The sequence below is a fragment of the Erpetoichthys calabaricus genome, chromosome 15 (assembly GCF_900747795.2).
Source record: "Erpetoichthys calabaricus chromosome 15, fErpCal1.3, whole genome shotgun sequence".
Classification (NCBI taxonomy): domain Eukaryota; kingdom Metazoa; phylum Chordata; class Cladistia; order Polypteriformes; family Polypteridae; genus Erpetoichthys; species Erpetoichthys calabaricus.
Genome location: NC_041408.2, coordinates 101,878,822 through 102,023,000, shown reverse-complemented (window position 1 = coordinate 102,023,000; position 144,179 = coordinate 101,878,822). Strand labels below are relative to the sequence as shown.

The window sequence follows — 144,179 nt, the reverse complement described above, 5'->3', positions numbered from 1 at the left end:
AAAAGAATAAGAAATCAGGAAGGGGGCAAATAGTTTTTCACACCACTGTGTATATATATATATATATATATATATATATATATATATATATATATATATATGTTGTCACACACATGCGATTTTGGAGCAGCCAACAGGCCCAATGAAGTGCGAAAGAATGACAGTTGCAGGTTTAAGACAGAGTATTAATGCCTCTCTGTTTTCTCCAGCAGAAAACAAGAAGAACACAAACTGACAACACCTTAAATTCCGTTCCGCTACTCACCATCTTGATGCTCATAGATGACCTTACTTCCGTTCCTGGTCCCTTTCCTAATTCTTCCATTCTTTCCTGCTGTTTCCCTCCGGTCTCTGTCCAATGTTACCACTTCCAGTAACTCCTGATGACGTCTACCCTGTCACTTATTGTCCACGTCATCCTTATCTCCTCAGCCTATTGAACTTAAGGTTACAGTTCTATATAAACTCAATCCACTTTCTCATGTCTGCTGTTTTGGTTATTGTTTTAAACCTCAGTATTAGACCTTTGATGATCTCCTTGGCTTTGGAGATTATACAGGGACGGTTCCCCAACCCTGAACGTGTTCTCTCTCTCACTTATTTCTCCACTGTATATATATTGTGTTATTTTTGGCTGTGGTCAATCTTGGTAGGTGTTTGAGAAAACAAAAATCCTTTATTTTAAGACCAAAGTCATGTTGGGTAATATTGAGTCTGGGGTTTGGGGCTCGGGTTCAGAGGTTAAGATCATTGTCAATGCTTTGATGGCACCCTTCAGAGCAGCACTTGTTACGCTTTTTTCTCGCTCCCCATCTTATACAAGCGCAATTCAGCACAGTCCTTTTCTCTCATCTTTGCTTTTCTTTCTACCACCTCCACTCCTCCCTCAAGCTTTTTTTCACTTCCTCCTGACTCTGGCTCCTGGAGTAGTGGTGGCTGGCTCCTTTTATAGGGTACCTAGAAGTGCTCCAGGTGTGGTAGAAGCCAAACGTAGTAGGGCTGTGCAGGCGCTGCAGCTCCCCCTGGTGGCACCCACGGAACCCAACAGGGCTGTCGCAAACTCCAACTCCCAGCACGCCCTGCGGGAATTTATGGTGCTGTAGCAATCCAGGGGGGCTGCCCTCTATCCTCCCTGGGAGAGAAAAAGCTCTGAAGGCACTCTCTCCCCCGGCCAATCCATTATATAGGCGTTCCAGCTGGGCAAGGTTAAAATAATCTGTAACCTGCTCTGCGTTTGGACCTGCCTTGTTCTTTTATTTCTGAGACCTGCAAGGTTTTCAATCCCAGTTGTTCTGGGATGATAATTGCTTCACTTGCCTAGGTCACCGTCTCACGGGAACGTGCTTCCAATGGATGTCAGTATAATGTGACTTGACCGTGTCATGGGAAGTGAAAGTGTCTCTGCCTCTCTGAAGTGTCTCTCTTCCAGATCATGTCTCGTCACAAGATTTTTTTTTTAAATAAAAGAGAGACAAAACTTTGGAGGAGGAGGAGAAGGTTGGGAGCATGCACTGATACAGCACATTGCCGCACCCGCCACAAGACGAACCACCTCAGGATCCCAAATTAGGATCCGAGCGCAGCCGTGCAACGGGTGACACATCAAATAAGGAAAAATAAAATATTTACAAGGAAAAAACACGAGTCAAGTCAAGTATCACAACACCTAAATGTTCTTTTTCGCTTTTGGTTATATGAAGCTCTACTGGCTTCTGACCCCTTTCACGCTGTTATTTTTACTACAATTTTACTTTCACGTCCTTGGTTTTGTTAATAAAGTTTTTTTGCTGACTTTCCGATTATGACTTTTGGCTCATACTATAGTGCTGTTCTTTTCTCAACAAACTTGGATGTCGACATGTCTGTTGACATCGTGGGGTGAATACACCCACACAGACACCGTGGCGGACATACATTTTTGAGGTCCTGAACCTTGAACTGTTTTGTAGGCCCTTTCACAACCATCAGCGGGGTCTGAGTAGCACTGTTATCTTCTTCAATGGGCTTGTTCCACCACACATCACCACAAATGTTTTAAAAACATAAGCACTACATCTCAGTCATCTACTGTTTGTATCTGCCAAAGTAGAAGTTTTAATTAACTTTTCATTTTTACAGTTATTTTAATTGCATATAGGTACAATTGTTATAATTTATCGTAACAGTAGTATATGTTTAGTATTTCTAAAGGCTTTATAAGATTATTTGTGCAAATAAAAAGTTACTGATGTCCTTTACAATGACTGCAAGTAATGAAATATGCTTTAATCTTTTTAATTACAGCTAACCTAAGATGAATCATTTTAATAAAAATTTGAATATCTATTTCAAATGTTAATAGTGTTTTTAGACCTATTTTATATGAACTACATTTGGAGTGAAACATAATTTGACTTGAAGTTTGAGTTGATTGTGTGGAATGTTATCTGTTTCTAATTAAAATTAAAATTTTAAAAAAGAAACATAATTTGAGCATTTTTCCATTTACAGCTTAGCCTACATTATGCTTTAATAACCTTTCTAATTTTTATTTTAGCTATTATTTTGTATTGAATTGCACTATATAATCTACTCTCTATTTATAAAATCTTAAGCATAAAAGTGCAACCATTTTGTGCAACGATTTTATGTCACGTTTTTTGTCACTCTTTAAATCGGGCTTATTTTAAAACCTACATATATATGTTTGGTTTCATTCTTTTCAGAATTTATCAAACTTTAATGTGATGTTGTTAGATTTTTAGATTCTTATTCCATTTTTAAATTATAAACTAAAAAATATCAAGAACTCACTTTCCACGAGACAAGACTTTGTGCCGAAAGATTTAACCATGCCCGGGGCCAGAAATAAAAGACAAAGAATAGGACAGCTGCTGTACAGGCTTTTAAATGTTCGAAGTGCTGTGCGAGATGCAGATCACGCGGCACAGCAGCAGCAAGGCAGCAGCTGATCGAGCAAAAACCTGCATTTGTTTCCCATTGTATCACCGTTTAAAAGGGGGTTTCGGAGGAGTGACCAGTCTACTTGGAGTGCGTTCAGCTCCCCTCTTCACAATGCGAGCAGCAGAGTCGCGAAGTGGCTGGTGCTTAGCAGGCTGCTGGGAGTTGGCGAGTGAAGCGAGCAGGGGGAACCCCCTAATTTATATATATATATATATATATGTAGGTAACCACCCATACAATCAGATTGTGACACAGACTACGAATGCAATGAATGTAATTACCCCGATCTACATGCTGTCAAATGAATGAACCACACGCCGTGGCGCAACGTTAGAGGCTTCGCCTCCGGCGCTGACATCTGAGGATCAATTCCCCGAGAGGGGGTTGCAGTGAGTGTGTACGCCTGATGAGCCCAGAATTAGGGTGAAACACGTGTCGCGTACTCTTTGCATTATTTGACAGTAAACTATTTCAACCATTCTATGATCTGCTTCTCGCAACTGAAATGAGGGCACCGTGGCGGATGTTAGCTGACTTGCTGACCAACCTCAAGCGTTACCTGGTAGGTAACCACCCATACAATCAGATTGTGACACAGACTACGAATGCAATGAATATATATATATATATATATATATATATATATATATATATATATATATATATATATATATAGGCCTACAGTATACTTATTTAATTATTTATTTATTTTAATTTCCATAGTAGTAGACCAGTGGTTCTCAAACTGTGGGGCGGCCCCCCTAGGGGGGGCGTGAAGATGTGAAAAAAAGAAAACAAGAATCGAAAATATGAAGAATGCATCTACTGAAACCAAAACAAATTAACTTAAACTACATTCTGATACTAGAACAATAAATATAGAGTTAGATAAATGTCATAACGTTAGGTATAATAAAATATGCATCTATGATATTAATTTAAAAAGAACAAATTGGTATTAGTGGGCTTCTTTTAAAAAAACCTTAGGGGGGTGCGATTAAAACTGTTATGAAAACTCGGGTCGCAAATACTTAAAGGTTGAGAAACGCTGCAGTTGACAAATTTTTTAAACTATAAATGTCAATTCAAGGGCCCTCCAGGATTAGGAGCCCTGAAGCATATAGCATCATTAGTTTCATAGTAGATCTGATCCTGCACACGCACACACGCACACACACACACACAGACGAGTCCAATAGCAATGCCGGTCACCTAATATGTATGTCTTTGTACTGTGCAAGGGCACCAGAGCACCTGGAGGAAGCCATGCCAATACGGGGATAACAAGCAAACTCCACATAAGGTCTGAACTCCGAGCTTCTTGTAGCAAGGCAGCAGCGCTTCAAACCGTCTAAACGATTTCGGTAAAGCTGAAGTGAACTGGTGAGACAAGCCCACTTTTGGATGGTGGTGGAGGAGGACTCGCGCAAATAAAAACTAACAGCATCGTCTTCCCCACGTTGTTAATTAATCAATCACGATTCGAAGTCAAGGTCAAATCGCAGCTGCATTCTGAGGCCCGATAGTAACACGAAATTGTGAGGGGGGAAATAAGTAAATAAATAAGCAATGATTTTATGCAAAATCTTAAGTTATATATCATTTGAATCCTATGATTTTAGAACAAATACCGAGGCATTACATTGCAGGTACAGTACGTGTCTCGTGGCGACTACTACTGTAGAATGCAGCCGCCGCACTTCGCGTACACACTTTCGTGAGCCACTGCGCTCATTTGTAAAACATAAGCGCTCCACACAGGTATTAGACGCTACATTCCTCCAAACCGGATACCTACATTTTGGAATTTAAGGGAGTCAGATCTCTTCGGTTTTTGTTTTTCGACCGCCGCCCTCTTGCGCCCTGCCATTACGCAATTGCAGGACAGCTCTGCTCGCGAAACGCCCGGGCTTACATCTGGAGGTTTGTCTCTCTCTCTCTGTCTGGGGTCTTTTAAACTGTCTTGTTTCCGCGTGCTTCTCTAATCTGCTGTAAGTAACACAAACTGAGTCGCCCTTTCTGATTTTCCACCCTTTTGCTCATTCGTAGTGTTTAAGATCGCAGACACTACAGCCCAACAACTTTGACTTTAATGGGTTTTGTTAAATCGATTAAGTGAGGCAGTAGCATGGGGCCGAGAGCGGCAAGCTGAAAAACGCACTGTTAGAGTACAAACGTATGGTATTATTAAGTGTCCATGATCAGCCAACATGTGATGTAATCCCCAGTTAAGACCACCAGCCAGAGCTGCCGAGACCATGTAGTGTTCGGTTACGCGCATTTGTCCCTGGCTACGTGATATTCCCGGCTCTGCACGATCTGCTAATGTTTACTTCATGCCGCATCTTAAGACAGATTGTCACGACATGCCCCCGAATGCCCGTCCTGTAACCGCAAATCATTTCTGGCACTTAATTGTTGGCCAAGTTTCAGCACAAACGCCAAGCTTCATACATATTCAGGAGAAAATCTTCTCGAGCCCAGCAGCTGCGTCCTGCGAGCAGTCAGTCACCAGGCAACGGGGCCCCAAGCCGCTGGGTAGACTGGGTGGGGATGTGCGCCAGCAGACAAAGCACCTTGAAAATGTGAAGACAAAGATAAGAGAGAGAAGAAGGAGGCAGTGTGGAGGACAAAGCAAGGCTGGCGGACGCCGACTTTTTAATCGATCCGTCATTTACGCATTCCGTTAAAGTAACAGTAGCAGCTGAAATCAGACACGTCCTATCAAAATAAAAATAATAATAATAATAATGTTCCATAGTTTTAGTAGATATGTACTCTCCTTACTTTATCTTGATTTAACACGTTCGCCCCATCTGAGTTGATATTATAGACCAGTGATTCTTAACCTTTTTTGAGTCACGGACCCCTTTAAAAATGTGATGAAAGCTATGGACCCCCTTACCCATAAACATTCACATAAACACAACTTTGCATGAAATGAATATAATGTACTTTATTTACCGAGATTTGATTGTCTCATACATGCACAAAGTATTATTAAACTTTAAAGTAAACAATCTAAAAAAACACGCCTTTAATGGCCACTCAGTATAATTATGAAATTAAATCCTTTTGTGCAAATTAAAACAGACCTACTACTACTATGTTTGCTGCTACCATTACTACTACTACTACATCTACTCTAATTTAACAGTACCGGGCTGTATAGTAAATATAAATGTTATTTTTTATCTGACCCTCACGGACCCCATGAAACCCTTCCATGTAATCCCTATGGGTCCACAGACCTCAGGTTAAGAGCCCCTGTAAAAAGAGCGTCTTGCCATGCGATCGTAAATTACATTACCATTGCGAAAATATTGTAACGACACGGGGGATGTGAGAGAGTGTGGAATGGACTTGGCACTCGCTACTGCCTTTGCGCTCGAACCTGTTTACTCCTTCTTTTAACTCCACGCACTCTGGAGCCGGCTCTGCCCCTCAGCGCTCACCTGGGGTTAGTGGCCAAACCTTCAGCAGGGGTGCACATATGAGGGATAGCCCCCAGGGCTTGAAACATTGACCCCACCTCGGATTTCTGAGAGAACCACGGGAAGGAAGCGCTGAGACTCGAATAGGCGCTACACAAGAATAGTATAGGGGCGTGGCTAGTCTCCCACGTGGGGTGGGTCTTGTTATTATTTTTATTTTTTTTTTCAAAAAACGTCTTTAAAACAGTTGATGCATTATAATCCAAACCTTCACATACAAAAAAAAACTGCGTAAGAAAGCACCATCCCTTATGTGAACTAAAAGTAACATTAGTTAAGAGTTACCTTGGTGCAGGTCCCACTAACCATAATAATGTAAAGACATAGTACAGTATACGTACATTTCAATAGAAGCCAGCAGAAAGAAACTCATTCATAAATGTAACACGAAAAATAATACAATAGCTTAATCAACGCATTAGTATCGGCTGTTTTTATATGGCAATTCTAGACCTTTTGCAGCATTGTATGAACCGATTGTTTCGAGAGGAAAACGAAGAAAAGCTTTGGCAGATCGAGCAAAGCTCCTTGCAAGCGGCAACAAGGATGGGATGGGGCTGCTCACTTCGACCCGCCCACGTCTAACAGTACAATTTAGGAAAACGTTACATGGGCGCGTCCGAAACCATAACCACGCCCATCAAGCTCCGACTCCGCCCTGTCCTGCGTCCAGCACTAAGGGCTAACTTGAAAAAAAATGGACTTTTTCAAATTAGCTTATCATTTTGTTCATTTTCGATGTATTTTACATGTTTTCCCGTCCTAAGGGTTTCTTGTGAAAAGCTTAAAATAAACAGATACAACAAAACAGACCTATTGTAACAGTGACATAATTATTCAGATCATAGCTTTGTCTCTAATTCCAGTTCTTAAAATTGTATCAAATTAGTGTTAATTTCAAAGTAAAATGTAGCCAATGTCTTTGTTTATAAATGCACTACACAAATAAATACATCTTGTAAAATAACATGTAAAACATTCAGTTTCAGCAATTTAACTTTTCATTTGAGTTTTGCAAGTGTTATTGAAAAATTACCTTATTATTATGGCTATTTACATTTCATAGTTGGCCTTTTCCAGATGGCACATGTCAAAATAGCTATTTATTTATTTGAAAAGGTCTCTCTAAAGCTGGTTTATTTGCTTATTAATCAATCGATCGATCGATCAGCTCAATCAATCTTTTATATACAATGCTGCAGTTTTTCAAAATATGACTCATTTATATATATGGACAAAGCTGGCAGCACTGTGAGGATTACATTTTTTAATATCCCCAGTGCCTTCAATACCATCCAGCCATCCCTGTTAAGGGGTAAACTCAGAGGAATGTAGGTGGATGGGCCTATGGTGTCCTGGATAATGGACTCTCTGTCTGGCAGACCACAGTTTGTGATACACAAGGACTGTGTCTCTGATACGGATGTGAATGACACTGGAGCACCACAAGGAACAGGCCCGTCTACGTTTCTCTTCATTCTACACACCTCAGACAATGCATATATACGGTGTCACTTGAAGACGTTCTTAGATGATTCTGCACTTATGGGGTGTATAGATAAGGGGATGAGACAGAGGACAGTACAATGAACTGTACAAAGAGAATTGTCTGCATCTTAACATCTGCAAAACCAAGGAACTGGTTATTGACTTTCACAACACCAAAGAGCCTCTTTGTCCAGTCCCTGTTCAGGGAGAGGATGTAGAAATTGTCCACTCCTACAAGTACTTGGGGTTCCACATCAACGACAGGTTGAACTGGTCTCAGAACACAGAGGAACTATAGAAGAAAGGGCTGAGGTTTTTTTTTTTTGTTTGTTTGTTTTTTTAGGAGACTGTTCCTTTAATGTGAGAAGAGACTTCTTTCACATCTGCTATGATGTTCAGTGCAATTTTCTACACTGTGGTGTGCTGGGCTGGTAATATCACGTCAGGAGAAGCCCACTGAATCAACAAGCTAATTAAAGGGGCAAGCTGAGTTATGGAATGCACTGTGGACCCCCTGGAGGTCAGAGTGAAGGAAAGAATGAAAACAAAACTGGGTGTCATTATGAACAATGCTGCACACCCTCTCTGACACACCAGCACTGAGGACTTTCAGCCAACAAATTATTCAGTAGAAGTGTGTCAGGAAACAGTACGGGGCCTCCTTTGTACCAACGGCAATACGTCTGCATAATGCCTTACTGACAGAAAGTTGGAAGTTTTTCGTTTTTAAATTGTCTTCATTTTTAGTCATTACTAGGGGGGCTCTGCCCCCTGCTCGCTTCGCTCGCCAACCCCTGATGTTGGGTAACCCGAAATAGATTTGAAAGAGATTATTGTCTGTCCTGGTAATTGTCACATATGTATCATGTTCACCGTTACGACATCTGTAGGTTAGTTGAGCTAATATTATACCTCTGGTGCCGTGTGTGTGTTTCATGTGGTAGTCATTGTAGGCGCATGCGCCCTCCGTACTATCTCGGGTTTGACTATGCTGTGTTTTGTGGACGTTTGGGGACGCCGCACTCTATCAGGTTTGATTGTGGGGTGGGACGCCGAAGCCTGTTGTGTTTGTTTTGTCTGTGAGTACTCATATTATTGTATTACTGTAATGTGATTCACATATGCTGTGGAGTCCGTATCTCTGGGGCTTCTGTACCATCTCGGGGGTCTGCCTGCGGTGTGTTAGACGCGCGTTGTAGGCGCCCGCACCTTCCGTACTATGTCGGGTTTGACTATGCTGTGTAGTGTGGATGGTCAGGGTTCCGTATTGTCTTTGCTCGTTGCTTTATTTCGTATTTCCGTTAGTTGAGTTCTTTTGGTTTTGGTGGTGTATCAGAATTCGCTTGTGGTGGTGAGCTATGGTTCAGAAACGCATTGTAGGCGCCTGCGCTTTCCGTACTATCTCGGGTTTGATTATGCTGTGTGTTGTGGACCTTTGTGGACTCCGTAGTATTTCCCGTTTCACTCTGGGGCAGTGGGCTGAATCCTCTTTATTGTGTGGCTGTGTGGTTACCTATGGGCGCGTTGCCTCATTTCTTATTTACGTTAGTTGAGCTCCTTCATTATTGAGCTGTGACTCCTTCGTTCTCGGTGGATCAGACTTCGCTCACTGTCAGCGCCTGCACACTATGTCTCCTGCGTCCATGGGCATGACATGTACCTGCGTCCATATCCAGTTTATTCTCGGTTAGTAATATGGATGGATAGTGTGTGTTCAGACCATAATGTGCACTGAAAAAAGTAAAACAAAGCTGTTGCTCATACAATGTGTTTTATGTCATTCCAGTTGCTGAAAATTATTAGTTTTTTCATTTCAATTACATTTTCTAATTTATGTTAACATTTTAAACCTATTTTTTACTTGGATACAGTATAAACTGGCTGCATTGGCATCAAACTGGAATTACTCATTCAATCTAGGCATTTTTGTCAGATTATGCGTGACTTGCGCACTCCCATCTGATGGCGGTAATGCGCCTTAACAGTGGTTGCCACCCGCGTTGAAAAGCAAATTTAAAAAGAAAAAAAAAATCAGGAGGCGACAATCTGGCGTTAACCACGAGATTTTATCCACCTCGGCGAGCTTGTAACAGAAGAGCGAGCAAAGTTAATTCTGGTAAGCAGAAAAAATAAACGTTGTATTCTGTTGACGTTTACATTAGTCCAAGTGTGCCTGCCCTTTGCTTTGATCATAATTTCAGCACTCATGCTTGATAGCATATGTCAGGTAGCGTGATTTGGTGGATCAGCAGCACAATATGCACCATTACCTCCTGTGCACTTGTTTTAGTTTATCTCATTTTTAGAGTGTCAGCAGCGTTTTGCCGTCATTAACAGACATACTAGTTTCTCTCCTTTGCCTTTCACCACGTGTATGTTTGTTTGAGCCGTGCTCACTCCGCACATGGAGCGGACACGGAGTGCAGCTGAGGTGAGGAGAAGTTTCTAAAGTTGTGTTCAGAGAAATGTTTTTTGTCACTAAACGTTACAGCCGTTGTTAAAATGCATTTGCTCTGCTGAATGTTTTAAATACTGTACTGTTTGTCTGTCTGTTTAAGGGTTCTATTCAATAAGGGCGCGCACAAAAAGGCGACCTTCAAAAGGCGATCTCAATTGGGCGCGGAGAATAAAAGCGCACATAAATAAAAGCGACCTTCAAAGGGGCGACCTCAATTGAGCGCCGAATAAAGGCGCGCGCAAATAAAGGAGCGCTTCAAAAGGACGACCTTCAGAGCGAATTAAATTAATTGTCCTTGATTATGCTAATAGACCGCCTCTCAAATATCTACGTGGCATTGCACATAATCTACAGCTTCAAGTGTAACTTGCTTTCACCTTTTTATACATTCAGTCATTGCCTTAATCTAATTTTCTGTAATTTTGAAAACAAGGAAATATAGAGAGCTTTAGAAATAGTTCGTTAGAAGTTCATGCATTAATTAATTGGATGTTTTAATATTCTTGCTTTCACCTTTTTATACGTTCAATCATTGCCTTTATCTAATAAATTTTCTGTAATTTTGTTGCGTTTGCCTTTATTCGCTGCGCCCAATTGACGTCACCCTTTTGAAGCTCGCCTTTATTTACGCGCGCTTTTATTCGCCACGCCCAATTGAGGTCGCCCTTTTGAAGGTCGCCTTTATGTGCGCGCCCTTATTGACGGATACCCTGTTGAAGTAGTAGTAAATGTCACTTTTGTGCTTCTTCGGATGTTCTAATTAAGGTCATTTGTGATCTTTTATGCACCCTCTTATGTGTTCAGCATTTGTCGGCTCTAATGTTAGAAGGCCTAGACAATTCAAATCTGGTAATATTAATTTACTGCATCATTTTAACAATTACATATGGAAGAAATGTACCAAAAATGTTAGCCTGCTGCCTCAAGTCAAAAAATAAAAAAACAGGACTAAATGTAATCAATTTTTGTTTAATGTTGGCTGTTCTTAATTGCATTAGTAATTGAGACACTTTGATGGCTAATTAAAAACTACAAATGTTTTCTTTCAGCTTTAGTGAAGCAGCTGCTGATCTATTGCTCTCGCTGCAAAACCTGTTTTGAAGCTGCTATCAAAGTCATTGTGGTAAGTTCTGTTTACAGTATCATGAGGGCATTTGTGATAATTGGGCAAACTTCCTAATTGGGCTTGGGAAAAAAATTTGAACTAATTGATTCTGGCAAGTTGTGCTTGGCAATTGTCTACCAGGTCTACAAAGTAAACTTAATGTAAATGTAGCTGTGTTTACCCAAAATTACCAAAGTTCAGTGGCTCTAGTTTGTAAATGGGATTCAGCAAAAGCTTAACGTGTTGAAATGATCCCACAGATCTTTGGTTTTTTAAAAGCTTTAGTACAAAATCAAAGTAAAACAATTCACACAAAAATGAGAAAATTGATATAGCAAAAAGAAGTTCTGTTTAAAGCTTATAAATCTTGTTTCATTTCTTTAAGTTTACAGTTGAACCATTTCTAAATTGTCAGAAAACTGTATGCCTGTCCCATTTCTATGCTGTAAATGGGTCTTTTAGTCCCTGTTAGCACTGCTCTAAACAACAACAACTGACTCCATTAACGTGTTGTATCTTAGTTATAGCAAGAAAGTTCTATCTCTTACTAACTTGCAGGAGGTAAAATGCTATACCATTGTCTATGACTACGAAAGAAAATTATATTCTATTCAAATTAAGCAAACACTGATATGAGCTTAACTCAAAGCTTTAACTCTCTAAGATTGGCTCTTACATTAAATTGAAAACTTAAGGTATGGTCTACTCAGTAAACTATTCTACAGGTATCTCGTATCTCATGTTTCCTCAGTTATCCAAGAACGTGGCAATGTAAAGAATGTAACAACTCGTATTCAAGAAGATCTGAAATTTTGAAACACTATAAACTAGATCATCGACATTATGGACGGGGCCGTGCTTACCCTTGTATAGGATGAGGCAGAAAGGACGGACATTTTTTACAAAATCACAAAATTGTTAATTTTTTCTTACAGAGAAATTTATTGAAAGATTTGAGTTCATATTGAAATAGCATTTGACAACATCAAGTGTGGAAAACAACATCTCCCATGTGGTGTCCGTTATCACTGATGCATTTCTGAAGGCGTTCATGGAAGTTGGCCTCCACTCTTTTCAACATCGCTCTGTCGATTTGGGCAACTTCCACGCGAATGGCTTCCTTCAGTTCCTCCAATTTACAGGGCTTATGCTCGTATACATGTGCCTTGAGGTGACCCCACAAGAAATAATCGCACATGGATAAGTCAGGGGACTGAGGAGACCAATGAATGTCACCAAACCTGGAAATGGGGTGACCAGGGAAGAGAGGGCGAATAACATCCATTGATGCTCTAGCTGTGTGGGCTGTCGCCCCATCCTGTTGAAACCACACACGCCGGATGGGAATACGTTTTTGTCGTAATTCAGGTAAAAAGAATTTGTTTATCATCTCGATACAGTATTCCGAACGATTACTGAGGCCAAGTTTAGAAGAATGCTTCAGAGCAGATCGACTTGGACTGCACAGCAGGGCTAGTCGTACACTTTCCACATTTTCAGGGGTACGTGCCGTTCGTGTAGCCATCGGCGGTCTTTTGTTCATTAGTGTACCTTGTGTACGAAGTGCTTTAACCCAACGTAGGATAGTGTTACGAGCGGGAACAGCTTTATTTCTGTGGATATTGAAATGGCAACGAAACTCACACTGAACTGCGGTAATAAATTGGTTGTTCTTGACAAAACAGTCGTACGCAAAAACGCAGTGTTCTATCGTCCACGGCTCCATGGCTTCAACTAAAAAGAAAATAAAAAAATGCTAAGACTTTGCGAACCTAACGCCACCTACCGCACATCTGTCACTTCACCTAGTGGTGAGTTCTAGCCATTTCAAAGACATCCATCCTTACAGGGTAAGGCAGAATTTATGAGAAGTGCCCATGCACATGCAAAACTTGGAAAGCTCTACTGACCCATCTAAGCAAATCCCACCCTGCTCAACAGTCCTTGCAGAAAGATAGCTTTTCATCATTCAAGTGCCACATTTGCAACGGTGTACTTCCTACTGAGACGGACTATTTTCATCACTTTGGAAAACATTTGAAAAATCATGAATCTGTCAGTTGTGTGTTTGCTGGTTGCTCATACAAAACAAATCTTTATGGGGCTTTCATTACTCACAAATGGAGAAAACATTCCCCCCATACAATTAATGATTTAAAGCCTGAAATTGTTGATGGACCTGTTGATAGTTCTCATGTTGTAGAATCACTTGAAAGACACACTGCTGAGCAGTTAGATGATGATTTACAGTCTGAAGAACTTGATGAGGAATACTCGGATTTGACAAAACATATTGAACTAAAATTAGCCTCAGTGTTACTTAAGTTAGAAAATGCTTTTCTGGTGCCAAGTGCAGCTGTGAATGAACTCCTTGAAGAGTTGCAATATGTAATTGGTACTGCCTTTGTGCCGGTCACCCAAAAGACTATAATCCACTTCTTACAAGATCACAATTGCCAAGTTGAAGAATCGGTTGTGAAAGACTTAGCCACTGTACTTTGTGCTTCAAATCCCATTCAAGCTGCAATAGGAAACCATGGTCCACTGTCAACTGCTTGGAAATGGAAAATGTACTATAGAAAAAATTTCAGTGTAGTGAATCCAGTAGAATATGTGTTAGACCAAAAAAACAGGCAGTCTTTTCACTTTGTGCCTTTACTGAAATCTCTACAGCAACTTCTGGATTGTGAAACTATACTAAATTTGGCTGTAAATTTGAAAGAAAAACATCCGCCAGTGGAGTGTGACAAACAGGTATACCGATCCTTTTGGGATGGTCTTGTCTTTAAAAAAAAAATGCTCTTCTCTCAAAAGAGTGTGCAATTTCTTTAATGTTGTATGTTGATGATTTCGAAATATGTAATTCCCTTGGTACAGCGCGTAAAAAAACACAAACTCTGTGCCTTGTATTGGATTTTAGGCAATCTGCCACCTGGTTGTCACTCAACGTTGTCCTCCATCCAGTTGGCTGCATTGATCAATAGCAATGATGTCAAGGAGTATGGTTATGATAAAGTATTACAGCCTTTGGTTAGTGATCTCATAACATTAGAACAGCATGGAGTTTTTGTGGATAGGTTGGGAAAAACTTTGAAGGGCACAGTGCAGTGTGTTGTTGCTGACAACCTTGGAGCACACACTATTGCTGGTTTTGTAGAGAGTTTTTCTGGCAGATGTTTTTGCAGATTTTGCACTGCAGATAGACTGCATCTTCAAGGAAAATGAAGTTGGAGCTGGCGGTTTCTCTCTGAGAACTGAGGAGCTTCACATAAGCCATCTTAAAACCATTGAGGGAAATTCTTTGTGCAACTGTTGTGGTGTTAAGAGTAAATGTGTTCTATCAGAAGAAACTTTCACATTTCAATGTTACCACTGGTTTTCCTCCAGACATTGTCCATGATTTATTTGAGGGAATAGTTCCTGTTCATATAGCCCTCTGTCTGACTATATTCATTTCCAAAAAATATTTTACTTTGGCCACTTTGAACAAGGCAATAGAAGATTTGTCCCTATAAATGGACTGATAGAACAAATCACCCCCACCCTGTTCCACTGACCTATGCATCCAGGAAAATAATTGTGAGGAATGCACATGAAAACTGGAGTTTACTGAGATTTTTTCCTCTACTCCTTGGACAGAAAGTGCCCAGTGATGAGCCAGCCTGGCAACTCCTTACTGACTTTAAGGACATTGTGGACCTTGTTGCTTCTCCAATTCAGACTAAAGAATCAATTGGATATTTAAACTTTAAGATCTCTGAGCACATATTTAGATTTAAAGAGGTTTTCCCAGAGTCAAACTTTCTACCTAAACACCATTTCCTGGAGCACTATCCTCAGTTAATCTGTGAGTTTGGGCCTTTAGTAGCACTATGGACCATGCGCTTTGAAGCAAAGCACAGCTTCTTCAAAAGAGTTGTGTGCCATACAACCTGCTTCAAAATTGTGCTGCTGTCCTTAGCAGAAAGACATCAGCTTCTCATGGCACATCAGCTTTATATGCGCAGCTGGCCTAAATCTCTCCTGCAGGTAGCAAATGTTTCAACTCTTCCCATTGATGTTCTGAAAGAGGACATTGCATTTACTATCGAGCAGAGGCACCCAGAATTGGATGGTGTGAGTCTGGCTATAAATGCAACTTACAATTCGCCCGAACTACAGGAATGGAATGATCCTGGCACATGGCTCATTGGCAGGAATGCCTGAATTTACTCAAATAATTCACATGATTATTGTCAAGGATAAGCTGTTTTTCATTGATAGAGAGCTGAGTGCGTGGTACAGGGAACATTACAGAGCCTATGAACTGAGAACGTGTCCTACAAAGGGTGTGGAACTTCTTGACTCAAATGAACTGACAGATCCCTACCCATTGGCAGACTACACAGTTTGGGCAATGCGACTGATTACTCTAAAAAGGTACACACATGTATAAGATGAACCACTCATTCAATGAATACTGACTTTTGTATCTAACAGTGTAAAGTGTAACACAATTTAAAGAAACCATACAGGTTATTCCTATACCCAAATTAATATAAACAACTTTTTCTCCAGACAATAAAGGTCTCCAGTTGATGTCATCAGCTAATAAGTGTAGAGCTTCTTCAGTTAAGATGAATTGAGAAAGATTAAACTTGACACTGGGAGCAGTGTAAGAACTGAACACTTTATACTGTAGTACACCGAGACCCTTTTCACAACAGCCATTTTGACTAGTCATACATATTCAAAGGTGGTACTATACGGGATGAACAATATTCTATATCTTGTGAGGGATGGCCGACAGTTTATCCCGGCCAATACCCCCAAGCCGCCAGATGGAGCCATCCCTGCAACATGGAGGGGCCCCAAATTCCAGCAGGGCATCATGGAACTCGGAGTCTTTCATCACAGCCCTGCTGGATACTGTGGGGGCCGCCAGGGGACGCTGCAGGGAAGCTCAAGGACTTGTATTTTCAGTATAACCCGGAAGTACTTCCCAGTCACGAGGACAGAAGAAATAAAGTTTTCATCTGATCTGGAAGTGCTGGGAAATCACGTGGACTGGGGGATCAGAAGCACTTCCGGGTCAGAGAATATAAAAGGACTCTGGGAGATCCCAGCAGTGAGCCAAGTTGGGAGGAAGGGAGACTGAGCTGCTGGGAGTGGAGGATTGATTATTGTTTATTGATTGTGAATGATTTATTGAGTATTGTGGAGTGGAGGGTGCTTTGTGCACATTTGTCATTATAATAAATAAGTATTTGTACTTTTATCTGGTGTCTGACGAGTGGTCTGAGGGTTCAAGGGGACAACAGCGCCCCCTATCTGTCACAATCTATAGTTGTCTCGTTCACTCATCTCCTTCTCACTCCCTCTTTCCATGTTTCTCTTGCTCTCTCTCACTCTGACTGAATTTTCTTTTTTCAATTCTGTGTCTTATTGACAAGAATATCAGATGAACAATATTGCCGAAGCATCTAAAATGCTACAATTCATCCATCCATCCATTTTCCAACCCGCTGAATCCGAACACAGGGTCACGAGGGTCTGCTGGAGCCAATCCCAGCCAACACAGGGCACAAGGCAGGAACCAATCCTGGGCAGGGTGCCAACCTACTGCAGGCTACAATTCAAAAACTGAAAAAATGTAAAAAATATATATTTTATATGGTTGCACCTCTGACCAGTCAAAATAGCTGCTGTGAACAGGTTTCAGACAATTCTGAGCCCACAAAGTCCATCATTCTGGAGCAGTTTCAGACATCATACACAATAATGTCACAAGTCTGAGTCTTATTTTTGTGGTCTGTGGCTGTGGCGTTGGGAGAGAGGAGCTCATGCTTACATCAATCAAAACATAATTAAACTGTAGAAACAAAACATTTGATTTCTTTAGATATGTGGTATTACTACTGAACTCAGAGTGATTGTAGAATGTCTGAATTTACTGTTTTTATAAAAAGGACAGTGAAATGTTTTATCATGTTGTATATCTGTGTACATCTTTTTTTCTCTGATAGGATGCTATTTTAAAAATTAATGTTAAAAAGCAACTGTTGAGTCAGAAGTATGAGTTAGTTGAAAAATAATCAGTACTGTTCCTCTGCTGTCCAGTATGATGAGCATTAGTCTACCTGAGCAGATATTGCCCTAACCTCTTGCTCATCCTGTCTCCCCTCTATCACTCCCTCTCTGTCTTTCTTTCCCTATCTCCTCTTCTCTAATTCTCTCATTCTCTCTGTCTCTCCCTGTCATTCTATTTCTACTCTATACCTTTGTCTCACTCACACTCTCTCTTTCATTCTCTCTCTCAGGGCACCATGGCAGATGTTGCACCTGTTCGATTGCTGGTCATCTTGAATGAAAACAACAGCGTAAGAATGGAGCTACACAATGGGATTCCCAACTCAGTGGAAGAGCTCATTGAGGAGGTCAAGAATGTATGTGGATTAGGAAAATACATTAGGCCGCAGTACAAGGACACTGATTTTGTGAACATATTTGTGAATCTGACCTCTACAAGTGTAATTAAAGATCTTACAGTTATCAAAGTTGTCCAGTTAGACCCTGATTCCACAACTGTCTTGTACCCAGTTGTTTCCCCAATGAGTAGCAGCCCTTCAATTGGACTGGACAATGAGGACTCCTCCTCTGGATCTGCACATATAGATGACACAATACTGCCTAGCAGCTCTTCCTCGGATTCATTAAGAGCACAGCAGTGGCAAAAAGTGTTTCCAATCCCCTTATTCTCCTGTGACACAGAATGTCAACTACAGAGGGGAAATGCAGAGCATGCGAGAAACCAATCTCGACTGACACCCAGCTCAAGAATGCTGTCAGACTTACTGGAGAAACTAGCTGAAAAAATGTACATGTACAAAGCATACCCTACAGATGCCAATTTCAGCAAAGTTGCTGAGGCACTGACAAGGAAGCACCCCTGCCTGAGAGAACTAGGGTCTTTCAATGAAAGCTATGGATGGAAACAAAGGCTCAAGGTAAAAATGGCCAACTACCAGACTCTACTTGAGGCACATGGCACATCTGCTGAGGTCACTGTGAATTGTTTGAAATCCAAGTCTCAAGAAGAGGCCCACCCAGCAAAGAATCTGAAGAGACCTAGACAAGCTGAGGTAAACCATTTTCCATCCTTGCCAAGTGGTGAGACTCCACAAAGCCTGGAACAAGACAGGATTTCCCTTATGGCAGAATTACAGAAAAGAAACAACCAACAAACCATAAAAGAAAAGATGGCAAAGACATTTGGATACCAGAGGCAAGAATATCTTTGCATCCTTTGAACAATTATGTTCCAAATTCAACCTCCCAGCTACACATTTCTTTCACTATCTTCAAATTAGAAACTTTGTTAAACAGAAACTGCCGATTTTCCTCATCTCGTACCTTCCACCATGCTGGAAAAAATACTGCTCAATTTCGAGGAATTAGATACCATTTCCGCATTATATAAAATCTTATTAGAGTCCCTGCCTTTCAAAGATCCAATAGGACACTGGGAAAAAGATCTCTTAGTCAATATATCAGAAAAGGAGTGGAAGGTAGCATTGCAGAGAATTCACTTGAGCTCCATATGCGCAAAGCATAGAATTATTCAACTAAAAATTATATATCGAGCTCATCTGTCTCGCTTAAAACTGTCCAAAATGTTTCCAGGGCTAGATCCAACCTGCGAATGCTGCAATCAAGCTCCTGCCTCACTGGGTCACATGTTTTGGGCCTGCACCAAGCTAATATCATTTTGGACCAAAATTTTTAAGTGCCTTTCAGACAGCCTTGGGGTCACAATCCCTCCTAACCCACTAACAGCTGTGTTTGGTGTTCTTCCAGACGGACTTGAAGTGGAGAAGGACAAGCAAACGGTGATTGCATTCACTACACTTTTGGCATGCAGACTTATTCTGTTAAATTGGAAGAATCCTAACTCTCCTCTGATAAGTCAGTGGGAAACCGATGTTTTATATTATTTGAAATTGGAAAAAATCTAATTCTCAGTAAAAGGATCTGTACAGAATTTTTTCAAAACCTGGCAGGATCTAATCAAAAATATTTTAGAATAAGAAGAAATAATTATTTCCACATTTCTTTCCCTTCTCCATTTTTTTATTTACCTATATATATTTTTTCCTTTCTTTTGTTTATTTTTGCCTTATTAAAAAGCCCTAAGCAATTCCCCTTTGGCCATGCTCTCCTTCTCAAAGGTGGGGTTTTATTTGTCTTCAATTCTTTTTTGTATAAATTGATCTATTTGTATGGAATGATTACAATAAAATTAATAGTGCATAAGAAGCCGAACATTGAAGGCATCTTGAAGAGATGGCCTGCACTTTTCCAGATGGAAGAGGTATGTTTTTAGATGCAGATTACCTCAGACACATTGGACCCATCACTCCATTCATTCACTCACATAATTGTTTGCCTGGAGTTGAATGTCAGAGGCATGGCACTTTGTGTATGACCAGTTCAGTCCATGTGAGCAAATGTCTTAGCTTATTGCCAGGAAACACTCAAACGTTTGGCCTAACTGTTGATACATTTAGGAGAATTTATGTTTTTGTAAGAAATAATTTGGTTAAACTGTGCTGGTAATTCAGTTTTGAGTTTCTAAGTTTAAGTATTGCAACATCTTGCAAAAAATGCTACATACAGCCTGCAATTATAAATTTGTTTTACTGTCACGAAAAATGTTTTACTTCTATGGCATTTTCTGCACTTATCTGAAGCTGGTCTTTAAAAAAAATGTGAGGAGGCAGTCTTATGTTGATATATTACATAAAAATAATTTGACATTCATAAGAGCTAAACTTGGAGCAGTTTGGTCAAACCTTTAGGTTTTTTTTTTTTGGAGGATAAGTCATTAATCATATATTCTCTATCCTTTTTCTGTATGCTCCTATGTTTTTATTTCCTAGATCAATGCTGAGTTCACAAGAATCACAACTGTCCCCTTGGAGACAAAGTTCTTGGCGCAGTTAGACAAGCACTCCACCATATTGCTGGAAGTCTTCAGGCACAAGGGAGGAGCTGTAAAAGAGAAGACCACCAGGATCTTGCAGGTTTTACATGAGGTATCTATGAATGAGTTGTGCATCGGTGAGAATCATGGCTGAATACTTTTGTGTGTGTTTGTGTGTAATTTTAATTAATATGAACTGTTTTTACACAGGCGGCACGGTGGCGCAGTGGTTACCGCTGCTGCCTTGCAGTTGGGAGACCTGGGGACCTGGGTTCGCTTCCTAGGTCCTCCCTGCATGGAGTTTGCATGTTCTCCCCGTGTCTGCGTGGGTTTCCTCCGGGTGCTCCGGTTTCCCCCCACAGTCCATAGACATGCAGGTTAGGTGGATTGGCGATTCTAAATTGACCTTGGTGTGTGGGTGGGTGTGTGGGTGTGTGTGTGAGTCCTGCGGTGGGTTGGCACCCTGCCCAGGATTGGTTCCTGCCTTGTTGGCTGGGATTGGCTCAAGCAGACCCCCGTGACCCTGTGTTCAGATTCAGCGGGTTGGAAAATGGATGGATGGATGTTTTTACACAGACTATGGACATCAACGTCAGAAGAGAATGCATCCTCAAATCTAAGATAATCTACTTGGGTGAACCTGTTCAGCACCTTATCAAAGAATACCAGGTAAGAGCATCTCTTTGTCACTCGCTCGCTCGCACACCACAACACCTAGAGACCCATCCTCCTGTACTGTTTCAGACTGTGTTCTTATTAGGTAATCATATCATTAAATAAAACCCTAAATGTAATGAGAGCAGTTACAGTTCACCATAGCCACAAAATAGACTCGGTGCTTGAGTTTTAAAGCTACGCTGTCATCATCTTTTCAAATTAGCTGGAAATCATATTTTCAAAACTCAAATTTGTTCAAAGTTTGATATGCTGGACAGATTTTTTTTGTGGGTCCTTAAGTCTAAAATCCAATCTGAATTTTCAGCTTTGATATGTCGTAAACACTATTTTGACAGGTCTTAAAAATTCATTGGACTGGACTTGCTTTTAAATGCCTTTTGGGGAAAAAATAATGCTGAATAATAAGGAATTAATACTAAAAAAACAAACAAACTACAAAACCAATATGGAAACAATAACCACTATAGCAAACTGTAGAGCCTGGTCAGTATTTATTGGAGCACACCTAGTGTGGTATGTTGGTTAAAATGGTGCTTCTCTAATCAAAAACTCTACTGTGCTTTCTTCTAGTTGTCCTCATGTATTACTTTTTCTTGTAGGATATGCAGGAAAACGAGGAAGAACTGGAGCAGGAAACCTTGGCAATCTTTGTCACTGGAAAAGAGGATCCTTTCCATCCACACAAAGAAATTTAGATAGTCATTGAAGGAAGAGAGGTCTTGAACGATTTGCCCTCGGTTCCAACAGTTTTTGCCATGTTCTTCGGGTTGATATACGCACTCAAGCTAAAATATCCAAAAAAACTGCAGTACACCTTTGAATTTGTGCAAAAAGTCTTGATGGAGCTTGATGGAAAAAAGATGACCTCAAAAATTCATAGACTGACCACCCAGCTATACAGCCCTGACTAGGTGGAATTTTGCATTGACATCCTCAATTTTTATTTTCCCACTGGTACTTAAATGTTAGTGGCTTTTACTATGCACGTTGGAAGAGGTTGTTTTTTTTTGGAGATTATATTCACATGACTTCTTTGAATAACTGTTGAATTTAAGAGGAAATGTCTTTGGTCAGAAAGATGTTCAAGTTTAGTGATCCTAATTTGTGATTTCATCAAGTGACACTTTAAGTCACCAACTTTGTGGGCTCAAACATTTTTTGGTTTCGTTACAACATTCAATACTGTTCATCTTCATCTGTTCTATCTTATTAAGAGATTTTTTTCAGCCAGAAAACTGCAAAATTGTGATAAATTTGTAGGCTCCGAGGATTTTTGTTTGAACTATTACATCAAAATGACTTACATTAAATTGCAGTGGTTACAGCTCTGAGTCAGAAACAGTGCTCCAGCGTCTAAGGAGTTGTTCCACTGTCTGTCTGTGGAGCAGCTTCAGGGTTTTTCTGTTGATGACATCAATATTTTTGTCTTTAGTGTTCAGCTGAAGGAGACTGTTCATCTATATAAATTTGAAAAGAATGTACAATATCGTTATCACGTTATCCCATTTTGGGGTAATAAGAGGAAATGTATTCTGTTAGAAATCCATTTCTAGTTCAGTGTAACAAGTATGAAGTCATCAAGTGATTGGAATTACTCACCAAATTTGTAGGCTCAATGAATTTAAGTCATTACATCCAAGTGAGTTGTGTTTAAAACTACTAAAATAAATACATGGTTTCTTTTACTGGCTAAGACACTGACATGTTTATCCTGCTGCACACAGTGCCCCCATCCCAATATGTGATGTCATGTACTCTTGAATTTATGGTGTAATAACTATGAATGTTTCAAAGGAATGTGTTCACAGAAGTCATTCATTAAAATATATTTAAAAAGAATTTGTGTATTTGATTTGCTATACATTTCAGATAATGTCAACTGTTATTTTTTCCATCCAGCCCGCTATATCCTAACTAGAGGGTCATGGGGGTCCGCTGGAGCCACAAACCCCAGGCAGGGCGCGCACACACACATCCACACACCAGGAACAATTTAGAATCGCCAATGCACCTAACCTGCATGTCTTTGGACTGTGGGAGGAAACCCACGCAGGGAGGGCCTGGGAAGCGAACCCGGGTGTCCTTACTGCGAGGCAGCAGTGCTACCACTGCAACACTCTGCCACCCTGTTATTTTTTATTTGACACAATTTAAAATAATCAGTTTACTCCAATCTTCAAAAAAGTTTCCATGGATTTAAAAATTTTAGGTTAAACGGAATGAATTATAGTCATTAACTCAATAAAGACAACTTTTTTTTTCTTGTTTAGGACAATTTAAAATAATTGGTAGGCTCAACATTCAGAACATAGTTTAAATGGAGTTGAAAAATAAAGGTTAAACTGAATAAATTTCTTACACTGCGTCAATGTCAAATATTTCGGGTGACTGTTTACTTCAGTTTTTTTTAAGCTGATCCAATGTTTTCTTTTTTTCAGTGTGTGTATATTTATTTATCTGTCATTTTTTGTATTCATTGATCTAAAGTATTTAAATATATTCTGCAAAACGTCAAATTCCCCAATCTATGGTAACAGATTTGTGAAATACCAATGACTCTCCCTTCATACACACTTTTTCTTAATCTGTTAGCACCCTGCTAGGTAGCCTGCAATTCATTAAAGATTTTTGGGTTTTTCTACATATTCGAAAGTTTTTTTCATAGCACAAAGAACTAACTTCATATGCAAAGAACCCATCCTAGAATGAAGTGGTCCGTGGTTAAGTCATATTTCTATAGGAACCACACAACCCATTAATGAACCAAACTTTGCCATTAAAGAAGCAGGATTTTTAAGAGTGTAGTATTCCAATGTTCTTTCACAACAGTTAGCGAGCTGATTTTACCCAGCAAAAAAATTAGCTGATGTTAGATAATGGCTTCCTTGGCTCTGCAACACAGTGGAGCTGGCTAATTATCTGACATTGTAACTACAGTAATGATGTACTGTATTGCAGAACATGAATAGTCCAGTTGAAAGCCCGACCTTTCGTTTCCAGAATAGCCAATAGACTGTCAGCAGACCTCCAGAGCTCCACTCCATTTTATATGATACGTCCGTGGTAACGCCTGGTTGCACTGTGGTTAAGATTAGGGTTGGTGGAGGGTTATCTGACTCAAGTCAAGTAAACCAGGTGACAAAAACCTGCAATCCAATTGGCTGTCCAGTGACGCCGTGGAGGCTTGCAGATGGACCCATCTCAGGACAGCTGTTCTATATTCTGGGGCAATCGTTTCCTTTTTTCTTGTACCTTTTGCCCCACTACTGGTTGCTCCAAAGACACTACCATGGGTAAAGAGGCTGATTCACGTGTATGCGTTGCGGTTTTAATTTGTGTATTTAATTTGTATTATTTTAATAGATCATAAAGGGTATTTTACAAACCGTATGTGCTAATTATTTTTTTCAGACCACTAGCAGAACAACCTACCTGAACCTTCCCTGGCTATGCCCCAGTAGTAACTGCTGCGACAGTATACAGTAGATGCAGAACTGGTTGAGAGGAATCATAACTGCCATACTTGTACATTGAAACCTGGAGACAGGACTGGGGATAGCAACGCTTTTAGGATCTCAAATTCATAATTTGAGAATGCCAAGTTATAGCAACGTCTGTTTACAAGATTGTCTCAGAAAAGTTCACTCTTGAGCGGTGCCGTTTCAGAAGTTAAGTAATTACCGGGCTGTATTAGTTGTCTTTATTTATTGCTTTTAATGTTTCTCTAGAGCAGTGCTCCGCAACCGGTGTGCCACGGCACACTGGTGTGCCTTGAGCCGATACAGGTGTGACGCGGTCAAATAAGACAATTTTCTAACTAAATAATATTTCAACGGTCCTCCTTAGAAACACAATAACGAGAATACGTGCAATGAAATATTCGCGTAAATAGCCTTTTAAAGGTTTAATAATTTTATGTGTCATTTCTCTGAAATAATAAATCCCATCGCCTGTCGCCTAAGACGTAGGCCCTACGTAGTCACCAGACAACTCCGTAGTATGCTTTGATAGGCAGAGCGCTCCGTGCCCTCACCTAGATTCAATTCCAGCCGACGTATTACTCGTGCTACATCGCATTCACTCGTCTTGCGACAGTAGTTATCATTCATTACTATTAGTTGTGTTGCTGAATTGTGTATGGTTAATGTTCTTCGTGTGATTCATATTTAGTTTTATACCCCTTTAAATATGGATAAATTTTTACGTGGAAAAGATTTGTCTTCACGTACAGATGATGAAGAACACAGCACAAGTGTTGCAAAAAAAACCCAAAGAAGATTGTGAAAAGGAAGTACAACGAAGACTACATTCGATATGGATTCTCGTGGTGTGGTGACGAAACGGCTCCAAAGCCACAATGCATCATTTGCGGCGATCAGCTATCAAACGAGGCAATGGCACCCAGTAAACTAAATCGCCATCTAAATTCAAACCATCCCAGTTACGCCAAAAAAGACAAACAACTCTTGTGTTAATTAAAAATGATAAGCGGTCATGCTTAAAAGATCTTGACCAAGAACTTCGGGTTGCGCTGTCAAATATTGAGCCGAACATAAAACTTTTGTGTTCATTAAAACAAGCGCAGGTATCACATTAATCAGTCATTATGTTATAATAATTATTAAGATTGCATAAAAGTAAATATAGTATAGTTTTTATGTATGTATACTTGTAATAAATGTATACTTATAATAAAAAATGAAAATTTATTGTAAAATTTGTGTACAGTATTAAATTAATATCTATATATCAGTGGTGTAGCTGGAGATCATGTTGTCCGGGGCGGTGAAAAATTTGACACCCTAAAGCTGAAAGAAATTTTTTTTTGCGCCGCCTCAAGGAACAAAAAAAAAAGGAAACTACCGTAGTTTGGACGCCCCTAAATAGCTGGCGCTCGGAGAGGAAAGCCCCCCCCCCCCCCCCCCCAGCTACGCCACTGCTATATATTTTAGCTTTTGACGTGCCGTGGAAATTCTAGGAAGAACTTTGGTGTGTCGTAGGTGAGAAAAGGTTGCGGAGCACTGCTCTAAAGAACACTAAGTAACACATATATTTTCAAAACTGAGATATGTTACATAGTTATTAATTCAAGCCACCAGCTAAACATGTATATTTTGATAAAGGTGACTTTTTACATATATTATTTATTTTTAAACAAGACATTACCGTAACATATGCATACTGTTTAAATTAATAAAATAAACTGAAAACTTAGCGTAATTACAACATTCTGTGAAACGCAGAATATAATGATTATTTTTAAATAATAATCTTTACCCACAATCCCTATTTACGTGTGCTCGTTTATGCAAATAATGCAATCTGCCTATCCAAAAAAAATGCACAACTGCTTTAGTGTACCAGCGCGACTGTCACAAATGGTGGTGAGCAACAGAGAACATTTACTAAACTTTAGTACAAATGTTAATGTATGGCCATTGGGGGAAGATCGTAGTTTGGGTGGAATCAGCTTTTAGCAATTCACTCAAGAGCTGCAGTCCTGTTGCCGTTTTGATCGTTTCATTTAATTTCGCCTTGTCTGTCTCTTCTGTGCTACAGTTTGAGGGTTATTATTATTGGCATCATCATTATCATCGTCGCTGTTGCTGTTGTTAGTGTTTTTGTTGGATTGTGTAGGTCGTCAGACGTTAAGACCGAACATCACTAGTATGCGAAAGTAATACAAAACAATATAATCGGACGTTCGTTTTGAGTCCTAGTGTTCGTACGTCTGTATTGTTTTAAAAAATGTCGCGTCATCAAAGGACCGTTTATAGACAACAGATTGAGCTGTGTAGACAGTGCAGACGCTTTTTCTTATCAAAGACAGGAATCTGTACGTGGGCCTGCAGTAATGCGTCCTGACCACTAGAGGGCGCGCTATGTGCTTGCCTAGACCGGCTATGCCCAGAAACGGCCCTGAGTGGATGAACGAATAGCAGCAGAAAACCACTGAAGCAGCATTCGAAATTATAACAGAGAAGGATACACAGAGTATGCAAAGTCAAAGCATTAAATTGTTCTCGATGACCATCTGAGCACAGTAAGTCATTTTAAGTTTTAAAATAAAGAGAGTCTGATTCTTAATCCATTTTGAGACAGAATGAAAAAGACAGAAGGAGAGAGGGAGAAAAATATTTAAAAACACTATTCTAGCACCTAACTATTTTCACAGTATCAGCATTTTTTTAACTGTTAAGATAAAACTAGCAAAAAATGTTAAAAATATATAAAAATAAATTTAAAAAATAGCTCAAAATATAAGGGCAAATCAAAAAGTAAAGGCAATTTGAAAATTGCGCCGTAAGCAGCGAACCAGAATACAAGCTGACACAATACAAGTCCACAATGGCTTATGGGTAGTTGAATATGCTATGCACAGAGTAGCGCTTTGATATTTGTTTAGTTCGGTACTTTTACTTTTTTTTTTCTTGTGCTCCAATTTTGCTTATTGTATGTCTTTGCATCCTGTAATCGCTGTGGAACTGAGGGAAGGGCCCACCACCACAAAGAGGAGGGGGTGAAGGTGTTCCATTGGAGATCATCCAGGGGGCTTGCTTTGCTCTTGCAAGTGGCAACCCATATGAAGGCTTTCCACAAACTGTTTGTGACCCTTTCTCAATAAGTATGCAATTGTAATTCACGACTCAGTGGAACCCAAGTTCAGACTTCATGTGTCTCAAAATGGGTTGCGACCCACAATTTAAGAAACCTTGATTTTGTTGAAGCCAAGGTCAAATGAACATGGACGCTCAGTTGTGGGACTGCACCATTGTTGAACATTGCACTTATAGGGAGATTTGTCCAGACAAAGGTGAGTGAAACCTGCTGAAATTCACCAAAGGATGTTATCTCAGCATAGAAGTGAACTCAACGACAAGTTTGTGAATGGACAGAAAGGCTGACATTGTCAGTCATCAACATCGCACACACAAGCCCACATCGACATGTTGAATGCCTTCATCAGAGTAGATGGACGGATTACATTGTTAACTGTTTCTGCACATTTGGATATTAGCACTGGATCTGCACATGCTGTAATAATAATAATTCTTTGCAATTATATAGCGCTTTTCTCACTACTCAAAGCGCTCAGCAATTGCAGGTTAAGGGCTTTGCTCAAGGGCCCAACAGAGCAGAGTCTTTTTTGGCATTTACGAGATTTGAACCGGCAACCTTCCAATTGCCAGTGCAGATCCCTAGCCTCAGAACCACCACTCCACCTTGGGTACCATATTGTTTGTGCAAGATGAGTACCCAAACAATATACCTATCACGAACCAACATCCTTCAGTGAATTTCTGAACATTTGTACAAATTGTCTTTATATTGACAAACAGCAATCCACGGTGACAGAAAATGTACAATGGACAAGGAATGCAAAGGAACGCAGACAAGAACAGTAATTAGATTTGAGTATAAAATAATAATGTTGATGCGGTGGGTTGGCACCCTGCCCGGGATTGGTTCATGCCTTGTGCGCTGTGTTGGCTGGGATTGGCTCCAGCAGACCCCCGTGACCCTGTGTTCGGATTCAGCGGGTTGGAAGATGGATGGATAATAATGTTGGGTGTTAAGACTCCAATGCCTTCTGTCAGACTTAAACGAGACAAAGAGATTGTGGGAGGGATGTGAAGAGCACCATTCAAAAAATAAGTTGTATTGTATTCCCCATAATTCTAGAGGCCTTATGGATGCAGCACTTTGAGAACATGTCCATGATGGAATAGCAGGTAGGTCCCAATGATGGTCTTGACAGAGACCACTATCCCTTGTACGGCCCTGTAATCAGACGTGTTACAGTTCTCAAACCAGGCAGTGGTGCAGCTGGTCAGAACTCATTTAAATGTGGTGAGGATACAGCATGGTCGGCTTGCCCTCTTCAGGCAGCGTAGAAAGTGTAGCCACTGCTTTGCTTTCTTAATCAAGAAGGAGGTACTGACAAACCATTTCAGGTCCTCTGCCAGGTGCACAGCAAGGAATTTGATACTTTACACACTTTCTACCTCCGAAATCTTGATGTAATTATTGAAAGACAGGTTATTGCACTTGCACCGGGGTACCAGCTGCTCCTTTTCCATTTTAGTCTATGTCTCATCGTTGTTTTAAATGCATATGGCATAGATGTTCACCTGCACTGAGCATGTGTGCATCGGTGAAAAAATCCTTAAAAGGATAGTAACGCTACTGGCCACGGTATTTATCACAAAATTGTACAGACTGGTAAATAATTTGGCATTTGCACATGTATGCAGCATTCAAAGCGTGCAAAACAACACCCAATCTAGACACATACAGGTAAGCAACACAACAAGTGCCATAGGAAACAACTCTTCCTCGTCTGATATGTCATGTTGGAATATCGCTCTCTTTCGTGAATCCAATTAGGGAAGGGCTATGTAACAGACACAGACCAATCAGCGTGCGCTTAGAGTCTACATTTTTGAAACTCTTTGTTTTTACTAATCCACACTGCAATGCTGACCAAACGTTTTATGAAGTATACGGCACTGCAGAGCATTTTTCAAATGTCTCAGTTTTTGGAGTTAAAAGATAGATAGATAGATAGATAGATAGATAGATAGATAGATAGATAGATAGATAGATAGATAGATAGATAGATAGATAGATAGATAGATAGATAGATAGATAGATAGATAGATAGATAGATAGATAGATAGATAGATACTTTATTAACCCCCAAGGGGAAATTCACATACTCCAGCAGCAGCATACCGATAAAAACAATATTAATTAAAGAGTGATAAAAACACAGTGCAAGTTAAATAGTGCAAGGTGGAGAGTGCGAGGCAGGTATAACAGTCAATAACTTTGTATAATGTTACCGTTTACCCCCCCCAGGTGGAATTGAAGAGTCGCATAGTGTGCTGTAGGAACGATCTCCTCAGTCTGTCAGTGGAGCAGGACGGTGACAGCAGTCTGTCGCTGAAGCTGCTCCTCTGTCTGGAGATGATACTGTTTAGTGGATGCAGTAGATTCTCCATGATTGACAGGAGCCTGCTCAGTGCCCGTCGCTCCGCCACAGATGTCAAACTGTCCTGCCTACAATAGACCCTGCCTTCCTCACCAGTTTGTCCAGGCGTGAGGTGTCCCTCTTCTTTACGCTGCCTCCCCAGTACACCACCGCATAGAAGAGGGCGCTTGCCACAACCGTCTGACAGAACATCTGCAGCATCTTATTGCAAATGTTGAAGGATGCCAGCCTTCTAAGGAAGTATAGTCAGCTCTGTCCTCTCTTGCACAGCGCATCAGTATTGGCAGTCCAGTCCAGTTTATCATCCAGCTGCACTCCCAGGTATTTATAGGTCTGCACCCTCTGCACACAGTCACCTCTGATGATCACGGGGTCCATGAGGGGCCTGGTCCTCCTAAAATCCACCACCAGCTCTTTGGTTTTGCTGGTGTTCAGGTGTAGGTGGTTTGAGTCGCACCATTTAACAAAGTCCTTGATTAGGTTTCTATACTCCTCCTCCTGTCCACTCCTGATGCAGTGCACGATAGCAGTGTCGTCAGCGAACTTTTGCACGTGGCAGGACTCCGAGTTGTATTGGAAGTCCGATGTATATAGGCTGAACGGGACCGGAGAAAGCATAGTCCCTTGTGGCGCTCCTGTGTTGCTGACCACAATGTCAGACAAAAAAAAAATCAGAGGCTGTGTGAACAAAAGGCAAAAACAGAGACTAATGTCAAAACTAGTGTGTGCTAAACTTTTGTGTGTGATCAATTATATGTGCATGAAGCCTCTGTGTAATTAGAATAATTATAAAGCCTTTGTCTAAGAAGTAAATGTTGGTATACCTGCGAGTGCTGTCTAGCATAGAAGGAGGTAAAGTTTTAAAAACATTTTTTGGGCACCTAATTATTTTTACAATACCAGGTGTTTTCAGTGGTTGTAGTAAAACTAAGAAACAACTTACATCAAAATAAAAATACATTTTAAAAATTTCATAAAAATAATAGCACATCAGTAGGCTTAAGTTTACGCCAGTCATGCCATCAATTATCTCCACTTGTATTTCAGTAGAGGTACATCAAGCTCGGTAATTGCATGATGTTTATATCATTTCATTGCCAAATGACCCTCCTAAACCATAAATGATTTGTCAACAACAGCATTCTGCTCAGGTACGTAGACCTAGTGAATCTTTCTATCAGTACGGCAAAGAACATTTTTATTTTCAAAAGTGGTTCCTCACTGCTGTACGAAGTAAAAGGTAACAAAATGCAAATACCGGACAAGTAAGCTGACATGTTTTAGATTTGCATGTCAAATGATGGTTTTGTTGACCAGTGGATCTCAACCTCATCCTTTTAAATACAGAGTACAAAGGAAACCAGCAGCTCATCTGAACTGCCATCAGTCCACATGCGCACCTCATATTTTGCTTTCAGTGTGTGCCATTTGATCAGTTGCTGTGCACGTCTGGGCTCAATTGCAATGACATTTAACATGGCGTCTGTTATGAACAGCCTGAAATTCTGCTAGGGACTGTCTGTATCTGAATATAATCTGGAGATTAGTGAGCAGCACTTTTGAAAGTCTCCCAAAGCTCTTTTTGTGCATCATTAGATGAACTGTCAGAGCTTACCATTTAAGCAAAGTCATCACCATCACTAAAACTGGAAACTGCTGTCTAGTGCAGTCACTGGCCCAGTGGTGAAGAAAGAAATTGCAAGGTGTGCAGGCCAGGAAACAACAGGGTGAGCAAGCAATAAGTCATTCCAGAGGTGGGGTTCCCCTTGAAGCTTTGTGAGGTCCGTTTCAACGATGATCAAAAATAAGGTTTGTGACATTATGTCACAGAGGAGCTTTGCTTCAGAATGGGGGGGCCTAGGACCCCACAGGCTCCCCCATAGCTTTGTCCCTGCACTGGGCATTTCTGAAGAACTGTCTGTAATGTGAGAAATTGCTTCTTTTTTTTTCTTCAAACAAGTAGATTAAATTCAAGGCCCCCTGTAGCCTGTGGGACCCTGGAATGCAGATTGGGTTAGTCCATGCAGAAGTCTGGCCGTGGACGTGAGAGTTTTTCCTCAACAGAATATTTCATCTAGATACTTCTTAAAGGTTGTCAAGGTTTCTGCTTCAACTCCATGTCTCGGTAGTTTGTTCCAGAGTTCCACAACTCTTTTCATAAAGTCGTACTTCCTGGTTTTAGTCCTGAATGTTCATCTCCTTAATTTCCACTGGTGTTCTCGAGTACGTGATTCATCACTAAGCTGAAAGAATTCTGCTGGATCTACTTTATCAATGTCTCTCAGGATTTTAAATACCTGCATTAAGGGCCCAGGCAGTTTCCACTGCTCGGAGTCTGTCACAGTAGGACATGTCCTTAAATCCTGGGATGCACTTGGTTGCTCCCCTTTGCACAGCTTAAAGTTCTGCTATGTCTTTCTTGTACTGTGGTGACAGAAACCAAATGCGATCTCACTAGTGCATTATGTAGTCTAATATACATATAGTCAACAGTTTTTATGATATAACCTGTCTGTAATGCAACAAATCACTTTCTACTTTTTTTTTTTCAAACAAGTTGATTAAATTCAGGCCCCCCTGTAGCCCGTGGGACCCTGGACTGAAGCTTGGGTTAGTCCATGCTTAAATCTGGTCGTGAACGTGAGAGTTTTTCCTAGACAGAAGAATCAAACTTATGTTAAAAGCGGCTAAGTATTTTTTACACACTGCAACATAGCAATTACTCTAAAACCTTTTAAGCCAATTTTTTGTTAAAAAATGAAATGCATTTTTAAATATGCAGATGAAACTGAAAATCGAGATATACCTTTATATATGGAGCAAAATTACAAAAACAGGAATCTGCTTCTCAGCTAGTAATGGGTCTCAATGTACCGAGCTGAGCGAATGCGCCCCAAGAGCTGCACTACCGCCCTCCTGTCGTCAGATGGCAGCAGTATCGCTCAAGTGCGGTATCGTTTTGCCCTCTGACCCAACAAAACAGGAAACGCGGTACGTTTGCTCAGCTGATTCGTTACTGACTGTTGGAAGCTAGACCTATGCAGCGGTGAAGTGACTGGGATTGCAGAATTTAACGAGAAACCATTCTTTTACCCAATCCTATTCCGCCTTTTTTATTTTTTAAATTCCCTGCAGACGTTCTTTCTGAAACAGCATGCTACTGCGTGCTTCAATCAGCTGACAGCTGCTCGCCCCTTGCATTTTTGCCGTAAGTCCGCTCCCCTGAACAGCCGGGATGGCAGCCGATCTGCAAGCCAAGTACCAGAAGCTGGCCCAGGAGTACTCCAAGGTGGGAATGCCGCTTTTTGCTCCTCACTTGTCTTCGTCGTTTCTGTGCAGTCAAATGTATCTTCATAGCTGCTTTATCGCCACGGCTGTTCTCCGTGTTTGTGTACTGTGTGGGCACTACCCGTCTAACACAGTCTGGACCCACGGCATGCACTCTTCTTTTCTAACCTCTCCTGTTTTACTTCTCTCTCTCTCTCCCTCCGTTCGCTTTTATGGCTTTCTACATTTATGGTATACACGTTTCAAATCTGCTTTAAATAATTGGTTGTTGCTATTAATGGTGTTTTTTTTAATTTACTTGGAACGTCAGTCATGATGCACCTACCGGAGGTTTCGTGTTTTTAGCTCTAGAATGATGGAGTTTATTGGAGGCTTTGATTGAATGCAAAACTTTCTGATTTGTAAACTTTCCCAAAGAATGCTGTTAATTCGTTGTATTTCTCCAAGGATTTTTTCTTTCATCCAGAATTGTGCCTATGAGAGTCTTTATTCAGGGGAAAAAACCACTAAAATGCGTTTAAATCACAGATTCTTAGTTAAATGAGATTTGATGTGGCAGTATACCTGATGCTATTAAAGTCGGTGTTTTGGATGCTCTTCTCATTTCTCATTCGTTGCTAGGTCTTGGGTATGAAGATTCGTTCTTTGCATCTTATCAATTCTGAGCATTTTTTTTTCAAGATCAGAATTATTGCAGTATGCAACATGTGCTTCGGAATTATCTGGTTGAGATGCGTATGTCGTTATTATAGCGCCTATCATAGTAATCCTGTCTGAGATGTGCTGGCAGCTTGAACAAATTTTTTTTTTTAAGGACATAAGAAGTCTGACGCACGAGAAGAGACCATTCAGTCCATCAAGCCCGTTTGTTTAGCTAATAGCTAAGCTGTCCCAATATGTCATCTTGATTCTTCTTAAAGGTTGTCAGGGTTTCTGCTTCAACTCCATGTCTCTGTAGTTTGTCCCAGAGTCACACAACTCTTTGCTTAACGACGTGCTTTTTGGTTTTTAGTCTTAAATGCTCTCCCCTTTAATTTCTACTGGTGTTCTCAAGTACGTTATTTAACACTAAGCTGAAAGAATTCTGCTGAATCCACTTTGTCAATGCCTTTGAGTATTGTAAATGTCTGGATTAGGACCCCAGGCAGTCTCCTCTGCTCGAGACTGAACAGGTTTAATTCTGAGAGTCTGTCACAGTAGGGCATGTCATTAAGTCCTAGGATGCACTTAGCTGCCCCCCTCTGCACAGCTTAAAGTTCTGCTATGTCTTTCTTGTACTATGGTGACAGAAATTACACACCATACTCCAAATGCGGTCTCACTAGTGCATAATGTCCCATGACTTATTGTCAACAGTTTTTATGATATAACCTACCATTTTATTTGCCTTTTTAATTGCTTCTGTACATTGAGTAAGCAATGTGTCAACTTACGCCCTGTGGTTGATTCCCTGTTTAATTGAGACGCAAGAGCAAACAAAAAGTATGCTTGATGGTGCTAAAACATGCAAAAAATCAGGGGCCTTTCTTGCCTAACAAAGCCTCTTAAAGTCACAGCAGGAAGGAGCTCCATCGTGTGGTGTATTCTCCTAATAAGTGACGCCTCCTTGTAGTGGTGGGACCACTAGGGATGGAGTCCATTGCCCACACAGGGCATCATCTTGGCACTGCAGAGGGAATAAAAGAGGATAAGGTTCGCAGCAGCACCTTAGAAGATCCCGGATGCGTGACAATCCCTAAATCCTTTTCAGAGGTTACTTCCTTTTGGACAGTGTCTCCCATCTTGTATTTTTAATTGAGGTTTCCTTTGCCCACATGAAGCACATTTCTACTTTAAACTGTGTTTTCCAGGGGTTTGTGCAGTTCTGAATCCCGTCCAGGTCTTTTTGAATTCTTTTTGCTGCCTCTTCAATGTCTGCCACTTTTAGTGTCATCTATGAATTTCACAAGTTTACTAACCATACCAGAATCAATGTCCTTAATGTAAATCAGAAAAAGTTGTGGTCTGAGGACAGACCTCTGTGGGACCCCACTTTTTAGGTGGTCATGGCACTGCTGTGTGCACAGATGTACAGTAGAGCAGTTTACAGCTCAGCAGCAAACAAGTGGTTATTAATGTAAGATTTCAGATTCAATTTTTTATGATGTCATTACCTCGATCTGTTTCTATATACAATCATATGAAAAAGTTAGTACACTCCATGGAAATTAAAATTTTTCAAAATATTTGAACAGGCAAACAGTAGACCTAAATGCAAGCAATGCCTCGGGTAAAGGTGATATATGTGAATAACAAAAAGGAAAATTTAATTTTTCTAATATTTATTCAACAGAAATACCAATAGTCAGGGGTGCACATAACTGGTACGCATGCGCGACAAAAATTGTAAAAGTGTAACGTCATCTGTGTCCCTATGGCGCCAGTGCATACCTGATGGTCAGAGAGGGCATCGACACCTCATATTGCTAATATACGTTGTTTTCTTCTTAGTTCTGGTTATTTTGTGTTGCCAATATGTCTAAAAAAACAACAGACTTTAAGCAGCTACTTTGGTGTTTCACCACCTGCAAAGAAACAACAAGCCGAGCCAAAACAGAAAAAAAGAGTTTTTTTCTGAAAAGTGGCTCCAAGATGTGCTGTGGCTTGAAGCTAATGATGAGCGCGCTGAAATGTGGTGTAAGTTATGCCGCTCGCATCCACATATTGCAGACAAAACAAGTGACTTTTACACAGGCTCAAAGAATTTCAGTCATCTGTTATTTGGCAAACATGAAAAGAGCAAGGAGCACATGAATGTAGTACAAGTAGGGATGCACCGATACCGAAACGGGTATCTGGTATCGGCCTCAGTACCACATTTTCTAAAGTACTCGTACTTGTTAAAAGTCCCCCGATACCGGGGACCGATACCACGGTCTGAGAAATGTCTATGTTTGAGCGGCGTGTAAGGGGTTAATCACAGGCGCCGAGTGCCCGCCCCCAGGCCCCGGCTGCAGCTCAGAGCGGGGAGAAGGCGAGGCGAGACATGTCAGCCGTGTGGAACTATTTCAAAGTGAATGAAGACGACAAAACAAAGGCGGACTGCAAATTGTGCTCTGCGAAATTGTCCAGAGGAGGCTCAAAAGGTAGCGCATTTAACACAAGTAATTTAATCAAGCACCTAAAATCCCAACACGACAACGAGTACAAAGAGTTTACCCACTCTTCTAAACCAACACAACCCACGCTGCAGCAAACTCTTGCAAGACGAGAGAAAATGTCCAGAGACAATCCACGTGCTGTGAAAATAAACACAGGCAATTATCGAGTACATTGCATTGAGTGACCAGCCACTCTCGGAGGTAGAAAATGTGGGATTCCTGCGTCTCCTCCATGTTCTGGAGCCCAGATATGATGTCCCAAGCCGCCGCTACATGACTGACACGGAGCTGCCTAAACTACACGACTCCGTGAAAAAACATATCCACAGCCTACTGCAAGCCTCCTCTGCATTTAGTTTCACCACGGATATTTGGACAAGCAGTGTTAGCCCCGTGTCGCTAATTAGCCTAACCTCCCAGTGGATAGACGACAGTTTCTTGTTTTTTTTGTTAAATTATATGACTAAAGCTGTTACCTGTAAATTTAAATCATGTTTTTATTAAGTACTCGGTATTGGCGAGTACTGAAATGCAAGTACTCATACTCGTACTCGTTTTCCAAAAAAGTGGTATCGGTGCATCCCTAAGTACAAGCTATTTCTAATAAACAAGCTAGTCAAGGAGAAATTTCCACTCGCCCTCTAACTCGATGGCGAACAAAGGTAAATGAAGAACAATGGCAAGCTCTATGTAATATTTTTCTCCTTGCCTTTCATAAAGCTAAACACGCTTGTCCCCTATCTTCCTATGCTGAAGATATTCCTTTACTGGAGCAGCTAGGAGTAAGTGCGCGCGATGATCTGATGCAGTTCTGACATTATCAGTGCGGAGTTGAAAGCAAAGTTGGGAGTCTGCTGAATTTTGGGGACTGATTTTTGATGGATCAGAAGACATCATTAAAACCGAGCATGAGATCATTTTCATTGTGTCTGTGTCCAACATCGGGCAGTTTACTACGGAGTTCCTTGGCCTAATCAAACTTGGTGCTGACCGATCTGCTCAGGCTGTAACAGACGGACTTGTTAAACTTTTCCAGGAAGCAGGCTTGGACAACTGGAAGAGAAAGTTGGTCGCTGTGTGCACAGTCTGTTAACGTCGGTATATACAACGGCATTGTTCCAAAACTACGGCAACTAGCTGCAGTAGGAGACTCCCTTGTGCACCGTACACACAATAGAAAACTGGAAAATCAGCTGTTCGCAACGTTCCGTACTGTGAGACCTTTAATCGCTCCGTGCTCAAGCTGCTGCAGTTTTATTTACAAAAAGGTGGATCAAAAAATACTGCTGTGCTTAAGAAGTTGTGTGAAGAGAACGGGATCTCCATTGTGAAATTGGGTAAATTTCATAATATCAGATGGTCTCCATGGAAACATGACACACTGCTATAAATATCAAGGTTATTGCCAGCCATTAAAATGCAACTGGCCACGAGTGATAATTGACTTGCAGCATATCTGCACAGACCAATTATAGTGTTTTCTGAGCAACGTGCTTGACATTGACAAGATTTTGAAGACCACATCCATTGTGTTTCAGAAGGAAAAGCTGAGCATTGGAGAATGTAAGGATGATCTCATGGTGGCCATAGGACAGTTTACACTTTTGCTTGATGCTGAAGGCCACTACAGAGCATATACTGTTTCTAATGCTGACAGGGGTACAGTGACCAGACATCCTGGTTTACCTGGGACAGTCCCTATTTTTGGGTCACCTGTCCCGGCGTCCCCGAAAGATCAGGAAATGTTCCGTCCTGTGGCGTTTTCCGACAAAATGCGTACTTTTCCCTAGAGGCCTAGACCCCATTCAGCCTTTCTGACTCCAAATCATACTTTCTACCCATCATGACGTCAGACAGTTAGTCGACCTTCTTCTGAGTCTGACACCTGCTGGTGGCCATTGTTTGCAGTATGGAAACGCACAGAAGGTGAGAAGGCGGAAGTGGACGCATCGTCTGATGGTATCGGGCTGGCCGTGCCTTGTGATATAACACGTTTTGGCTATGCTACGCTCTGAGCTAGGAATTATCTTATTATTCCTGCTCTGAGCCAGATATAAGAGCTGATGCCTGATTCAGTCATTCACTCGTCAATACGGCGTTCGAGGTGAGCCTTTTTCACTGAAGTTAAAGCTTAAACGTAAAAGAGTTAAACTTGCCAATTTATTTTGTACTACAAAATTGAAAGTGCTGACAAAGTTTTTTTTTTTTTTTAACTTTAATTTTAGCTCTTTATTCTTTAAGTAAGTACTGCTGTACACACTTTACTATATAGTCTCAAGTCTGCAGACTGTACTCTGTAAATTTCGTCATAGTTGTGAATCTGATAATATTAATTTATATATTAATAATGAATGAATAGATGTTCAAAAGTACATTGGTTTTGTGAATGACATATTTCCTGACAAGATAAATGACAATGAACTGTTTGAGATATCCAATATCCAAAGATACTGTATGTCACTGCAGAAAAAAGTTAATGAATGGGGTAGAGCAGAATTACCAATAGAGAAATGATAGATGGAAATCTTTCAGCACTTTGTCAACCATTATGTTCCATGTAATAATATGAAACTCATAACAGAATTTGCATTATGTCTTCCAGGGACAAATGCTCCCACTGAAAGAGTCTTTTCTCTGATTAACAACATGTGGACGCCAGAAAAATCGCAACTTAAAGTCGACACATTGAAACATATGCTGGTTGTGAAATGCAATTTCAGTGATTCATGTAACAAGTTTTATGACCTGTTATTACGAAATCCTGATGTCCTGAGAGCTATCCACTCATCTCAGAAATATTAGTGTTTCATGATTAGGAAAGTTACTCATTAAAAAGCTTTATAAACATTGAAAAAGTGTCATGTTCAATTTCAGAAAGTATTAATAAATTACTCACAAAACATTTCTGGCACTTCTCTACTTTCACTGCGATTCCTGATTAACAACGTAAGGTTTCGGTTCGTCCATAACATACAGTATACTATATAATGTACACTAATGAGTTTGTTATTTGCTCTTCAGGAAAGTGTGTCTTTCAGTCAATTTTCACGAACTGTTTTTGGCAAGATCTAGCCTGTAATTTCACGAAAAATAGCATACAATGGTATAGAACCCTGCTTTGAAAATGGGTATATGTTTGTGGTTTAATAATATGATTGTTTCAAATGGAAGAAACTCGTACAGAATAAGATGCAGGAAACACGAAAATAGGCATTTCCATTATTAAAGTCTATCTGGCTTCTGGTGGGATCCACCCTCCAGACCCCCCGCCTGGTGTCCCAGGTTGCCCCCAGAAAAATCTGGTCACTGTAAGGGGCAAGATAAACTTAATCAGGGGGTTAATTGAGGAGTTTGGAATCAGATATGAATCACTAAGGTCATGTGATCATTTCCTAGTACAGACAGTCCCGGGTTACATACGAGATAGGGACTGTAGGTTTGTACTTTAAGTTGAATTTGTATGTAAGTCGGAACAGGTACATTATTTTAATAAATGCTATTGTTTACCGACTGTAACCAAGTGCTCTGCCAATGAATAATGGAGTTTCACCTCTCTCTGATCTTTTTATTATTTCTACTTTATATTCCTTGGTGATGGTTTTTCTCTTCTTTTCTGTATCACCAGCGCTTGCATCAGATTTGTGTTTCAGAGACATTTTTGAAGGGTGAAGACAAAAGGTTAAAATGAGTTCTTCTGCACAACACTGTACATGCTATCACAGCAGGAAGGCATCCCTCGTCAGCACGTCTGGTGTACTGACAAGAGACAACTTCCTGCTATGTATGTAACAGTACAAGCAGGCTTGCTATTGAGAATGAATGGGAGTAGCGAGGGGTGGTTCACCACCCACCCACCACTACAGTATGCAGCCTGCAGCGTGCGGCCGCCCACCGAGAACGAACACGGTGCAGCCAAAGGCGTGTAGTGAATCGCCCACCACTGCCCCCATTCAACAGGCAGCCACCTGAAGCACACTACAATGATACCCCCTGCCGCCCCGTTCACCCTCAGTGGCCTCCGTTCAGCCACAACCGGGTCACCGCTTGCAGCATTACCAGCCACCCACAGAAAACAATTCAGGGGGAGCTGTGTGTAGTGGGCGGGTAGTGAAACGCCCTACATCGCTCCATCCAGCCTGCGTCCAGTCAGGAGCAGTAGCTGCGGCGGCATATTGGGCGGACAGTGAACCGCCCCATTAAGCCTCCGTCTTGCACACAAGCGATAGCTGTGGCCCCAGTGACTATGGACCACTGGTCACCGCTCGCTTGCTGCCGGGTGCCGCCCGAGGGACACTACACTACACTACGCGAGCAGCAAAATCGCACCCCTCCAGCCACTACTTGCAGCATCCTCCGGCCAAAGATGATGGAGTGGCAGTTAATGAGGCACATGCGTCACAGCTGTGGCCTTGTTCGTAGGTCGGGTGTCCATAACCTGGGGACTACCTGTATTCCTTCAACATGGCCTCAGGAAATACTAGATTTACATCGTTTTGGCAACACAACAGTTTGTACCATTCTTCAGAATTATGAAGCCACACTGAGTCTTGACAAAGACACAACTGTCACAGAATGAATGCACTTAAAGCAAACAGGGAAACACTTGGCAGCATCCTCTGTGTATGACTTGGTCCAGATAATAAATACAAGCAATCCAGATCTTTACTCCAACATTGTCAAATTGGTTAAACTGTCTCTTACGCTGCCTTTGAGCAGTGCAGCCTGTGAGAGGGGATTCTCAAATCTTAACACAATAAAAAACAAGCACAAATCTCGTCTGTCACATGCTTGCCTCATGGCCCTAATGCACATCCACCGGTCAAAGAAGACCACAGAGACATTTGACCCAAAACCAGCAGTTGACTTGTGGATGGAGACAGCTAAGCAGAGGCTTAACCAAGGAGAGGGAGATGCATCTGCAGCATCATCATCTACCATGCAGGAAGCTGAGGTTGAGGACTGTGAGGTTGACAGTGAGGACAGTGAGGAAGGTTGCACTTATTAAAACCTTACTCTGTATAGAGTGATCAGGTGTTTCTGATTCTTACCTCTTTTTAAGCTGCTGCTATATTTTTATTTTATTATTATTGCTGTTGTATCTGTATTTATTTTTCACCCTAATTCTTTACCTTACTGTTAATTCTGTTATAGAAACTGTTTTATTTCAATTTTTTCAATGTCTTTGACAAAACTGTTTATGGTCATGCCAATAAATTGAATTGAATTGTGTACCAAACTCCATCTGATGGTACTCACTTGAGTAACTCACTGAAAGTTATATGCACACCTGCCAATAGTTATGCTGGTCCAGTGGAGAAAAAGTAAGTACACCGTTCTCCTAGTAGGTGGTATTGCCCACCTTAGCAGAAATGAGTACTTTTAGGCATTTTGCATAACTGCCCACAAGTCTTTGACAATATGAAATTTTTGACCACTCCTTAAGCTAAAATTCCTCTATTTACAAGATGTTTTTGGGTTTTCTTGCATGTACTGCCCATTTAAAACCCGACCCCCATAACATTTCAATGGGATTCAAATCGGAGCTTTAAAAAGGCCGGTCCATAACCCTCCATTTCGTCTATCTGCTGTCCAGCGTGACTGGTTTGGCGGTGGGTCAGTAATGGTCTGGAGGGGCATAACCTTGGTGAGTCTCAGAGACCTCCATGTGCTAGGCAACAGTACCCAGACTACTGTTATGTACCAGAATGAAATAGTAAGAGCCATAGTCAGACCTTGTGCTGCCTGGTACAGTGGACTGTGGGGTCCTCCTGATACACGACGATGCCCAACTTCATGTGGCTAGAGTATGTAAGGCAGTTCCTGGATGATGAAGGCATTAGCGCCACTGAATGGCCCACACGTTCCCCAGATCTGAATCCAAATGAGAACCTCTGGGATGTTATGTATTGGTGCATCTGATGCCACCAAGTAGCGTCACAGGAGATCCCCTAGGACATCATTCGCCATTTCATCAGGAGCATGCCCAGACGTTATCGGGAGTGCATACAGGTCCATACACACTACTTAGTCAAATTATGAGTTGCCATGATGAAATTCACACAAGTTGAATCAGCCTGTGATTTCAGCTTTTGACTTTTGATTTTTCAGTGTGATGTTGCATCCAGCCCTTCATTGGGTTAGTGATTTAGGTCATCATTGACTTCTGTTACATCATTTTGTTCTCAACAAATTACAAAGTTTTACTCGGTGAAGATTTTCTTCTTGAATATTGGCTCCAGCAGACCCCCGTGACCCTGTGTTCGGATTCAGCGGGTTAGAAAATTTATGGATGGATGGAGATCTAATGTGTGATTTCAATTTTCCCTTAATTTTTTTGGGCGGTGTGTATATACTTGTATATTAAAAAAAGCAGCAGTACAAGCACTGACACGTGTGGAACACCACTCTTAACATCAGCCAGTTCTGATAGGTTGTTCCCTTACACCATCACTCTCCTTCTTATGTTTTACCTAATTTTTCAACCATCTACACGCTACACCCTGAACTCTTGTTTCTTTTAGTCTGATGCCCAACCTCTCATGTTCCATCCTATTAAATAATTTCAACAAGTGTCATTAGTTTAATGACATGGCAGACCTCATATGTCTTAATTGAAAGTGCTGCATGTGAAATTAAACTGTAGTCTCAGTAATAACTTGAGGCAGAATTAAAGTAACATTCTCAATCTCACTTAAACCAGTTCAGATTCACAGGAAGCTAGTGCTGACTCCTGCAGCGTTTTGAAGAAAATATTAAGCAGCCCTAGATATGGAGCACCTGGACAATTCCAGAAATGATTAAGTCATGAAAAAACTTTCCTACTTAAAAAAAAAAAAAAAAATGTGCTTTTAAGATTACAAAAAATACTTTATAAAATAAGATTTTGATACTTGGATGTTACATTCAACTGGTTGCTTTTGAAACAAAGTGCCTTTTTGAAGTATCCAGTTAAAGGTTAAATGATGCTGGATGCATATGATATTAACATGTCTTGTTGCAGTCTATTCTTGTGTTCTCAAGAGGAATGATTTTAAAAGGCGTTATATGTCAACAGAATTGTTAAAGTCAAAAACTAAAATATGCTGTTTGCATGAATAATTACTATTCTGCTGTCTCTTATTATGGATGGATTAGCATCCCTGCCAATTGACAATTCTAATGTACAGTCAGAAATGATGAAAGGTCCTCACAACAAAGATGCATAATGTTCCATTTTCCAGACATGAGGCCATTAGGGATGTGAATCCCCACTGGAATGGTTGATGTTCCCTCTCCCAGTTGGGAGGCCAAGATAGGGGAAGGGCTGTGAGAGTTTTCCATTTGGGACCGAGCATTTTACCATTTTGTTTGGAAGTAGTTTTCCTTTGAACAAGGTCTCATTTGGACACACACAAGGTAGCGTGGCAATTGTAATTCTCATGAACAGTCCTGCTGCCGTCTGTGGGATCAGCAGAAGGGAGCTCCTGAGGTAGCAGTTCCCTGTCCTAGTGAGGTTCCCCCTTTCCAGGAAGTACCTCAAGGAAGGCCATATTGTTGCCCCTGAAGTACTCCTGGTTTCAGGTTGAAAAAGAAATGCTCTACTTCAAGCAGAGTTGAGTTGGAGTTTGGAGGTGAGGATGATTTTTGCTTGCCGAGCCTTTTGAACTGGGGATGGTTATTTCTGTAGTTGTGTCTAAGGTTTAGGGGGTCTGAGATGCTGCAGTGGTCACACTGTCCATCAGTTATTGGTTATAAATATAAATATAAATATAAATAAATGTATTATTATAAAGAGAATCTAAAGGAAAGGTTTACAGACACCAGAAATAAAGTAACATAGATATGGAACCTGGGTAAAAATCATTAAAATATATTGAAGTATTTGTGTCTCCTTCTGAGCACTGTTGATTCAACGATCATGAACTGTCAGCAGCAGCACATCGCAGTGCATGAACAGAGATGTGTGTCAAAATGTGGCACCCAAAAGAGGAGGAGTTTTGTGACTGGGGACTGTGAGGAGCCAACAATCGCCATAAAAGCCAGCAGAGTTTATGGTTGAGAGTGGAGCTAAAGATACATCCGTCAGTAATTTTTGGTAGGGTTCAGTCAGTATTTTCAGATAGGGGTGCATTCACACTCAAACTCTGATAACTAGAATGTTGTTTTACTATACCAGCGCCATGATCTCCATATTTATAACTTCCTGTTTTTTTTTTTTTTGTAATGTACCATAATCCAGATTACAATATGTGAATGTCAGGTTGTACAGTATAATAGCTCAGCTGAACTTCACACTAGTAGTAACACAACTATGCACTGGGCTTTATTCTTACATCAGAGAAGTACTTAATTATGACTATTGTTTTTGAAGTGGGACATTTGACCATGCTGTGTTTTTTTTTTTTCATTAAAATTTAAATTTATTAGGAGTCGGAGTACGTACATTTTTGCCGACCCTAACTCCAGGTACCCAAAATTGTTTCCGACTCAGACACCTCAACTCTGACTCCACAGCCTTGATATTAAACAGTATTAAATTTGATTAAAATTTATTTTTAATCCATTTAAGCAAAACTAGTGTTGCATGCATACTACTGTTTTGTTGTTGCTGGCAGTCGTGACAACATGACTGATATTTTGCATAGTAGGTGTGTGGCATTTGGTGGACAGCCTTACTTCTGTGTCACACAATCTCCATTTGTTATATCAGCAATAATCTTAACATTGTGACTTACTTTGTTTTTCTTTTTTTATGGTTTATACCAACATGCTAGTCAATTTATTATGAATCCCAGATATCACGAATTCTGCATGGCGGGTCTTCAAGAAAAAAAAACGTTACTCAGAACACATTATCTTGAGATCCGTCTGCCGTTTTCCAGGAAACATGAGTGAGGCAGTTGTATGGGGAAAATGTTACGTGCTTGGCTGAAAGTAAGATCGAGTTGTTTGGGCAAAACACTAAGTGCGATGACACAGGCCTGATGACGCCCATCACCTAAGAAGCACTACCTGAAACTGAATGAGCAGGAAGAAATGTGTGATTATGAATGGGCAAAATCACTCCTGACCAAGTGACACTTTTCAAAATGTGGTGCTATTGTGTTAAATGATGACTTAGCCAAACATTTAATATCTGGGGGGGTTAATATTAAATCATGCAACATATTTCAGTTTTTCAATTGTTCAGGATATCATTTTATATTTAAAATGCACTTCTTCGGCATTTGGGTTTAACAATAAACTTACACACTACAGAAGAGGTTTATTCAAATTATTTAATTCAGTAGCATTAAAAACCTTGCTTGCACAAAGCAATATACTCAGTGGGTGACGTTTTGCATATATTTTATTATTTTCAATTTAACTTTGACTTGTTGCTCATGGTGCTGAACAAGCTTTATTGACTTGTGATGTCTAATCCCTGCTTGTGTGTGTGAGTAGCAAAGGGAAAACAACTACAAAAATGGCTTCCACATCTGACCAGAGAGTGAAGCGATTGCACAAAGCAATATACTCAGTGGGTGACATTTTGCATATATTTTAATATTTTCAATCGAACTTTGACTTGTTGCTCATGGTGCTGAACACGTTCATGTTGCTGATGCACTTATGGCAGCATTCGCCTTGAAGACTCATTTACAATGACGAGGTACAAACCAGATTGTGTCGCACTGTAACCTCTGCCATCCCTATGCAGCCGCTGTGGCCAGTGATGGTGAACATGCAACAACAGTGGCCAAAGTACCCAGCAACAGAGTTTTTATGTTGATTTATGTATGAAACTTTTGCTTTGTGTGCTTTTTAGAAAACAATCTGGCAGTTGCTCACAACACTCTGTCACCATTGGTGCCAATACCAATACCACAGCATAACGCAACAGACATGTTGATTTCTGGAAGAAACTATTGCTTTAAAATTATGTCTCATGTATAATGTGCGCCTCAATTTTTAAGCAAACTAAATTTATGAAAATTGCATGCATCTTTTTCAGAGAGATTCTGCTAAACTTGTTAATACATACTGTAACATTTTGTCAGCTCTCAATCCCAGCCTGGTCTTTCTGTATGTGAAGTTTCCACCTCTAGCCATGTTTTTTAGGAGTTGTCTGTTGCAGGAGATGTGAGTGTGAGGTTAATTTTCAGTACAACACATTGAAGTTTTTATTAAAGGTTGTTTATGTATAATGCACTATAACCTGCCAGTACATCCATCCATTATCCAAACAGATGAACAGAGTGGTGTAGTGCAATTTCTGAGGAAATGGATTTCAAATTGCCAGGTTGCCAGTTCATTTCCTTCCTCTTTCTCACTTGAGGAAACTGATTTAATATATCTGTGCTTCAACTGTGAAAAATATGCCATTAAACAGTTGTGATGTATCCTAATCTTGTAGGTTACCTTGGATAAAAGTTTCAGTGCTGCAGCCGCTTGGATCTGTTTTTTTTTTTTTTTTAGTGTATAGTCTGCACATTTTCTCCTTATCTGCTTTGGTTTTCCTTCTGTATCCTCAAAGGCATGCAGGTTAGGTTGACTAGAGATTTGAAATTGGTCCTCGACTGGTGTTCTGTCCTTGACTTTGGCTAATCTCAACCCTGAATAGGTTTGAATGGATTTGACTGTGATATTTTATATTCTATATAAATCAACCCTTCAGCTCTCCTTGACTGAAGTGTCGGAACATTTATAGCAGTTTGCAAGGTTCAAGTGAGCCATGTCTGACTTAATTGGACCACAACACACAGTTCTAATTTATCAGTGATATTTTATGTGAAGTTTAAACAGTTGCAGGTTATTCCAGTAATAGGAAATACACTGGAAATGCTTAATATCACAATTTCCATTGTCTTGTCCTTTTATGATGTTTAAGTCCACTGGATTTGTTACAAGAGTAAAATGCATAATAAATAAAATCTTCCATGTTTTATTTAAATTGAATTTAAGTGATTCTTTCAAGCATGTTTTTTAAATATCATTTTTGTGACAATTTCAGATCATTAGGTTTTGAGGGATTTTTTAATGCTTCCGTTAGAAAATTGTCTGGGTGTAAGAAAATAAGGTTTAGTTATAAATGTACTATCCATCACAGTATCTTTAAAAGGGTCTAAAGAATATTGTGCAATCTGATTTTACAGAGAAAACGTTGAGTGCACTAAGTGGCTTTTGACTGGTTGCTTATCACAGTTTCTAGACCCAGGTCCTGCTGTGCAAGTCTCAAGAATATATTACAGATTTAGAACAAGGTGTCAAGTGTAGCAGACAAAATGGTAACTACATTATGGTGTACCTGTGGCTTTGTTTGTACTGCTTTGGATTCTTTCATGTTTAATTGCCTGTTATTTTTTCATAAATTCTTAACTATATTCAGTAAATCAAAAATGTCTTTCATTAGCATAAGATTTTATTTCATTGCAAAGCTGTTTACTTGGACAGTACATTAGGCAGTAGACTATTGCCACCTCACTTGGTTCTTGGTCAGCTTCATAGCATTTTCCACGAGATTCCAATTTGTGTATTTTATTTCACACCTCTTGTAATGGCTTTCTGTAAACTGAGGAGTCTGTGTACAAGAATAAGGTGACTGGACTGGTCAAATAGCATGTCCTGTACTGGTGGAATCTTAAGTGAAGCAGAAGAATCCTTGGATGAACTGGTTAAAATTTCAGTTCCTTGACCAAAACTATTATCCACACTTTAATATGAGAAATAAACATCCATATATGGTTAGGAAGGCTAAAAGGCCAAAACCTGTTAGAAGTATCTCATGAAGCAGTGGCACTTTTTTCCTTTAACTGAAACCATTTGACCTTCTCTATCACTGCAGATATAACCAAGATCTCTGGTGAAATCAGGAAACGGCTAGAAATAGTGTGCACCAATTGTAAAATGAGAAGATGCCAGACTAATTTGAAAAGTCTTAAGGATAAATTTGGTATATTTGAAATTCAGGTGAGGGCAGCACAATGGCTCAGGCTGTTGTTGTTCTCTCCTGCAATGGACTGAAGCCCTGTCCAGGGTTTGTTCCTGCCTTGCACCCAATGATTGCTTGCACAGACCCCAGCTTCCCAGTTAGTCTGCTTTAGAATCGGTGGGTTTTGGAAAATAAATGGATGCATAAAGTTAAGATTACATTTGCACAATTATTGCTGTTTGTTGTCATTTGCCTTAGGCCCGTTCTAAGTAAAGCCATGTTTAGGTTGAAAAAGAAAAGGGTCACATACAGTTGCAGCTTGTAGAGTGAAAGTCTAAATGTAAAAATTTGTGGCAATGGAAAAATTACTGTAGTCAAGAAGGAGGGAAGATGGTGGGCCCAAAGTTGCTCTCTGTACTCTTCTGCATTAATGTCTTCCACTGTATTTTTGCTACTGCTGTGTTCTTCCATTTGTGGATCATTCAAACTTGATGAGTTCATGTTGATAAATCAAATATTCATGTAAATGTGCTTGTTTACTGAAGTAGTATATATTAAAGACAAAGTGATTTCAACAGAAATGATTAACAAAAAGGGCTAAAAATGTTGTAATTTGAAGAAACTACATTTGAATATTTAACTGTCCATAGTCTCTAAAGTTTGGCATATGCTTAATTTTTAATAAAAGAAACAAGTTTATTTTATCACTATTGTCAGTAGTCAGTGTAAATATTTAACAGAACTTGTGTGGTTTTCAGTATTGTTACATAGTGTGGCTGCATTGTAACTCCAGACTTTGACTTTAGCCTAAGAAGGTGTAGTGGAGTTTGGTCTTTCTGTCTTCATTTGCACCCTCCCCCTTGAGCAAATGCTTGATTGTGGTTCTGCTGTTTACTCTGTAATGCTGTCTTGATAAGCTTCCACTTTTGTTTTTATGATATTTCTATATTATTACTGAAATATTGTTAGATATTTCCTGGTCACTTATTCTCCTCAAGCTTTTGAAATTGTCCCTGTAAATTGATGTATTTATACTTGAACCATCTATTAGCACTTTCTGCTTATGCTTACTAATGGCTTTGTAACAGGAGTGTTGAATTTTACTTCCTTTAGTGAATATTTGACTGGTAAACTGCAAGAGTTTAAGTGTTTATAAACATTTCTTACTTATGTACACCCTCAGTTTTTATATAGTTACACAGCAAAACTACCAATGCTAAATTAATGCTTATGGTGTTAAAGTTTCCCGTTTTTATACGGTATATAGACAGTGATGTACCACTGGTGATTTTTGGATGTATGCAATTTAATAAAGTCAGTGCTTAACTTTTAATATAGTCTTATGAATCCTAAACCCTCAAATATGCTACAAAAAGATACCTATTTCAGAATGTACTACTGATTAACTTGAACTCACTATTACATAAAGTGTATTGCTTTATGTACGTGACTTAGTAAACAGTGTAGAATTTACATAATGCATTTTCCCCTAAAAAGACCTGGTAATCATTTTAAGGTGGATTTCTATCACATTCAGAGGTAGACATAAGCTGTTTCATTATCCTGTGCTGTTTGAATTTTGACCTAAGGTTTAATAGAACATAGAAAAATGGCTTTTGATAACGGGATAGAAATATTTGACCAAAATGTAAAACCTAGATATAACAGTGAATTTATATCGCAGATGCAATGAATCTAAGGTTTAGAATAATAATCCCAAAAGGTTGATTCGTTTTCTGCCACAGACATGCGATGTGTCCCAGAGCAATTCACTAAATTGTTCAATACCTCAAATGAAACTGGAAATTATACCTAGATATGTTATGGGTTTTTGCTTGTAATATATGAGCGTATCTGTTATTTCAGAATGTTGCTGTGATCCTTGTTTGCAAACCAACATGTGAAGGTGTATGCACACAATTTAAAGTGAAATGATGGGGACACAAAGGACCCATTCAGTTATGTATGCTAGTATAGCACAGGAACCTTTATTAATCCTCAGTTTAACTAGATCACATTCAGCATCAGTAGCAGACTGGAGGTTGTGTATTTCATTTTCACTGACATTATTTTCATGGTATCTCACAAAACGCTAAAATGATTGCTCACTTATTATTAGGTTTCCTACAAGTTTACAGTATATAGAGGTCTATACTGACATTGCATTCTCCGTGCTAAGTCAAGTTTCAGTTATACCATTTTCTGCAAAGAATGCTTTTATTTAATATAAGCAAGATCCTTAGGGCACATCCTAGTTTTTGCCCCCTAGGCATGATTTTGTTTACTCTTGCCTCCTAATGTTGACATTATTATTAATGAATACAGACAAATGATACACAGAACAAATAATTAATAACAGCACTATCTTTGGGCTGTATTTTATATTGTGCATTTTTGTGTTTTCTTTTTTAATCTGTTTTTGTAGTGTTTATGTCATAAAATACTGCATATAAATGAAGGGGAAGAAGATCTTGAAAAGTTTGTAGCAGGGCAAATAATAAAATCACTACCAGTTACAAACATACTTTTTTTCTATTGAATGTTAAAGTTTCTACTTTGTTTTTTTATCATATTTTCTGTATATTTAGTGTTTAAAAATGTAAGCAGTAAATGACTGAAGTAATCTGCTAAATAATCCGTTTGCCTTAACGACGCTCAGAACTCTTCAAGACCATGCTGCTTATTCTAGTTATGAGCTCTTCACTCCAAGCCTAAACACCCTGGTGCATAAGCTGTCTGCAAGAATCCTTCACTTGTCCTTGAGATAGGAATAGAAACAGGTTTAGTATGTGGCATTCCATAATGGAAATTATAGTTTATGTCCTCAACATGATTTTGCACGTATACCTTTTATATCCACTTGAAATAATAGAAATAGTAGATATATGCCCCATATTTTATAGTTACTCTTAATGAAGTTTTTAAAATGTGAATGGAATTATGCATGATTTTTTTTTTTTTTACCTTTCAGTTACGTGCTCAGAACCAGGTCCTTAAGAAGGCAGTGGTGGATGAACAAGCAAGCTCAACCACAATAAAGGTAATGTAGATAGATAGATAGAACTTTATTTGTCCCTGTATGTTTTTGTAGTAAATCCTAAGTCACCCTGTAGTGAACATGAAGGTCATAAAACATTTTTGATGATACACCTCAGTGTTTTCCTCTAAAGGATACTCTTGAAGTCTGATTTTTCTCAACGTGTCTTGAACTATGGATCAGTTCATATCTTGTCACTTTTTTCAGAATGCTCTTTAGTATAAATAAAAATTAAAATAAATAATAAAAATCTTATAAGATGAGAATATGATTATAAGATAAATAAGGATTAATGTTTGCACAATAAATTGCTATTGACAGTGTAATGTATATTTTTGTCTTCAGAAGGATTTGATGAAAGGAGTGTGTATGTGTGTGTGTGTGTATATATATACGTGTATATATATATATATATATAGTGAAAGATACCCGTACACGTACAGACACGGAGACAGCCAGATGTCCAAAAGCACACACATTTATTTACACAGCACAAACACAGTACACAAATTAGCCTAAACACAGCTCAGTCTTTTTCTTCTCAGTCTATCGCCGCCTCCACTCCTTGCAAGCTCTGTCCTCTTCCACCCGATTCCGGCTCCTCAAATAGAGTGAAGCAGCCCCTTTTATGCCCCACCAGGATGTGCTCCCTGATGCTCTTCCGGTAGCACTTTCTGGTGTGGCGGAAGTGTTGCCCTTGCACCCGGAAGCACTCCGGGCATATCTGGTTCCTGTTCCGGCAGCACTTCCTGGTGTGGCGGAAGTGCTGCAATCCATGGCTGAGGAACCATCCAGGCACCCCCTGGTGGTGGCCCTGATGGAATCCAGGGAGGCACTGCCCTCTTGCATCCAGGGGAATATATTGCCCCTCACCCGGTCCTTCCGGGTTCCAGGCGTCCCGGTGGGGCAAGATCCCTGGTTGTCTGCCACACTATACTAAATTGTCCCTGGTGTATGTGGGTGTGTGCGCCCTGCGGTGGGCTGGCACCTTGCCCGGGGTTTGTTTCCTGCCTTGTGCCCTGTGTTGGCAGGGATTGGCTCCTGTATTTAGGATATAGCGGGTTGGATAATGGATGGATGGACATTTGTATGCATAGCCCCATTTGCCGTTTTCGTTTTTTTCTTTCTTCAGTAATATTTCAGCAAACCCGGAGCTTGTCAGTTCAAATCCTGGTACTGACACCACTGTGTGACCCTGAGGAAGTCACTTCACCTGCCTGTGCAGCAAAAAACAAAAGTAATGTAACAAATTGTACCTCAGATGTTGTAAGTTGCTGGAATAAAGGCATAAGTAAAATAGATAAATATGTATTATACACATAGGAACTATTCATTTATTTTCAGTTAAGTCATCTGAAGCAAACCTTTATAAATGAGGGTTTCTCCTGTTTCTTCTTCATTGAGGTTTTCTCTTGGAGAGCTTTTTTCATTTCATTGAAAATTAAAGCAGCAGCTGCCAAAATATGTAGCTTTCTTATTAATTTTTCAACATTGTGTAAAATAACTTTATAAAGTAACATAAAAGGTTTATATACTGGTTATCCTTTTACACTAAAATATTACTAAAGAGATACAAAAAAAGTAAAATGCATATGTTGTTTTTCTTTAAGGAGATTAAATATTACTGAAGAAAGAAAAAAAAAAAAACTAAAACAGCCAAATGGGGCTATGCATACGAACTTAAAAGGGTTAAATAAAACAGAAATATATACCTTTATTTTTACTTCCTTAACTTGTGGAGGGTGTATCCTGTAGCAAAGCCCTAACTTTTTTCGTGAAAGCCCGTTTCAGTCAATAAGTCTTAAAAACAGGTGTAAAGATATTGACAATAAGCTACGCAAACCCACCAAGACATGGAATCGTTTAAATCAAAGCGTGAGTCGAAAAACACCATCCCATACTATTAGTTAACGATTAACACATTTCTATATGTATTGTAAGCATACAATACAACTGATAATATGTTGTGCTTATTTATCTGGTGTACCGACATTTTTGCGCGTTTAACGGCTGAAATCCAACGTGGTTTGTGCCCTTCAGAATGAAAACAGTTTGCATTTACCTTTTTAATAAAAAGCGAGCTTTTAAGCCTGAGAAATTACCCCGTAAATGCACACGTTTAATTGCACATGTGTTAATATGTATGCTAACACACTGTTTCTTCTTTATTGAGGTTTTCTCTAGCATGTAGATCGGGGTAATTACATTCACGGCATTCCTAGTCTGAATCACAATCTGATTGTATGGGTGGTTAACATCAGCCACGGTGCCTTCAGTTGTGAGAAGCAGATCATAGAATGGTTGAAAATAGTTTACTGTCAAATAATGCAAAGAGTACGCGACACGTGTTTCGCCCTAATTCTTGGCTCATCAGGCGTACACACTCACTGCACTCGCTTACGGGAATCGAACCTTGGACGTCAGCGCTAGAGGGGCTTCGCAGCGGTGAAGTATTGCTTTTAAATTTTAATTAAGAAGAAAAGAAAACCTTTTTAAATTGAGGGAAAATATACTAATAACAATTTGTTAAGGATCTGTTTTTTTGTGAAGCTGCCTTTACACAGCCTGTCCGCTATTTTATAAACGAACGCCATATAAGGCCGTCCTTTCTCCTTCACAGTCTGTTCACGTGATTACGCGTGAACCGTGATGACGTGATACGCAAACCCCGCCTCCCACGGCCAGCGAGCTGCAGTCCATTACTGTATATGGACAAAAAAGAGGTTCCAGTTATGACCGTTATGCTTTGAATTTCGAAATGAAACCTGCCTAACTTTTGTAAGTAAGCTGTAAGGAATGAGCCTGCCAAATTTCAGCCTTCCACCTACACGGGAAGTTGGAGAATGAGTGAGTGAGTGAGTGTGTCAGTGAGGGCTTTGCCTTTTATTAGTATAGATATATGTATATATATATATATATATATATATATATATATATATATATATATATATATATATATATATATATATATATATATATATATATATATATATATATATATATATATATATATATGTATGTAGGTATGTGTATATATCTCCGAGAAATTGTTTGTAAGTAGGGCGTGACGTGCAGGAAGTCTTGTGGGACTTCACAAAGTGTCTCTCCGAGATGATCACGTCTCAACCCAAGATTTTTTTATATAATAGATAGATAGATACATACATACATACACACACACACACACTAGGGGGCTTTGCCCCCTTCTCGCTTTGCTCGCCATACCCCCACCCCACTGGCCTGCGCTATGCGCCAGCCACTTCACATCTCTGCCACTTGCGTTGTGAAGAGGGGGGCGGAATACACCCCAAGGAAACGCAGTCACTCCTCCGAAACTCCCTTTTAAACGGTGATACAATAGGAAACAAATAGTTTATTTTTTTAACCACCTTTTTGCTGGATCAGCTGCTGGCTTGCTGCTGCTGCCATGCCTCGTGATCTGCATCTCGTGTTGCGTTTCGAACATTTAAAAAACTGTACAGCACCTGTCATTTTGTCTCACTGCCTTGTCTCTCTCCTCCCCTAGACATCCTCTGCTCCTGTTGGGGGTTCCGCTCCCGAGGCGTGCCCCTATGAAGAGGAAGTTTTTCTATTCTTTTAATTGAGAGATGGAACTGTCCCCTCCTGGCAACACAAAATAGGCGATCTACAAGTCTCCAACTTAAAGTTTAAATCCGAACAGTATATTCGATCTCTTTTCGCTGTTCCATTATTTCACCGAGTAATAGTTTCCATTTGCTTGTGCTAATGCGATCTTTACTATAATTTTTTTTTAAGACTTTCAAATTTTCCTACCCTTCATTATCTCTAATCTTCTCTGCTTGTGTATCACGCCAATGTTTTTGAATGCTTTACAATGTTCTACTTTGTCATCTACTCTTTGTGTTTTGTTTCCGGCCCCAGGCGTGGTTAAATCTCTTGGCACAAAGTCTTGTCTCGCAGGACGTGAAAGTGTCTTTCTGAGAAAGTCACGTCTCATCTCTCTGAACAGGTCTTGTCTCGTCCCAAGATTTTTTTATATAATAGATTTATGTATACACTGTATATGCTGGTTTTTCAACACTAGATGTGTACTTATTAGTATTCAAGTTTGACTTGTTAAAATAAAAAGTGATATTATATTTAAGGCTTCACTTTTGTACAACATAAAGGTAAGGTACTTTAATTAGGGGAGTACTTATGTATATGGTGATTTTGTTTTTTGATCAGAAGTAAAACTTTTTTTTTGAGAATGCTCTTTTACAAGGGATTTGTGGATGTTGAAGATCCTACACAAACCACTCTTTACCATAAGTAAATGAATTGTTTTCAGGAAGGCACATAATTGGTACTCGTGCACTATATAAGAGTATTTCAAATTTTGGAGTGAAATGCTTCAAATGTCACATTGCAAAAAAAATCACAATCCACAGCTGTCATTCATCTCCTTTTTGTTTTTTAGGATAAAAATGAATATGGAAAAGGACTTACATAACTTACATGGACAGTAGCTCTGTATAAACTAAGCAGAATCTAAAAATGTGCACTGTATATTTAACATGTAAGGAAAGATTCACCTCAAATCCGTTTTGATTGCATTCAGCATTCATTAATGTTCTCATCGTTCACTTTACTACAGCCACAGGAAAGCATTGCATTTTTTTTTTTTTTTATTCATAACTTATGTGCTCTGAAAAATATTTTCAAGGTATACTCATGAATAAGGATTGGATTTTTCTGCATGGTAGAAAAATGCAATTTGAGGATATACAAATTAGAGAAAAATTATCCTAATATACTGTCTTCAATGAAGGTGTCAAGATGAGATATTGAAAGAGAAATAGCTTATGGAAGGAGAATGCAGGAATACACAACATGGAAAGTATAAACGTGCTTTTATTTTTATTTTTTCTTTATTAGGACCAGTTAAAGATGAAGGACCAGTCATTGAGAAAAGTGGAACAGGAGATGGATAGCCTAACTTTCAGAAACCAGCAACTAGCCAAGAGAGTAGAGCTCCTTCAGGAAGAACTGTCAGTCTGTGACACCAAAGGAAAGAAAAACAAGGTAGTGATGTATACAGTTTTGTCAATGGAACCATTCTTGACCATAGGTGAAAAATGCCTTGTTAAATTTCTTGATTATGGATGAAGATCCCATAACACAGTTAAGATTGTACTATATTACTTGTGTTTCCATAAAAGATTGGCTATTGGTAAGTGTGTTTTGATATAAAATAGGTGTAGTCTGTACATATTTTAAGTTAATAAATTACATACAATTTTATTGTATTTTTTAGAATTCCAATTCAAATCCCCTTTACCAAGAAATGAAGTGAAAAAGGCAAAAGAACAGAAAAAAATGTAAATGAGTACAAAATAAAAATCAGAGAAATAAAAACAAAAAAGAGACTGTATGCAGCTAAGATGGCAAGAAGATTTACAGGCGCTCAAGAAATCTTTTTTTTTTCTAGCTAGGGTCTCTGTCTGTTCCATATAATTTTATTTGGTTTTGATTTGTTATTATTTCCGCTCAGGGATTAATAAAAATTTGTCGGCTGCACATCCATGATGTGAATCTCCCGTTCCACCACATCCCAAAGGTGCCCTATTGGATTGCGATCTTGTGACTGTGGAAGCCATTCGAGTACAGTACAGTGAACCTATTGTCGTGTTCAAGAAACCAGTTTGAGATTATTTGAGCTTTGTGACATGGTGTGTTATCCTGCTGGAAGTAGCCATCAGAAGATGCGTACACTGCAGTCATAAAGGGATGGACATGGTCAGCAACAATACTCGGGTAGGCTGGGGCATTTAAACAATGCTCAGTTGTTACTAAGGGGCCCAAAGTGTACCAAGACAATATCCCCCACACTATTACACCACCACCACAAGCCTGAGCCATTGATACAAAGCAGGATGGATCCACACTTTCATGTTGTTGATACCAAATTCTGACCCTACCATCCAAATGTCGCTGAAGAAATCGAGACTCGTCAGACCAGGCAATGTTTTTCCAATCTTGTATTTTTCCAATTTTGGTGAGCCTGTGCAAATTGTAGCCTCAGTTGTCTGTTCTTAGCTGACAGAAGTGGCACCTGGTGTGGACTTCTGCTTCTGTAGCCAATCTCCTTCAAGCTTTGACGTGTTGTGTGTTCAGAAATGCTTTTCTGCATACCTTAGTTGTAACGAGTTTATATTTGAGTTACTGTTACCGTTCAATAATCTCAAACCAGTCTGGCTATTCTCCTCTAACACCAATAAGGCATTTTCACCTAGAAAAGTGCCACTCACTGGATATTTTCCCCTTTTCGGACCATTGTCTATAAACCCTGGAGATTGTTGTGCGTGAAAATCCCAGTAGATTCGCAGTTTCTGAAATACTTAGACTAGCCTGTCTGGCACCAACAACCATGCCACGTTCAAAGTTACTTACATCACCTTTCTTCCCCATTCTGATGATTAGTTTGAGCCTCAGCAGGTTGTTTTGACAATATCTACATGCCTAAATGCATTAAGTTGCTGCCATGTGATTGGCTGATTAGGTATTTGTGTTAACAAGCAATTGAACAGGTATATCTAATAAAGTGGCCGGTGAGTGTATATGTAGTTTTGTGTATCCTGAACAGCATTATTATTAGTTATATGGTTTTATTGTTATTTTGGTTCCAGTGTTATCATTCGATAAACCTACAGGGTTTTTTTTTCTGTGGGGTTTGTAACCTTTCTTATTATTTCTGTAACACATAGGAATATTTTTGTGCCTATTGCTAATTGTAAGGTGTGAGATATACACAGCCTTAAAGTCAAATGTAATTTTATAAGAATACTGTGCAATACTATCTAGAGGACTAGAATGTAATTCTGAAAACTCTCAGAGATAGTATTATAGCTTGTTGCAGCAAGAATGTAAATTTGTCCAAAATATTCCAGCTGATACCTGACACTCAGTAAAACACACAGGAGTTATAAAATCAGTAGCCTGTCCTAATATAATTGTGATTCTGATTTAAATCATAAAAGTGTCATTTTTATTTCCTTACAGTGCATCCGGAAAGTATTCACAGCACATCACTTTTTCCACATTTTGTTATGTTACAGCCTTATTCCAAAATGGATTAAATTCATTTTTTTGCTCAGAATTCTACACACAACACCCCAAAATGACAACATGAAAAAAGTTTACTTGAGGTTTTTGCAAATTTATTAAAAATAAAAAAATTGAGAAAGCACATGTACATAAGTATTCCTAGCCTTTGCCGTGAAGCTCGAAATTGAGCTCAGGTGCATCCTGTTTCCCCTGATCATCCTTGAGATGTTTCTGCAGCTTAATTGGAGTCCACCTGTGGTAAATTCAGTTGACTGGACATGATTTGGAAAGGCACACACCTGTCTATATAAGGTCCCACAGTTGACAGTTCATGTCAGAGCACAAACCAAGCATGAAGTCAAAGGAATTGTCTGTAGACCACTGAGACAGGATTGTCTCGAGGCACATATTTGGGGAAGGTTACAGAAAAATTTCTGCTGCTTTGAAGGTCCCAATGAGCACAGTGGCCTCCATCATGCGTAAGTGGAAGAAGTTTGAAACCACCAGGACTCTTCCTAGAGCTGGCCGTCCATCTAAACTGAGCGATCGGGGGAGAAGGGCCTTAGTCATGGAGGTGACCAAGAACCCGATGGTCACTCTGACAGAGCTCCAGAGGTCCTCTGTGGAGATAGGAGAACCTTCCAGAAGGACAACCATCTCTGCAGCAATCCACCAATCACGCCTGTATGGTAGAGTGGCCAGACGGAAGCCACTCCTTAGTAAAAGGCACATGGCAGCCCGCCTGGAGTTTGCCAAAAGGTACCTGAAGGACTCTCAGACCATGAGAAAGAAAATTCTATGGTCTGATGAGACAAAGATTGAACTCTTTGGTGTGAATGCCAGGCGTCACGTTTGGAGGAAACCAGGCACCATCCCTACAGTGAAGCATGGTGGTGGCAGCATCATGCTGTGGGGATGTTTTTCAGAGGCAGGAACTGGGAGACTAGTCAGGATAAAGGGAAAGATGACTGCAGCAATGTACAGAGACATCTTGGATGAAAACCTGCTCCAGAGCGCTCTTGACCTCAGACTGGGGCGACGGTTCATCTTTCAGCAGGACAACGACCCTAAGCACACAGCCAAGATATCAAAGGAGTGGCTTCAGGACAACTCTGAATGTCCTTGAGTACCCCAGCCAGAGTCCAGACTTGAATCCAATTGAACATCTCTGGAGAGATCTTAAAATGGCTGTGCACCGACGCTTCCCATCCAACCTGATGGAGCTTGAGAGGTGCTGCAAACAGGAATGGGCGAAACTGGCCAAGGATAGTTGTGCCAAGCTTGTGGCATCATATTCAACAAGACTTGAGGCTGTAATTACTGCCAAAGGTGCATCGACAAAGTATTGAGCAAAGGCTGTGAATACTTATGTGCATGTGATTTCTCAGTTTTTTTATTTTTAATAAATTTGCAAAAACCTCAAGTAAACTTTTTTCATGTTGTCATTATGGGGTGTTGTGTGTAGAATTCTGAGGAAAAAAATGAATTTAATCCATTTTGGAATAAGGCTGTAACATAACAAAATGTGGAAAAAGTGTTGTGCTGTGAATACTTTCTGGATGCACTGTATTTAGTTACATGGTCCCTAAATGAGGATGTTTAAAGTTTTTGAAAGGATTCATAAACACTATTCTCCATAGCAAAATGCTCAGAATTGAAGTGTTTATTTTTGAATCGTATTTCTATATTTTTCACTACTTTTTAATTTCTTGCAGCATAAGATTGGTGACTCCCCATCACAGCATAATCATCAACACCAGAGTGTAATTAATGAAGACTTGCAGAAGAAGATTGAGGAGAACGAACGACTTCACATACAGGTGACCCATATTTTACCTAAACATCCTTTAGAATCTAGCATCATTTTTTGGTGTTTTATGCACGGTGGCGCAGTGGGTAGCGCTGCTGCCTCGCAGTTGGGAGACCTGGGGACCTGGGTTCGCTTCCCGGGTCCTCCCTGCGTGGAGTTTGCATGTTCTCCCCGTGTCTGCATGGGTTTCCTCCGGGCGCTCCGGTTTCCTCCCACAGTCCAAAGACATGCTGGTTAGGTGGATTGGCGATTCTAAATTGGCCCTAGTGTGTGCTTGGTGTTTGTGTATGTCCTGCGGTGGGTTGGCACCCTGCCCGGGATTGGTTCCTGCCTTGTGCCCTGTGTTGGCTGGGATTGGCTCCAGCAGACCCCCGTGACCCTGTGTTCGGATTCAGCGGGTTGGAAAATGGATGGATGGAAATGGTGATAATTTACATGAAAACTTGTACTTCGCATATTTATACAAAGGTGCACAAAGCATGTTGCAGACACAAGCACACTTCAAAAAAAATAAAAATAAAGAGGTCCACTGAAACATTAAAATCCCCAGCAACATTCATTCTGCTTTACCCAAAGAATCACCATGTTTCTAATAAGTATCAGAAAATATACTATTTATTACATGTGCTATAAAAGAAATAAAGGTATCCTTCAGGGTAACTAAAATTATAGGTTTAAATAAGTATTAATATGCAGTATATTGTTGAAGATAGTCGGGTGGTATTTTTGTATAGTGCATTTAACTCGGTTTAAAGTATAAACAGAATAAAATGATGCAATCATTTCTATTTGTTTTTTAATGGGCAATTAAAGAATCTATAATAATAAAAGGCAAAGCCCTCACTGACTGACTGACTGACTCACTGACTCACTCATCACTAATTCTCCAACTTCCCGTGTAGGTGGAAGGCTGAAATTTGGCAGGCTCATTCCTTACAGCTTACTTACAAAAGTTAGGCAGGTTTCATTTCAAAATTCAAAGCGTAATGGTCATAACTGGAACATATTTTTTGTCCATACACTGTAATGGAGGAGGCGGAGTCACGTATCGCGTCATCACGCCTCCTACGTAATCACGTGAACTAAAAACAAGGAAGACATTTACAGCACGAGTCACACGCGGGAACGAAGGTAAATGACGTTAATTTTTGACTGTCTTTTAATACTGTGTAAGCATACATATTAACACGTGCAATTAAACGTGTGCATTTACGGGGTGATTTCTCAGGCTTAAAAGCTCACCTTTTATCAAACGCGGGAAGAAAGGTAACTGACGTTGTTCACTGTCTTTTAATACTGTGTAACCATACATATTAACACATGTCCAATTAAACGTGTGCATTTACGGGGTGATTTCTCAGGCTTAAAAGCTCGCCTTTTACTAAAAAGGTAAATGCAAAACTATTTTCAATCAGTTTATTGAACGGGAAGTAGGGGGAAATGGAGGAAGAGCCGCAAACAGCGAAGAGCAAAAAATTAATTAAACAATTGAGAACGGAGCGAGTTAAGCATACAAGCATGTTCATAAGGGAAACAAAGCACGGTGTAAAACGTAACTTTCAATTAAGTTTATAGAAACGCTCCCGCTGCGGATTGCAATAACATATTCGCGAGATAAAAGTTTAATGAGAAGACACGAGGTATAAACGAACCACACGCCGTGGCGCAACGTTAGGGGCAACAGTTTCAACCATTCTATGATCTGCTTCTCGCAACTGAAAGACGGCACATGGCAGATGTTAGCCGACTTGCTGACCGCAACGTTAGGGGCTTCAACTATGGTGCTGACGCCACATCTCAGTGCCAACACTTTGCAGACTGTACTTAAAAGACACGCCCTCCTCACTGGACAGTTAAAAACACCAATCAAACTAACGATGACATCAAGTATTACCCAATCAAAACTAGGAAAGGAGGCATCTTCATAAAATGCGTGTGGGATGATTTGCATGAGACGCTGCTTTAAAAAAAAAATGATAAAAAAAATACGGGATAGGAGTTGATTCTAAAATAAAATAAACATAAAAAGAGTAATACATTCATCACCCATAAAGCGGATAGCAGACGTGACGTATTATATGTGTACCAGATTTCAAGTCAATACGTGAAACGGTTTGCAAGCTACATGTCATTTAAAATCCTGGACAGACCAACGAAAAGCCACGGTAGCAAATTATAGAAGAAGATTTTACTGTTTAATAATTTATATTTATATGAAATGTGCTTCTTATATATTACTTCATATTCTCATATGACTAGGGGGCTCTGCCCCCTGCTCGCTTCGCTCGCCAACCCCTGGCGTTGGGACATGAGAAAGAGTCAGATGTATGAATTAGATATAGAATAGTGTGCAGCTTTGGATGATGCCCATAGAAATAACAAATAGAGTGTTTGTCATATATTAATGTTTTATTGGAATATTTCTTTGTATACAACATTAGTAGTAAAGATGGTGTCTTGTCCTTGAATGAGTCTTCCTTGGCATGGATTATTTATAATTTTAACTTTAACGTCAGATGAACGGCGAACACGTGAGAAGGCAACATAAAGTTGTCCATGTCCAAAAACGGGTTCAGAGAGGTAGATGCCAACCTTGTCCATGGTTTGTCCTTGTGATTTGTTGATGGTCATGGCAAATGCAGGTTTAATGGGGAACTGTCGGCGTTTCAATGTAAAAGGTAATTCTAGCTCAGAACTTGTAAGGTCAATTCTAGGAATGAGAACAGTATTGTTAGCATGTGATCCTGTAAGAACTGTCGCTTGAATAACATTGCGTGTCATGGTGTTGACGACTAACCGTGTGCCATTGCATAAACCCTGTTTTGTGTTAAGGTTTCTTAATAGCATGATTATTGTTCCGTTTTTAAGGGCAAGGTCGTGTTGTGGTAATCCGGCAGGGTTAATAGTGTTCAAATATTCTAAGGGGAAATTTATATGTTCATTGTCGTCATCAGAGTCAACTTTGTCTGAGCTTAGAAAGATCTGTGTCTCTCCAGGAAGTAATGAAATGACTTGGTTATTAATGTGATTAACATTAATATTTTTTGGACATAATATAGTGCGTTGTGTTAACAGGGGTATTTGGTCTAATGTGATTGCTGTTCCAAATATCTCTTTTACTAAGTCGTCTGAGATAAAGGATTGTGGAATGGAAATAATATCTGGGTGAAGTCCATCTGTATTTGTGAGTGTACCATTTCCCAGTTGTATTAGCCAACTGTTATATTCTGGATCTGGACATCGCATGTTTTGTACCAACTGTATTGTTTTAAAGCAATGCCAATTGTCTGCGTATTTTAAGGTGGACTGAACAATAGCTGAGCGCATGGCATGTGGAACAATAGCTAAGCATTGTCTAAAATCTCCTCCTAATAAAAGAACTTTTCCTCCAAAGGGAATATTATTATTCATCAACGTTTGTAGAAGTTTATCAATGGTGTTGAGTAAGTGACTGGATGCCATTGTACATTCATCAATAATTATCAGTTTTGCAAGACGGATGTCTCGGGCATTGCTACTGTGAATGTTCATAGTGGATACTGATGTCTCTGTGATTGGGACCGGTATTTTGAATTTTGAGTGACATGTACGACCATTTATTAACAGATTTGCTGCCACTCCGGAGGATCGCAGTCACTGTTAATATGTTTCCTTTTCTGCAGTTGAACGGTTAATAGTGCTTTATTGTAAGGAGATCCACCTATGCTGACACCTATGCTGTCTAGTGTGAAGGTGTTGACGTTCACTTTAGAATATGTGGCTTTGGGTGTCACTTCTTATGGATGTGTGTGTGTGTGGGGGGGGGGGGGGGTGAGGATTGTTGTTGCGCGAGCGTCTTCTTTCTTTTTGTGTTCCTGTGTCTTGTTTGAATCCCCCTCTTTGTGTGTGTCCCGTCCGTTGCTTGTAGGGTCTGTGGGGTGGGCTTCGCTCGCCAACCCCTGGTGTTGGGAATGACAAAGAGCGTGATGTATGAATGAGATATAGAATAGTGTGACGGTGTAGATGATGCAAATAGAAATCAAACAATAAAGTGTGTGGCACAGTGTAAAGGTTTATTTGAAAATTTCTTTGTACACGCCGTTTAAGAGTAAAAGGTAATTCCAGCTCAGAACTTGTAAGGTCATTTAAGATGGTTATTGTTGTGATCAGAGTCAAGTTTGTCAGAGCTTAGAAAGAGTTGTGTCTCTCCAGGAAGTAATGGAATGACTTGGGTATTTATGTTTTCCACATTAATATTTTTTGGACATAATATAGTGCGTTGTGTTAAAAGGGGCATTTGGTCTAATGAGATTGCTGTTCCAAATGTCTCTGTAACTAAGTCGTCGCAGATAAAGGCTTGAGGAATTGTAATAATATGTGGCTGAAGTCCATCTGTATTGGTGAGTGTACCATCTCTCAGTTGTAATAAGCAATTGTTATGATCTGGTTCTGGACATCGTATCTTTTTTACTAACTGTATCTTTTGAAAGTAATGCCAATTGTCTGCGTATTTTAAGGTGCACTGAACAATAGCTGAGTGCATGGCATCTGGAAGAATAGCTAATCACTGTCTAAAATCTCCTCCTCATAAAAGTACCTTTCCTCCAAATCGAATATTATTATTTATAAACGTTTGTAGAAGTTTATGAATGGTGTTGAGTAAGTGACTTCATGTCATTGAACATTCATCAATAAACAACATTTTTTCAAGACGGATGTCACGTGCAGTGCCACCGTTAATGTTCATAGTGGATACCGATTTGTAGGATCTAATGCAGTTGATAAAGATTTAACTTTCAGGTACATCGTCAGTTATAAGCTTCTGTAGATATTCAGTATATGAATGTAAAGAAGGCAGTCTAATTTGACCCTTTTGACAACAACGTGTAAATGTATAACTTGTATTGCCAGTTGTTTCTTCAGGGAAGTGAACTGAATGACAATGATTGCAAATGACATTCATTAATCCGAATGAATTTTCCTGGTGTATGTTTTCCTTGTGCCGTTTGAGAGGCGCGTTGTTGCATGTGTAGTATTTGGGACGTGTTGTTATGGAGCTGTAATCGATTTGCCTGTGCTGTGTGAGAAGCCCGTTGTAGCCTTCGCTGCCATTAACGTATGTCTGAGACGGGAGGTGTTTCGTTTTGAATCCGTGCCTGTTGCGATGCAACACTTTGATTGATAGATTGCGTAATGTGGATCTAGGATGTAGATTTGTGCATATTTGCGTTGTTGATTTGTTTCAGGGTGCACTGTTCCAATGCGATGCAGTATTTGTGCACATATGCGAAAGCAGTATGGTCCATTGCCTTTTGGTGGCCTGATATTTACTCCGGTATATGCAAAAGCAAATGAACTATTGTAGGATCTAATGCAGTTCATAAAGTTTTTACTTTTAGGTACATCGTTAGTTAGAAGCTTTAGTTGAGCTTTGCGTTTTTGGAGTCGAGACATTTTTTCTTATGGATGTGTGGGGGGGATCGTTGTTGCGCGAGCGTTTTGTTTCTTTTTGTGTTCCTGTGTCTTGTTTGAATCCCCCTCTTTGTGTGTGTCCCGTCCCTTGCTTGTAGGGTCTGTGGGGTGGTTTTGTGTTCTTTTTTTTGGTCTTCCATGGGCTTGTTGAATCCCCCTCTTGGTGTGTGTCCCGTCCCGTCCCGTGCCTGTAGGGTGGGGGGGGGGGGGTATGGTCGTGCCTTGCTATTGTGCGCTCGTCTGTTCTTTTTTTTTTGGTGTGTTTAGTTTCGTGTGCAATGTGTTTCGTGCTTTCCCCTCGTTTGAGTACTCTTTAATGTTTTTTTTCCTTATTTTGGTGCTTGTTGGGCCTCATTTTTGTGACTCCTTTCTGTATGTGCTCACTCCTGTTTTCTGTGCTCTTGTCGGACTCTTTTTGCGCCTGCGTCTCTCGCGGACCCTCATCCGCCTCTCTCGCCCTCTTTTGTCCGCCTTTCTCGGGTCCTCAGCCGACTCTCGCGGACTGTTTGTTGCGCCGGCTCAGTACGTCTTTTTGCAGCTACGGCCCATGGCCGGATGTGCCTGCGTCCATCATCCGGTTTAGCGTTCTCGGTTAGTAATATGGATAATGATGTTAATGTTGTTTATATTGTTTATATTGTAAGTGCATCTATGTGTGTATATGTATGTATGTATGTATGTGTGTATATATATATATATATATATATATATATATATATATATATATAAAAAATATATGTGTATATGTATATATAATATATCTGTATATGTGTGTATATGTGTGTGTATATGTATATATATATATGACAGCAACACTCATAACAATGACAACACAATTACATTGACAATCATGTTACGTTATTTTTTAAATGTTTCCTTTACTTTTTCATAACCTCTTTAACACACTACTTCTCCGCTGCGAAGCGCGGGTATTTTGCTAGTTATAAATATATGTGTTTCTTGATTTTTAATGGTCTAGTTTCTACTTTGCTCAACTGTATGGAGTGTTTGGCTACCTGAGGGTCCATGACTTTTAATTTAGTTTCTAGTTTTCATTTATTTGTTGCTGTCATGTCAGCTCTTGTTTTCTATCCGCCCCCATGTACTATCATTTTTTATTTACATTTGTTGACACTTCAGAATGTGTTTTCTGCTATGAATTCTATTGTCTTGTACTATATGGAACTATCTGCAGCTAATCATTGGCAAGAACAGAGGAGATGATGGTGCCCCTCATTGGGCCCTTCTACCTTCTGTTACTTTTTGATGGAGAGCTTGTAGAGATGGTGTTGTCTTAAATGTACCTGGGAGTGCAAATGGACAACAGGCTAGAGTAGATTAGCAACACTGAGACCATAACTGAAGGTTAAGAGTTATAATGGGTGCAGTCTTCTGTGCAGTGATCTGTTGGCTCCAGAAAACTGGAAAAGGTAAGACTCTTATGTCAGTGGCCATTATACTCTGTACTGGGTTTCCCTACCACAAAGGGATGATGATCTGTTCATCTCTGAAGAGTATTAAGTTGTTGCTTCTGGCTGAAGTCTTTTTTTCCCTTCACTTGCAGTGTTCTGTATTGTTATTTCCAGTTTTGTTTTTTTTTATCAGTATATTTTATTTGACATCTTAATTTATTTATTAACTGTTAAAAGGCTTTGTGATGATGTTCTCAGTGAAGAATGTCATATAAATAAAGATTGATTGGATATTTTGATTTTATTAAGTTATCCTATACTTCAAAATTGCTTTTTAAAAATCTTGTCTTTTATTTTTTCATTGGTCACTGAGCATCCACTTTAGATATGTCCTGTTGAATGCTATACCCTTAATTTTCTTGTAAAGACATGTAAGAGTCAGCAATTTATGGTTTCATTGATCAATAAATATTGTGTAAATTCTTAATTCTTATTTTAGAAGATTTCCTTCCTGTTATTTCATGTATTTTTTTTTAGTCAGGCTCTCTTATTGATGTTGTTTACTATATTTACATTAGCTTGCTCTAAATTCCAGTCACATGCTTTAAACTTGAAAACAAAATTGGTTGCTGGTCAGAAATTTTTGTAGCGCACTGTGAAGGTTATTCTTTTTAACATGTCAAAAATACAATTAGCTTTAACTAACTAAATATTCTCAAACCTCCTCAGTCAAATTCAGCATTGTGTATGTTTGCTATAGCCTTTCACAACAACACTCGGCACAAGGCAGGGACAAGCCCTGAACAATGTGCCAGTCTATCACAGGGGCTTACTGAACCTGAGGCTAATGTAGAGTTGATGGTTAATCTAACCAACACACCTACATAGACATGGGAAAAATGTGCAAACTTTACTTAAAATTAATCTTGAACTGTAGAAATCAATCTTGGTCAAGTCACATTTGTTTTGTACGTTTAATTGTATTAGTTATTGGTAGGTTTTGTTTACGTTTTAATGAAAAACCAATAAAATGTTTACATTTTCATTCTCTTTTTATATATAAAAAGACTTCAAAGGGGATAACACTACTATGAAAATCCCCTAACTCCACAGTTTTTTTTTTTTTTTTGGTAAGGTGTTTTAATTTTTTATTGTTTTTATGTTCTATCTTGTAGTATGCTGAGGCTGATGAAAGCCACAGGCTGCTGGAGAATCAACTGAGAGAAAGGCTAGATGTACTAGAGAAGGAAGCTGCCCAGCATCAAGCCATTGTGGAAGGACTGACCCAGAAGTACATGGAAACTATAGAAAGGCTCCAAAACGATAAAGCTAGACTTGAGGTAACAAAGTTTCAAGTATAAAATTTTAACTTGGCAGTTTTTTAAGCATATCTTTCTATTTTGCACCATTGTAGTTTCAAATTAATCAGTCTTTTCCAATTCTAGTTGTAACTCCTATCTGGATAATGAGACTTGTTGATAATTTTTGGTTACCTACATTATATTCTTAGTAAGTGACCTTAGTGCTGTGTATTAAATAGAGCTAAAGTGATGTACAGGTTTCTTATAACTAGCACATTTTTCAAGATGAAATCTCATCAGACAGTTAGGGGTGTGCGATATTGGCAAAAAATTATATCTTGATATTTTCTGTGACTTTGCTAATGATAATTAGATGATATTTTGCATCCTTTAAAACATGTATCCAAAAGTCTTATTGGTCTAGCTTGATCTAGTTAATAGGATATTAATTATAGCTTACTAACAAGATTAATAGAAACAACAGATAAGGAAAACAGGTTTTATTTTTTTACTTAAAACTGAAGCAAAATAACACAAAAACATTAAAATTACCAGTCAGTGTATTACTGAGATCAAACAGTGCAAGTATGAGTAAACCATTTCAAAGTGATTGTCCATTTCATGTCCATTTTAAAGGATTTACATAAACAGTTGTGCTCAGACCAACAAAACTATTACATTGAGAGCGTTTTACTTACCCTTCATGTAAATAAGATGTGAATCCAATGGGAATAAAATGCTCATTATAATTGAAACACAGGGCATGAAGATTACATTGTGAATAAACATAAACTGCTCTGCTGTAAGTTGAATTATTCAGCAAAAACAAAAATCTAACCTACTGTACTATTGTGCGAAAATCCAAAGTTCTGTCAAGCACTGTACTCGAAAAAAACTATAGCATTTGTGAACAGGTGCTGTCATATACTGCACAATGATACCAAAAAAAAAAAACAAACCTATAACATTTTAAAATAAATTACTAACCTCAAATTTTGTCAAATATTGCACAAAGGTATCAGATCCAATAAAACAATTGTAGAATTCTACTGAGGAAACTTCAAGTTGTGTGACAGAAGCACCAGTAGGTCCACAGCATCTGGCTTCAGAGCAGTAAGGTTACATGTTACAACATTTCCTTCGGTGCTGAAAGCCCTCTCATGAGAGCTGCTTGAGGCTGGGATGCACAGGTATTTTTTTTTTTTTTGCAAGTTTCCCCAATTTGAAGAAACATACTTCATGTGTTTTTTTTCACCACTCAAGTGGATTTACATCACTTTCCACCTCATGTATTATCAAGGTGCTCTTGATCTCGTCTTCAATGGCAGTATGCAGACAGTCACCTTTTCTGAACTCCTGTGTTTTTTTTTTGTTTTTGTTTTTTTAATAGCTGCTAAGATGTTTTTTTTTCTTGATTGCTCCCTCCCTTTTGTATCACAGTGGACGAGGAGGCAGGTATCTGTACAAGTGTTTTAAATAATGAAATAAAAAAATGTGCTTTGGAATCCAGGACACTGCAACCAAGACGGCTTGCAAAATAAATCTGATAGGCAAATACTTCTTACAGAAATAAAAATAGTCTGTTTGAAAGAATTATGTAATTTGTTCAAACAGATTTTTTTTTTTTTAGGCCTGACACCACAGGGCTCTGTACTAAATCTGTTTCACTTTGTAGATGGTGAAACAAGTTAGATGTCAAGTTGTCTTTAATGTTAAATGATTTCTGACATAGTTTGCAGATTACCATCTTTTAAGCAGCATCATTGTTTTCAAAACCAAACAACCTCCACGCGAAGTGAGGATCATCCACGTCTTGCCATTAGATCTTAACGATGTAGACTGCGAGACTGTTTATCCTCTGACACTATTTGCTCACTCAGTTTTAGGCAGCTATGCTGGCTTCACTTGTGATGTGCTGACCATGTACACACGAGCAGTGGTCTATCTTGTAAGGTTACATGAGACAGTGAGTACATAGACTATGAAGGTGTGTGTTTTTTTTTTTTTGTTTGTTTTTTGCAAAGTGAGTGACATACTCGATAATTTCTGCTCGCACATCATTAAAACAACAATTAAGATATTATCATAGTTGATGCATATCGCACACTCCTATCAGACAGTTACAAGGTTATGCTCTCGCAGGTATCCTATTAATAAATAATCATTCATGAAGATGGCACAAATGAGTTGTTAAAAAAATAATCCTTAACTATTTGCCTATTCAAATCAGAAAGCAAGAATTTTGATTATTATGTCTGGGTTAGCCACAACTCGTGTCTTAAATGCCTGAGCATTTATTAAATGAAAGACTTGAAGCATTTTTAAATTGCATTTGTAGGTTTTTGTGTTTTGTTTGACTAATTAGTTTCAGACAGTTTCTAATGAACAATATAGCTACAGGGCTTTAAAGGGCATTTTTACACATCTCTTTTACAGAGCTGATATCATAACACAGATCTGTGTACTGGTTGTGGGATACTTTTGCATAACTTTCAGTTACAGATTGATTTACAGTATCAACTGAAAATATCCCCGTCAGGGTCAATTTCTTTATGAAAGAAACCTAAGATAGGGATAAGGGAAGATAAACGTGAGGGTTTTAATTATTACAAGCATTGGTTGTAAGGCACCTTTTTCGTGATCTTGTGTCACTTGCTTCAGTTTCAGACTGTTTCAGTTCATTGTTAGAAGCAGTATTATGACAATGCAGTTTAAAAGCTGCCAGCTTATTAAAATATAACTTCCTATCATTTGAAGTCTTCCTGTTTTGTAACTTGGCTTCCAAAAATATTTTTTGCTGTTACACATTGGACAAAGCTGCAAATGAGAGTTATCTGTTTTGAATGTTAAGTGTGATATTCCAAAAATGTTATTAAATGGTATGGTTTAACACAGCAAAATACAATCAGTTTATTTTCTTTGTGTTCCACAAAATGGACCAAGAACATTTTAACCACTTAGCAGTCATGTCTTATATTTTTAGGTAAAATGCCAGGCATTGGAAAGAGAGGCTAAGGACTGCAGGTTCAGAACGGAAGAATGGTAATAAATTATTTTGATACTGATTATTTAAGTCAGAAACCAAAAACAGAAAAAGGCAATCAATATCATATGAACAGACATCAAACAACAGGTTAAATATATATTAGATATAAAGTACATGTTAATAGGATCAAAATTGACACTGAAAAAATAAGTGTCTCTGAGCCAAAGCTTTAATATTGTGGGTGGATAACATACTTTATAAGATATTTTAGCATGGGAAATGCCACCATTAATTGGTGATTAATAAAGCAGTCAGGATGGCCAAACCAAGTTCTAAAGTTAAATCAGTCAGTACATAATCAGTTTATTTCTTTTCTTTCTTTTTTCATCGGTACTTTGTTAAGAATTTGTGGCTTAAATAACTGCTACCTGATTGCTGATCATTTTTAAGTAGAGAAAAGCAGTTAAACATCTTTAATAATTTTTTTGATGCAGGCTCTTCTAAAATTAAGAGTATGTGTGGACACCATGCAGCCTGTATCATTGAAGAAATCTCTGCTCCCCAGTCTTACTAGTTGCTGCCACAAAAAACTATAAGTGAAATAGTAAAATGTATCACTGTCAACATTTGCAATGCTTTCTATGTTCTATGATGAATAAAATATGGGTTTATGAGATTTGTAAAAAAAACAGAATGCAATGATTTACATTTTACACAGTGTCCCTGGAATTGGGGGAGTAGAATAAAAATACAAAAAATAAAAAATACCCCAAGAAAACCCTGAGCAAATAAAATAATTTGTTATCCAAAAAGAAATCATCTTAATCACCTGGCCATTTATAATTGTTTGCCTTATTGTACCAATGACCATATAATTTCAATGAGGGATTTTGGTGGTCACCAGCTTTAAGGAATAGCTAAGACTCGTCATGAAAGATAACCCATCAATCCATTGCACTCCAGGCTGCTGTTAGACATGGCAACATGTTTAAGTGCAGGCATTATAATTTATGCTGTAAATTTAGATACACCTGTACAAGTTGTAGGCATTGTGTCCATGGTGCCATCCAGTAATCCAGTTAGTAGACACATTTATTGGTCATAGAAAACATTAATGCTCTCTGAAATTGGAAAAAATCTAATTCTCTCTTAGAAGTTCTGTACAAAACTTCTTCAAAATTTGGCAGGATCTAATCAATAACATTTTAGAATAAGCATTTAAATTGAGGAAGTGGATTCTCTTCCTTTTTTTATTCTATTTTTTTTTTTATTTATTTATTTTATTTTTTACTTACTTTTCCAACTATTAAAGTTTTATTCTGTTGGCCTAGCTCAGGAGTGGGGGTTGATTTGTTTCAAACCTAGTATTGTAAAACTTGACTTGGTTGTATGCAATGTTGTTTTCTTTTTTTTTCTTTTTTTTTTTGTAATTTATTAAAATCAAACATTAATGCAGGCTTTGGAGTGGCATTTTATGCAGTCATCTCGTGATGCTGTTCCTCAGGGTTGTCTAGATCCTTGCTGACTCTTTCTATAATTGTCATCTTGTTACTGTTGCCTAAGTGCAGTTATCGCATGCCCTGATACATACAAACCGTCTAGTTTCAGAAAGACCCTGAAAGGCAAACACAATAATGTAAATGCAAAACAAAAAACCACCAGACCTGCTTAGGTCATTGTATGTCTGGTAAAGAAAATCTTCAGGAATTCTTGCTATTCTATAATCCCATTCAAGCGTTGTAAGATCACCATGGCCCAACCCTGTTAATTTATTGCTTTTTTTGGATGGCTGTCTGATTTGCAGTCATAAGGGTAACATACATTTGTATACTGCATGTAGCCATGGGCTCACCACCTATGGGAGGGGTCAAGGAGGTCGGGTGCAGTGTGAGTTGGGTGGTGGCCGAAGCTGGGGACCTTGGCGGTCCGATCCTCGGCTACAGAAGCTGGCTCTTGGGACGAGGAATGTCACCTCTCTGAAGGGGAAGGAGCCTGAGCTAGTGCGCGAGGTCGAGAGTTTCCGGCTAAATATAGTCGGACACACCTCGACGCACAGCTTGGACTCTGGAACCAATCAACCAATCTCCTTGAGGGGGGCTGGACTCTCTACCACTCTGGAGTTGCCCCTGGTGAGAGACGCCGAGCGGGTGTGGGCATACTTATTGCCCCCCGACTTGGAGCCTGTACGTTGGGGTTTACCCCGATGGACGAGAGGGTAGCCTCCCTCCGCCTTCAGGTGGGGGGACAGGTCCTAACTTGTTTGTGTGTATGCGCCGAACAGCAGTTTGGAGTACCCACCCTTTTTGGAGTCCCTGGAGGGGGTGCTAGTGGGCATACCTTCTGGGCACTCCCTCGTTCTGCTGGGAGACTTCAATGCTCAAGTGGGCAATTACAGTGAGACCTGGAAGGGCGTGATTGGGAGGAATGCCCCCCCCCTCCCCCAATCTGAACCCGAGCGGTGTTTTGTTATTGGACTTCTGTGCTCGTCACAGATTGTCCATAACGAACACCATGTTCAAGCATAGGGGTGTTCATATGTGCACTTGGCACAGGACACCCTAGGCCTCAGTTCGATGATCAACTTTGTGGTCGTGTCGTCGGACCTGCGGCCACATGTCTTGGACACTCAGGTGAAGAGAGGGGCGGAGCTGTCAATTGATCACCACCTGGTGGTGAGTTGGCTTCGATGGTGGGGGAGGATGCCAGTCAGGCCTGGTAGGCCCAAACGTGTTGTGAGGGTCTGCTGGGAACGTCTGGCAGAGTCCCCTGTCAGAAGTAGCTTCAACTCCCACCTCCGGCAGAACTTCAGCCACATCCCGAGGGAGGTGGGGGACATTGAGTCCGAATGGGCCATGTTCCGTGCCTCTATTGTTGAGGCGGCTGACCGGAGCTGTGGCCGTAAGTTGGTCGGTGCCTGTCGTGGCGGCAATCCCTGAACCCGTTGGTGGACACCGGCGGTGAGGGATGCCGTCAAGCTGAAGGAGTCCTACAGGACCCTTTTGTCCTGTGGGACGCTGGAGGCAGCTGATCGGTACTGGCAGGCCAAGCGGAATGCGGCTTCGGTGGTTGCTGAGGCAAAAACTTGGGCATGGAAGGAGTTTGGGGAGGCCATGGACAACGACTTTCGAGCGGCTTTGAGGAGATTGTGGTCCACCATCCGGCGTCTCAGGTGGGGGAAGCAGTGCAGTGTCGACACTGTATATGGTGGGGGATGGTGCGCTGCTGACCTCGACTCGGGACGTTGTGGGTCGGTGGGGGGAGTACTTCGAAAACCTCCTCAATCCCACTAACATGGCTTTCAATGAGGAAGCAGAGCCCTCGGAGGTGGGCTCCCCCATCTCTGGGACTGAGGTCACCGAGGTAGTCAAAAAACTCCTTGGTGGCAGGGCCCCGGGGGTGGATGAGATACGCCCGGAGTTCCTCAAGGCTCTGGATGTTGTAGGACTGTCTTGGTTGATATGCTTGTGCAACATCTCATTGACATCAGGGACAGTGCCTCTGGATTGGCAGACCGGGGTGGTGGTCCCCCTCTTTAAGAAGGGGGACCAGAGGGTGTGTTCCAACTACAGAGGGATCACACTCCTCAGCCTCCCTCGGGGGTCCTGGAGAGGAGGCTTCGTCAGATAGTCGATCCTCGGATTCAGGAGGAACAGTGTGGTTTTCATCCTGGTCGCGGAACAGTGGACCAGCTCTACACCCGTAGCAGGGTCCTGGAGGGTGCATGGGAGTTTGCCCAACCAGTCTACATGTGTTTTGTGGACTTGGAAAAGACATTCGACCGTGTCCCTCATGGAATCCTGTGGGGGGTACTCCGAGAGTATGGGGTACCGGACCCCCTGATAAGGGCTGTTCGGTTCCTGTACAACCGGTGTCAAGAGCTTGGTCTGCATTGCTGGCAGTAAGTCAAACCCGTTTCCAGTGAGAGTTGGACTTCGCCAGGGCTGCCCTTTGTCACTGATTCTGTTCATAACTTTTATGGACAGAATTTCTAGGCGCAGCCAGGGCATTGAGGGGGTCTGGTTTGGTGGACTCAGGATTGGGTCACTGCTTTTTGCAAGTGATGTTGTCCTGTTTGCTTCGTCAGGCCGTGATCTTCAGCTCTCTCTGGATCGGTTCGCAGCTGAGTGTGAAGCTGCTGGGATGGGAATCAGCACCTCCAAATCCAAGACCATGGTCCTCAGCCGGAAAAGGATGGAGTGCCCTCTCAGGGTAGGGAGCGAGATCCTGCCCCAAGTGGAGGAGTTCAAGTATCTTGGGATCTTGTTCATGAGTGAGGGAAGAATGGAGCGTGAGATCGACAGGCGGATCGGTGCGGCATCCGCACTGATGCGGGCTCTGCATCGGTCTGTCGTGGTGAAAAAGGAGCTGAGCCAAAAGGCAAAGCTCTCAATTTACCAGTCGATCTATGTTCCTATCCTCACCTATGGTCATGAGCTATGGGTAGTGACCGAAAGAACGAGATCGCGAATACAAGCGGCTGAAACGAGTTTCCTCCGCAGGGTGTCTGGGCTTTCCCTTAAAGATAGGGTGAGAAGCTCAGTAATCTGGGAGGGGCTCAGAGTAGAACCGCTGCTCCTCCGCATCGAGAGGAGTCAGATGAGGTGGCTCGGGCAACTGATCAGGATGCCTCCTGGACGCCTCCCTGGTGAGGTGTTCTGGGCACATCTAACCGGGAGGAGGCCCCAGGGAAGACCCAGGACATGCTGGAGGGACTATGTCTCTCAGCTGGCCTGGGAATGCCTTGGGATTCTCCCGGAAGAGCTAGAAGAAGTGGCCGGGGAGAGGGAAGTCTGGGTATCTCTGCTCAAGCTGCTGCCCCTGCGACCTGATCTCGAATAAGCGGAAGAGGATGGATGGATGGATGTAGCCATGCTAACCTACCATTCCAGTGAAATTTGGGCTACCCCATCTCCAAAAAGTTTCTCTTTTTTCACAACATGTATTTCTTCTTCCACTGGAACTAATTTCTTTATTTTTTTAAGTTATATTATACAAGGTGTTACATAACAAGAAATTGTCATTGCTGAAACTATGTCAGGCCTATTCAAATGACGGCCCATGGATCACATGCGGCCCAGAAGCAACTTCTGAATGGCCAGCCCGTGGTCCCGCCAGGGCTCCAGACTTCAACTAAAATGATCACAAATGCGACCAAAAATAGGTATGAATAAAATCATTTCTACTTAGTTTGCCAGTGGCAAGTTAAGTCATTGAAACTTTAAAGTAGTATATTGTAACAGATGCAAAAGGCTTTTATATATATATATATATATATATATATATATATAATTTAGCGTATGTGCCGTTAACATATGTGTCAGTATGGGCTCCCCTTGCATATCCCTGAGCTGCATGAAGGTTGGTTTATATCCCGCACTGGGTGTGAGGGAGTCACAGTGTAAATGACATCAGAGTTGGAGACGCGTGTGGGCAAATATTTGTAAGTACACAGCGCTGCTGAGGGGACGGCCGAATTTCAACTAGACGCTGGATATAATGCATCCAGTCATCTAAACAAAAGGTAAGCATGTAAAACATTTGAAATTCCTCTGCTCATCATATATGTCCTCTGTTACCAAGATCTCTTTGCCCCGTGGAATTCAGTTGTCCCTTCTGACTTCGTGCAGACACACTAAGGTGTGATTGTCACCGATCTCGTTGTGTTTGCGCATCTTTGCATGCCGTTTGTCTTTTGATTTAACACGTACTCCATGCAAAATACTGGCCTGTCCGTCAGTAAACATGTGCGAGCAGTTGCCTGCCCACTGTTTCATCATACACAGCGATGTGATGAAGTCTGCGTTTTAAGGTTGAAAGTGTATTATTGTCATTTTACCAGGGTGATTCTGTGATTGACAGCAGACAGTAAACGTTAAAATGGTATCAAAAAATTGCACTTCATTAGTTTTTCTAATTCTTCATGGGAACTCATCAAAAAGAACCATGGAAAATTATATAGTAAAAATAATAATTATAATTATTGGTTCATTATTTGACATCCAACAATTCTGTAAAGTAAATGTACTAATCTACGTTCACTCCATACGTGCAGCCTTGCTCTTAAACGTTTACTCAGGTAGTTTTTTTCTGTTGGGGAAAAAAAATTCAACAGGAAAGGCGTTGTGGAACTCAAATTTAAACTCTGTCATATCAGTGATTAGAAACGTGTGAATGAAATAGTTAAGTTCCATGAAAAAAAAAAAAATCCCATGCCTGTCATGACCACCCCTTTAAATTGTGGGAGGGTCTCATATTTCAAAAGGGAAACAAATGTAATTGCTAATACTGTGCACTTTTTTATTTTTATGCAATTTGAGATGTGCCTGGGTCAGGTGTGAGCAAAATGTTTGTTTTTTTTTTTTTCTTTTTTCAAAAGTAGGGAAAAAAGTATTGCTACTACTTCAGATTCTGTTCAGTTATAGCTTTTGTTGTTGTTTTTTTAATACATTTTTGATGTGCCTGTGTCAGATGTTTAAAAGGGAAGCAATGAATAAACATTGCTTGTTTTTTAAATACATTCATTTGTGTTAAAATTTAAAATTTGTCATTACCTGCTGGCTTACCGCCTGATGAAAATTTCTGGCCCAGCTAAATTTCTTGGTGTGAAAATCTGGCACAACTGAAATTGTGATTGAATAGCCCTACTATAGGCTGTTGTTATTACCTAATTTGTTCAATATTTACTCTTTTCTAACTAACTAATTAAATGAAAGTCTCCATTATCCCAAATTATCTTCTCTTAATTTGCATTGTTATCTATCCTGGTATCTAAATTTATAATAGTGAGCCAATTCTTTATGTTTTAGAAATCACAGCAGAATAAATGGCGTTGCTGTTTGTAATAGATGCATTTTACAACCAAAACAGAGTACAGTCATGACTTGTTTACAACATCCTTACTAATGACGTCACCCTGAAACAACAGGGTTTCCATCGAAATACAATAAATGATATCAAATAGAATAAAAAAGCCATTGTAAGTGGTCTTATTACACAGTATTCATATGGTTAATAATGTATTATTACTGTATTTCACTAATTATTAATTTATATGATGTATGTATTATGCTAATGTGAGGTTAAGTTAATTAGCTTAGGGTAGGTTATGTCAGGTCCGGTGTATACTTGACTTGTGGCGAAAATGACACACAGGTGACGTCTCGGTGTACTGCTGAGAATGGAAAGCAGCGATGCAGGTGCGGCAACTTGTATCTAAAGTCAACATGGCAAAAATGACATTGGCCCAGAGGTATACCCCTGTGTGTTGCTTGGCGATTGGCTAGGTTTTTTCAGTGCGCTGCACACAGAATGCAGAATTGGCTGGCACCTGTTTTCAATTTAAGCATGTCGAAAATAACATCGGAAACAGGCACATGCCTGCCACCTGGATATATGTCAATGCACTTAATAACAAAATTCAACTAACGACACACTGGCTGTCATTAAGCGAGAGATGACAGTAATTTTTCTGCAGTACTTTTGCTCCTATTATTATCCCTATTATTTTTTATCCTGTGGTTCATCTCATTTTCAAAATGCTTAATGCAGAAAATGGTTTTAAAAGCTGGTAGAGGTATCTTTTAAATTTTAACACTGGGTTTCAGAAATGATGTATCTTGAATATCAACATTTATAGCAAATTATTTATTGATGAGCTCTCCACAAGTATTGAAGTTTAAACATTTTATGGTGATGTATGCTGTATCGGAATGGAAAGCACTGTTAAATCTGTTATAGTCAAGTGGTTTTGAAAATGATATATTATACATATATGATACTTCTGGAATGTTGATTGGGTGAAGTGAAGAAAGTATATGCAATATTTATTACCAGAAAATTGTATTTCTTTGACATTTCCAACGTTCTTATGAAATCTCATCTACAGCCAGCAACAGTTGAAAAAATTCCACATTGACCTGAGTAGCCGATTAGAGCAGGCGACAAGCATCATTCAAGAGAAAGTTCCCTTTAATGACACAGGCAAGTAAAGTGATTTGAATGTGCACGTCAAGTATATCAGCAAAGAAAGGCCATGAAATTGAAACTTAACATTTAAGGGAATTTTTGCTTATTCTCTCTGATTATAAATGAGTTAAGATTGCATGGTGAACCATCTATGCTATCTCACAGTAGATGTAGGTCATGTGGATCTAGGTCTGTGCATTATACTTTTACTACATCTTCATGTGTTTTATATATTTGTTTTGCAATTGGACTGTCTGGTCAGTTTAACAGAAATAGTTTGTAAAAAAAAAAAAAAAAAAAAAAATATACAACTTCTACAGTACTGTGCAAAAGCCTTGGGCACTATAAATAGTTCACAAAAATATTTGTCTTAGGCAGTTATTTTATGTCTTCTGGATTAGTGTTTCAGTGGAAAAAGAGTGTGTGTTAGATATTTGAATGACTTTAAAGAATGAAACTAACATATTAATAGACCACTTTTCAGTTCAATAAACATGAGATATTTGTAGACCTACAGTCCAGTGCTAGATTAAGCAGATATAACAAACAGGTGCTAATGACCATTAAGATAATGTGTACATTGAACCAAAGCGATAACCGAAACAAGCAGCTAGTCTAGAGGTAATCAAACTGGGCATGGGACAACCATGTTAAACAAGGCGAGGTTGCACCAGGTGTGGAGGTTTAAACTGCAAATCTTACACCATAACAAAAGTGATCATAGTTGAAAGACACAAGGTGGTCATCCTGCATAATCAAGATCTCTCTCAAGCAAAAGCACAAATAAATGGGCAAGATGGAGGACTGGGATGTGAGCGATTAACCGTGGAAACTAAGTGCAGCAAATGAAAAAATATCTATCCTACTTCTTTTTGAAATTGGTAGATGTCCAGCACAATTATCAATCATAGTACTGGCAGAAACCACTGTAATAACAGTGTAGCCACCTAGAGTCCAGAGAAGTCTTATTATTTGTGGCCTTCATGGAACAGCTGTGACCAAGAATCTGTTCTTCCGAGGTGGAAATAAAGCCAAAACAAAAAGAATTTAAAAGTCTTGGCTCTCACAGAGGGATGTTTGTCTACTGAAAGGCTGGAGAACAGTACATAGATGAATGTCTGTAGACAACAGTGAAGCACAGCTGAGGTTTTTTGCAGGTATGATGGTGCATTTCCACAAATGGAGTTAGTATTTTACAGAAAATTGAATAAAAATTATCCATCACGCAGTACCACCAAGGTAGGCGCCTAATCTGTCCCAATTTTATTCTGCAGCATGACAATCACCCCAAATACATGGATAGAATCAGAAATAGAGCTATCTGCAGCAAAAATAGGAACAGGTAATCCTGAAATAAACGGATACCTCCCCTGATCTTAATATCATTGAGCCAGTCTGGGAATACTTGCACTGATGTAAGCAAATAAGACAGCCAACGTCTGCAGTGGAGCTTTGGCAAGTTCTCTGAAGGGGCTCTGAACAAAGTATCACACATGTACATTCAGAAACTGCATACAAGTGTACCTACGAGGTTTGCTGCTGTTTTTAAGGCAAAGTGTTGTTCGCACCGAATATTGGTTTAATTTTTTTCTATTTATTGCACTTTCTAGGAAGTTAAAAAGCTAATTGGTTTTAATTGAACTTTTGCTAATAACTAAATCTTCTGACAAGCTTCTGACAATGTAAAAATAGACTACATTACAAAGTTATTATGTGGAAAGTTGCTTCATTATTTTTGTTTACAAAAGCAGTGAAGAGCTTTGTTAACTTTTCTTGACTTCCATTTCATTTTTGTTTTTATATGATAGAAAATGAAGATTATAATACACTGAATGTACCTCCTCATAATCGAAGACATCAGGTTGGTACAGTAGTTTTCATTTATGTAAATATAAATGTCAGACAGGTGTGTTGAGACCTTAGTTACTCAAACCTATTTTATTTTTATCTTGAAGTTCTCTAAGTGACTACCTCTTTATTAGCTTCACTGTCACATAAAATGCTGCCATGCTTGGAGCAGCTAGTCATTTATTAACATTGCTCTTGAGAACCTGTGCTGTCATAACCTTCACCTGGAAATTCTGACGTGGACATTGAGAGTTGCACACTCTTTTAGTATACTTGAATTGGCAGCCATAGAAAGCTTAGTTTAGCACACATATTTAGCTAAAACTGAAACTCCTGGTTGCCTCGAGTGCTTGCAAAATGACGGGACAATGATTCAGTTCTTTATTGCTTTTTAGAAATGTTCTGTTAAATATCTAGGTAAAGTGAAGTTGGCTGCAAGAGTCACTAACACCCATTCATTCATAAGTATGTGTGGTATTCTCTTATTAATGATGAAATACATTTATATTTTAAATTGATAAAGCACTTTAACACGGCAGTTGTTTTTAGAGAAAAAGCCTGGATATTCTACGAAGACACAGTACCAATATTTCCCTATGCAAAGTTTGAAAACACTTGTTCCGAATGGTTCTAGGTAATTACTGCTGACAAAGTGCCTTGCGCCAAGTATTATAACTGAGTGAAGACTTATGCAAGTTCCTAAAATTGATCTTTCTCAATGAAAGTATGCCTGTCTTTGAAGTTACTTTAATGCATTTTAGGGAGCAGAATGTGAACAATACTTAGGAGTGTGAAATAAAAACACATTTATTATTTTTTTCAAATGGTAGGTATATTATTTTGAAATATAACTATTGATATTTATTTTGCTTTTATAAATTAAAGTATGCAAAAATAGCTTAATCTCAAAAAGTATTTAATGGTGTCACAGGTTAATATTTCTTAAAAGCGGTCTCCTGTAGGTTAGTACAGCATTAATGTGTACTTAAAATTATTAAAGATTATGGCCTATAATGTTTTCTTGATTTTATAATTTATTGCTTTATTTATTTATTTGCTGTATATACAGTTGAAAGCTCGGGATGTTGCTGGCCAGGCACTGGTCTTCATTCAAGATCTAGTTGCAGCACTTTTAAATTTCCATTCCTATACAGAACAGCGTGTCCAGATCTTTCCCATTGATTCAGCCATTGATGCAATATCACCTTTAAACCAGAAGGCAAGTCTAATGGGTTTGTTTTTGTATGTATTCTGAAACATTACCTACTAGTCTTACTTAATGTTATTCAAATGTAATGTGCCATTCTATTCTTCAGTTCTCTCAGTACCTTCATGAAAATGCAGCATATGTACGACCTTTGGAGGAAGGCATGCTGCAACTCTTTGAAACAATCACTGACGAGACTGTTACAACATTGGTAAGTATCTGCTTTGCCATTCTTCTGAGCTGAAATTCCATCCTAGTTCATATAACTGTTTTTCATTATTCCCGGCTTTCAGGAAACAACTTCGAAACTTAAGGGACTTTCTGACCATTTCACTTCTTACACTTGCTTTCTTCAAAAGATTCTGCCTTATCATTTAAAAAGGTAAATTGTCTTTCCAAAATTTAATTTATAGGTCCTTAATGTCATTTTATATTTGTATTCTGCTGCTTGATTTATAGTAGCAAAGTTTTGGCAGTTGTGTGTACTTCTGGAATGCAAAAATCACAGTGCTGATGGTTCTAGTACAACTTATGATATTCTTTAACGTTTAATAAATGTCTTTCATTTCAAAGAAGCTATTTTTACTTTTCATCCAATTATGCACACATTTATTTTTTTTTATTGATATTAAATTCTAATATTTGTTTTTATTTTAGTTTGCAAGGGTTTTTGGTGGGACAGGAGGAGACTCCCACTCAAAATTGCTATTTTCAACACAATGACTCATTTTACAGGAGAGAATTATTTTATTAGCACATATGTCTTAGTGTTATGAATTCAGCTAAGAGCGATGGAAAAAGTTTCAGTCTCTTGTTTTGTTAACAGAATTTAATTCACTCACCAGTGACATCTCCAACAAACCATCTGATATGATGTTAATACTCTTTTAATAACCAAAACTACTTGGTTTTGAGAAAGGAATACGAACAGTCCTTCTCCTGTTCTTTCATTTATTTTGTTATTTATAAAAAAGGTAAATGACACATTACTTTTAATCAGTTGATTTTTACCTTATTTAGCATATTTTACAGCAAACACCACCTCCACATAATTCTTCACGAAGTACACAAGATTATATTTAAATCAAAAATTAGCTAAGAAAAATATATAGTAATTCAGGTTCTACCAAAACATACATTTTTCACGAAAACCTTACATCCATCTTTTGTAAATTGTAATTGGTGGGGTTACAAGAAGAGTATGCATTTCTTTCATAATAAGTTTAACTGGACTTAAAAATGTACTTTTATTATTATTCTGTACAAACTACATCTCATTGTTTTTATGATTTACATTTTCTGTCTTAACAGCACTTATACAGCATAGTGTTTTTCTTGATTTTTTTTTTTGGGTTTGAAATATTTGTTAATTAACGTATTGTAGTAAAAATGTAACATAAATAGGCATTTCCTAAACAATTCTTTGAATGAACAGAATATAAATAGTTTTATTTTGACTTTATCACAAACATTTATCTATGTACAGTCTTGATAAAACGTACTTATGTTTTTCATGCTGCAAAATGCAGTGCTTTCGTACTGGATGTTGTGTTCAGTGAGGAAGCAAATATGGTCTGATTAGTAGTTAAAGTGTACAAGTAGCTCATTTAAGTTGTGGTGATTTTACAATTTCATGCAAATACTATTATTTTTAAGTTTATGTGTAAAACAGTTGCTGCTTGGACACAGTTAAAGGTGGGTGAGGATAACTGAGAATATTTTCATATAGAATGTAATGTAAGGACCATGGATTTCACTGCAGTTTATTGCTTATCACTACTTTTACTTAATCACTGCAATACAAATAAAAACTAGCATAACAGAAAAGAATCCTTGTTCATATCTTTTGCACAAAATATGCTGAGAATAATATGTAACTGATCATCATTTCATATGGGGAAATAAAATCTCTGATAGTCTCATTTCTTCCATTTAAATGGCATGGTGGCATACTATTTACTAATTAGAGGCATTCTAATTAATGCTACTTCAGAATTGCTAGTTCACATCCTGGCCTGTGTGCTGCTTGTTTAGAATTTGCATGTTTTTCCCATATCTGTAGTTTTCTTCAGGATCCTCATTTTCTTCCCACATCCCTAGATTGACTCCATCTTTGCACCTACTGCTGCCTGGAGAGGGTTTAGTGCTCTGTAATCCTGAAGTGGATGAATAGGTTAAAAAATGGGTAGATGTGTAGTTGGAGTTCTGTACCTTATTTAGAAACCTGTTTCAAAAAGTTTAACTTTGAAGGCTTTCTGTGAAAGTGAAATTAACCCATTACTAATGATTGAATTACTGATTTAGTGTATATCTGCAAATGCTTTTGCTGTTGTCATATTTTCTGAAATCTACTCTTCCAGAAGGTTTAATTCAGGTGTATTATTGTTACTGACACGTGTTTTTCTGTCTTCAGCTGAAAACAGTAAAAACATAAGTTTCTCTTTTCCTGTCTTGTAATAAATACTCTACATTTGCTAGTGGGAAAATTATGCTCATTTGTAAAACTGCTTTCCTTCTTTTTTTCCTGTTTAAAAATCCCCAAACATGCTCAAATGTTAAACTTTCACCATTTGCAACTCAATCATCTTTTCATGCTGTGTCCTACATAAGCTGTGGTCAAACATTTATCCCTATTATATGTACACTTATGTTAGGTGATCTGTGTATTAGACAGATATCATCACCAATATTATGTAGACAGTCATCTCATTACATGTTTTTTTATTTTGGTTTGAGAGGTTCGAAACTCTTTAATAGCCTTTTTTTTTTTATAGCTGGAAATAAACTGTCCTTTGGTTATGGACACATTCTTTCCATGTAGAGCAAATTTCCTTCTCCCATGTGATCAGTTATAAATTAAATAGATGTATCAGATTAGTACAGAATTGTACAAACCATCGACAGAAATCCTGTGTATTATATTTCTGTTGCACTTGCCATTTTGGACTTAATAAATGATAATGTTTCGTTTTGTTGCTGTGTTGTGTGTAGTTTGGAAGAAGAATGCGACTCCTCACTTTGTACAAAAGCACTGAAGGCAAAAAATATGGAAATATATGGTGATGTAAAGAAGATCTCGTTGGTATTTGAAAAATTACAGAATTATATCAACCTTCTTGCATTACCCAGTGAGTAGCCTCTATACTTTTTATATGTAAAATAGTAGCTTTTAATAAGTATATTATAAAGAATAAATGTGTGTTTAGCCTTGCTTAATGATGAACCCTCTGCCTCCAGACACATTTCACATTTCTCTATCTGACCTCTCAATTTGAATCACAGATAAGTAATGGAATTCAGCCATTCAGAACATACATTATTATCCAGTCTGTGCAAAGTATGGTATTTTTCTTCTTAAAACTGTCCACTTTACCAATCTACCTTGACTAAAATTGGCAAAAATCTATTTTTAATTTGCATGTTCTGTTTCCTGAAGAGATTTAAATGTTGATTGTAAGTCATAATGTCTTGTTAGTAGCGTTATTTATTTAAATGAGTACAGTTGTTTTTGTATGTTCAATTTATTAAAAAAATGTAACAAATAAGTGCAAATTGAGTATTTAAATGACCTGACATTGATTAAAATTCTTGATTTATATTTACAACTACCACATTATAATGATCACATAAATTTGTTTAATTTAATTTGTTTATGGCTGTGCTCATAATACTCATCACTAAAATGCCATTTATTTACAGAAAAACTAGTAAGAGACATGACTGAAACACATTCAATTATTCTACAGAACTGAATCAGAGCACAGGAATTAAACACAAAGCAAAGAATTCAGTACAGCATTTGGGGAATATTTTACAAACTTCTGATCCTTGTCCAAAGAAAGCTGTGGAATATTTAGGCTGATCAGCCTTTCACTATGCAATGTAATACTAGTATGAGTAGTAGTATTATTGTCACACTTACAGAACCAGCACACTGGACAGACATGTGAATAAACTATGCCTGTTTCAAGAAGCAGCCAATATTTAAAATAAGAAATCTTTAAATGTTTGTTTGCAGTTTTACATCTAGTGATTTGAAAAAACTAGAGTATAGGAATAATTTATGGCTCTTTGAAGTGAAATATGTTAATTGTCTCTGCTCCTGCCTAAACAATTAGGGGCCAGAAGTGTAAGAGCCAATCTTAGAAAGTTAAAGCTTTAAGTTAAACTCATATTAGTGTGCAAGTCCTTACTTGACATGATAAACTTCATTTTATGAAACAAAAAACAAAAATCAGCTTACGTGATTTTCAGTTTTTCTTACAGTCATGAAACCTAGAAAACTCTTTGAGAAAAACTTCTGGATATCATTGAGTGAAAATATGAGGAATGAAAGGTCATCAAAGTAGTTTGGGAATTTTAGGTTAACACATTTGAAAGAATTAGTAATATCCAGGCTCAAAATATCAGGTAGTTTTCCAAATGGGATTTGGCAACATATGAATTATATCATCTGGAAGCTGATCAGAAATTATCATCAGCCTGATGACTCCCTTTTTTCCATTCTTCTTTCTTTCCATTCTTCTCTGAGGCCATGTGTCATTCCATATAGTTTTATTTCTACGCCTGAAAGACTCCTCATTTTACATATCCACACAGAGGAGGAGGAGGGGAACACACAGAACTCACAAATAAAATGTAAATGCCCTTTAAAACTATATCATTTTTTTCTCAGGAAAACAGTATCAACCTTTTTATAAATTTAATAGAACTGTTCAAGGCTTTAAAGAGAAGATATTTATATCTGTGTGGTCTCCTGCTGTTCACAGCAAGACACCCTGTCCTATTTTATTTTACTAAAATCTAAAATGGTTTTCTTTCTCCTGTAAATTTCCTTTAAAATGTAAGTAAATTGAAGTAAGGGGTGTCATCCAGACCTAAATAAACAGGTGATTTTTTGCTTTTAGGTACGAAACCTCAAGCTCTTCCTCCTGCAAACTATAATGCAGTGTTCACTCAGTTGGCAGCATGTCTTCATGGGCTCCAAGATGTTACCAAAGGTAAAGATTAAACGTTTACTAAGACAAGATGTTAAAGTTCCTAAATATGCCATGACAACAATTGTAAGTGTAAATGCACTTAATAATTTGATATTTTTAGTTATATTAATTTTTTTTTATTTTTTTTTTGCCATCCTGTTTTTGCTCTTTATAAATATTCTGTAAAGTGAACTTTGTTTTTGCTCTTTTCTAATTGATTTATCAACTTTAACCTAAGGGGCTACTCTTTTGTGAAAAATGATTGAAAAGATTTCAAAATATACAAAAAGGTTGTGATTATTTAAACAGTAATGCACAAGATAGAGTCCAGAGTACTAACAAACAAAAAGAAACGCAACCCTGTTGTCTCTAGTTCTTTCTTTTCTTATTCTTGAACCCTAACAATCAGGTACAGCAACTTACCCACTTTCCCACCTCTCCTGTGTTCTAATGAATTTTCCTGTTTCTGCATGGAGGACACCGCATCGTAAGCTTGTGATTAGTAATGTTGCACATTTGATTATGAATTATTCAAAGGAGTTTTTTTGAAATATTTTGAGGTATTTTAATATATATGGGTTAAAACCACAGACTAGGGGTGAAGACTTACCTTTTTAGATCATTTGTCAAAAGAATGTACTGTACATATTCACAGAACAGGTGGTTAGAACTTTGTTAGCATCACAATGTGAATGTAGAGTTACCTTCATCACATACTAGATCTGCAAAAATGGGTACTGACTGAAAATGTTTCAGGCAGCTAATATCTATGTACCAGCCACCAGCCTATAATAGGCTCAAATATATATATTGTGACAGATAGTGGCTTTGTCCACCTCTTGAACCCTCAGGTACCACTCTGAACACGGGGTAAAAGTATAATAATTATTTATTTTTGATATTATACTGTGCACCAAGCACTCTACACACCAGTCTCATATAAACAATAAACCAATCCTCCTCGCCCAGACACTTTGCCACCCTACCTCCCAGCTCAGCTCAGTGTAGTGGGCTTCTCAGAGTCCTTTTATACACCCTGACCCGGAGGTGTTCCCGTTCAACAGTCCACAGTTCCTTTTCCCTTCCGGGTCAGGGTAAACAGTCCTTTTCTTCAACCCGGGAGCACGTCGTTTCTTCCTGTCACGTGACCATGACGTACTCCCGGGTTATAGGGCACATGCGAGCCTACGAGCCCCCCTACAGCGATGCCTGGTGGCTCCCAAGGTATCCAGCAGGGCTGTGTATAAAAACTACATAGTCCATGAGGCCCTGCTGGAACTCTGGGCATGTCCATGCTGCTGGGAGAGCTCCTCCTGGCGGCCTGGGGGTGAGGGCCGGAGAAATAAGCCGGCAATCCACCACTATATATATATATATATATATATATATATATATATATATATATATATATATATATATATATATGTATGTATATGTACTGAATATATAGGCGTATTTGCTATCCATCCATGCATTAATTATTGAATTCCAAATCCATGCATTGATCCCAGTAATCTACCTCTGGGTTACAGAAAGCAAAGACTATAGCTTCGACATTGAGTGCAAGTTACGAATCAAATCTGGAAACAAACGATGATAGTTAAAAAACATCAATGTAGAATATTGAAACTTTAGTACCATTGAAGCCTGATTATCATTATGTACAGTTGTACGTAAAATGGAGTCTCTCTCCTTTCACCCAAGAACCTGCTCCCACCTTTCCCTTTATAAAACTGCATATATCCAAGATTCTTGACTTTGTCCTCCTCCACATTCCACTTTGATTGCAGTAGATAGCTGGCCAAGCACTAGTGGTCTGTTCTGGCAGACAAAAAGCTGAGCCCTTTTTCATGATGATATTTAGATAAAATAATATGTATGCTGATTTTTTTTTTTTTGCTTGGTTGTCTTTGCATGATATTGCTATGGAGCTGCATTTGTTAACCTAATTGTATAAAAATGTAACATTATAAATGTCAGTGTCATGTGTGTGCAGTATATATTTAATGCAGATGATGTCCGAGTATACTTTATAGCTTCAGAAACATGGCGGCTGTTAATTAAATAAAATGTAATGACATCACTTATGTTAACCATTTCTTAAAGCATCTTCATATGCCTGTGTAGCACAAGCACATTTGAAGTAATCAGGCCTCTTACCTTGCCACATCCTGCCTCTGAGGTCATGGGATTTCTGGTTGAAGAGACTCTAAACCTTCTCCTAGTGTCACTTTTAGCTAGACATGACTTTTCTTCCACGGCCTGCTGGAAGTATATTTGGCCTCTGGGTCAGCTATGGTAGCAATTGAAACCAGTGCATTCCTAGGGAGCCGATAGGTTGCCTTAGGTAAAGCCAAATGATCTCATTTGGAGTAGAGTACAAAATCCATTATCAGTCTGTCAGCAAATGACTTAATAAAGCAGCATCTTAAAAACTTGAACAAGGATATTCTTGATAACCTTTAATCAACATATTGAAAAATAGTTGTGAATAAATTGTTAATGGTCTCTTGTCCACTTGTTTCTTTTCATTGTTTAATTAAAAAAAACATAGTTGACTATGATTACAATGGAAACCAGTGTGTCTTGGATTTTAAACCAACATGCCAAAAAGTAACAGCTTCAGCACTGGTTAATGTACTGCAAAAAGCTTTAGAGCTATCCTTTTAAATTATATTAAAACCTACAAAACAGCTTACCTTTGGACCCTGGTAGTTAAGATCTTAGTTTCACAGTCAAATGGTAAATGGAGAGCCACTTTTAGAAAAATAAAAAAATAAATAAATAAATAAACAAACATATATATATTTCTGCTAGACATGGTCAAATACAAATTTAAATAGTCATCTCTTCAAGGTCAGAGTCACTAAAATGTTCATAAAATTAGATCCCACCTGCAAGTAATACCATTACATATTTTTGCTTTACCCTTAACTCAGACATGTCACATCAAAGCTTTAGGCACTGTAATAGGTGGTAATCCTCTGATTGTGCTTATTCTAGTATAATAGACTTTGTCTAATTCCTAGCTAACAGACGGAAGAAATAAAGCTTATTCAACTTAACTCATTTTGTTCATTTATTCCTGTATAATTTATTAATAGTAATCATAAATCCATGGAAAGGCACTGCATTTTAAAAGACAAAACATGAAACCAATTTTGAGATTCTGTTTTTAGAATCCAAAGCATTCCCCATCAATTTATCTATAATTAAAACATATTTCAAGTGCAAAACCTATGTGGGGATTAAAAACAGTCATTTTCGAGCCAACAAAGTTATACAGAACACATGTTAGTTTCCAGGTAAGTAACCATACTTTTCATCTTTAGATCTTTTAGTGTTAAGAAGTTATTCTTTATCATTTTACACAGTATCTATTAATATTAATGATGAATTACTATTACTCATTCAGATAGTGTAGAATCGTATTTCATTTTTTTGACTTGCCTCCCCATTTGCTATTTTTTCCCTCTTAGAGATTTTTCCATATACATCAGACATTGAGGATTTCATTAATTTTAAAATTAATTTACTTTAAATCTAATTTATTCCAGACCTGTCTAAGCACTATACACAGAAGGCCGCACTAGAACAAGAGCTGCCAACACTCACACAGAAGTTGAAGACTACCAATGAGTGCATCCTGTCCTCCTTAGTGTCCTTGACCAATGTAACTGGAAAGGTAATAAGCTACTCATGCTACTTTTAGATAGTATTAACTGTTTTTTTTTATTTTTGTTTTTTTAATCAAGGATGATTTGAACAAACAATATTCAGTTCTACAGTATATTTCACAGTGCTCAGTTCAGCATTGTTGCATTTGGAATTAGATCTTAGAAATCCATAACTTTTAGCCTTCTGTCATCTCGTTTATTTTTTAAAAACAGAAAACATTTTCAACTGAAAGTTCAGTACCTGACAACATTTCTTCATTTTAATAAAGAACAATTTTGGAACTATTTGCTTTGTTTTTAAAGCTGTGTTTTCAAAATAATGTGTGGGCAAGGTGAATGCAACCTGCATCTTTCTTAGACACCAACTTATTCACTAATTATTATATCAGCTAATTATTATATCAGCCAATCATGTAGCAGCAGCACAATGAATAAAATCATGCAGGTACAGGTCAGAAGCTTCAGGTAATGTTCACATCAAACACCAGAATGTAGAAAAATGTGATCTCAATGATTTCGAAAGTGGAACATGATAGTTGGTGCCATTGTGCCTGGTTTGAGTATTTCTGTAACTGCTGACCAAATGGTGCTAAACACAAAAAACATCCAGTGAGCAACAGTTCTGCGGATGAAAACGCCTTGTTGATGAGAGAGGTCTGTGGAGAATGGCCATACTGGTTTGAGCTGACAAAGTCTGTTGTATCTCAGATAAGCATTCTGTACAAATGTAGTGAGCTGAAAAGCATCTCAGAACGCACAACATGTCAAACCTTGAGGAGGATAGTTTACCACAGGAGAAGACCATGTCAGATTCCTCTCCTATCAGCCTAGAATAGAAAGTTGAGGCTGTATTGAGCATAAGCTCACCAAATCTGGACAGTTGAAAACTGGAAATATTTAGCCTGATCTGATGCTGAGGCACACTATGGTAGAGTCAGAATGTGGCATTAACAACATGAATCCATGCACTCACCCTGACTTATGTCAATAGCCCAGGCTGGTAGTGATAGTGGTGTAATGGTGTATTGAATGTTTTGTTTGGGTCCATAAATTCCAGTCAATCATCACTTGTATGCCACAGCTTATTTCAATATTGTTGCTGATCATGTGCACCCATTCATGGCCACAATTTACCTACAGTATCTTCTAAAGGCTACTTACAGCATGATAATGCAGCATGTCACAAAGCAAAAGTCATTTCAAACTGATTTCATGGACATGGCAATGAGTTCAGTGTTCTTTAGTGGCATTCCCAGTCACAAGATCTGAATCTGGTGTAATACCTTTGTGATGTGGCAGAATGAGAAATTTGTAGCATGAATGTGCAGCTGAAAATTTGTGAAGAAATTAAAAGATGTAATCATGTCAACATGGACCAGAATCTTAATAGACTGTTTCCAATATCTTGTGGAATCCATGCCATGAAGAGCTAAGACTGTTTTGAGTACAAAGGGTGGTCCTTACCAGTATTAGTAGAGAGTAGTCTTAATACTTCCTAAAGTGAATATATCCTCTTTAATAAAATCCCTGTGCACGTCCAGGTGTCCGTGTGTGTGTGTTTCTTCTGGCGAAGTGCGCATGCGCGGGGCACGGTGCGATGCTTCAAAGGCCGCCTGATGCGTCACACAAGACAGAGAGGGCGGGATATATACAATATCGTGTGACCGATCCAATCGGATTTCGGTAAATGAGGTAAGACCTAAAACATAACGGATGAAAACTCCAATGGGGTACTGAGACGCAAAGAGTTGGGGTTAGTGTATGTTGTTGTGCACGTGTTCACTCTGAGGATGTCAGATTTGCAATTAACAAACTTGGCCCGGTAAAGTGTTTTCCTAAATATACAAATTTTCATGATATTACAATAGGATGACTTTTAAAAGTAGATTTATTTTTGCACACATAAAATCCGTTGCTGGGGAGACGCCATACATACAATAATCAGCTGCACGCCAGCACAGATTAAAATACTTGCTGGAGAAACGTATTACTGTGAGAGAAAATTAAAGACGCACAATACAGTGACACATATTACAGCCACATACAAGCCAGTAATACTGTAACAGAAAATAGACAGTCCTTTGCCATTTAATATAGACTGTTCCTACTAATGTTTATGCACTACTATTCTAGCGCCCGTTATTGTAACGGGCTTAATGTCTAGTATTTGAATAAGAACAAAGCTGTGGTGTAGGATAAGATAAGGAGTTAATTGTATTTGCACGTACAAAATTGTTTCTTTTGAATTAAACTGTACAGTTAATGGCCTTTAACTCTTAATTGTGCATATTCAGTAGCTCATCAGACAACACTGAGAACTGGTCGATTTTGACAAGATTAGAATTTTAGTTCACTGTGATCAAAACAAAACAAGACATATGATAATAGATGGATTAACATAATGCTGTAAGTGAATGCAGTTTTTCCAAGGGCATAATGATTAATGTATGTGTTTTGTAAAATATTTTGACTTTGTTGATGCGAGTTTGCTAGTGTGTTTATGGTTCATTCCCAGATATTTTCTTCACTAAGTTGCCATCAGGTTCACAATCTTATCTTAAAAAATAAGTTATTCCAATAATACAGTTATGCATGGGTGAAGGCCTGTTTACATTCTTGGTGCAAATCACAAACATGTTGTTTTCTATGCATAGAAGTGGAGGAATTCAATGTTTATTTAATTTACAGCATTTTAAAAAGTGCTGTGAATGATTCCTCAAAGAGGCCTCTTTTTGCTGATTTGATTACAGTCTTAAGCTTATGTTAATAAAAAAAAAAAGTAATGCCCCAGTTTTAAGGAAGAGGAAACACAAATTTGGCAATCTTTTTGTAATGATACTAGCCGCGGTACCTGTCAAAGACAGGTAATAAAATATCTTAAAAATATTTGCTCTCTTTCGCTCTACATGTATTTTGAGCACCAGCCCTCAGTATCTGCATGTGTTTAGACCTCTCTTGAATGATGTCCCCTATCTCAAGCATGTTCCAAAAAGCCAGTTTCTCAGACTGTCATTATTTTTCGAGGTGCCTTGCGCTCCTCACCTAAAGGTTTTATAATTTATGGTTTTGAAGGCAACTCAGTATGTTTCACAGTTGCATTTCTTCTTTAGGCGCATCACCCAAGCCAAACTGACCAATCAGATTTCTCTGAAAGACTAGACACAAACATCTTAGTGTTTTTTTAATATGTAGTAGATTTTTTAGGTCTTTTCCCTAGATATTTCCTATGAATCACTAATGATTTGAAAAATAAATGCCTACAAGAGAAAAACATCTTTTTAGGACATGTTTTTGTATGGTTATTACAAACACTTGTGTAGAAAACAACAGTAGCTTTATGGTTTACGTTGAAGAGTTCTTGGGAACACTACAAATGCGATGTTATATTTGTACATGCATTATCAGTGTAATTAAGCTGTATCAAAAGAGCACTAGTTTTATTCGCTTTTCAAGCTTCAGTATAATAGTGATATACTTGCTCTTTTGGCCAATTTAAAAAAACACTGCACAGTTTGAGAATGTATGTGTCAAAGAGTTGTCAACAAATAATCAAAATTTTAATATTTTTCTATGTTGAAAGTCATCCTTTTTAAAATATAAAAAAATCACCTTTTCTCTTGAAGTGAGTAGAAAATCTTCAAAATAAAATCCTCCAGCCAATGATTAATGTTTGTTCAGGCAGTTAATAAGTAAGTTGCAGCAGCTATATGGAAATGACACAAAAATGACAGACCTAGTCAAAACAACCCAAACTGTGGCCCTGTACTTATCTCTTAGATGTGTAGATGTTCCTCTGAATTCTGATAGTAACAGGATTCTGGCACAAAAGGAGTTGGGAGTAAGAATTCTTTATGTCTACAGAAGGGATGCTACAGCATACCACACCAAGCCCTCTTTGAGTGATGTGGTTTACACAATAGTTTTTATTTGCTAGACTATAGTACTACATGATTGGCTAAATAATAGTTATTGGGACTGTTCCTAAGAAGTTTTATGAAAATTCTGAACTTCTGCTGATATTTCATAAAAGCAGCTTTCATCTTAACACTTTCTATTCTCCTGCCATTCAGGTACTTTCTCTCAGTCCTTATTTCTGTCTTGTTTTATGAATTCAGTGAAGCTTGATAATAAATTAATATTGGAACAAATGCTTGTCAGTGCTAATGTTTTTATTAATTTGATATTCTCATTAGAGATTTTGCGTGTTGCAAAGACACACCACCTAGAAAGCCAAGCTGAAAAGAAGATTTTATCTTGTTGTGTTCTTGTATAAGTTTTCGCTCTCTCTTGACACCAACACAGAGTAAATTAAATCAATTCCCATTTATATAGGCTATGGTTATGTACTTTTATTTAGCATATACTTCAGAAAGCAAAGAATGGTTATGTATGCTTGCTGATGAAGCAGAATGTGTTATATTTAATGCAAGTCACATACTGTAACACTGTCTTTAATACACTCTATTTACTGGAGTTAATTGGACACATTTTATTTAATAAAATCCATGGCATCTGCATATATGTCAATTGCAAGATGACTGCTCAGTCCACATGTGCAGAAAAACACTCAATGTAACTTTTTGCAACCGTCAAGCCAGAAATCAAGTACATTGGAAATATGGCATTATTTGTAAGACAAAATTTAATGTAATTTCTGACTAAATAGATAGCCTCATTTTGTAACACATCTGGTCATCATAGCTCTCTGATGGTCTGAAATAAATTATTCAGATGGCAGTATGCCCCATCTTGCTGTCTTTCACCCACTTTTCTGAGAATTAAAATGAACATTATCATTTAATAGTGAAAACTAATCTTTCATGTGGGAGCTTTGGGGAAAAAAAATCTTGATGTGAAATGATGCTGCCCTTTCCCTATCAATCACCAGAAAAGAGCGACACAGTGACATCACTGGTCTAGTAATGTGCTGGAGAATGAACTCAAATCCAAAGTATTAAAATAATATCTTCACACTTTTATTTTTTTATCTGGCAGAATTGTTAGGAGTATTTCATTCACTATATAAAGTTAATTGTTAGGGAAACAAAATACTGAAGTTGTGTTGTATATTTATGGTTTTACTTTATTAATAAAATAAATTGAATGAACCATGTTAAGAAAGGCCTTGCTTAATCTTATCATAAAACACAATGCCTTCCTTTAACTACTTCTTCTTTCAGATAGCTACATTTTTCAGCAACAATCTAGATTTCTTCACAGCATTAACGGGATATAGACCAAGAGGAGGAGCTGGGACCATGAACCCTCTTCATGCAGAGTGTATGCTTCAGTATAAGAAGAGTGCAGCTAGCTATGTCCAGTTATTGAGAAAGGTCAGTGCTTTTACATTTCCTTATTTCACATCCCAAAGCAGTGCTTTTCTGCATTATTCCTACATAGTTAAAAAAGAAGTAAGCCAAAACCGGGTAAACAAATGAAAATTAATTTTAATGCAGGCAAAATAAATGCTAATTGTCAATATCAGATACAGAACAGTGTCTTGCAGAAAGCAACCTTTGAAAAAGATTTAAGGGATTAAAATGATGCAATATTCTTATCTGGGTAGAAGAAATTCAAATGTTAGGTTATACAAATCAAGAGACACTATGTTTAGACTGTGTAGTGTGCTAGTGAACCCCACATGGAATCTTGTGAGCAGTTCTAGTCACTACACCACAAAATAACAATCAGAACCTCTAGAAGCTGTGAGGAGAAAGGCAATGGATTATATCATGGGACTAATAGGGCATGGCTTACTCTGACAGTTTAAGGCAATTCATTATTAAAATAGTGAGTGTAACATATTTTATAATATATAATAAATAAATGAATAATAGCTTCTTCTTTTTTTTTTTTTTTGGAAAGTGATATTTTAGGCTGGTTTTCAATATTAAAATTAGTGTTTGGAAACATTTTTAAACACCTTTATTATGACAACCTATTTATACAATATTCTATTAAACATTTGTGTATATTACTATTTAAGGTTTACTATTAACATGTTATATAGAATGCAGCACAATAGTTAGCAGTCTTTATTACTGGCAGATTCATTTTCAAACAGGGCTGTCTTCTTTGTTGTTAGCATGTTGTTAATCATTTGTTCCTCTCTTGTATGAATTTCATAAATACAAGTATAGTTAGGGTTCAACATTGTCCATTATTGTTTTATTTTGTTAGATGGCCAGTGCAGTTGAAATGATGCATAATACACTCATGTTTTGCCCTGGAAAACCAGTTAATTTTAAATTAGGAAGTTCATTGAGCTGTTACTTTTTGATTATTATGTAGAGTTGTGTGTCCATGCTTGTCCTTGTGCATACTTTGCAGTGTTTTGGTTTTGGTAAGATACCAATCCCATAATCTTTCTTAACTAAAGTATAATTCAACTTTTTTTTTTTTTTTTTTTTTTAATTTTTAAATCCTCATTTTATCTTCATTTAAGCCACGGCCAGAATCGGTGCCTTATGAAGAAGCATTGGCAAACCAAAGAGTTCTTCTAAGTTCTGCAGAGAGCAGAGAGGGACTTGCCCTACAGGTACTTTGTTTTGTGATATATATAATAATGGAAACAGATTTTTTTTAGCTTTTAGCAAAATTCTCAGGGAATAGTCTAGGTCTGCACCCCACTCTTACCTCAAAATCATCCAGCTATACCCAGTTGAACAAATAACCATTTATTTAAGTGTTATTAATGATAGAATGCACAAATCCAGACAGTTGACATAAAAGGGTTCTAAAAATAACATAAGACATTTCAAATAAAATTGAATTAACAGATTAAGGGAAACCTAGTACCTCTGAGTTTTCAGGCTATTCTGGAGACAATCTGTATGCCTTGGGCAAAATCAGATTTACGGATCGTATACTTTTTCTTTAAGCCAGTAACCAAGGAGAATCAACAGACTGAGTATAGCTGAAAGACAAAGTCAGCAGTCAAGTGACTGCGATAGGCTTGTGATCCAGAACATGAGAACTCCAGAAATGCTGTTGATTGTAGTTGTCCTTCTCTGCCACGCTGATTTAGTCCCATCTGTGCACTAAGGTGTCACCATTTCATCAAGTCTATAATCAGAAAAGTATATATATAAAAAAAAGGGAAAATAAGTTGGGTTTTTTTTGTTTTGTTTTGTTTTTTTTTTTAAAGAAATCCAAAGAATTTTGGAAACTTTTGCCCATAGGTGAAGTCAGTATTAAATTATCTAAATAAGTTAACGAAAAATATTGTAGTTTTTTGTGTTATTCTGCTGCCTGCTAATTGCACAGGTGTTCTTATGGGCATTGTTATGGTAATTCATGTGTTATTTTTTGTGAAAATATTATATCACTGTAAATGGCCTTTGTTTCTTATGGTTGTGTTATCATGACGCCACTCTTAAGAGGACTATCTATCTATCTTGCCGCAAATTTTGCATTTCCTCACACACTGTTTAAAATCTGAATAATATGCTATGTTTATTTCTTTACTTCTTATTGCTTCAGTAAATCTACAACTAACATTTAATCCCTCCCTTGCAAAAGAAGTTAACAGGTGTAGTTTTGTCATTTTAAGGACCAGCTCTGAGGTAACAGTTCAGTTTTTGGCCAAGCTGTAAACCGTATCCTTTTGTTAATAAAATTTTTTAAAAACAGCGTATTGAATAATACTAATATTTTTCTTGTGCAAAGCAGGGTGGCTATAAGGACCGTGAAATAGTGACCTATTACTAGTCTTGGTAATTACTGAATTAGGTATCAGTATGATATTGTAATTTCTACATTATACTTTGAGTTCTTTGGACATTCTTAGAACAAACAATGGCAAAAAGAGTTTGAACTCTTAAATCACAATATCTTCCATCTTATACGGGTTTGATAGAAACAACTGAACACAATCCCTCAACCAGTAGTTTAAATCTGCTAAAATTACACATTATTCCTAATTAAAATTTAACAGAATTAAATTGCCAGTTACTCACACTATATAGATAACTTAGAAATAGTTTAATGAGTAAATTGGACTTAAGTACATTAAACGTACACTGTTAAGACAACAGTTTATTTGGTGTTACACAGGAAAATAGTATGCATGGTTGGAGTAACCTTCTCTTAAGAGCTTTAACTAAATCACCTTTTATGAATTTTAATGCAAGTTATACATGAATATTCCTGTTCTCTTTTTTAAATTTTGATAAACTCAAAGATATCACTGTTCCATGAATGTCACAGTTAAAATAGAAAGTCTTAATGAAGCTGATCTCACTAAGCAAAACTTGCTTTAAACAACTAATTCTATTCCTGACAAAGTTAAATGAGCATTGTCAAAAATATTTTTTTTCAAATGACAATACCTTTCATGTTTTCTGTTTACTAGTGATAGATGATTCATCAGGCCTATCTGATATTAAGATGTATTTGTTAGGGTAAATGAAATAATACATTATTTTAACTTTTAAAAAAACACTTATGAAAAGTAGACAAGTAGGAGGTGACACACTTCATGACAAGCAGAATTTGCTCATACTGTTGCAATTGTATGTGTTTATTTAATGTATTTCAGCTTTACAAGACTAATTTTGATTTAACACTCCTGCTGCATTTTTAGTTTTTTTTTTTATTTAACTTCAGAGGTTTTGACCAGAATTAGTAAACTTTGCATTTCCTATTTTAGGTACAATTAAATACCCCAAGTTTTGAACCTAGGGGTTCAAAATGCAATCATCAGCAACAAGCATGTGTAATATCCAAGATTTGAAAGTACCTTTATTTTAATGTCTTAGGTACAGCAAAGTCAAGAAAAGATTGCAAAATTGGATCAAGAGAAGGAGCACTGGATGCTTGAGGCACAACTTGCCAAGATTAAACTAGAGAAAGAGAACCAAAGAGTGTCAGATTTGGAATCTCAGTTAATTGGGGTCATCAGCAGGCAGCCATCTCCAGTTCTCCAAGAGAATCTCAGTATTCAGCCAAAAACTCCTGAAGAGGAAGAGGTAGAGAGAAACACTAGACAGCCTGTGCGGAGTGAAAGCTTGGTGAGCCCTACTTCTTTGTGTTCCTTATACTTGTGCCAGTACCTGTATGTTGTAAAAGGGAATCATTTCATTTTTTCTTTTGTATTTTTAATTTGGGTTGAGAGGAGAGTTAGGAGTAGTGAAATAGTACACATGAGCTTACGGAGAAGTAGTTAAAATATATTTGTCCGACTTAGTTGGTCAGCTGTACCTACCATATAAGCTGTGATTTTGAGTGCTATATGAACTTTGGTGTTCAGCATGTTTTTAAACAAAAGTAGGCAAGGGGCTATTGCAATTAAAGACAGTCTCTTTAAAATATTATTTGGTAAGGGTACAGCACATAGGGTAATACATTAGATCAGAGTATATGTGCCTAAGGCCTCAGTTAGCATAGTAAAAAATGGATGTCCACTGGCGTCTGAGAAAACAATAATGCCAAACATGGTGAAGAGAGACATGTGAAATTCAAGTGGCATTTTATTCTTTGTAGATTTTACAATATCTGATCTTTGAGATTTGTTTATAATTAACAGTTTAAAAATTAATCGTTGTTTAGCATAGATTTAGAAAGTGTGGTGTTTTTCCGTGATTATGATCATATACAGTATTACTTGGGTTAGTTTATAGACATTGATGGCAATTTGAAATTTGTCCATAACTAATGTATTTTACATTGAATCAAAAAACTACTAAACTACTGATGTGCATATAATTAAACTGCTTCTACTTCTCAGTTAATTTTACATAAATATCTTCTATATTTTCTGTGGATTGTGATGCCATCCTCATTGCAAAACCCAAAAGCTGACTATTTCAGTGACATTTGAAATACAAGGTTTTCTTTAAACTGTACAATTGACTGTAGTAACAAATCAAAATACGACCTCTACTAGTACCAAATTCTTGTTCAGTAATTTTTGAATCACTGAATTTTTTTGTAAAATTGTGGCAGCTTGTGTATAATAGAACCCACACTAGAAAATACAACCACCAACCAGTACTAGATTCCCTTCCAGTGTATCCAGTGCTGGGGAGCAAGTATTATAATGGAATTGTAGCAGAGGAGTAGAAAGTGTAAACATTAGGCTTGGGCATTTTGTATTCTGGCATTCTAACATGATATAAGACAGATATCCAGTCATTTAAAATCAGGGAAAAAACCTATGCTGGGATATTTAACTAGTTTAAAAATAAGAAGGGAGATTTTTCCATCAAATATGGACATTAAGGTTACGCTGTTTTCCTTCTTACAAGATCAAGAGGCAGATAAATGGCATGCTTTTTCTTAAAAAAGTCAAGTAAAATATATATGCAAGGAACTGTAAATATGCTGATTTCTGAAAAATATGTATACAGTGCATATACATAGACACATAAATCTAGACAGTCGTCAGATTCCAAATGACTTCATTCTTGCTGGTGTTTGTAACCCAGTTTTGTATGCAAGTCAGAACCTGACCTGAAAACATCTGCAAATTGAAATATTGTCAAAAATATATTAGGCATTATTACTTATGTTATAAAAGAACGTTTAAAACTTATTAACAAAATAGCAGTGAAGTACAATGATTAAAAATAGTGACAATGTCTGCAGCAGGTTAATAATTGCTGCAACATTTTCTTCTGCATCATACAATCTTGCTTCATTTGTAAGTAAGTCCCAGATGTCACTGGATGAAAATTAATGGAAATCCGTATAAAAAGAAAACTTTTGAAGCTTTATGTGTTTGTTTGTGTCTACAGAATTATTGTAACTCGAAACCCGCCTGTTTATGTTTCTGTGCAAAAGTCTTACACCACAAAGAAAATTATTTTTAACACTAGCTAAATAGGCAAGAAGTGTCTACCTGTGAAAAAATGTATATATCATGCTAAATTGGTTATATATTATAAAATATATCTTCATTAGACTGGTGCTCTGACCTGGTTGATTGGTTTGTTTTTGCTTTGTCCCTGATAATACCTTTAACCCTTTAAATTAAAAACAATAGTGGGTACAATTTTCTATCTTTACAATTTCCAGTGTGTTCAATTTAAGCAAAGCATGAACTAACTACATTTAACCAGTGTGTGTCCATGTTAATTACTCATCAAAAACAATTCAGATGCTCATATTTTTAAACATGGTTCACATATCGTCCCTTTTATAATCTCATTTATAACACATAGATGTGTGCTTTTTTGTAATTATTCGATGCACCATTAACTCCTGTTTGCCAAATCAGGCCCTAACCTTAGAAATATAGAAACTGACAAATAAAAGTAATACTGAAACAAAAATACTAGAGAAATGGCCTTGTCTATGACATCATAAGCAATGAGGACATTTGCTTTACAATAATTATATAAATGGATATCTTGTGCATTTGATTTAAATGATAATAAACAGTGGGTGAAAATCTATACAAAGAGTAAGAAATACAAAGCAGGCACTTTCAACTGTGTTTTGTGGTTCTTAGGACTTGATTGACAACATTAAACATTGCTGAAATGGTAAAACTGTGTGACCCATATTGGGTACTAAAATGACATGCTATTTTACTTTTACATTATTGAAGCAAAATAACAGAATGCATTGATGTACACTCATCACAGACTACCCAGCTGGAGGTCCACAGTGGTTACAAATCTGTGTCACAGCTCTTGAGTTCAAATCCCAGACTTGAGTTCTGTCATTGTGAATTGTGTGCCTCCTCTCTGTGTCTGCATAGGTTTTCAGTTTGATACATAATTGGTCATGTGTGCATAAGCATGGGTGCATGCATGAGTGTGCCTGGCAATGACTTGGGTCTCTTTCTAGGGTGTTATCCTACCTTCTGCCTGTTGTTCCTGAGATAAACTCTGACTCCCTGCCAAATTGTGTTTGAAGGAAGTTCAGAAAATGTATACATAATGCCTACTGATTGTGTTTCCCATAATGGTGGAATTGGGTTTTGGGGAGTTATTAGTCTTAGAACCTTTTGCTATATTTTATATACTTTTTTTGAAAGTGTTACTTCAGTTCCTGATATTATTTTTCTCCCTTTGTAGAAAATTTGGAAGCAAAAATAGTAAATTTGAGAGATGAGACTTACTACACTTCTTTACCTAAAACAGCAGTTAATTATAAAAACTACATCTAAAGCTAATGTATTATATTTTCTTTTAATGTTTTAGATTGGAATTCTTTTGTCAACAACAAACAGTGATGAGGTAAGATAAAAGAAAGTTTTCAATTACAGATTTTTAATACGTTTCATATGTGTGATATATAATCAGGTTTGTGCATGGGTTACTAACTGGCTTAAACTGCAAGATACACTTCCAGTTTAGCCCAGATAATCTTTTATCTCTAATTTTGAAAGAAAGCAAGTCATAAAGGTTTAAAAACATAAGGGTTCTTCAATAAAAGAAGCTGTTTCATATAACCCAGTTCTTTGTTAACATAGTTTCGAGTTTCCAATGAACCTGAAATGATCTCAATGACGGTTGTAAATGGAATAGGCAGATTTAGTTAAGGCTGTGGCAAACCTGTAATATGTCATCTTATGAAGTGGATTCATTTCTTGGTGCATGAAGTACTTAGTAGATAACTAGGTTTTATTGACCATGCTGGCAGCTTTCGTCTTTAGTTTTTCCTTGGATTATACTTCACCATGGTTTATGTTTTTCAGTTTATTTCTTATGTTGTTCTGTTGTTTTTTTTGTTTATAAATTGGGATTACAATTGTACATACAGTGTACAACACAGTACTATAGGAAAAACATTTTCATAATTTGAATGTTTTAATAATTGTCAAGATCCAATTGCAAAATGTACTTGTAATATTGTTTCATAAGTTGTCATTAGTTTTTTGTTTCCTTACTGAAAGTTGCATGGTTATAGAAATACTGCAGTTTTCAGTCGTTTGTCAACCCGCTATATCCTAATACAGGGTCACGAGGATCTGCTGGAGCCACTCCCAGCCAACACAGGGCGCAAGGCAGGAACAAATCCCAGGCAGGGCGCCAGCCCACTGCAGAATACTGCAGTTTTTGTTTTTTTAAATTCAGACAGATTTTATGGCAGCAGACACAGCAAATTATGAGAAACTCTTAATTATGCATAAATATAAGACATTTGGGAGACACTTTTTTTTTTTTTTTTTTTAATACCCCAAAACGATATTAAAGTGAGATTTGAAGCCTGGCTTTCAAAAGAATAGTATGCTGCTTGCTTTTTTTCTTACACCTTAAGGGAGCTTAGCTTGGTCCTACTCTTTCAGTGCCCTTGAAGATAATGATAAAGTTGACCAGATCTTGTGGTATACTTTGGGGTTTTTTTTTGGTTTTTTTTAATATTTTTATTTAAAAAGAAAATCACTGCGGTACTAAGCCATATTAATGTAATAGAGATATATAGTTTTGAATTATTACTTGCCAACTTTAAAAATACTCCACACTTATCTTTTAATGACTAGAAATTAGTTGTTATAAATTAATTTAGCAAAACACCATGAATTTTTTTTTTTTTTTGATGGGGTAATTTTAAAAATTGTTGGGGAGTTAGTCTGTTTCAATACCTAGAAGAAATAAAGAAGATGTGGTGATTGTAACCTTCCCTGTCACTTTTTAAACTCACGCCTCCTTTACTAAGTATTAAAAATACAGTAAAAATGGCTTCCTCTTCATTTTCTGAAATGAATTGATTTTGCTGAGTTAGATTCTGTCTCCAGTAGCATTGTGTGATTTATCCATACTTTGTGAAATTGAAATAGGACTGTTGTAAAACTGTTGTATCCTTGTGAATGCTGCAGATTGTAAGGTTCAACAAAACATAGTTATTCTACTTTTGGTGAACTCTATATGTGTTTTATTGTAGGTTCCTGATGAGGAGTGCCGTGAACATCTTATTAAGAATCACTATATGGCCCGAGTAGCTGATCTGACATCCCAGCTGCAAGTAGCTGACAGCAAAGCCGTGCATTTCTATGCAGAGGTGAGTCCTCTATAATTTATTAAACATAAGAAAACACAATAATATTCTTAATAATTTTATCAGTATCCTTAATCTATTTAATTGGAAAACTGCTTCCGATAGTATCTTGAAAATGTTTGTGGCCGCCATATTCAAAAATTACTTCCTGGTCTGGCATGATTTCAGATTTTCTTTATTTACCTTTCTGTTTCAGTGCCGTGCCTTAGCTAAACGATTAACTCTAGCTGAGAAGTCAAGAGAATCCTTAACAAAGGGTATGAAGGATGCAAACCAGAACATTAGTCACTTGCAGGTATGTCTGCCTATAAAGATCAAAACACCCATGTTGCCTGAAATGTGAAATTATTTGTGTATCATGCTTTTGCTCTGATGGAAGTGGTTAGTGGCAAAATCTAGCCATTATATTTAGTGTATGTTCATGTACATACACAGTACATATTTTAATGGAAGGAACAGATGGACTGGCATCCTGGCTGGAATTACAACTCACTTAATATCTCCTTTTGACTCTGTTCTTACTGCTATTTCATAGCATTGTGCCTTGCTTCTTCTTACATACCTTGTCACTCTTTGTCTTCATTTTTTGCTACTTCTTAAAACTCTTTCCTTAATTTTATTTAATATCCTTGCATGCCACATCAGTCTTTCCTCACATTTCATTTGACCCATTGTCCGTCCACCAGTGCTAATATGGTTGTGAACTACTCATTGTTCACCTCTTCCTTTTATAACAGTTACAAGAGATGCTCCTAAAATATCATGTACTCCTCTTGTGTTAGTATGAGCAAATTTTGTTTTTGAATTACATTCATTTACTTTCTGCAAATGTACCTAATGTCGGTAACCAAGATATTATGTACTACTAATCAGTGCTTTGATGCACACACTCCTTTAGGTAACAACTTCAAAATTTTTTAAATATACAAGTAGTATGTCATGTTGTTTACCACCCCAGGTTTAAATATTACTAATATTTAATTTCTTTCTAAACAGGCTTTTGCATTTCTCTTGTATTACTGAGTTTAATATTCCAGTATCAACATTTATTATACTTAGGCTAAAACTCATTAACTTCCTTATATAAACTATGCACCTAAAGTCAGTTAAGGTCATCTCCCACAAGACGAGACTCCTTAAAAGTTACAAACACAAATCAGTCCTAAAATGTGTGTCAGGTCTACAAATATTTGAGGCATGTGACTAGGCAGTCTTCATCAGTCACTAACTGTCATTCTTACAACACATTTAATCAGCTTTTTTCTCTTCAGCTACACCCGCCCACCTTTTGTATTCATAAGCACACCAGTCCATTTGTTGCTATGAGTTTCTGCCTGTCAAAAAATTGTACCTTTTGGCATTCATTTTAAGCTTTCTTACACTTTGTCTTTTCTATCTTGTTTGCTACACACAGCATTCTTCTGGTCAATATCAGCATTCAGCCTAATTTCTCCCATTATATTTCCATAAACTGTGTCCTTCATCTGTAATGTTATCAAACTGACATCTGCACAGTGTTTCACGTCTGGGACTATATATAGGTTACTCCAAATGTGGTAATGAACAAGTTTCACTGTTTCCTCGTTGCTGTGTGCTGGTGGTTTAGCCAATACCACACATTTTGAGATATTAACAGAAAAACCTTAAACATTGGGTACTATTCTTGATGCTGATCTAATTATGTGATCTGCAGAGAAATGGTGACAGTTGACAAGGTACATAGAATGTTTTTATTTTTCTGAATGTCAAGTCAAGTTGGAGAACATGTACTAGTACAGTGCGTTGCCGCACCCATTACACAACGAAACAACTCAGGGTCCCAGTTGGCAACCTCCCAGACAGACACGCGATCCAGTCCCAACCCCCGGAAGTGACCCTCTATCTACCACAGCCAGGTGTTATGTGTGCGACCCCTTGGCGTGATCCAGAAACTCGGGTCCCCAACAATGAGGAACTTACGAGCTGTATCATCCTCGTGGATACGCGCCACATGGCCGTAGTGCCGTAACTGACGCTCCCTCACAATGCAGGTAATGTTCCTCATTCGGGACTCCATGAGCAACCACTCATTCGACACAAAGTCAAACCAACACTACCCAAGGATTTTCCGGAGAGACACCAAAGGAGTCCAGTCTTCGTGTTATGTCTCGTAACCATATAACAAGACAGGAAGCACCAGGACTCTAAAGACTTGGACCTTCGTCCTTTTGCATAGATATCGAGAACGCCACACACCCCTTTCCAGCGACCTCATGACCCCCCATGCTTTCCCAATCCATCTACTGACATCATATAAAGAGTCACCAGAGACATGAATGTCACTGCCAAGGTAAGTAAACCTCGCGACAAGGTCGACACTCTCTCCGCAAACAGACACACTGCTCTTGGCTGTGCCCAAGAAGTCATTAAAGGTCTGGATCTTGGTTTTTATCCAGGACACTTGCAAACCCAGACACTCAGACTCCTCACTCAGTCTCTCAAAAGCCCCGATCAGAACCTCCATTGATTCTGCAAAGATCACAGCATCGTCAGCAAAGTAAAGATCCGTGAATCTTTTATTTCACCAACAGATGCCCCACAGCCGCTGGACTCCATGACCTTGCCCAACACCCAGTCCATATAAGCATTGAAGAGAGTAGGAGCAAGAACACACTCCTGACAAACCCCAGAATCAACTGGAAAAAATGCAGAGGTTCTGCCTCCACTCTGCACAGCACTCACAGTACCAGCGTACAGGCCGGCCATGATATCCAGCAACCTTGAGGGGATCCCGTGAACCCTCAGGATGGTCCCACAGGGCAGCTCGATCAACTGAGTCGAATGCTTTACAAAAATCGACAAAGGCTGCAAAGAAACTGCCGATATTCGCGTTTGCTCTCCATGAGAACCCTCAGCGCTAGGATGCAGTCAATGGTAGATTTCTTAGGCATAAAGCCAGACTGTTCCGGTCGCTGGTAGGTGAGCAAGTGATCACAGATCCCGTTGAGGACAAGCCTAGCAAGGACCTTACCTGGCACCGAGAGCAGTATTATCCCCCTGTAGTTGCTGTAATCCAGGCAATCACCCTTCCCTTTCCAGATAGAGATGGCAAGTCCCATTTTCCAGTCAGTTGGGATGATGCCAGTCTCCCAATTGGAAGCAAAGATTGCTTGCAATGCCAGGAGGACAGCCTTACTACCTGCCTGGAGAAGTTCACCCCGGATACCACAGATCCCTGCAGCCTTTCCTCCCCTCTGCTGGTTCACCACCTGTGCAATCTCGGTGAGAATGGGTGGTTCACAGCTAATTGGAGGATCAGCCTCAAGGACCGTGGACCCAGAGATATCCAACGTCCTAAGGAGAGGATCAGCTTTGAACAACTGCTCAAAGTAGCCAGCCCAGCGGGTCACAACTGCAGTGTCATCCGTAAAGGACCATTCCATCAGCTGCCCTGACTGCGACTCTCCGAGGAACAGATTCGGCTGTGTGTAATGCTTCGATTCCTCTTTAGGCAGGATGTGGGTCGCTAGACCACAGATGGTGTGTCACTTGCTCACAGGTTCCTCTAACAAACGCCTCTTTATCTGCCCTTAGAGTCCTCGCAGCCGTCCTTCTCAGTTCCCAGTACAGACCAAAATTGCCATTGAGCAGTGCGCTGAAACTTCTCTCGATGATATCCAGGGTGCCCTGCGAGATGAAACACCTCCTTATAGGAACACCGGTATCACCAACACAACCCTCAGCAATGTTTAGGGTCTTGTCACGGAAGGTCTCACACATCACATTAGGATTGGCAGTTGCACCAAAATCTGCAAGTTCCTCGCACAAACTGTGTGCAAACTCATTCGAAACAGCCTTGTCCTGGAGTCTGGCCAAGTCCAGGCTCATTTTCCTAGTAGGTGGTAACCTACTGGACCTAAGCTGGATCCCAAGTAGACTTCTGTAGACCCTGCAGTTTTGCAAGAGCCTCCAGCATCTGCCCATGAGGATGTGATCATTCTCCTTCACCGCACCGCCAGTATTGAAGTACCAACTCCAACGATGCAGTTCAGGGCACTGGAACCAGGATCCAGCGCTTTGCAACCCCTGACCTTTTGCAAAGTGAAGGAACATGGAGCCATTTTCACCACGGTCACCAGACCCATGGGGACCGAGACAATCCTCATAGCCAGCCCTGTCAGTGCCATTGAAGTCACCCATGACCAGAGGAGTGTCACCTCGTTGGCACCCAACAACCACCGAGCGAAGCTGCAAATAAAATGTCTCCCTTGCCGAGACATCACTCACCGCAGTCGGAGGATACACTGAGACAACAGACAAGGCACCCAGGGAATGCTGTAATCTTAGTCTCATAATACGCGCGTTGAAAGGAGTGAAATCGGACACCACCAGAAGAAGCCAATCCACTACAGCAACAGCTACCCCCCCCCCCCCCCCCCCCCCCCGAGTATAACAGCCATCAGAGCGACCAGACCAATAAAAGGTGTATCCACCTACAGAGATCTGGCCAGTCCCCGGTCTGCGTACCTCAGAGAGTGCCGCCACTGAAATGCGGAGTTTACACAGCTTCTCTGACAGCAGAGGAAGATGATCATCTTGCCGGAGAGACAAGACATTCCATGCATCTACCCGTATGGGCCACCTCAATTTGGGACCCGAGTGCTGCCATGCAGCAGGTGACGCCTCAGCACCACACCAGTTTCGATCCCCAACAGACCTGACCTCATTGGCTCTCCAACCTTTTCACCTCTTCCGGGGATGGGGCTTCCCATTTTGCAGAGAGAAAGAAAGAGTCCTTTCTGTCGTCTCTGAGCTGTGAGAAGTTTTTTTTTTTTTTTTTATTAACGGTGGCTGGGGTGCCAATCCTGCCACCAACCCCCGTGATTTCCCAGGACCACTTGCAGGGCCGAATGCAGTTTAACGTCATACTCAGGACCCAATTTCATACCCAGTTCATTTCTCAATGAACCAAGCTATTATAACAGAGCTTATAATGTATAACTAAGAGCAAAAATGTTGTTTGCCATTTCCACATTTGTATATGTAATAGATCAGAATAACTCTGATGTTAACCAGATTCTGGTACCAGCACATCAACCTCTTAGCCCCCTGTTCTTAAAGGAGTATTTTATCCAGTCAAACAGTCTTTTAATGATGCCATGCTTGAATTGAAGCTTTTCTACTCAGTTCATTATCTGCAGTTCCAAAAATCCAAGTTATCAAAACTGTTATTTGCACAAAAATAACCCAATGCCAGGTGGTGTCTTTGTGTCTTTTAATGTGTAATTATAGAAAAAATAGTGCACTTTTTAGGTCACGATATCCCTTCTGGAAGCAAGGACTGCTTCAGTTTACCTTTAAATGATGAAAAGGGGAAAGTGGACCAAATTAGTGACCCCCATGAATTAGGTTATCTCTTTTGCCACTCCTGGCAATGTATAGTATACATTCCTGTTAAACTTGCATTATACTAGATTTAATACAATGGAAAATATTTGCCCAAAAACATTTTTAAGAGACATTTAAACACTATTAGGGCAAAAGTTCAGAGTTTTAATTCAGTGTTGTGTTATTCTTCTTATAATGCACAGCAAGCACACTTACAGCTACCTGCTTTTGTTCATCACGTGTCAGTTTAACAGTCAATTGCAGGATATAGATTATAAAGTGAATCATATTAGCCCCTGATTGCATGTTTATAATTACATTTTTTTCCTTATGGATATAGTGTGTCATTTGTTAGTCTCCTGAACATTTAAACAGGAGAAAATCCATCACAACAACTGTGAAAAGAGCATCTTCACTTTTAAAGCAGCTAAAAGTTCCATAAAAGGCTAAAGCATCTGGGTATCCTTCATATACCATGTTAGGTTGCTTAGAGAGCAAGTTTGTTTTAAATGTGTAATATTTAGACTTTTCACATCTCTACCATAAATCACAGGCATCATGGCCACTCTTGTAGGGAACTCTCACTGTTTTTTCCTTCAGAACTAACACTGCATACTTAATATGACTATCTCATTGCCAGTAGTGTCAGTGTTGTGGGCATCTTCTCATGCATACCTGGTGGAGACCTGCAGAATACTATTAAGGTATACCAAAGACTGTACCATATGACATTCTAGACTACTGCCATTCTAGAATCTAAAGAATACTTCTGAATCCAACTCTTATGGATATGTGTGGGATACCTGTACTTTGGCACATATATGTAAATTAAGCATGTGCAAAAATGTGATGCAGCTAATTTTTCTTCCTACTGTCTGAATAAAGATATCCCATTTGAAAAAAAACATAATAATGTGCCTGTAAAAAGGAGTGATTAAAGAAGGCAATAGATGGTGGTGTTTGATGAAGATGACAGTTATTGTAATTGCTAGCAAGGGTCTTGTTTTGCTTAATTTATGAAGTGAATTATTCTTTTTGAAATTTTCCAGTTTTCATTATTAAATAAAACTTTTTTGCTATTTTAATTAAAGCCATAAATCACAGTAATCTGAATTGTCAGCATACTAGTAAAATAGCTGACCTTCACAATAGAAAACAGCTTTGCAAACAGGTCAAAGCCTCCCTTTAGCAACTGTTGATTTTCTTCCATGTTTTGTTGCAGGATGAATTGACAACAACAAAACGAAGCTATGAGGACCAACTTAGCATGATGAGTGATCATTTGTGTAGTATGAATGAGACTTTGACTAAGCAGAGGGAAGAAATAGACACTTTAAAATTGGTCAATAAGGTGAGTGGATATTATGATTTCTTTATATCACTGCATACTTGATGATAATTAGTACTATAAGAACAGTTTTGATGAGAACAGAAAATTCTGCACAATATAGCTTGTCTTGTTCAGTTCATTTCTGCAGCATATATATAATGGTCTGTTACATATAATGCAAGAATCCCACCTGCAAGGTTGGACTGCTGTAATACATAATGTAGAAAATACCAACAAGAAAAAACTGTCAATAAGCAGCGGTCGGAGGAAATGGTGCATGAGGGTGTGCAGCAATAAAAGTAGACATGTTATTATCAATCAGCCTTGCTGATTGCAAATGCATTTGGAGGCAAACCAGTTATCTTGAGTGAGGGTAGGGTTCTGACCACAATCAGTAAGACAAGACTCACAACAGACTGTTGGAGCGTGGGTTATATCAAGTGAAGATTGGCAGGAGAAATTGTTAGTACTACAGACCACATTTTCAAGACAGAGATACTACTGACAGTTAGTCTTGTTGAAAGGCTAACTGCTGCAGTGGAGTCATGTAGACTCTCAGACAAAGTGGTTACTTGTGTTCATGATGATGCAGAGAATATTTTTCCTGGTAATTTCCCCAGCCTCTGTCACAGATTTCTTTCATACACTATAACTCACAGTCAGTGATGGATTTAACATTACCTGTGCTGTTGTCACTGCTGAAAGAATAGGTAAACATTTCTGCCACAGCACTGCTGCTGCCAAAGCGTTAAGACATGAAACAAACACAGATACAACTAATTAAGCAGGGTGTCTCTTTTCAGTAATTAAATAGTTATTAACCGCTCTAAGGTGGTTGAGTGTCAATTATGAGATGTGAATAAACTTTGTATCCCGGCGTACTTGAAGCACATTACCCACAGTCTAGGAATCGGGTTATTAACTTTTCTTTGTTTGCTGTTTTTTTTTTTTGTACTCTCCACAGCATGCTACGAAAATTAAACTTGTTACTAACATTTTTAACGGACTTTTTCATCTTTCCCATAAGGTGCGTTTTTGTTTTCAGTACCTTCACTGTGTAATATTTTTATTTTCTGTGAGAATAATGTATTTTTTTGACCTCGAAAGCAATCCAGCTGACTCATTCTTAAGTCACACTATTCTCATTAAGTCAAAAAAATTCATTACTTAAGGATGTGTGCGTGTGTATGTATTGTGTGTGTTGTAATAAAAGGCGCTATATAGCTCACGACCCGGCACAGACTTACGCAGAGGCACGTATAAAATAAACAGGTTCTTTATTTTTCTTCAGCTGGAGGGCACGTCTTCCCTGTAATCCCTCCAGCCACAACACAGTTCCACAAGCACTAATACACCACAAAACAACACTTCTTCTCTCCACCTTGGCACCACCACTCCTCCCATGCAACCTCGTCCTCTTCCTCCCGATCCTGGCTCCTGAGTGGTGGATGCTGGCCCTTTTTATAGCCCACCTGGAAGTGCTCTAGGTGCTTGATCACCTACAGCTAATTGCACTTCCGGGTGGGGCTGCAGAGATGTCTAGGTGGGTTCCTGGCTCCATGCAGCACCCCCTGGCGGCCACCCCAGCTCACCACAGGGTTGTGGAGAACTCCATCTCCCAGGAAACCCTGCGGGAAATGGAGGCACCATCGTCAGCCACGGAGGCTGCCACCAAGCGTCCCGGGAAAGGTAGTGAGATGTCCATAGCTGCTCCCCCGGAACATATACAGAAGGGGTGTCCTGGCCGCCTGTCACAGTGTGTGGATGTATGTATATATATATATGTATATGTATGTATATGTATATATATATATATATGTATGTAATGTATGTATGTATATGTACAGTGCATCTGGAAAGTATACACAGCGCATCACTTTTTACACATTTTGTTATGTTACAGCCTTGTTCCAAAATGGATTAAATTCATTTTTTTCCTCCGAATTCTACACACAACCATCCCATAATGACAACATGAAAAAAGTTTACTTGAGATTTTTGCAAATTTATTAAAAATAAACAAACTGAGAAAGCACATGTACTGTACGTAAGTATTCACAGCCTTTGCCATGAAGCTCAAAATTGAGTTCAGGTGCATCCTGTTTCCCCTGATCATCCTTGAGATGTTTCTGCAGCTTAATAGGAGTCCACCTGTGGTAAACACAGTTGATTGGACATGATTTGGAAAGGCACACACCTGTCTATATGAGGTCCCACAGTTGACAGTTCATGTCAGAGCACAAACCAAGCATGACGTCAAAGGAATTGTCTGTAGACCTCTGAGACAGGATTGTCTCGAGGCACAAATCTGGGGAAGGTTACAGAAAAATTTCTGCTGCTTTGAAGGTCCCAATGAGCACAGTAGCCTCCATCATGCGTAAGTGAAAGAAGTTCGAAACCACCAGGACTCTTCCTAGAGCTGGCCGGCCATCTAAACTGACCGATCGGGGGAGAAGGGCCTTAGTCAGGGAGGTGACCAAGAACCAGATGGTCACTCTATCAGAGCTCCAGAGGTCCTCTGTGGAGAGAGGAGAACCTTCCAGAAGGACAACCATCTCTGCAGCAATCCACCAATCAGGCCTGTATGGTAGAGTGGCCAGACGGAAGCCACTCCTTAGTAAAAGGCACATGGCAGCCTGCCTGGAGTTTGCCAAAAGGCACCTGAAGGACTCTCAGACTATGAGAAAGAAAATTCTCTGGTCTGATGAGACAAAGATTGAACTCTTTGGTGTGAATGCCAGGCGTCACGTTTGGAGGAAACCAGGCACTGCTCATCACCAGGCCAATACCATCCCTACAGTGAAGCATGGTGGTGGCAGCATCATGCTGTGGGGATGTTTTTCAGCGGCAGGGACTCGGAGACTAGTCAGGATAAAGGGAAAAATGAAAAGTGCACTGACACTTCCCATCCAACCTGATGGAGCTTGAGAGGTACTGTAAAGAGGAATGGGCGACACTGGCCAAGAATAGGTGTGCCAAGCTTGTGGCATCATATTCAAAAATGACTTGAGGCTGTAATTGCTGCCCAAGGTGCATCGACAAAGTATTGAGCAAAGGCTGTGAATACTTATGTACATGTGATTTCTCAGTTTTTTTTATTTTTAATAAATTTGCAAAAATCTTAAGTAAACGTTTTTCACGTTGTCATTTTGGGGCGTTGTGTGTAGAATTCTAAGGAAAAAAATGAATTTAATCCATTTTGGAATAAGGCTGTAACATAACAAAATGTGGAAAAAGTGATGCGCTGTGAATACTTTCCGGATGCACTGTGTATGTGTATAGTATTTGATAAAATAGGAATGCCACAAATTTATGCAATGCACAAGATGCTACTAAAGCAAAACAGGAATGCTGCATCTCCAGTTGGTTATCCTGCAGAATTGGATTAAAAAAAAAAAAACTCAAATTCAGCTCAGCCAATGTTAGCTATCTTTAAGAAAGCTAAAAAATATTGTTATACCTAATAAATTATTTCAAACATCATAGTTACTGTTTTTCAAAAAAAAATGAAAACCTCTTAGAGTGTGCTTCCTACAAACATCCAACCATTTTGGGATCCTGGGAATAATTTTAATAAAAAGAATTAACCTAATTTCACAAGATCACAGTGAATTTGTTAAAGACAAGCAGTTATTACGAAATCTTTGTTGATTCTTTGCTATACTGTGCTTGTTTATAGTAGTACATCATGGCCCATTTTATTTTTTTCTTCTGGAGTAGATAGAGGAGCTAAAGACTAATTAAGTGACATGGGATTGGCCAAATTCACCCTTGCATAGTCATCTGGTCTGAAAGATCACTGTGAACTATGAGTTTGCTACACTTGCTTGGCAAGAACACCTGAATTCAAGCTGACTTGTCTCTTTTTTTTTTTGGTCAGTCATTATATTTTGTTTGTAAGTGTACGTAACAGAGCTCAGAAAACTAGGCACTTGTCTGAAGATTCTTCATTAGCTGAATATTATGCTTCAAAATAAGGAAGATTAAAAAAAAGTGTTTTTTTTTTTAATATTGTAAATGGAACACATGACCAGCAAAGCCCATTTTTGTGTATAGTGCCTGCTAGAATGTATAGGTTATTAGGCTATTGTAAATAATTGCTGAGGTTCATAAATTACATAGAAAGTTTTATTTTCATATTTTAATAGATACGAGTGTCACACAGTACAGTAATTTTTCAGTTTTTTATTACAGTTTACATTTTAGTCTACCATACTATTACGTTTTTCTTTGAGAGACTTCTATGTCGGGCCCAGTATCTCTTTGAGAGTGCTCTTCTCTACAGTACAAGAAAAGGTAATTTCTTTGATTAAATAGTGTGCTGCTGCCATAGTACAGTATATCCAGCTTTTACTCTCTCGTTTATAATTTGGAAATTTAACAAAACCTACTTTGATTTCTGGCCTCCTTTGCTTGTAGTAGCAACATTTTTTTGATTGTGATAACTTTGCATATTTGGCCGGATGATGAACATGCAACTGACCTTAAAGGTTCTTTGTCCATCTCTTCTGCACTAAGTGCCATCATAAGTAGTCTACCAATTTCCTCTTTTATGTTTTTCCTTTTTCCCTTTTCATTGTGACTAAAACCAAAGTACCACATAGTTGTAGCAAGGTTGTGTGTTTCCTTGCAACTTATTCCAGCGTGTTTTGTAAATGGTTTCTTTGACTCAAGGAGAAACAAAACAAGGACATCTGCTGGACAAATGTAGAATTTGCAAATTAAAGGATATGTCTTTTTAAACAACATACCAATATACTTTACACCAGTATATCAATTACTTGATTAAAACAGTGAAAATTGAGCTTTGTAACTTGAAGATATTTGTTTGATATAGAAGATAGATATAGATATAAAAGTTGCACATGCATTCTTAGTGTGAGATGGCAGAGCAGCTAATCTCTCCAAGAAAATGATGATGTGAACTTTTAAGACAATGCACAGCCCTAATAAACATTTGCACTATCTGACCTTCCAGAAAGCTTGCTATCTGTTCTGCTAAAAAGCTGTCATTAGAGCTGAAAGGGAATATCTATTCACTGTGCTGTGTTAATCTGGTTTCAGACCTACCATGTCCATGAAATAAATTATTATACTCCAGATCAGAAGCCTATGACTGTTCACTCCGGGACAAAAAAACAGTCAAGGCTGCCCATTATTACAAGTGCTGTTTGCTATCGCTGTTGAACCTCAGAATCTGCAACCATCTAGAGAATAAGTAAATTATAAGTACAGAATTTGAAGAAAAAAAGAAAAAAATCTCTCTCTACGCTGGCTATTTGTCACTCTACATTACTGATTCATAATCATGTCTTCTACATGTATTGAATCTATTGCTGGCATTCTATAGAATTTCTGGGTCCAGGATTAATTTTAATTAGTGCTTTTATTCCTAATGAATTAAAGATTAAATCTAATCTATTGTCTTAAATGTTGTCACAGAATTTCAAATATGTAGAAGTTAAAAATAAAAATTTAAATATCTGTTCAAGTTCAGTTTTTGCAAAGTGATGGAAACTTTTGTGAAAGTAATAGTTTTTTTTCTGTTTTGACTGTCAAAACACTTTTAAAAACCTTTTTAAAAAGATCATGTGGTCCTATTGTTTTGATTCCAGTAATCCCTCCTCCATCGCGGGGGTTGCGTTCCAGAACCCCCCGCGAAAGGTGAAAATCCGCGAAGTAGAAACCATATGTTCATATGGTTCTTTTTATATATTTTAAGCCCTTATAAACTCTCCCACACTATTATAAACATTTCCCGCACAATTATCCAGCATAAACCCTTTGTATTCTCTTAGATATTAGGTAAGATTCGTTGAAATTATGTATGTAAACACAGTTTATATACAGTAAAACCTAAATATTATTTTAAAGATATTGAGCGTCTCCAATATCACATATGTTACAGCCATTACGACAGACAGGCCACCAGCAATAAATACGTACAATGCAAGAAAAATTGTATACAGTAAAATGTGTGTACAGTGACACTAAACTATGTACATATAATAAGTACTGTACGTAGATAATTAATTATGGTTAATCACCAACAATGACACTTGTCTGATAACAATGACTTTAATTTTACTGCACAACAAAGAAGAGCGTTACAGCTCTTCTAAAGGAGCCTCTTCAGGCGACTGTGTAGCACCGCCATTGTTCTCCTTCCGGCAGTCTTCAATCCATATCCCTAAAGCAGATTCCATCCAGACTACTGCCTTATTATGTCCACTTGCAACTCGTTTTGCGCCCTGCTTAAAGGACACTGTGGCTGTAGATCTTATATGCTTTTCCTCCTTTTTAAATAAAAAGAATCGTGGACTCATTGATGCCGCAATGGTGTCCTGCAGCGGTGTAGCTGTTCCCTTCCTTCAGCATATCCAAAACTTTTACCTTTTCTGCAATCATTTGCATCTTCTGTTGGTGCTTGGACACGGCCCCTGAAGCAGTAGCAGGAGCACGTTAATGCTGAATGAGTGAGATGAGACTTCCTGGTTAATGCAGCACTCCGTCGCTGAGCCAATCAGCACACAGGAACTTAACTGTGTGCTCTGATTAGGTAGCTTCTCAGTCATCCGCCAATAGTGTCCCTTGTATGAAATCAACTGGGCAAACCAACTGAGGAAGCATGTACCAGAAGTAAAAAGACCCATTGTCCGCAGAAACCCGCAAAGCAGCGAAAAATCCGTGTTATACATTTAGATATGCTTACATATAAAATCCGCGATAGAGTGAAGCCGCGAAAGTCGAAGCGCGATATAGCAAGGGATTACTGTAATCGTATTTTCTGACTTTTGTCATGAAGAAACCAAATAAACATTGGATGGTGGCCATGGATGTGCGTCTTCACAATTTTATGGTCTTCCACTTCTCTCTCTTTATGCACTGTGTGTTCTGTTTCGGATTTAGAACTCACTGGCTAGACTAAACACAGTAAAGTGCAGTTGACTGTACTGGAGTTACAGAATTTCTTGGTGAAAGTGAAAGAATTGTTTGTAACACTAAGCATTGTTATTGCTGTATTAAATTCACATTTATCTCTATAATCTTAAGCAATTCACTTTCATGTCAGTCAATTTTTACTTTGCCACCAGAGAAAGGCATTACCACTTTGCTTCAAGTCCCCATCCACCTTCATGTGTCCACTCTTTCTCTTCAGTTGTACTCCTGAGTTGAAATGATCCAAGGGATTTAGTTCCAGTGCTGAGAGATTAGATTGACTGTAGTGATGTTGTTTATAGATGTGGCTAGCAGCAGTAGTGGGTATAGTGTTGGATTGATGCTAAACTTTTGACTTTGTACCGATACCAGCTTTCGCTCCTCTGTACCTATACAACATTGATACCAAAGGAAATAATGGATAACTCTCCCAGGCTCTTGTCTTCTTTTTCCTGTCAGACCGCACGCACATTCTCTACACAGCTCCCCCGCACTGTGTTTGCCTAGGGTCCATTTGAGGCTCATAATTGCTTAATTCAGTTTACAGGGATTTATACATATTATAATGAGGGGTGCGGGGTGGTTCTCCCCGTGGAGTTTCCTATGTTAATATGCAAATATTGTTTTGAAAACAGTGCAGAGAGTGGGATTTGTGTTATTTTTATTTTTATTTTTTTTTTGAAAGCTGTGCACACAGTTCCGGCACCAAAGTAACATAATGGTGGCCTTGTAACATTTTAAAACATTGGGTATTTAGTTCAGTACCTTTTAGTACCAGTATACGGCGCAGCACTAAAAGGGTATCGGAAACATTTGTTTGATGATCCTATACTTATAATGCAAACACAGTTTTTGTTTTGTTTTCTACAAGTTATGTTATAGATAATTCCTAGGCATTATATGACCTACATTATGCTATTACAGCTTTTTCAGTTATTAATTTTATGATATTCATTTTTTTATTATTAAAGAAGTTTGCTCAGAAATGTACTTTGCCTAATGTGAACATTGCAAGGTGGCATTTCAATATGCTATGTGGCAGTCAAAACATACTGGATGTATTCTGGGAGCCGTGCCATTTACTCTTTCTTGTTCTTATCTTAGGTGCAGTTATTAAAATTTTATTGAAAGACAGTTGAGTAGTTACAGTATACATTCCACATGCCTTGGTCTACAGAGATGAGCACAATGTTTGAGTGTCGGTAAGGAGTTCCAAACAGTTCTGTGCAATTTATGATTCTAGATGTTCATGAAGCAAATCAGATCCATGCTTTGTAAAGTTGGTGAAGGAAAGATGAGTGCAACTATTAATTATCATGTTTTGTGTGTGTGTATGTGAGTGCACAACAGTTGCTTACTGCTTCTTAAATTCGAAATCCATTTTGGTTCATTGCCTTGGAATGCTTTTAGAAGTAAAAATCTTTCTGTTCCATTCTCTTCCATTGTAATCAAAAATGTACACATGAAAGTTCATTCTTTGAGAAGTATAAATTCCTTGAGAATTTCGCAATGGCATAATTATGTCTGTTTATGCAAAGAGCAAGAGATCTGAGAATTACCGTCAAGGTGACTCATCTGTAAACCACACAAGTGCAGTGCCTTTTCCTTGCATGTGTATTGTGGTAGTGATCACTTTGTCTGGAGCAGGCATAATTCTTTTGTAGCGATACATGCAAGATTTTTATCAAAGTAAGTCAAACAAAAAGAAATTTAACTATTGATACTGTTTCATGCTTCTAGGCCATTGTCTGTCCTAATGTAAGCCTGGTTAAGAATTGAGCTTTCAGCAAGTTGTTTTTCATACATTATGGTACAAATTTTGAAACCTTATACTGTATTTCCAAAAATGAACAGCAGACTGTCATAATTTTTTGATGATAATATTGTGTTGTATAACACCAGAAAAGAGGAGAGGAAGTTAGAAGAATGGAAAAGGGCTGTGGAAGATAGAGGATTGAAGATAAATAAGAAGACAGAATATAATAATAATAATAATTCATTACATTTATATAGCGCTTTTCTCAGGACTCAAAGCGCTATCCACACAGGGAGGAACCGGGAAGCGAACCCACAATCTTCTACAGTCTCCTTACTGTATAGCAGCAGCACTACCACTGCGCCAGAACCTCTGGTCACGAACGTTTCCGAACACGTACAAATCGGGTTACAATCAAAAAGTTTGCCAAAATTTTGCATCTGTTCATGACCACACACTATGGTGGCGAACAAAAACACTGGCGGCCAGTTTTGCTATGCGCGTTCGTATGCGCCAATGATTTCCCATTCTCCATTTCCCATTTTCTTTTGTTTGCGTATACAGGGCCTAACAAAGCAGCTGATGTTGCAAAAGTAGTTATAATGTTAACCAAGCAGAGGCCTCAAGTGCTGGAAGAGCTGGAAAAACTGTTGCTAGTGTGGTTGAATAAAAAGCAACTTGCAGGGGATAGCGTAAGTGAGCCGATCATATGCGCAAAAGCCAGGAAGATTCATGGCGATTTGCTGAAAAAAAATCCTTCTTTGAGCGGTGCAGGTGAGGAATTTAAAGCAAATAGAGGATGGTTTGAAAAGTTTCACAAAAGAAGTGGCATTTCATTTTTTTCCCCTGTGCTTACAACTCATAAAGTTTATAGCAAGCGGTTCGTAAGGGTCTAGCGCGAACTCTTACAATGTTAGTTTTCTCTGTGGTTCAGGGTTTTCTCAGTGTTATTCAATGTTTTTACATTTAGTTTACTATTACACTGTGCATTCTATGGTATAATTAACTATTTATGTGCTAAATTATATATATATATATATATATATATATATATATATATATATATATATATATATATATATATAAAAGGCAAAGCCCTCACTGACTGACTGACTGACTCATCACTAATTCTGCAACTTCCCGTGTAGGTGGAAGGCTGAAATTTGGCAGGCTGATTCCTTACAGCTTAATTACAAAAGTTAGGCAGGTTTGATTTCGAAATTCAACGCGTAATGGTCATAACTGGAACCTCTTTTTTCACAATATACTGTAATGGACGGCAGCTCGATGGCCGTGGGAGGAGGAGTTGAGTGTCACGTCATATCGCCTCCCACGTAATCACGTGAAAAGACTGTGAACGCAGTAGGGAGAAATGAAGGAGGAGCCGCAAACAGCGAAGAACAAAAAATTCATTAAACAATTGAGAAGGGAGCGAAACAATAAGGAGCGAGTGAAGCATACAAGCATCTTCATAAGGGAAAAAAGCACAGTGTAAAACGTAAGTTTAAATTAAGTTTATAGAAACGCTCCCGCTGCGGATTGCAATAACATACAGTAATCCCTCCTCCATCGCGGGGGTTGCGTTCCAGAGCCACCCGCGAAATAAGAAAATCCGCGAAGTAGAAACCATATGTTTATATGGTTATTTTTATATTGTCATGCTTGGGTCACAGATTTGCGCAGAAACACAGGAGGTTGTAGAGAGACAGGAACGTTATTCAAACACTGCAAACAAACATTTGTCTCTTTTTCAAAAGTTTAAACTGTGCTCCAGGACAAGACAGAGATGACAGTTCCGTCTCACAATTAAAAGAATGCAAACATATCTTGCTTTTCAAAGGAGTGCGTGTCAGGAGCACAGAATGTCACATAGATAGAGAAAACAATCTCTGGCAAACAAATCAATAGGGCTGTTTGGCTTAAGTATGCGAAGCACCACGGCACAAAGCTGTTGAAGGCGGCAGCTGACACCCCCTCCGTCAGGAGCAGACAAAGAGAGAGAGATAGAGAGAGACAGAGTTTGTTTTTCAAGCAAAAATCAATACGTGCCCTTCGAGCTTTTAAGTATGCGAAGCACCGTGCAGCTGCACAAAAGATAGCAATGTAAAGATAATCTTTCAGCATTTTTAGACGAGCGTCCGTATTGTCTAGGTGTGCGAACAGCCCCCCTGCTCAATCCCCCTACGTCAGGATCACAGAAAGTCAGCGCAAGAGAAAGAGAAAAGTAAGCTGGGTAGCTTCTCAGCCATCTGCCAATAGCGTCCCTTGTATGAAATCAACTGGGCAAACCAACTGAGGAAGCATGTACCAGAAATTAAAAGACCCATTGTCCGCAGAAATCCGCGAACCAGCAAAAAATCCGCGATATATATTTAAATATGCTTACATATAAAATCCGCGATGGAGTGAAGCCGCGAAAGGCGAAGCGCGATATAGCGAGGGATTACTGTATTCGCGAGATAAAAGTTTAATGAGAAGACACGAGGTATAAACGAACCACACGCCGTAGCGCAACGTTAGGGGCTTCACCTCTGGCGCTGACGATAGAGATTCCATTCCCGAGAGGGGATGCAGTGACTGTGTATGCCTGATGAGCCCAGAATTAGGGAGAAACACATGTCGCATACTCTTTGCATTATTTGAAAGTAAACTATTAAAACCATTCTATGATCTGCTTCTGGGAACAGAAAGAGGGCACGTGGCGGACGTAAGGCGACTTGCTGACAAACCACAAGCGTGACCTGGCAGGTAACCACCCATACAATCAGATTATGATTCAGAAAACGAATGCCATGAATGTAATTACCACGATCTACATACTGTCAAATAAACGAAACACACGCCGTAGCGCGACAGCTGTGAAAAGGGAGCTTCACAAAAAAACAGATCCTTAACAAATTGTAATTGGTATATTTTCGATCCGTTTAAAAAGTTTTCTTTTCTTCTTAATAAAAAATTAAAAGCAGTACTTCGCCGCAACGAAGCGCGAGAATTTGGCTATATAATAATAATAATAAATTTTATTTATATATCTGCTTCTCGCAATTAAAAGAGGGCACGTAGCGGATGTTAGACGACTTGATGACCAAGCATAACCGTTACCTGCCAGGTAACCACCCATACAATCAGATTGTGATTCAGACTAGGAATGCAATGAATGTAATTACCCCGATCTACATACAAGGCGAAAGTCTTGCAACATTCAAAGATGATGGTTTGGGATAAGTACACCATGGAACATAAAAGAGCTTATGAAGCCTTGAACCGAAAAAAGCAAGATCTCAGAGATCGTAAAAAAAAAAAAAGGAGGTAATGTCGTTTTACTCGCTGTAGATTTTAGTCAAACATTACCAGTTATTCCACGAGGGAGACCAGCAGATGAACTCAACGCGTGTTTAAAATCCATGCTTCTCCCACGGTCGGTTATATGTCGCGTGTTCTCGGGTAGGTACACCAAAAAATGTATACATTTAAGCATGTAATGGGCAAAGAAAAAATGAGGTATACCCGAAGGCACTGCAGTAGTACTCAATGTAACTTTACTTCTTAAATGTTAATGTTTTACTGTTTAATAATTTATACGCTTCTTATATGTTGTTCAAATTCTTTTATCAAAATATCAGTGACAGCGCAATGCACGATAACATGGAGTGAATACACCATACGCATCCGCCCACGGCCGCCCTGGTGTGCGCAGATAGGAGTTGATTCTACAATAAAATAAAGATAAAAAGAGTAATAGAATCATCACCCATAAAGCGGATAGCAGACGTGACGTACTATATGTGTACCAGATTTCAAGTCAATAGGTGAAACGGTTTGCAAGCTACAGGTGATTTAAAATCCTGGACAGACAAACGAATAGCCACGGTAGCAAATTATAGAAGAAGATTTTACTGTTTAATAATTTATATTTATATGAAATGTGCTTCTTATATATTACTTCATATTCTCATATGATAACGATGTTAATGTTGTTTATATTGATTTCTATGTTATTGTAAGTGCGTGTATGTGTGTGTATGTATATATATATATATATATATATATATGTGTATATGTGTGTGTGTATATATATGACAGCAACACTCATAACAATGACAACACAATTACATTAACAATCATGTTACGTTATTTTTAAAATGTTTCCTTTACTTTTTCATAACCTCTTTAACACACTACTTCTCCGCTGCGAAGCGCGGGTATTTTGCTAGTATATATATATATATATATATATATATTTACATACAGTTTATATGGTCTGGAACGGATTAATTGTATTTATATACAATCTTATGGGGAAATTACAATCGGGTCACATCCAGAGTTTTGGAACGAATTACGGTCGTGACCAGAGGTACCACTGTATAAGGTTTAACACTATAATCCCTGAAGCCTACGAAGAAAGTCATAATCCCGGGCCACCTTAAATTCCTTCACACCTCTCCATCAGCGTCTTTCTTTTGCAGATGTGTCAATCAGCACAAGCACAAAGTAGTCTGCTATCCCATCCCCGCCCAAAACCAACGTAGCTGAAGTTCTCCCAGCACAAGTTTATTTATCTGGGTACCTGGAGTTGTATAAGGTAAATAATATATCGTTATTTGGAATACATACATTTCATGTGTGTTCCGCGTCTACAACGATCTGGGTAAATGTAGGTTGACAGGAAATGCGAGGCAAGAAATGTGGAACACATACCTAAAACAGAAACTTTTTCCATGTTATAGTAGTAATTACATGAAGTATATAATGTGTGAAGACTTTAGTCAAAATACCAAATAAACACGTGCACTTTTATTCTAGAATATAACCAAAGAAAAAAAAATCAATTTACATGTTGCTGTCAATGAGTTAAAAACCCAAGCTCAAATGTCAATCGACAGATAATTGCAATGTCTTCTTATTTACCCTATATAACTCCAGGCAGCTCAGTCCCAGATAAAGAGACCTGAGCTGGGAGAACTTCAGCTGCATCTGTGGGGGGGATGGGACAGCAAGCTGCTTGCTGGTTGTACTGATTGGCACATTTGCAAAACAAAAGATGCTTATGAGAAGGTGCAAAGGAATTTAAGGTGGCCTGGGATTACAACTTTTTTCAAAGGCTTCAAGGATTCTAGTGTTAATGATGATCACGATTCAGAAGTTAACTTGCATGGAGAGCTATTGATAAGAGTGGATACATTTAAATATCTACAGTCAGTGGTGGCCCAAAATGGAGAATTAGATACAGCGATAACCCATAGAGTGCAGTGTGAATGGAACAATTGGAAGAATGTATCAGGAGTATTGTGTGATGGAAGAATTAAGGTGAAGGGTAAAGGTAAAAAAATTTTAAGACCGTGGTAAGTCCAGCAATGATTTATGGAGCTGAGACATGGGAGTACAAAGGGTGTAGGAGATGTTGAATTTAACAGAAATGAGTGTCGAGGAGGATGTGAGGAGTTAAAGAAAAGGACAGAATAAGAAATAAGACAATCAGAGGCTCAACAGAAGTGGGAAAGAGACGTAAGAAAGTGCAGGAAAATAGGTTGAAGTGGTATGGATATGTGATGAAGATGTGGGCAAAAGACTGATGGAAAATGAAGTACAGCAGAAGAGAAAGTGATGGAGGCCAAAGTGAAGGTGGATGGATAAAATAAAAGAAGATCTGAAGGAAAGGGATCTGACTGGAGAGGAGGTGCAAAACCAAGTTGTATGGAGAAGGGTGATCGAGCACATCGGCCATATATAGAAATGGGAAAAAATGAAAAACAAGAGTATGTCATAAATCATACTTATGGAAGTGTTGATAAGCATGAAAATAATTCTAGATGTATTTTTATTCTTGCTTATCCTGCATCCTTTGTACTGCCTTAAGATACATGACTTCATTCAAAGTTGCTTGCAGCATCTTTCTAGTTAAATTCTTCTAATTAAATTATAACAACCAGGAGCCATATTTTAGTGATCGCATATCTTTTTTTAACAGTTAGAACTGTTAACTATGTATCACAGTTTACACACATTTTCAGAAGCTATGATATTCTAATGGGTGAATGATGCATTTTATAAAATGTCAACATACTAAACTTTGTTCATTAGGCATCCGTTCTATTTGTAGTGTACTCTGAAGTGTCCTGTGTGGCCACTTAGGGGTGTCTCAGACCCCAAACCCCATGCACAACTACAAAGTAAGCAAGTCCCCGTTTCAAAAAGACTTATTTTTTATTTTACAAAATACCTTTCCAGGCTTCTTTATAATACAATCTCTACAATAACTCAATATGATTAAAGACCAGAATTAACTAAATGTTTATATTCATGTAAGATAATACAGTAAGTGCTGAAACACATTTTCATTTCAGGTTTTCTTTAAAATATAAACACAAACATTAACCCCAGCACATTTAAATAATTGCATCTGCATTCACATTAAGATCATGGAAACACTCATAGATGTGTCCAAAAATCAGTAAAAGTAAAGTCAACAGAAAGCTGCTGACAAAAGGGTATTGCAGCTGCACTGTGCAGTGAAATGATCGTGCTTGACACTACTTTCTTCCAGCCTGTGTATCTGTTTTCAATAATAGATTCCTTTTAGCCTTCTACCAAATACTTGAATTCTTTGTAATGCACTCATTTTGCCTAAAGCATCTGTCCAGGCCTTGATAAGAAGCTCACCATTTAATCAACGATCATGGAGTGACTAAATGGGAAACCTAAATACTACAAAGAAATTATTACAAAATGGAACCTCACTACTATTGATTTGTCTTATCCTTACCCATTGAAATCCCAAGATGGAAACTTTTTTTATTTATTAACAATGACCTTTTTTAATATTATTTAATCTATCACATCTTGTATAGAAAAATATGCCATAACTTGCAGTACATCAAGAAAGTTTTGAAAAAATGTGTGGAATGCACAGAACATATGGACAGAGTAATTTGAACACTATTAGTTTAACACCTAAAATATATACATATATGATTACATCTTGCCTGAAGAAGGGGCCTGAGTTGCCTCGAAAGCTTGCATATTGTAATCTTTTTAGTTAGCCAATAAAAGGTGTCATTTTGCTTGGCTTTTCTCTACACCTAAAATATAGAATGGCACCATAACTACATTTTATTGTAGATGAGTGATATTCAGATTTTTATTTATTTATTTTTTAACATTGGGCCTTTTGAAAGTACCATTGCATGAAATACTATACTTTATGAAACATTTATAAGATGCAGATTTCAGATGTGACATACAGCAAAAGCAATTTAAAAGGCAAATAAAATTTTGGCTATATTGTAAAAACCATTGAATGTAAGTCAAGGGATGTCATGCGTAGACTATATAATGCACTAGTGAGACTACATGTGGAGTGTTGTGTGTATTTGTGGTCACCACACAGCATGAAAGACACAGCAGCACTTGAAGCTGTGAAGATGAGAGCAATCAAGTGCATCCCAGGACCTAAGGACATGTCCTACTCTGACAGACATAGAGAATTAAACCTGTTTCGTCTCCAGCAGAAAAGACTATGTGGGCACCTAATACAGGTCTTAAAAATTATCAAAGGCATTGATTATATAGATCCAACAACATCCTGTCAACTTAATGGTGTATCGCACACTCTAGGACTTCAGTGGATATTAAAGGTAAGGGCATTCAGGACTGAAGCCAGGAGGCACTTTTTTTATTTCTTTTTTTTTTATTACTCTTTCCCAATAAGAGTTGTGGGAATCTGGAGCAAACTACTGAGACATAGAGTTGTAGCAGAAACCTTAACAGCCTTCAAGAAGTGTTTGAATGCCATATTGGATCAGCTTCTCTATTAGCTCAACAAAGAAGCTTGTTGGACTTAATGGTCACTTCTCATTTCTTAAATTTCTTATGTTCTTACTAAGTGATATAATCAGGAAGTTAGAAGTGCTCATATTAGTACTTGAAAGCCCAGTCCATCAGTGAAATGAGACTTAAGAACAACCTACCTGTTCATTTTTGTTGGTCATTATACAGTATGTACATACTAGAGGGGCAAGCACCCTTCGGCGCCCAACCCCCAGTTGCAGCCAGGCATGGTTAAATCTCTTGGCACTCTTGCTTAAGTCTCGTCTCACGGGATGCGAGTTCTTGATGTTTTTTAGTTTATAATTTAAAAATGGAATAAGAATCTGAAAATCTAACAACATCACATTAAAGTTTGATAAATTCTGAAAAGAATGATACCACACATATGTATGTAGGTTTTAAAATGAGCCTGATTTGAAGTGTGTCAAAAAAAATCACTTAAAAACATTGCGCAAAATCGTTGTACTTTTAGGCTTAGGATTTTATATACAGTATATTTATAGTGAGTAGATTGTGTGCCAAGTGCAATATTTAATTTGTGTTTCAATTTAAACCATATTCTTTGTTACTGCAGGGAAAGTGATGTGTTCAGGTGGTTTTACATTTCTTAGAACAAAAACAATCTGTTCGTACTGCTGGTCCTTCTGCCCACCCGGGTGTTTCTAGATTAATAGTTTTTAATTCCAAATTGTTCACAGATGTTTCCTTTACAATAAGCTGTTCAATTTTTTCATTGTACACCAAGATGTGTACCTTAAAAACAACACAATCAAACTGTGCAATTTGTATTTTAAATGTGATATAAACCAATGAAATTGATCAAAAATCAAATCATTAAATTGGATCCATTGTCAACACAGAGAATGTAGTGGTTTGCCACACACACTTTCAGGTTTGCATTGTCGAACGACCTGGCATTGAAGGTGAAGCGTGACGATTTTGACATTTTTTTCATGTCACATTGTGTTTTTTTTTTTTTTCTTAAATGCTTTCCAAATATTAACCAAAACTAAGCATAGAATTGGGATTTTTTTCAGCTTAAAACAAAAAAACACAAATATTTTGAAACTGTGAATTTCAGATCAACTAATTTTATAACAAACAACAACTAATGGTAACCTTTCCTTTCTATTAGCTACATTTTTGCAGGTCACATATGTATATAAGTACTTATTTTTGTTTTTTTATTTTTAGGGAAATTCCAAGAAAAATAAGACTCGATAGGAAAAAGAAAAAGATGATCTCTTCATCGACAAAATGGACAATGAAAGCAAAATGTGTGATATTTCTGGTCTCATGGGGTGTCTTGAGAAAGGGGAGATGAGATGTCCCTTGAGACTGGCTTTCAGCAAATAGCCAAAAACAAATTCTGCAGACTGTTGCTGTGTAAGTTGCAGATGGTGTATACAGTGATCAGTGATCAGTTGTACAACAAATGAGGGTCTCACTAAAAGTTTTCCAATATATTTTCACAAGCAGACTTCAGTCTTTTTTTCCTGTGAAATCACATTAATGTTTTTCTTTTACAATGCAGTGTACTACTTCACCATTAGAATCAGCATCTACCAACTTTCTTTTCAGTACCAGCTCATTGTTTAAACATCTACAGCTTTGCAACAGAACAATATTTTACATGGAAATAGTTTAATCTATGATTATACTGAGGCAGTCGGTACAGTTAGATTTACTTTAATTGTGATGAGTGATGCAAGGTCACCTGCTGGTTCTGTTAATTTCTTCTGTAATTTTCTCAAATTACATTTACATTTTTATTTTGTTATTTCTCTGCTATTATGGACTTAAGACATATTTTCCACTGTGACGTAAATTGTGTTGTATTTATTTGAATTTAGTCTCCATCTTTGTTTCCTTAAAAAGGGGTTCACTAATAGAAAGGTCCCTTTGAGTTGTGATAAGGTGGAAGAAACCCTAATCAGTGTCTAGTTACTTTATAATGGTAACTATGGCTTCCCTTTGTTTGGTGTCGATCATTGACTGAAATGCACAAGACATTTTGGGGAAACAAATATCATGTTAACACTCCAGGCCCTTTGGGCAGTTGTTTAAACTTAATTATGAAGGAAGAATGTGCCACACTTGCCTATAACTTCCAGTTTTCAGCATGCTGTTGGACTAGGAACACAGTCCTCTGGAAACCGAGACCAAAATGTACCTTTAAGACATAACAGGGCAGATCTCCGCAGCACTGCTGTGGAGGCAGGTCTTAGATATGAGAAGCTTGCTGTTGTATTTTTTACCTCTTTCTGTTTCTGTGGGAGCTTTTTTAAAAGCTCTTCTAGATGTTCAAACACTTCATCTTGAGCTCACAGCACATTTAAACTGGTTAATAGGCACTAGTGGTACTGTGTATGTGTTAAGGAAATCTTTAAACAACATTGGTGCAGTGATCTGTTTAAGAGAGACATTGTAATCAATGTGTGTGTATATTTTGCATTTGTATTCATGTTACAGCTGTTTAGTGTAATTTCTCTACATTTAAAATGGAACACAAAATTCTGCTATTGTATAGGAGTTCTTTGAAGTTAGCTCATGGCAAGTGCATTTTATGTGAAATGTAATATTCACTGTATACTTTGTCTGCTTCATTAAAATCCCTAAGACAATTTGTATAAATAAATTGACCCAAAGGTGATTTGACTTTTTATGTTTTAATGAAAACAGTTCTATATTGTGATTATTATTTGTGTTTCTTTTAGTAACATTTTTCTTAACTTCTACTAAATGTCATGCATTTAATGTGTACATCTTATAATTTCATATTATTTTCAAATATGTATATTACAATAATAGTTATCACACAGGATTCAAGCACACATTATTTATTATGTGTGTGTTATATATAATTATATATATATATATATATATATATATATATATATATATATATATATATACATATACATGAAGGGGGACCCAAAAATAACCGGAAATATTTTGAAAACATTTAATTTAATTTTCTGTACAAACTACAATTAGTCTCCTTCAAAGTACTCTCCATTGGCGGAAATACACTTATCTAACTGTTTGTTCCATTGTTCAAAACATTTTTTAAATTCGTCTGAAGTAATGCCCATTAATGCTGTTGTCGTTTCTTGTTTTACCTCTTTGACATCAGCAAAACGCCTTCCTTTCAAGTCTTTTTTCATCCGAGGGAACAAAAAGAAATCACACGGAGCTAAATCCGGTAAGTAGGGTGGGTGGTTCAGGGTTGTCATACCGTTTCTTGCCAAAAATTGGTGAATGCTGAGAGCAGTGTGAGATGGAGCGTTGTCATGATGAAAGAACCAATCACCCGACTCCCACAAATCAGGGTGTTTCCTTCTCACACTGTTGTGCAACCTACTTTTACAAAAAAATTCACTGAACACAAGCACAACCTTCCAGACTGATGGCACTTGGCAGACTGACTTGTGAGGAGTGTAACTAGATTGCCCTAGCGGCCCAACCACGTACTACATGTACCAACCTAACAACAACAAAATTCTGGTTATTTTTGGGTCCCCCCTCGTGTGTGTATGTATATATATATACACACACACACACAAAGTGAGAGAAAGTGTATACAGTATGGATAATACAATAGTTTATATTAGTAAATCAAAAGGCAGAGATGTGAGAAAGGTTGGGTCCCCATTTTGATGATCCTCATTTATTACAGGGTTGATCATTGGATTGTTGAAGTAACGCCTGTTGAACTTTGGGTAAGTAGTCACTTGAACCTTGGGTGACGGAAGAGAGGATCTTCTTATGCTTTTGTCTGGTGGTAGTGGCAGGAGGCAGATAGGTGGACAGTATCAGGCTGGGATTGCTGTTCTTCATGGAAGTCATGGAGTCTGGACTGTAGAAGAACTATACAGATGTGTGACATCTTTGTTGTCACCTCCCATCCTCTGTTCACTTTAATCTTTACAGACTTGGTCACACTCCTGACTCCTACTGTCTGTATATGTGTGTATACATTGTTGTATCACAGTAGACGTATTGGTCTTTTTCTTATTGATCAACAAAAAAAAGTGAAAACATCACAGAGGGGTTTACAAGCATGTCTCTTGAGTTTAATGTGCATGACATTGTCAAACCCAGTTAATCCAGTTCAGGTCTTGCAGAGCTGGAACATGACCCAGCAGAACTCTGCAAAAAGTGGGTATCATCCTTGAAAAATCTGCCTGTCCATTGCAGAGCCAGCCACAAATTCTGAATGTGGGACACCCAAAATAAATCTTACTCAGGCCAAGACCAGCTCTGGGATTAAACAGCAGGACCCTGGATGTACGAGACAGCAGAGCAAATCACTGTACCATTATGTCACCCTTGGTTTAATGTATTTTTAGTTAATTTCTCTTAGTACTTAATTGAATTTAAAATCAGATCTGAAAACAAAGTGTGATCATTTTTGATGTACAAAAATATATGTCTGTAAATAAGCAAAAATGAAAGATGACATTTTTTACTTTTTCTTTATATTCCATCCATCCATCCATTTTCCAACCCGCCGAATCCGAACACAGGGTCATGGGGGTCTGCTGGAGCCAATCCCAGCCAACACAGGGCACAAGGCAGGAAACGATCCCGGGCAGGGTGCCAACCCACCGCAGGACACACACAAACACACCCACACACCAGGCACACACTAGGGCCAATTTAGAATCGCCAATCCACCTAACCTGCCTGTCTTTGGCCTGTGGGAGGAAACCGGAGCGCCCGGAGGAAACCCACGCAGACACGGGGAGAACATGCAAACTCCACGCAGGGAGGACCCGGGAATTGAACCCAGGTCCTCACGTCCCCCAACTGCGAGGCAGCAGCGCTACCCACTGCGCCACCGTGCTGCCCTCTTTATATTCCTCTTTACATCAATCCTGATTTGCATGTGTAGATAAAAAAAACAGCCATCCTGAACTCACTGCTTCAATATGTCTGTGATGCAGATTGCTCTGCCATTGCTGATCAACTTGAAGTAAATTTTAAACATAGATAGGATTTTATTTGTTCCCTGAGGAAAATTTAGCTTTTTACAGGGGCTCAGTAAATAAAAAATAGATAGATGTACTGTACACACGTTATAAGTTCTGAACAAACACTCAAACAACTGAAAAGGAAGAAATTTAAACTTCTGACTTGGCAGTCCCAGTCACAGTGAGGCATTACGCAGGCAAATTGCTTTTCTTGACACACTTCTGCTGAATGATTCATTGGCTAAAAGTGCTTAGTGTGTAAGAGTAAGGATGCGCAGCATTGTTCATAATGGCACTTAGTTTTGTTTTCATTCTCTTCTTTGCTACGACCTCCAGGGGGTCCAGGGTGTGTCCTCTAACTGAGCTTGCCATTTTAATTAGCTTGTTGATTTGATGGGCCTCTCTTGAAGTGGTATTACTGGCCCACCACACTACAGCGTAGAAAATCACACTGACCCTCACAGAGTTATAGACAATGTAAAAGATGTCACTTCTAACATGAAAAGAACACAGTCTAATTAGGAAGAAGACCCTTCTCTGCCCTTTCTTATATAGTTCCTCTGTGTTACAAGATCATTCTAGCCTATTATCAATGTGGACCCCCTCTACATCCACTCCCTGAATAGTGACCAGACATAGTGGTGGTTTGATGTGGCATAAGACAATAACCTGTTCCTTTGTTTTGCTGATGTTAAGATGCAGACAATTCTCTGCAAGTTCTCTGTCTGACTCCTATCCTCTGTCTCATCCCCTTTATCGATAGATAGATAGATACTTTATTAATCCCAATACACTCCAGAAGTGCAGAATCAGCTGAGAATTTGCACAAGTGACACGACCTGCTGTTATATTTCTAGTCTGAGGGGTACACAGTGAAAAGTCAAAGTGCAACAGAAGAATTTCCGAGCTGAGTGTTGTTTATTTTTAAAAGCGACATTTTGATAACCTCTCAGTCTGAAGCCTCTTCTGTTTACGTGTTCTAATCTAGTAGAGTTCAGTCTTAAAGCATCGTCTACTTTAAGATTTCAGAGTTAAATGTGCGCAGTTTCACTTTGTGGCTTTGGCCTCATGGAATGTGGAAAATGTGGGGCATGTCTTACTACCTTTCATCCTCCCGTTTAAACATATGTTTCTCATCAAAGAAGGGAAAAAAAAAACTATTGTTTTCTTTTTCTATATGATTTTAGCAAGAATGTGCCTATTATTGAATGACATCACTCCTTCCAGTCACTGGTGTAGTGCCAGGTCTTGGACTGCTCCTCACAGCAACCTTAGAGAATTGCAGTATTTTTATTTTTTTTGCTTTGTAAGTTGTTTTCATCTCGGTGGTAGTGACCTGAAGGTTTCCTGGCAGTAAATCATCCAGACTCCTTGATTTTGGACTATGGAAATCAAACTGGAGTCCTCTGTGATAATCAGACCAGGGTCACCATTACTAACTGAGGCCTGTCATCTTGCTTTTGTCTCTCTGATTCTTTTATGAGCTGGAAGTTAAAGTATCTTGTTGTCTTTTTGTATTTTTTTATTATTTCTTGATTATATAAATTTCGTTACAATGAAAGAGTTGCAACAAGTCATTTAGGCATACCGTAGCACACCTTAAACCAAATCGGACCCAACAAGGGTGAGTGTGAGGCAGTCAGTAAAAGAAAATGTTCAACAGGTTAGCAGAGGTTCAGCGTGCTTAATCACGGTCAATATCAAAAGCTGCCTGCCAGACTCTAAAGATGTTTTAAACAGTTCTTCATAAAGCAGATTTGACCTTTTTTTCCCTAATTTAAAGTAAAATAGAGAATGTGTCCTCCATGTTATTGTGTGTGTGTGTGTTAGAACCTGCCAAATTGAGTAAAGCTCTTTCACACTACACAGCTTTTCCAGGTTTTTCATTTGTTGCCTTTATGTATGTAATCTTTAAGAGTTGTTGACATTTGTGCGCCTGTCTGTGACTTCCAGTTGTATAGTGTGATGGCTCACCACAAGTTTGACTTTGTCTTCGATTGTAACAGGGGGCTTCTGAGTTGGCAGCCAATGAGCTCTCAGCTAGAAATGAAATGCGTGCAATGCAGCCGCAAGGAAAGAAGGAAAGTTGGTGTCTCTGACTGCACAAACGGAAGAGAGGCTCATACTGTGACAGATTATAAAAGGGAAAAGATTGCAGATGAACTTGCCGCTGTTCTCATATATGAAAACCGTGGGCACATTGCATCATTAACAGTTTGAATGCGATGTACAAGGTAAGTCAAAACATGATATACAAATGACCTCGTACCTCAGTGTATAGCCACTGTAGACACAGCAAGGTTGTTGGCAAACACCTACTATAGTGATGCCATCTAGTGGATAGCCATAGAACATTTTTTGTGCCAACAGCTTGCAGGTAATAACATTATTAGTGGACAGTCTGTAGTTATGTTGTCACCAGAAAGCTAAATTTGTTGTAAGAGGAGTATTTTCTTCATAATGATGGTGATCGAGATTGTTTCAATCAGCTGGATGAAATGGAACCTGTAGGCTCTGGCACTGATGTGAATAGCTACCCTAAAGGCACTTCTTCATCATAAAGTGTCCGACTGTCAGGACAGCACTACGTGAGCATTCTTTCACCCACTGAGCGTAATCAGACAATGTGCAATAAGCATGGAGAGTGCAAAGAAATTTGTGCCACATGTTCTTCTAAACCTGACATAACGGGTCCATAGCTCAGAAAAAGGTGGCTGATTTTTAAATAAGTAATCCTGCCCTGAATGTCCGGGCTCCACTCAGGTGCAGCTGTGCGTTAGTGCGTTTCACTCCGCAGCTGACTGCGCCTCATACACAAGTGGAGGTGGGCGGATCAGTCAAGCAGCTAAATGATGCCGCTCCTCGCACCCGTGCCCAATTGTAAAGGAGAGGATAAAGGTGCCTGTATGGGACAGAAGGGGAGAGAATCATAAAGGGTAAGGGAGAAATGAGAGGAACTGAGAGAAAGGCAGAAATTAGCGAGAGCCAGAGCAAGATAGGAGGAAGCAGGCAGATGGGAATGGAGCATCAGGAAGGAGCGTGTGGCTGACAGATTGCACCATTTGAGCGAGTATGGAGCAGGAGTGGCCATTATGGTCAAGGGCCGGGAGGAGCCAATGATTGGCAGCGGTGTGAGTGGAGCAGAGCGTGGCTCCCCATGGAACACCATGAGATTGGCGGCCGGGACATGGGCCAGAATAAAAGGTTGTCTGTGCCTGTTGGCTGAACATCTCTCTGGACTGCCCGATCCTAATAGGATAAGCCAGAGAGATGTCCATTTTGAAAAGCAAGCACCGGGGACTTCCTGCCTGTGTTTTTAACCTCGTTTTAATTAATCAATCATTTGATCAGATCATTTTATCTGATTATTTATTTATTGGACTTGAGCACTGCACTATTTATTTGGACACTAGATTTGCTTTGATCGATTGTTTTTGATCACTTTTGCGCCGACCCCTTGCTATGTTTGTATGTTGTGTCCTCATCCACTGACTCATCCCTCAGGTTCGTTATCGACGGAGACGGGTTCAAGGGGCTCCCTGGAAGGAGCCAGTAGTGTGGGGCCATACTTCTAGGAGTGTCATTCATATGGAGACTTTCAGTCATGCTGCTGGTGAAAGTAAAGTCATTAACAATTTCTCTGCATCTGTGACAGAGTTACTGTTAATAATAAAACTATTTCTTTCTACTACATAGCTTTACATATTTTACGAGTTTTGATAGAGTTCATTATTTATCGTGTAAGCACAGACCTGTACTGCAGCGTCCTGGTAATAAATGGTCCAGCAGTTAGAGTGTTAATTGACTACCAGAATGTGGTAACTTGTGAGCAAACCATAAAATCTGTCATCCTCAGTAATTCCTAGTTGTGTAATCTTACCATCCTCAAGGCAAGCAGGTGTAGAAACAGCAGTGGCCAACTTTGACATGCCCTCTGATTAGAAGTCATGTAGGGGGCCACCAGCCTTGCTAACATTTGGGGCCTTTCAGCAAAGAGCAACATGTTAGCGTTAACCTTTTCAACCCTCCCAAAAGCTTCAAAATCAAAAGTATGGGGGTATGCCTGAATATAAATTTTAAAACCTTACACTGGCATGCAATAGCTTGGGCACCATTGCTTAAAATGTCTCTTAGTGTGAATAGTTAAGTGAGCAAATACCAAAAGGCATACAGTTAAAGATGTCGCATTTCTTTAATATTTTAAGTACATTAGAACGATCTAAACGATCTAAAGGCCGTTCAGCCCAACAAAGGTCACCAGTCATATCCACCTAATTCTTCTTAAAATAAAAACATCAAGTTGAGTTTTGAAAGTCCCTAAAGTTTTACTGTTTACCAGACTACTTGGTAGCTTATTCCATGTGTCTGTGCTTCTCTGTGTGAACTAAGCCTTCCTAATATTTGTGCAAAATTTACCCTTATTAAGTTTCCAATTATGTCCCCGTGTTCATGATGAACTAATTTTAAAATAACAGTCTTGATCCACTGCACTCATTCCCTTCATAATTTTAAACACTTCAATCGTGTCACCTCTTAATCTTCTTTTGCTTAAACTGTATAGGCTCAGCTCATTTAATCTTTCCTCATAATTCATCCCCTGTAGCCCTGGAATCAGCCCAGTCGCTCTTCTCTGGACTTTTTCTAGCGCTGCTATGTCCTTTTTGTAGCCTGAAGAGCAAAACTGCACACAGTACTCAAGATGAGGCCTCACCCGTGTGTTATAAAGCTTGAGCAGAACCTCCTGGGACTTGTACTCCACACACCGTGCTATATAACCTGACATTCTGTTAGCCTTCTTAATGGCTTCTGAACACTGTCAGGAAGTCAATAGCTTAGAGTCCACTGTGACTCCTAAATCCTTCTCATAAGGTGTACTCTCGATTTTCCCACCGCCCATTGTGTATTCAAACCTAACATTTTTACTTCATATACTTTACATTTACTGACATTAAGTTTCATCTGCCTACAATCTGCCCAAGCCTCTGTATGCTGTCCAAGTACCCCTGTAATGATTCAACAAGATCTCGATTATCTGCCAATCCTCCTATTTTGATATCATCTGCAAACTTAACCTGTTTGTTATTTATATTCCTATGTGATCATTTATATATAAATTTAAAATAGCAGCAGCCCATGCACTGACCCCTGTGGAACACCACTCTTGAGATCGGCCAATTCTAATGAGGTTCAATGTCCATCCATCCATCCATCCTCTTCCGCTTATCCGAGGTCGGGTCGCGGGGGCAGCAGCTTGAGCAGAGATGCCCAGACTTCCCTCTCCCCAGCCACTTCTTCTAGCTCTTCCAGGAGAATCCCAAGGCATTCCCAGGCCAGCCGAGAGACATAGTCCTTCCAACGTGTCCTGGGTCTTCCCCTGGGCCTCCTCCCAGTTAGATGTGCCCGGAACACCTCACCAAGGAGGCGTCCAGGAGGCATCCTGATCAGATGCCCGAGCCACCTCATCTGACTCCTTTCGATGCGGAGGAGCAGCGGCTCTACTCTGAGCCCCTCCCGGATCGGCCAAGTGAGCGCAACGGGTCCATCGAAGTGCATTCTGACACACACACACACACACTTTGCCTCTTTTCCCTTGGCATGCTGCTTATGGAGGCCTCTTTTTGGTCTCTACCACACACGAGTTGTGGCCTTTTTTCTTCTCCTAGAAGCTGATTTGATTGCTGGTTTGGGTGCAGAAGTGGACCCTGGTGTGCCGTCGTCCACGGGTTCCCAACATTTTTGCAGAATGGCCGCACATTGTAGCAGCTCCTCCTTGCTTGCCCTTTGGGTAACTATTTCCTGATGCTTGCTTTCTCGTGATTGTGATTGATGTTTCCTCCAGAAATGAAGTGACTGGATGTAGTTCAAGTGCAGAATTTCAGCCAGAGCAGTGTAATGAAAACCAGACAGCAAAGAGCACCAAGCAAATCCACTGAATCAGAAAGGCAGCAGTAAGCAGTTGGCTCAAAGTGCTGATTTACACGGCAGCATCGATTCAGCTGGCACCGTTTCCCTGTTGTGCCAGAAGTGCGGTGCTGCTTGATCTCAGAAGGAAAACATCAGACAGCAGGCTTTGGGGAAAATGTTGGATTGGCAAGAAAAAAAAATAAAAAGCTAAACAAGTGAATGACGGTACAATGGCGCAGTGCCTCCCGGCCCCCCTAGCTGGACAGCTGGCTGTGTGCTCTTTCCATGTTCTTCGTGGGTTTGGCAGCTTCCACCCACGTTATGGTCTTATGGTGACTCCTCAACGGGCTGCCATCTTGCCTGGATTCAGATTCTGTCTTTCGCCTGATGCGTTCCGATTTCAGCTCCTCCTGGTACTCCACTTAATTCACACAATCCAGTGATGTGACTGTTGTGTTCACTGGCCTCTAATTCACCAATATGAACATAACGGTCAAGGATAGGGGCTTCTCACTTTGAACCCACTGCTGACGAGTTAGACCACAGCTCACTGAACTTCAGGTAGGGAATGGATGGAAACGTAATTGCCAGATGGTTGGATGGGCTTCTTTCTTTCTTTCTTGGTTAGGCCTTTTTTTATCTTGAGCAAGTTCCTCATGCTTTAATCTTTCCTTAGCTAGATTACAGTAACTCGTTGTATTCGAGGATCAGCCAGTCCCAGATACGCAGGTTGCAGTTGGTCCGGAATGCTGCTGCCCGTTTTTTGGTTGGGGCAAGAAAGTTTGATTCTGTATCTGCAGTTTTAGCCTCTTCACACTGGAAGTGGAATTGATACTGAGTGAGCCTTTGTAGTGGAGTGGAGTCAGACTGAGGTCATTGTTCTTCTACTGTGTCAGTAACTTCTACATAGACAATAAACAGAAGCAACCGCCACATCAATACAATACAATACAATTTATTTTTTGTATAGCCCAAAATTATACAAGAAGTGCCGCAATGGGCTTTAACAGGCCCTGCCTCTTGACAGCCCCCCAACCCCCTAAACCCCCCCAACCCCCCCCCCCCCCCCCCCCCCCCCCCCCAAGCCCTGACTCTCTAAGAAGGCAAGGAAAAACTCCCAAAAAAAAAAAACCCTTGCAGGGAAACAATGGAAGAACCCCTTTCCAGGTAGGTTGGGCGTGGAGTGGGTGTCAAAAAGAAGGGGGTCAATACAATAAAATACAGAGAACAGAACGAATCCTCAATACAGTATAAAAATAAAAATTTTAGATGTACGGAGTAGAATTTAACAGTAGATGATATCATATAACATGATTTGGATTTGTTTTGCCATTTGGCCATTTCACAGCTGAAATAGCACTAATCCGATGAAAGGACCCCTCTTTCCCACAATTCCTGTGATCCTCTATCAGGGATGACTTTACCTTTGGCAGGCAAAACAACTTGGCAGGTGGGCCGTGGCACCAAGTGCCACATCTGAGTACCGAGAAGAGAAACCGAATAGGTGAGGGTTAGTATACAATTCTAACTATCATGTTACTTATGTTTTAGTGCTAATGACTAACAACAGAGATGTGGTCTGTACAGTAAATCAGCAGCTCTAGTCAGGGTGTGCTAAACTCACACTAAAGTAGGGAGTCTTCAGCTGGGATTTAAAAGCTGAGACCGAAGGGGCATCTCTTATAGTAGCAGGCAGACCATTCCACAGTTTAGGGGCCCTGTAACTAAAAGCTCGACCTCCCACCGTTATTTTATTAATCCTTGGAATCATAAGCAGACCAGCATCTTGAGATCTTAATGTGTGCTCTGGTTTGTAAGTCATGATAAGTTCAGACAAGTAAGCCGGACCTCGGCCATTTAATACTTTATATGTTAAAAGGATTTTGAAATCTACCCTAAACTTAACCAGGAGTCAGTGTAAGGATTTAAGAACTGGAGTTATGTGTTCGTATTGTCTTGTTCTTGTTCTTCGTCACTTTACTAACCTCGAATGGCCAATCCTTCGTGTGTCTGCTTTAATTTACCTCTGTGGGCTCAGCTGATGACACAGCATAGAACACATGGCACCCACCTGGAGAATTTCAAAGTAATATGTGTCAAAGTTGACCTCCATAGTCTTGAGGAGAGACTGACTGGTGTCACAAAAACGACCAAAAGACACCAAAAAGGTTTGGGCCAGCCACCCATATAATATGCCCTGGCTGCAAAAGGGTAATAGTTGTGAGATGTTCACAAGTCCAAAACAGAAATGATTTGAGTTTGACAGTAAGGCAGCTTTAAAGGCCGAGACCAGATGTGACGTCATCCATATCGCCGGACCCGAAAGTGACGTCATCAGTGGTGCTGGTACCGGAAATTATGTCATCTATAGCGTTGGAACCTATCAGGATTTCCCATGGATGGTCTGCAGAGGATTGAGAGAGGAAGTCAGTGGAGCTCGCCACCCCCTCGTCTGCCGTGGTACTACTGTTATTCAGGCCCTTTAGCTGCCTCCCAATCACATGTGTGTGACACTGGACAGGAATGAAAGGACTTCTCACTGCCTCAAAGCCTTATTAATTAATCGGTTTAGGTTCATTTGAAGATGGTTTCCTTTCTGTGTCTATTAGCAGGTTTCTTCTAGGCTGAGGAATATTTAAGTATGACCTTCTACTGAAGAGGGCAGCTGCAAAGTTTTCTTTTAATAAAATACCAATTATCTTCTTCTTCTACAGCCTCAAATACCAAGCAGCAGGTTGTGGTTTAATAAGAATGCATTCTTCTGTGGTCAGATTTTCCAGCATCTGTACAAAAAAAAAAAAAAAAAAAATTTCAATAATAAAGCCAGAAGAAAATTGGCAGTGCTGGGCTGTCAACAGCATCATAGCACTTTCTAGCCAACTCAAAAGGAAAATCTGATCCTCGGTCTGACCGCCTTACCTCAGAGTTTATAAATAGCAATGGCACCACACTTGACTTATGCTGAGGATTTCGGTTGCTTTTGCTGTTTCAGAATGAGGGCAATATTTAGTATGTTTATGCTAGTTTTTATTGTGAGAGTGTTAACGTCATCACTGACGTACATCAAGTACATCACTGAGAAGCTGTATTATCTTGGAAAACGCTTTTCTTTTCACACTGACCTTAAACTTTGTTATGTGGGAGCAAGTAAGGAACAGGTTAAGTCTGCAGAAGATACCAAGACAGGTGGATTGGCAGATTATCAAGATTTTGGTATATCATTACAGAGGGATTTGGACAGCCTACAGGCTTGGGCAGATGAAATTTAATGCCAGTAAATTTAAAGTATAGGAAGTAAAAATGTTAGGTTTGAATACACAATGGGAGTTCTGAAAATCGAGAGTACACCTCAAGAGAAGAATTTAATCAACTGCCAGACAGTTTTCAGAAGCCATTAAGAAGGCAAACAGAATGTTAGGTTATATAGCGCCCTGATGTGTGGAGTACAAGGCCAAGGAGGTTCTGCTCAAGCTTTATAACACACTGGCGAGGCCTCATCTGGAGTCTTGTGTGCAGTTTTGGTCTCCAGGCTACAAAAAGGATCACAGCAAAGCTAGAAAAGGTCCAGAGAAGATCGACTAGGCTGATTCAGGGCTACAGGGGATGAATTATGAGGAAAGATTAAAAGAGCTGAGCCTTTACAGTTTAAGTAAAACAAGATTAAGAGGCGACATGATTGAAGTGTTTAAAATTATGAAGGGAATGAGTACAGTGGGTGAAGACTGTGATTTTAATATGAGTTCATCAAGAACACAGGGACACAGTTGGAAACTTGTTGAGGGTAAATTTCGCACAAACATTAAGAAGTCTTAGTTCACAGAGAGAACCATAGACACTTGGCGTAAGTTACCAAGTAGTGTGGTACACAGTAAGACTTTAGGGTCTTTCAAAACTCAACTTGGTGTTTTTTTGGAAGAAATAAGTGGATAGGACTGGTGAGCTTTGTTGGGCTGAATAGCCTGTTCTCATCTAGATTGTTCTAATGTCCTAATATACTCCAAACTATACTATTATATAGAACCTTCACTTGAAGAAACCACAGGCAGAACAGAAGTGAAGGAAAACTAGTCATGTATTCGATGGAATCCAAGTGCAATATCTTAAGCAGAAACATAAGAAGTACACTACATTAAGTAGACAGTCTGGACTCTAGTAGCGACAACAGTTTTAAGATGGTCTTCCAATCCAGGTGGCTCAATTCTTCAGTATGGAGCCTCTCTAGAGGCACGGCCATCTTACCATCATCATAAGCCCCCTTGGGCAAAGTAGTTCACTAGGGCCGCTATTCTGACAGCAAAACAGAAACATACATAGGCTTCAGAAACATTGTGGACCCCCCCCCCCCCAGTAGGTGCCCATTGTGCCCATACATTAAGACGGCCCTGACAAGAGGCACACAGGAGCTCACAATATTCTCAGGTGTAAAAAAGAAAGACCCGCTCGCTAGGTTATTGTCTGTTGTTTTGTGTCTTCTATCTACTGGGCATACCTTTACTGTGAGTGCTGAGCCATCGCCTCCTGGTTATCCTGTAAAATCACTCAGTAAGTAATTAATGTACCAAATCGAACCTTTTGTCAGATATAAAATCGATAAATTCTAAAACCTTAATCTAATCAAATAAGAATGCTAACCAAAGGCATGATTTGAAAGTCCAAGTAAATCTGTCACAAATCTTCCTAATGTTTTGCACGATTTGTGTTAATTTGAGTTAATTGTAACGTTATGGTGACGTCCTCTTGTCGCCATTTTGTGAGCATTTTTTGCCATTCACACCGTCGTAGGGTTTTTTGAGGGCAGCAACCGTGTTGTTTACTAGTGACCGAGTGTAAGCATAAGTTTAATACGTCGCTGTGCTCTGTGCAAACATATCTTATAAATCTGCTTTTTTCTGTTCACATGCAAAGTTGACACCGAGCCAGATTAAGCACAGGGGTTCACCACATTGAA

The 144,179-nt window shown here is 38.8% G+C and overlaps 1 protein-coding gene across 1 annotated transcript; it reads left to right on the top strand.

Moving 5' to 3' along the window:
* Positions 1–33,109: 33,109 nt before the first annotated feature.
* Positions 33,110–131,004, top strand: ppp1r21 (protein phosphatase 1, regulatory subunit 21). Its single transcript, XM_028820198.2, has 22 exons — positions 33,110–33,412; positions 51,413–51,481; positions 56,378–56,524; positions 60,262–60,366; positions 68,395–68,559; positions 71,504–71,562; positions 79,392–79,486; positions 81,280–81,332; positions 82,389–82,538; positions 82,636–82,737; positions 82,820–82,908; positions 85,518–85,654; positions 87,434–87,526; positions 91,063–91,190; positions 96,363–96,515; positions 97,628–97,720; positions 99,942–100,193; positions 103,332–103,367; positions 105,016–105,132; positions 105,326–105,424; positions 111,719–111,847; positions 129,546–131,004. Exons 1-22 carry the CDS (start codon positions 33,359–33,361, stop codon positions 129,573–129,575), a joined length of 2,355 nt encoding a protein of 784 aa, XP_028676031.1. The 5' UTR covers positions 33,110–33,358; the 3' UTR covers positions 129,576–131,004.
* Positions 131,005–144,179: the final 13,175 nt, after the last annotated feature.

What these genes read in the sequence shown, in the direction of transcription:
- ppp1r21 (XM_028820198.2), top strand. Translation starts at nt 33,359, where the DNA reads ATGGCAGCCGATCTGCAAGCCAAGTACCAGAAGCTGGCCCAGGAGTAC. An exon ending in CTGTGCGGAGTGAAAGCTTG is followed by an intron (nt 100,194 to 103,331) that starts GTGAGCCCTACT and finishes TTAATGTTTTAG; the next exon opens with ATTGGAATTCTTTTGTCAAC. An exon ending in CTTTAAAATTGGTCAATAAG is followed by an intron (nt 111,848 to 129,545) that starts GTGAGTGGATAT and finishes TTTTATTTTTAG; the next exon opens with GGAAATTCCAAGAAAAATAA.